Source organism: Podarcis pityusensis (genome assembly GCF_964106645.2).
Source record: "Podarcis pityusensis genome assembly, chromosome: 1".
NCBI lineage: Eukaryota > Metazoa > Chordata > Lepidosauria > Squamata > Lacertidae > Podarcis > Podarcis pityusensis.
The window spans coordinates 40743559-40870496 of record NC_138028.1 but is presented as its reverse complement, the minus strand read 5'-3'; the positions used below and the strand labels follow the sequence as shown (position 1 = coordinate 40870496).

Here is a 126938-nt window from a genome sequence, read left to right as displayed (position 1 = left end):
ATCATGCGAAAGGCTGGTCTGGTGGAATCCCTTGCCGGAATTAAGATTGCTGGAAGAAATATCAACAACCTCAGATATGCAGATGATACAACCTTGATGGCAGAAAGTGAGGAGGAATTAAATAACCTTTTATTGAGGGTGAAAGAGAGAGCACAAAATATGGTCTGAAGCGCAACATCAAAAAAACGAAGATCATGGCCACTGGTCCCATCACCTCCTGGCAAATAGAAGGGGAAGAAATGGAGGCAGTGAGAGATTTTACTTTCTTGGGCTCCATGATCACTGCAGATGGTGACAGCAGTCACAAAATTAAAAGACGCCTGCTTCTTGGGAGAAAAGCAATGACAAACCTTGACAGCATCTTAAAAAGCGGAGACATCACCTTGCCAACAAAGGTCCGTATAGTTACAGCTATGGTTTCCCCAGTAGTGATGTATGGAAGTGAGAGCTGGACCAAAAAGAAGGCTGATCGCTGAAGAATTGATGCTTTTGAATTATGGTGCTGGAGGAGACTCTTGAGAGTCCCATGGACTGCAAGAAGAACAAACCTATCCATTCTTAAGGAAATCAGCCCTGAGTGCTCACTGGAAGGACAGATCCTGAAGCTGAGGCTCCAATACTTTGGCCACCTCATGAGAAGAGAAGACTCCCTGGAAAAGACCCTGATGTTGGGAAAGATGGAGGGCACAAGGAGAAGGGGACGACAGAGGACGAGATGGTTGGACAGTGTTCTCGAAGCTACCAGCATGAGTTTCACCAAACTGCGGGAGGCAGTGGAAGACAGAAGTGCCTGGCGTGCTCTGGTCCATGGGGTCACGAAGAGTCGGACACGACTAAACGACTAAACAACAACATACAAGCGTATGTACCAAAATTATAACAGATAAGAAATTGTGTATAGTAGTTATGTGTATTGCTTATTTTGTATCAATAACAGAATTTATAGGTGTCAGCATCGCCCTTGAACCAGTGCCACCAACTGGACTCATCCACTTCAGCCCCGACTGGGCTAGGCGAGCTGGGTAGCACTTCCAGAGACCACCTTCTGCACAGGAACAGGTCAAAGTGCTGTGGACTCACAGCTTAGAGTTGTAAGCACCGGATTCACTCCAACAAGAAGACAGTCGTTGCACAGCAGAGTACAGCAGAGTCTAGCAGAGTATATAAACAACTCGGAGAGCAGCTCTGTAGAATATCTTCTTTATTCTATAACTACAACTATAATACAACTATATACAGAGCTAAATAGGTCTAAGCATAAATGAATGCTACACTGCACTGAGTGTCTGCAGCTGCGCTTAGCAGCAACCTTATCTCTACACACGATCTCTAACACTCAGTCTCTCTCTCTCTCTCTCTCTCTCCCTGACACTGGCTGACTGACTGACTTGGTGCTGGAGCAGAATAAGTAGAGAGCAGAACACGCCTCCTCCTCTCTGGAGAATCAGCAGACTCCTCAGGAGATTCTTGGATATGGGAGGGGTGAAATCTCCTCATCAGGGAGGGGGAGGGAGGGGAGAAGGGTAAAATAAACTAAAATATATACTTCATGCATGCCAAATTGTGCTGTAAACTATGGATACTGTTCTACCATGTGCCTCATTATTTGCATAATCAATAAAGTAACACCAGACTGCATAATGATAGCTGTGATTTGGTAACATTGTGTCATCATTCCTTCCTCCCAGCTCCCAAACTACAAAGAAGCAGCAAGGGCTTTTCATGTGCAGCTTTCATTATATTAAAACATTGATTTAGGGACTTTTTAAAAAAATGACCCAAGCCACGTTTCCTGCTCTAGCAGCGGGAGAAATAAACTGCTGAATATTATTTTTGCCATATTGCCTTTGGAGGAAGGAAGCAGAGAGAAAAAGTTATCCTCATATTGAAGTGTTTCTCCTTCTCATAACACTAAAGCCTGGAGTCATCCAGGGCAGGCCTAAAATATTTTGCTGCCTGAAGGGAAACAGCTTATTGCACACACACTCAAGTCAAGGTGCATAGTAACCAAGGCCAGTCAGCAGTGCAGTTTGGAAATTTTAGAGCCTGGACATACTGGCCTTGTGAGGGAGGTGACAATTAACACATATCTTCTCCCCTCACCCTCACCATTCCCTGTTTTACAACTATTTCCGGGCCAGACCATGCAGGAGTTTTACTTTCTGAATTCAGCTGTGCAATTACATAATGGACACAAAAGCATCACCTTATGTAGGAAACTGATTGCTAATGTACAGCACTTACATGTATACAGCTTCAGCGTAGAACACACCAGAAAATCAACCGTCTACAGGCAGACTGACTGTTAATTTTGGGGGAGGGATGTTTGTGTACACACGTTGGTTGCGCAGGAGTTCTAAATCAACTTTAACTGTCCAACCTGAATTTGCTGGTATGTGATTGAATCCCACCCCAAAATAGTGACAGGTTGAAAGTGTAAGTGACCTCAAAGTCAAAGGAACTTCAAAGGGAGACTTCAGCATTAAACCACTGATTTAAAATATGTCAGGAGACTCAGTGCTATCCTTTGAACTGAATTTCAACAAAGGGTTTTTATCACACCACGTGCTAATTGTTGCTACAATCATAACCCACCTTTCAGAATAGAAATCCTTTCAAGGCAGTTTGCAACTAAATAACATTATTTAAAAACACAACAAACAAGGTTGTTACCAAGGCAAGTATGTATATGTTATCAAGAAAGTTCAACATCAGAATGAACACAGTGAATTGTGTAATTATTTCTTTCTGGACTTCTATTCATTTTATTTCCCCATCCTCGCAGTTCACAATCTGCACTCTCAAACAAGGTGCCACAAAGCTATTTGGGTGGGACCTACTAAGCCAGGGGTCAGCAAACTTTTTCAGCAGGGGGCCGGTCCACTATCCCTCAGACCTTGTGGGGGGCCGGACTATATTTTGAAAAATAATAATGAACAAATTCCTATGCCCCACAAATAACCCAGAGATGCATTTTAAATAAAAGCACACATTCTAATGTAAAAACACACTGATTCCCAGACCGTCTGCGGGTCAGATTTAGAAGGCAATTGAGCCGGATTCGGCTCCTGGGCCTTAGTTTGCCTACCCATGCACTAAGTCATATGCAAAGTAGACCGATTAAAATAAGTTTAGTTAGGACAAAGTTTAGTCCATTGATTTCAACAGTTGTATTCCTAGTCCCCTTGTTTGATGGTTTTTCAAATATGCTTGTTACTCTACATATTCCTATCTCTAGGGGAAGAAGAGTAGGTGGCCGATAGGAGGTGGCGTTTGGTTTTCTCCAGAAATCTTGCTCCCCTAGGATAGAAGGGAGTGAATTTTCCTTGTCTTGCGCAAGCCAACCAAACCATGCTTGTGCTTCACTTTCACCGAACTGCAGGAGGTTTCCTAACATACAACACTGTATATCACCCCGCCACTCGAGAATGAGGCTTAACACATGAATTTTATTTTATATTTAGGCCATTAAAAAAAAAAAAGTTGTGCTTTGTATGTCTCGAATCTGGGCTTGCTGCAAGCAGGGCACAAGTGCTGTTAGCATTTGCGTATATGGAACTGGCGGAAATGACTGGCAGAATCCGAGACCAGGGAGAAGAGTCGATGGAGGAAGATTGGAAAAAGTTTAAAGATTATTTACAGAAATATTGTAAAATTAATGCATGTTAGAATGATGCTGGATAGAAACTAAGTGGTCTCTAGCTGAAAGGTTACAAGGGAAGATGAAAAAAGGGTTTATTATGTAATATGTAAAAATCTAAAATTACAACATTTTTATGATTAATGATTTGGATATTAAAAGAGGGGAGGGATTTGCTGAACAAAATAATTGAACTGGAATACAAAAAAGGAAGGTGTGAGGAGGTCCTGGAAATAAGTAAATGAAGGTTAAGTAATTGAAGGAAAGAATTGTTTTTAAATATTTTTACTATGTATTTTCTTTCTTATTTTTTTTCTTTTTTGTGTGTGTTTTGTAAAACATTGAAAATTTTAATAAATATCTTATAAAAAATAAAAAAAGCATTTGCACAAGGCTATTGCTTGTCACCAAGGAAGTAATTAGTCTCAGCCTGGAACCTCCATGTTGGGATGTGTGACTGCCAGCACAACCATTCAAAGCCAGATTAATGCATACAGTTAAAGGAGCAAATGACTGTCCTAGGAGCCAACTCCTAGGGTCCAAGGTCCCTTCGCACCCCCCAAAAAATATTTGAGGGGCCTGGGGCCTCTCAAAAGTTGATAGGCATTGCCATTCAAATGGTGTTCCTGTGCCGCGATTTGTGATTGGTTATGCAAGACGGGGCTTACCTGCCCCTCCATATTTTATTTAAGTTTGCACCCCTGGTATGTATAAACATAACGAGCAGAATGGAAATTGAGCTGACCATTTGATTTAAGGCTCCCGTTATTAGGGATAGGGAGCAAGCCCCATAGAGAGCAGGCATAGTAAACACACGTAGGATTGTACTCCCAAATGGGAAACATGCCTGTGGAGGTGGCCAGAAAAGAGTCATACATTATACCACTATGTCATGTGGGACAGAAACACGGGATGAATGGTTTTTAGACCTGCCTTGATGGTTCTAAAAGAGCAGAACAGCCTCGCATGCTATACCATGGTCAATATGTCTCTGTTTATTGTAAAGTAGCCTATGTAACACAAGGGGGAGCTCTGGCCTGAAATACCGAAACTCTTTTTCCCTTTATTGGCAACACTGGTCATTATTTCATAACCTATTTTGCCTGATAAATAAACAGTTTCCTGCCTCATAGTACCATGTACACTGCGGTTCAATAATATACCATCAATTTCAGGTTGTGCAATTATAGTTAATTGGGAGATCCTGTGCAACAAACCTGCTTCCCCAAAAGATCAGTCTTTTTCCAATAAGGAAAGCAGAGGGGAAATGCACTGGGATGTGTGAAGTTGCAGTTGTGATGTAATGTCATCTAACCTCCCCACAAAAAAATCAGAATGAATACTTAACAAATACATCTGAAAGCACCCTACATTAGGATGCCTGTTGCTGATCTCCATTCTATTCTTTGAAATTATAGTCTGTATCTGAATGCTGCTGTTCACAGTCATCTCTAGTCATATTTTCGTTTTTGTCTCCCTGCGTCAGAGACAGATATCTTCAAAGACTGGATTCTCTCAGTCAGCGTAGGAAGTGGATATGGGAAAGTGAGTTGTGCGTTTAAAATTATGGCGAGAAGAAAAGCATGCAGTGAGAACCATTATGCTACAAAATTGCTCTTCAGCTAGGAGTTGTCAATGAAAACCATTAAGATTCCAAGCTCTTTTCTTAAGATGATGGCATTTAAAACTTTCAAGACAAAAAGCAAGTCTTGATAGAATGTTAACCCGTGTGATGTAGAGTCCATGGAGCCTTAGCACTACAATTATATATCAAATTACCTGTTATTAAGCCTTAATGAACTCAGTTGGACTTACTCCTAGAAGGCATGTCTAGGAATGCACTGTTTAACAGTAGTCATGAATCAATAAACTATTTCAAAAGAAGCAACATTCTAATTATAAAGGGTATCATTTACATCACCGGATGGCTCTGCAAATTGTAGAACATGGACTGAACAGATTTCTTATTTATCTGTGGCATCACAGAAGGCAGCCCTGTATTGGGAAGTTTTTAATGTTTGATGTTTTACTATGCTTTATATATGTTGTAAGCCAGCCAGATGGGCAGGGTATGAATAAAATAACAAAGAAAACAATAATTAATAATACTAGTAATAATTCATAAGTAAAAGCTGGTTGAAAGGGAAATAATGTCTTCATGCCCCTAAGTCTTCTGGTACTGAAAGCCCTTTAACTTCATTGAGGCTTATGCATGAGCAAAAATCTGAGCTCTAAGTAGTTTGAAAGTACTGCTGTACTGATAAAAGGTTTGCTCAACAAATGTGTTGTTTAGAATTAGACTGTCAGATTTCAAGAGAGGATTATCTCTACTATCAGCTACTGAATCTTTTACAACCTGTACTGTTCCCCACCTTCACCCCAGTCTCATTTTCTCGTAATTTTGTTGGAGCAACACAGCAACCACACCCTTAATTTTAAGTCTCTTGTCAGACACACTTTTCACTTGCCACCTCAGAGAGCTTCCAGGCTGCCACCATTTTGCAGGTGGGGTTCAAGTGCATACTGGGAAATTCAAGTTGCACAATTAAAATGGATTTGGCAATCTCACACAACAGTCTGCTTCCAAAAAAAAGGACTTTTTTTTGTAAGGAAAGTGATGAGAAAATGCACTGGAAGGTGTGGGTTGCTTGACTGAAGTCATATTACTTCCCTGGCAAACAATGCTCAATAAACAAGTCATCTGGAAGCTGCTCTAAACCACTGAGCCTCTTGGTCTTGCCGATCGGAAGGTCAGTGGTTCAAATCCCCACAACGGGGTGAGTTCTCGCTGCTCTGTCCCAGCTCCTGCCAACCTAGCAGTTTTAAAGCACACCAGTGCAAGTAGATAAATAGGTATCACTGCGGCAGGAAGGTAAACAGAGTTTCTGTGCACTCTGGTTTCTGTCACAGTGTTCCGTTGTGCCAGAAGCAGTTTAGTCATGCTGGCCACATGACCCAGAAAGCTGTCTGTGGACGAACACTGGCTCCAGTGGCGGTGAACCCTCTCCAGCACCTGGGGTGGGATGCTGAGGGGAGGGGCGAACCGCCTGGTGGCACACACGTGACTTCTGTATGGACTGCGCACTTGTGGCATCCCGTACGGTGTTCACACACCCGGCAGTCTGTACAGTCGCTGTGTGAGAGGTTGCCTGTACGGACACTGCGCGAGCGGCACCCATACTGACTACACGCCCCCTCAACCGCTCTACAGCTGGGGGGAGGCAGGGGCCATCTTGTCACCCCCCCAAGTGGCATCTGGGGTGACCCGCCCCCCCTTTGTATGCCCTTGGCCGGCTCCCTCGGCCTGAAAGCGAGATGAGCGTCGCAACACTATAGTTGCCTTTGACTGGACTTAACTGTCCAGGGGTCCTTTACCTTTACCTTTTTACCTTGTTAAAAAAACACACAGAGAGATTCTCACACCCAAGATCTGCTCCAGTCATATAGGACCACCCCAGGAGATGGGTTCACTGTATACACTTGGGATTCACTGCTCAAACAGTTTTGAAGTCAGAGTGACACTGGCTTTGGAGGAACCGTATCAAAATGCAGCATTGCAGAAGAAACCATAGGACTTCATAGGATGGGGAAAGTTTGAGCAAAAACATCTGTAAAAAAAACTTTTCACTGAATTCTTACAGAATTTCTCAAATGCATATCTACTCTGAAGTGAATCCTATTGAGATCAAAGGTTTAACCTCCAGGTACGTGTGCATAATACTACAGTCTTAATCTCTCTCCCAGGAGTCTATTTTAACCACAAGGTTAATTTTACTTCAGAATCTGGATACGTGTGTGTATGAAACTCACTACCATAAATACCGTATTTTTCGCCCTATAGGACGCACTTTTCCCCCTCCAAAAATGAAGGGGAAATGTGTATGCGTCCTATGGGGCGAATGCAGGCTTTCGCTGAAGCCTGGAGAGCGAGAGGGGTCGGTGCGCACTGACCCCTCTCACTCTCCAGGCTTCAGGAAGCTATCCATAAGCCTTGGGAGCCCGCGGGAGTTCCCGCCGGTCTCCCACGGCTTGCAGAGAGCTGCCCGAAGCCCGGAGCGCCGGTCTCCCAAGGCTTGCGGAGAGCTGCCTGTTCTGGCTTCCCCCGCCCCAGCCCCGCGCCTGGGGGGGAAATAATTTTTTTTCTTTATTCCCCCCCCCAAACTAGGTGCGCCCTATGGGCTGGTGCGCCCTATGGGGCGAAAAATACGGTATCTCTGTAGTTACTATGACTGTGATAAGAGTTTCTACAAAGAGGTGAAAGACTGTGCATATATGGATATAAAGAGGGCCCTTAATTTTGTTGTCTCTAAAAAATAAAGCAGTGTGCCATGTGAAGCATTGCAGAAAAACATGGGTTTTGTAGGTTGTGTTTTTAATAGAACTGCCATCATGTTTCTTTTCATTTTTCTATCCATTGCATCCGGCCATGTGCAGCTGGTAAGAGCGCAGCAAAACTGATCTTTGAAGATGCACAAAGAGCCATTTAGAGTTTACAGTAGTAATACAACCTGTTCAGGAAGGTGGTTTTCTGCTGCTTGACATAATGAATACAGGCCTAGATATTAGCTCTGTCAAGCTGAAGAAAACCACCAAACATGAGGTTGGCTTCCTGTTTAAAAACCATGAGCTAACTGAAGAGCAAAGACTGGTGAGGTTTTTAACAGGTTATGTTACTGTAATATCTAAGGTAACAAACCTTTTGCAGGATTTGAAAACCATTCTGGGGGAGGGTGGGTAGCCTGTTTCCTGTTGAGGGCAATGCTGGTGTCTCCTAGCGCTTTATTGGCACAAACTATTTGACCAGAAATGAGAGTAGGCCAACCTAGTTCCCTTTAAAAAAAAAAAAAAAGTTTGTATTTAGAACATTGACAGAAACAACTGAATGAATGAACATATAGTCAGAGCACTTCAGTCCTATAAACCAGTGAGTTATCATTAAGTGCTTTCCGTTCAAAAACATTGCAGAGCCTGATGCATTTATACATTCTCCCATCAGCAGATCTGGAGGGGGAATTAAAAAAAAAACCCTAAACCTTCTGGTCAACGTAAATGATCCCATGAATCTGGAGCAGTAGAATCGATAACTCATATTCTAATGTATTGCTCCTTTCCTTGTGACATGCATAAGATTTTAATTGAACTCTGCAGAAATTCCCAGAACAATTGGATGCATTCTATGCTATTTATTCTTTTTGGATCAGAACACAGCCGCCTCTTTCCAGAGGGGCCAAATATGGTGCTGCCACATGTACCGGTAAATCCCCCTTGTTTTTGCAAATTTATAATTTTATTCTCTATGCCTTTTATAGTACGATACAGTTACTAGTTATCTTATTGTTATGGTTCTCTGTTTTGGTTTGTTCAGTATTATTTTTTAATTTGTACAAAGCTTCTTTTTTGAATACTGGTCCTTGGCCATAATAAAGAGATTGACTGGACGCATGACACGCAGCACTGTAGCCCAACCAATTACTATTCAATATAAGGGGAAAGAGATAGAACTGCAGGGGATGAGGAAGGGAAGAGAGCACTTTCTAGGTGCTTAGAAGACTCAGGGCATAGCCCATGATACAAATTTGCCTGTGGGCAGATTGAGCTGCTGAGTGTTCATGGTTTGAGTGGAACTGAAAAAAAGCTTATAAAAATTATGGGATGAGATTATTATTTTTTATGGGTTCTTGGGCCAGGTGCAAAATACCCAGGGCTCAACGGTTTCACTCACAATGATTCTGGATATATATGAAATTTAAACAGATGGGGAAGGGGAAATGGGGGTGAAAGGGATAAGTTAAAATCCCTCCATCCTTACTATTGACTGTGTCGAGAATTATTGCTGGGGTAGGGGAATTGAGGAATGATTTCCAGATAAAGTGAGGTATTTATTTATTGCATTTCTATTCCATGTTCTCCAAGGAGCTCAAGGCAGTGGCGTAGCGTGGGTTGTCAGCATCCGGGGCAAGGCAAGTAATTTGCGCCCCCTAACCCGTGGATTTGCGCCCCCTAACCCTAACCCCCAGAAGTTGCGCCCGGTGCGGCCGGCCCCCCCTGCACCCCCCACGCTACGCCACTGGCTCAAGGTGGCTTACATAGTTTCCCCCCTCCTCATTTAATCCCAACCCTGTTGGGACAACAACCCTGTGAGGTAGGTTAGGGTGAGAGAAACAGTGACTGGCCCAAGTTCACCCAATGAGCTTCATGGCTGATTGAGGATTTGAACCGTGGTCTCCTAGGTTCTAGTCTATACCACACTGGCTCCAAATGTAGCTTTATCATCTATTTATCAAGAAAGAGTACATGTACTTGAATATCACCTGCATCTTTTTGTCCCTGTTCTTTCCCATTCCATTACCAACTCCACCCCCGTTCTATGTTCCGTTTTCTTTTTTAGATTATGAGCACAAGCAGGGAATTGTTTTATGCTAAAGCTCTTCTGCAGCACCTTAGGCACCGAACAAATGAACATATAATAACCTACCTGGCATGAAAACATAAGAACAAAGCTTCATAAAGGCTCTGTGCAGAGGATTATTTCCCTGGAACAACAGGAGTAACTTCCTTGTTACAATTTCCATAGGTGTAGCAGTGTTAGTGTATTGCAGGAAGAACAGCACAGAGTCTTGTAGCACCCGAAAGAGTAACAAATAAAATTGTTATGGTGCCATAAGACTCTTTTGGGACTCCCAGGCTGTCACTATTTTCAAATGGAATTCAGTCGCATATTGGAAAATTCAGGCTGCACAATTGAAGCTGATTTGTGGCTCCTGAGCAACAAATTCATTTCTCCAAAAGAAGTTTTTTGTGATGCTGAAAGTGATGGGGAAATGCCCTGGGTAGTGTGGGATAACACTGGCTTTGTTGCAAATTGTCTAGCGTCCCCTCAGATCAGAGGTGGAATCTACACACATTTTTAAAAAACCCCCTGTGAAAATGCTTTTTTAAAAAAAGTTTTGAAAAATACATTGAATTTTGCATAGCTCACTGTCGCCATCTAGTGTCTGATTTGTATATTGCACTTTACAACACATTTAAAACGTTTTATTTGCAGCTGTATAGCTGAGTCCAGAGTCAATGCTCATTAAATAGCCAACATCATCTGTCTGCAAACAAATCAGGAGGCATGTTCAATAAATGGTTGTTTTTCCTCTTTAGTGTTATTTATTGTGGCACTAGCCCTCATCCAGCTTTTGTGCAGTTTGATAACTATTAGAATGTTTTAGGGGGAAGGAGCCAGTCAAGATTTACCAGAGTGCAACAGGAAGAACTACCTGATGTCAAAGAAGCCCACCTCCTGTTTCTGGGAAGAATTAAATGTCACGCTCTTCCGATCATCATGTCAGTGCAAATATTTCTGGTTGCCAGGCAAAATATCCATCCCTTTCATCCTTGCATGCCCTTGTCTTAGCTCCCTCTAGCACACAGGGTTAGCTGAATCCAGCTCACAATGCTAGGCTGCAATCCTAACTCCACTTACCTGGGAGTAAGCCCCACTGAATTCAGTAGGCCAACTTCTAAACAGACATGCTTCAGGTTAGTCACTGCCTCTGGTCTTGCCTTCTTGCCATATTTTAAGTTTCTCACACATACAGTTGGCAGAAGAAATGATGTTTTTCAAAGAAATAAATGTGATACAAAACCAAATAATCTTCCAGTTCCTATTTCGTATGCCTTTTTAAAAAAAACAACTTTGAAAAACAAACAAACCCCTCGATAACATTATTTAGAGTGTTGCTGAGGGGATATCAATAATAATCTATTTAACATCCATGCTGAAATTTGTAAGTATAAGGCTGTAATCCTATACACACTTGGAAGGGAGTAAGTCCTATTCAGTTTGGTGGGGCTTATTGCTGGATAAACATGGATATCATATAACAGATAGGCAAAAGATCTAACTGGAAGATCTTTGAGTGGTTTGCAGTAGATCTGTAGGGATTTCTGACTCTCAATTGTTTAACAATTGTAACAACAACATGACTTTTCCCACCTAAATTAGGCTGCTGCAATTATGGAAGCTAACCAGGGTTGGATTTTTGTGTGAAAGGACTGTGAGTTCAGTTCAGTTCAATTCTGGCAGTGAAAACTCCCAAGGCTTAGAACGTGTTCAGAGGCCCTCTATTCTGTAATTCTACCTCATATGCTTTTTGCACCTAGCACTGCTTGGTCGATTTTGTGTTTCTAGTAACAAAACAAGATAAGGCCAACGAGTCTGAAGTCTGATGTACCGTAACATGCCAATTAAGATACCATGCTTTGTCTGAAGGATCTACAAAGTTAGCACACAATCCAGGCAGCTGATTTCTGAATGGCAAGCATTCAGCAAAGGTTTTTCTTTATGCACCTGCTCTTTTGTGCTTTTTTGTCTAGTGGCAACGTGCCCCAAGGTCAGAACACACGTGAAGCAGCAAGTTGTTTCCACCATTGGGCTACACTACAAGACTTTGTGTTAGTTATTCCCTCTTTTATTAGAAAAAAAAATACCTTGCATATGATCCAGAGATATGATCTGGATCCAGTGCAAATGGAAAAGCTCCTTTCATTCACAGAAATGAGTGAGAACCAGCAAAGAAGGGGAGGAGGCAGTTTTTGCAGGTTTTCTCTACAGCCTCCCCAATGCTACATCCCACACTGTTACATGGTTCCCAAACATTCCAGAGGTGTTTTAGGAGGAAGGAGGAATCCATGATGATGATGATGATGATGATGATGTATTATTTATACCCTGCCTATCTGGCTAGGTTTCCCCAGCCACTCAGCGCAGCTTCCAACAAAATATTAAAAATACAATAAAACATCAAACATTAAAAACTTCCCTAAACAGGGCTGCCTTCAGATGTCTTCTAAAAGTCAGATAGTTGTTTATTTCCTTGACATCTGATGGGAGGATGTTCCAGAGGGCAGGCACCACTACCGAGAAGGCCCTCTACCTGTTTCCCTGTAACCTCACTTCTCACAGTGAGGAAACTGCCAGAAGGCCCTCAGAGCTGGACCTCAGTGTCCAGGCTGAATGATAGGGGTGGAGACGCTCCTTCAGGTATACTGGGCCGAGGCCGTTTAGGGCTTTAAAGGTCAGCACCAACACTTTGAATTGTGCTCGGAAACGTACTGGGAGCCAATGTAGGTCTTTCAGGACCAGTGTTATGTGGTCTCAGCAGCCACTTCCAGTCACCAGTCTAGCTGCTGCATTCTGGATTAGTTGTAAAATCACTTTCCTTCCTTCTGATGGTAGGGTCATCCTGTGAATAGCATTCTGCTTACAGGAAGTCTGGCTCCAACTTTTTATGTCACAATAAATGAAATCAAGGGTGTTCTGGATGATGGATATGGGAGCAACATGTACACCTGTATCTCTTGAGTAGAGACATAAAATTCTCCCACATTAGTTGCACTATTTTACACAACTGGCAAATTAGTCCTACTGAGTTCAGCGGGACTTCCAGGGAAATGTGCACAGGATTGCAGCCTAGAGCCAAAGCTAGGCACATTAATTGCATGAATGCAAATAACACACATCTTCAAAAACCCATAAATAGCAGCTGTAGGATCATTCTTTGCTCCCCGCTGCACTTCTAAGTTAGAAAGAGAGTTTGAGGGGATCCATCCTGCTCAAATGTGTGTGTTTCTGTCTGTTCTGCTCTGTGATGTGGCGAGGCCTAGGCAGGATGCAAGGTAAAGTGAGGTTCAGGCTGGATACAGGGCAAGCTGAGTCAAGACAACCGAAAATTGTAGAGGCCAATGTCAGTAAAGCTACATGATTCAGATGTAGCCTTATGCTGCTTTCCCCAGAAGCTTGGCAAAATTATAGAGCAGGCTATGCAAGTATCTCTACCCTTTGTCCTCAGCATCTCTCAATCAGAGCTATACGGGAGGTTCCAGGTAGCTATAATAGCTAAAATTGCATGATGCTGGCTACTTCTTAGCTCTAATTTTAGCAGCTCTTACAACAAAAGAGCTGCTGTGAGCAAAATCTGGCACCGATAAATTGATGGAAGGTTTAGTCAATGCTTTCACATAGATCCGGAGCTGCATTTAGATGAAAACACTTTTAGATGCTTATCAGACTTAGATGTGCTGGGTAACATAAAGATGAGTGTTGCAAGAAACTTGGCATACTTGGCATGCCATTGGGGTGAGGAAGTTTGTACAGGACCTATAATCATCACTGATGTATTGTGCAAGCTTATAATCCAGTGTTGGTGCATAAGCGCTCACTGTTAAAACCGTGTTTATGGAAGACAATCTTACTCAGCTACAAGTGATCGTCAAAGAAGAAAGAAGAAGATTGTGCAACACAACCCTATTTATTCAGAAGTCAGTCCCGCTGAGTTATCTGGGGCTTACTCCCAAGTAAGTACAGTGGTACCTCGGGTTACAGACGCTTCAGGTTACAGACGCTTCAGGTTACAGACGCTTCAGGTTAAGAACTTTGCTTCAGCGGGAGCTCCCATTAGCTAAAGTGGTGCTTCAGGTTAAGAACAGTTTCAGGTTAAGAATGGACCTCTGGAACGAATTAAGTTCTTAACCTGAGGTACCACTGTATGCTTAGAATTGCTGCCATTGTGGTTTAGCTGTATGGAAAAAGAGAGAGATTTAGATCAAACTTAGAGTTGCCTTCTGAGCTACTTTTTTTAAGAGATAGGCAAGGTAAGAAAAGACATTGCACGTAATTCTATGTGATTCCAATATAAAATGACCTAAGTTTCCAGTGAAAAAACATTCTGATATGACTCATTAATGCTGATTGAACACTCTTTTGTTTCCAGAGTGGGTTCATTGTTTGCTGTGGGGTAAAACAATATCTGGTAAAGAATTATTCTAAAAGCACACTAGGAGGTTACTGTGTTCCAGTTCAAATTGTGTTAAGCTAATTGACCTGAAAGGAGCTTACAACTGATATACATCCTTTGTCTGCCTACAACAACGTGACATGATTACTGTATTCTGTGCGTGAATAGTTAATGGTTTTTTTTCATATGCATCTTTTAAAAATTAATTTTCACATACTAATTACAACTCACATTATTACAATGTGAGAGGAGGAAACAAAAACCATGGTACAAAGATATGGTACAAAAGCTATGTTCCTCCATGAAACAATGAGACTTTTTAGGCTGTACTCCTATACTGTACACACTTACCCAGAAGGAAACCTGCAACAGGACTGATTTCTGAGTAGACATGTAGGAGTTGGTGCCATTTGGTCAAGTAATCAGTTAAATGTAAATAATCTGCATACAGAAAACATCAGCATGGGTGTCTCTTTTGAGGGCACTGAAGGAACTATGAGACAAGTTATTAAATGTTCTTTATGTTTCAGCATTTTGGGCCTCAAAGTGGTCGCTTGCCTTTGAAATGTCATCCTGCAATTATGCTAGTTAGCCCAGGCCCTTATTTGGAACAAACTTTTGGGGAAGTGTGGGAAGTGTTCTGCCATTGCTTCCCTGTTCCAGGTGGTTAATGTGCTTTAAAATGTCCTCAAGCAGTCGGTGGCAATTTCAATTTTTATTCCTTTTTTCCCTTTTTTCCTTTGTTGGGGGTGGGTGGGTGGGATGGATAGTTGGTTGGGGATTAATTTTAGTATAATTGTTCTGTTCCTTTTTGTTGTTGTTGTTTTATTGGTTCTGTATAGTTTGTGTTTTGTTTTTAAGGGGCGGGATCAGGGCTGCCTGGGAGTGGCTCCCCAGCCAACACGATGGCTGGGACAAGTTCCACGGGGGGGAAGCACTGGGACATCCGATCTCGGTGATCATGGGCAGGAGGCGGAGTTACGCTAAGACCAGACCATGTCATTACCGAGGAGGCAGGTTTAGTCGTTGTTTGAAGACTATCCCTGCCTCCAGGTCTGGCCTTGACCGGATGGATACTGGAATCAACAGGGGAAACCCACATGACCTGAAAGTGTTGCTGTGCAATGCCAGGTCAATGATGAATAAAACCACTGCCATCCACGACTTGATTGTGGATGGAGGATTTGACCTGGCATGTGTGACAGAGACCTGGTTGGAGGAAGCAGATGGGCCTGTCCTTGCCGCTGCTTGCCCACCAGGTTTCTCTTACGCACAGCAACCCAGGTCATGTGGGCGGGGAGGGGGGGTTGCAGTGATTTTTAGGAAGTCACTAGCTTGCACCAGGCATCCTACTGGGAAGATCCAGTTCTCTGAGTGCATGTTCTGGAAGTTGGGCAATAGGGGCAGTACAGGATTCCTTTTGGTGTACCGACCTCCCCGCTGCACCAAGGATTCCCTGTCCGAGCTGCTTCAGGTCGTGGCAGATTTTCTCCTGGAGACACCTAGTTTGGTTGTCCTAGGGGATTTTAACATCCATGCCGACACGACCTTACAAGGGGCCGCTCGGGACTTCGTGGAAAGCATGGCCTCCATGGGGCTGTCCCTGAATAAGTTTGGCCCAACTCATAGTCATGGACATGCCTTAGACCTGGTGTTCACCTCTAGTGACGTGGGTGATCTGACACTAAGTAAAAGTGAAACAAAAGAAGTGCCATGGTCAGATCACTTCCTGGTGCAACTGGACTTCTCCGCGACCCTTCCCCTCTGCAGGGAGGTGGGACCAATTCGGATGGTCCGCCCCCGCCACTTAATGGATCCAAATGGTTTCCAGAGTGGTAGGGGATGCTTTAGCCCATGTTGACGGCCTTTCAGCTGATTCCCTGGTGGCCCGCTGGAATGCGGAGTTAACCAGGGCTATCGACTGTCTGGCTCCGAAGTGCCCTCTCCGATTGCATGGAGCCCGGACAGCCCCGTGGTTTTCTTCGGAGCTGAGGGCGATGAAACAATCGCTGAGACGGCTAGAGCGTCGGTGGCAGAAAACTCACTCCGAATCTGACCAGACACAGGTTAGAGCTCAACGTTGAGCCTACCAAGTGGCGATAGCGACGGCGAATAAGACTTTCTTCACCGCCTCTATTGCATCTGTAGAAAATAGTAGCAGGAGACTCTTTCAGGTGGTTCGCAATTTAACGGAACCACCTTTACCACCGGGGCCTTGTAAAGACCCCAAGATCTCCTGCAACGATTTTGCAAAGTTTTTTGCAGATAAAATCACTCATATTCGGAAGGAGCTAGACACCACCGTGGGAGCAGGGCCGGGGCGGGAGAGTGCTAGAGCTCTGTCTGGTCAAGTTGCATGGAATCAATTTCAATCCGTTACCCCCGAGGATGTGGACAGGCTGCTTGGACGCGTGAAACCAACCACCTGTCTCCTTGATCCTTGCCCATCCTGGCTAATAAAAGCAAGCCGGGAAGGGCTGGGCGATGGGCTCTGCGGGGTGCTGAATGCTTCCCTCTGTGAGGGAACATTCCCAGATCCGCTGAAAGAGGCGGTCATTAAACCGTTTCTTAAAAAACCATCTTTAGACCCGGCCATTATGGCCAACTATCGCCCAGTCTCAAATCTTCCATTCTTGGGCAAGGTGATTGAGTGCGTGGTTGCTGAACAACTCCAGGCATGCCTGGAGGATGCGGACCATTTGGATCCCTTCCAATCGGGATTCAGGCCTCATCATGGGACTGAAACTGCCTTGGTCGCGCTGGTTGATGATCTCCGGCGAGCTAGGGACAAAGGTGAGAGTTGTTTTCTGGTTCTGCTGGATCTCTCAGCGGCCTTTGATACAATCGACCATAACATCCTTCTGGACCGTCTAGAGGGGCTGGGAGCTGGGGGCACTGTTATACAGTGGTTTCGCTCCTTCCTCCTGGGCCGTGTTCAGAAAGTGGTGGTGGGGGATGAGTGTTCAGACCCCTGGGCCCTCACTTGTGGGGTGCCTCAGGGTTTCGTCCTCTCCCCCATGCCTTTTAACATCTATATGAAGCCGCTGGGAGAGATCATCAGGGGATTTGGACTGGGTGTCCATCAATATGCAGATGATACCCAGCTCTACCTCTCTTTCAAATCAGAACCAGTGAAGGCGGTGAAGGTCTTGTGTGAGTGCCTGGAGGCGGTTGGAGGATGGATGGCGGCTAATGGATTGAAGTTGAATCCTGACAAGACAGAAGTATTGTTTTTGGGGGACAGGGGGCGGGCTGGTGTGGAGGACTCCCTGGTCCTGAATAGGGTAACTGTGCCCCTGAAGGACCAGGTGCGCAGCCTGGGAGTCATTTTGGACTCACAGCTGTCCATGGAGGCGCAGGTCAATTCTGTATCCAGGGCAGCTGTCTACCAACTCCACCTGGTACGCAGGCTGAGACCCTACCTGCCCACGGACTGTCTCGCCAGAGTGGTGCATGCTCTAGTTATCTCCCGCTTGGACTACTGCAATGCGCTCTACGTGGGGCTACCTTTGAAGGTGACTCGGAAACTACAACTAATCCAGAATGCGGCAGCTAGACTGGTGACTGGGGGCGGCCGCCAAGACCACATAACACCGGTCTTGAAAGACCTACATTGGCTCCCAGTACGTTTCCGAGCACAATTCAAAGTGCTGGTGTTGACCTTTAAAGCCCTAAACGCCCTCGGCTCAGTATACCTGAAGGAGCGTCTCCACCCCCATCATTCTGCCCGGACGCTGAGGTCCAGCGCCGAGGGCCTTCTGGTGGTTCCCTCATTGCGAGAAGCAAAGCTACAGGGAACCAGGCAGAGGGCCTTCTCGGTAGTGGCGCCCACCCTGTGGAACGCCCTCCCATCAGATGTCAAAGCGATAAATAACTACCTGACATTTAGAAGACATCTTAAGGCAGCCCTGTTCAGGGAAGTTTTTAATCTGTGATATTTTACTGTATTTTTGGTTTCTATGGAAGCCGCCCCGAGTGGCTGGGGAAACCCAGCCAGATGGGCGGGGTACAAATAATAAATTATTATTATTATTATTATTATTATTATTATTAAAAAGATGCCATAAGATTTTTTGCAAGAACCACCCAAAAAACAACAAAAAAGCACACAACTATTCTTCTGAAACATATTATTAATTAACTAATTAATTAAATTTGTTAGTCGCTTTAACTTGCCCAAGGCAACCTGAAACAACTTACTAGTACAAACTTATCTGTGGACAGTAGCCTTTTCCACAGCCTGTTTCCCCGTGAATATGCATGCAGCTGCCATTATTCCAAAATCATTTATTGTGATATGCATTTGCTCCCATCTACTTGCCTGGAGTTTAAATGGGGTACACCTGCAAAGAATGATTTCGATGCAATGAGTACAGTGGTACCTCGGGTTAAGTACTTAATTCGTTCCGGAGGTCCGTTCTTAACCTGAAACTGTTCTTAACCTGAGGTACCACTTTAGCTAATGGGGCCTCCCGCTGCCGCCGCGCCGCAGGAGCACGATTTCTGTCCTCATCCTGAAGCAACGTTCTTAACCTGAGGTACTATTTCTGGGTTAGCGGAGTCTGTAACCTGAAGCGTATGTAACCCGAGGTACCACTGTAATGTCTTGCTTCAGAGATATTACTTTAATAGCAATATAATCTAATTAGACAGTTCAATTGTGTTTGCTCAGCTAAATGCAAGTCCTTTTTCTGCTGGACACATCTCAAGTTACTCCTATATTTATGTGGATGAAGAATGAGTGAGAAAGCCAAGAGTGGCTCTGGATGTGACGCTTAGATGGTCTCGTATAACCTCCTGATTTTACTTGCTTATTAAAAGCACAGATCTCTATAGCACTCTTAGGGACCTGCCATTTTTTGTCTTAGTAATTTTGAAATGGTTCCAGTGCATCAGACCCCTTTTGTCTTTCTACTGATTAAATCAGTTCTGACTTTATTGCTGATCTTACATTAGAGACCTGAGAAATGCCCTGTAATTTCTCTTTGAAATTCTCTCTGAAGCTTCCCATTTTTTCTATGTATATGTCAAAACTCAAAGCCAACCAATCAATGACAAACCATTAAAATCTAATACTTTAAATAATAACTACTTTAAAATGCTTGGGTAGGACAGACTTTGTAGCACATATTGTTTTAATTAAGGGATGCAATTTCCCGAAGTACATTCAATACTGTGCAACTTCGCATGCATTTCCTCAAGAAAATAACATTTATTTATTATTTATTAAAAACAGTTATAGATACACTTTCTGTTGCACTGCAATGCCCAAAGTGGCTTACAACCAACAACATTAATTAATGTATAAAAGCAATAAATAGCATCAGCAGCAAACACAAAGTTAGGGGATCGTAGCTAATACAAAACTCAGCTAAGTCCATAAGCTTTTTGAAACAACATGAGGGTTTTTTTTTTAATGGCAATGAAAAGCTCACCGGAAGTGGGCAAAGCAGATTTCCCAGGATCATAAAATTTGGGAGAGATCTCAAAGGACATCTAGACCCATCCGTTGCAGATGCTGACCTGTGGCCATCCATCCTCTACTCTGGTGAAAAAGAGTCCACTACCTTCTTGACAGTTCATACTATCAGGAATTCTTCCTAATGTTTAGGTGAAGCTCCTTTTCTTGTATTTTGACGCCATTGGTTTGGGCCCTGCTCTCTAGAATCATTGAAAACAAATGTGCTTCATCACCTCTATGTGGCATCCCTTTGAAAATGACAGTATCATATTCCCTCTTAATAACCTCTTCTCCTGGCTAAAATATACTTCGTTCCTCTGATCATTCCTCGTAGAACTTGGTCTCCAGGGCTCTCACCATTCTGCAGACAAATTCCAGAGAACATGGTGCCCAGCAAGGGATAAAGTACTGAATGAACCCTGGAGAAAGCCCTCTTTTGATGGTGGAGACTGGTGAAATGATAAGACCCTCTGTGGCGTTTGTACAGAACCCCCGGTCGTCTCACGGACTATTGACCCGTACACCACTAATCCGTTGCCACCAACCAGGTCCTCCCCGGTAAATCACTTAGTCTCAGTCAGGTTCTCAAGGTAACAAAGATTATTTCAGACACAAACAAACTTTAACTGCATTCCAAACGTTGTTACTCTTTACCTTCTTAGTCTTATTTTATCCTGTCTCTATCTCTTCTACCTCCCCTCACACAAGAACCCACTGCACTAACTGTCTCTCTATTTCCAACTGCCTGCCAACTGCTTTTCCAACTGCCTTTCCCAAACAACCCACTAAAACCAACCAACTAACCACCAACAACCAACTCAAACCTCGGGCTAAGCCCTTTTATAAACAGGTAGGCTCCGCCTCCGGCTTTCCTATTGGTCTACATTTTAACCCTTTCTCTCTCCCCTGTACAGGCATTTTCTAAATGAACGGGCAAACGCCACATCCTCCAACAAACATATGTTACAGCAGAAAGGCTCAAGTGGAAGGCGAGCATTCTGGTCTTAATGTTTTCGGGATTGGGGTCCCCACTGTGACACCGAGGGCACTGTGTGTCATGGAGACACCTCCCTGCTTTGTGACCACCAAGATCCCCTGCCCCTAGTATTTTTATTTTTTTGTTTTGTTACCATAATTGGAGCTGGACTAGCTGGAAACAAAATGCAGGTATGCAACCACCCCACACTCTTACCCAACTTTCCCTTAGAATGCCTCTGGGCTCCAAGTGGGGGTGCTCTGCAGGCTTTGGGGGGGGGGAATCTGTTGGTTTATAGTACGTTTCCACCGCTTTTTCTTTTATTTATTTGGGAAGTGTTGCCTACTTTTTTGGTCTGTGTTTTATTTTATGTTTCCGAGTGGGGAGGGGGTATACATGCCCCCAGACTGAAAAAATGTCGAGGACCATTGATTTAGGGCTTAAAAAGTAATAATCTGCACTTTCCATTGGACTATGAAACACTACTGAGAATGTCAAAGGTACAATCCAGCCAATGTTACAATCCTATTAATTTAATAGTGGAGTTTAGCACCCTCCTTTTGAAATCACTGGAACCAAGGAGTGTTTAACCTGGGCTGCATTTTGCCCCAGCCACCTGTAATCCTTGAAAAGTCTTTTTTGCAAGCAAGAAACAGGATTATTGTCTGGTGTTTTTTTTGCCCTGTGGTGAAGTTAAACAGAAGAAGAGAGAGAAAGTCCCAAGAAATCAGCAAGGGAACTTCCATGTTGCAAGTGAAAGATGGCAGGAGATCATTCACAAAAATGGAAAGAGTATATCATATAGTTATCAGATGGAGACTGTGAACTCCAAAGATCAATTTTCTTTGAAGACTTTTAAAATGTCAAGCTGATTTACATAATTAAATACTAAGAGGGGGTATTTATGAAGGTAATAAATGTGAAGCTTTGTTCCTTATATTCCAAAACCTAAAACTCTTTTTAACAGGAACTTTTAGATGTCACACTGATTACACGTACCCTAGCAACCAGAGTGCTGTTGAAACGTTAAGTGTATGAGTCATTGTAAAAAATTTAAAAAATACAGTGGGACGTTCTGAATTTTAATGCGTGGCGCAGCAATCCTTCGTAGGAAATTATTGAGTTAAAACTTTTGGCAAAAGTTTAAGTAAAATTAAATGACCCTCTTTTTGCACACCCCTAATGTAGTTCTGTGGTTTCAGAAAGTATTGTTGCATGCCATCCTAATCTCTCAGCAGTGAGATATTCCAGGGTTTTTAGGTGCTTATCCAGGGTTTGTGTTTCCTTTTGGGAATGAGGGACCATGGAGACTTAATGATATATGGTTTACTTACACATATGTACAACCCGAGCCTGAGTGCCTTCCCTATTCCAGTCAGATCTTTAAACACCTAGAGACCTGGAAAACAAGGCTGAAATATATGTGTACACTACACTACTGTATATATATTTAAAAGGCACATCAAATATTTTCAGCTAACAGACCAGATTCTGGGGATAATCCCTTCTATATAGGGACAGCTGCAAATACAGACAGCCTCAAAGAAGCAATTTAAATTTCTTCCAGTCAGGCAAAATGACTAATGTTGGCTTGTTTATTGGCAGTCTTCTGCTAACACTACAACCTTCTAAAACAATAGTCAACCTGCTTCCCACCTGAATCTCCAACCACATACCTTGTTTCTTGATTCCATTAGGTTCAATTTGTTTTCTTCATCAAGGAAACAAAAGAGGACTTTTTAACCTATTAGTCACTCCACAGGAGTAGGCAGACACCCACTTACTTAGAAGTTTTTCAAGAGATTGGAGAAATAGGGAAAGTTTGAGGGAAAGGAAAACCACATGTGCAAATGAACACCTAACAGAGCACCAGGTTATTTTTGTTCAGTGACACTTCTGGGTTCTTAACATCTCGATGCAACAATTTCAAAGGGAGCTTTTATATGAATCTATTTTCAAAATTCAACCATCTTACTCATAAGAGTTGGAAAGGAGACACAAAATGGTGCAAGTCCAGGGGTTGTTTTTTAATGTTATTCAGTGGTACGGTCCCTGCCCCTTTCCCTTCACCAGAGTGTCCCCTTGTATGCTCTAAGTGCATGCAACCTGAGGGCCAAGAAATATAATCCCATGTACCACATCCTTCCATCCAAGTTGTGGTCTCCCTGGTTTAATATCCTGGGTGGTAGGGTGTGATTAAAGCAATGACAAACCTAGGCAGCATCTTAAAAAGCAGAGACATCACCTTGCCAACAAAGGTCCGTATAGTAAAAGCTATGGTTTTCCCAGTAGGGATGTATGGAAGTGAGAGCTGGACCATAAAGAAGGCTGATCGCCAAAGAATTGATGCTTTTGAATCATTATGGTGCTGGAGGAGACTCTTGAGAGTCCCATAGAGTGCAAGAAGATCAAACCTATACATTCTGAAGAAAATCAGCCCTGAGTGCTCACTGGAAGGACAGATCCTGAAGCTGAGGCGCCAATACTTTGGCCACCTCATGAGAAGAGAAGACTCCCTGGAAAAGACCCTGATGTTGGGAAAGATGGAGGGCATAAGGAGAAGGGGATGACAGAGGACGAGATGGTTGGACAGTGTTCTCGAAGCTACTAACATGAGTTTGATCAAAATGCAGGAGGCAGTGGAAGACAAGAGTGCATGGCGTGCTCTGGTCCATGAGGTTGCGAAAAGTCAGACATGACTAAACGACTAAATAACAACAAGGGTGTGATTGCGTGCTGAACATTTCCTATGCTGTTTTCTTTCATTCTATTTATTATTGCACTTTTATCCCACCTTTCCTGCAAGGAGCTCAAGTTGGAGAGTATATGAGTCTCACCTTCCACATTTCACCCTCATCACAAGCCCATGAGCTAGCTTGGGCTACAGTTTTGACTGTGCAATGTCACCCACTTGAACCCTGGTTCTCCCAGATTATGTTCCAACATTCTAACCACTGGGCAACCCTGGCTAGCTGTTAGTGGCAGCACTGTCTATTTCCCCCCTTTTCATTTATGTCAATGCACGGGAACATTTTTGCACTAGGTCTGGGGTTGGTGCAAAGTTCCATCATTGCTTAGGCCAGGCATAGGCAAACTCTGGCCCTCCATATGTTTGGGACTACAATTCCCATCATCCCTAGCTAACAGGACCAGTGGTCAGGGATGATGGGAACTATAGTCCCAAACATCGGGAGGGCCGGAGTTTGCCTATGCCTGGCTTAGGCCATGGTTTGGAGGAATATAGGATATGTTCAGAGTCTGCTGCTCCCCTGAGCTGCTCACAATCCTAAACCTTTTTGGATGTTCTCCTGACACACCTGAGGTGTTCCAACATCAGTTTTCCCCTGTGTTCTGCCAAGATAGTGGGGCTTATGCCAAATTCTGTGGATCCCAAGAGAGCATAACTGGAGTATAGGATTGCCTCAAGGGAAAAAAAACCCCAATTTTATTACAGAAGTTTCAAAACAATTACAGATCGTCATGACAGAATCATTTTTCTTCTATGTTTTCTCAGGGGCTGCTTTCTTTTGCTGGACCAATCAGGCTAGGAAGCAGCTTGGAACCAGGGTGGATGCAGGAAATCAGTTCAGATCAGCAAGGCAAGGTTTATTTAAGGAATGAGTCCTGACAACTGGGAGCAAACACCACATTTGTGGTAATAGAAAGCAAGCGTTTCCTTTGTCCTCCACAAACTTGTAACTCATAAGGGGGCAGCCAGGATATGGACATAAAATCACACTCCTCTGTGTTTTATACAGGGCAAAACTTGGCTTTACTTCACCCAGGTCAAATACCCAGCTCGGCAACCCCCATGCATATTTATTCACACACAGGCTGGGATCCTCAATGGCACCTCTCTGGAAGTTTCACCCGGGGCAAAAAAAAACCCTGGCTTGCCCCCTGGAGCTACATTCATTTGTCTTAGATGAATGCAAAATTGTGTTTTTGAACATGTGATCTAGTAGATATAGGGCTGGAGTTGAACTGGAAATTGTTGTTCAGTCGTTTAGTCGTGTCCGACTCTTCGTGACCCCATGAACCAGAGGACGCCAGGCACTCCTGTCTTCCACTGCCTCCCGCAGTTTGGTCAAACTCATGCTGGTAGCTTCGAGAACACTATCCAACCATCTCGTCCTCTGTCGTCCCCTTCTCCTTGTGCCCTCCATCTTTCCCAACATCAGGGTCTTTTCCAAGGAGTCTTCTTTTCTCATGAGGTGGCCAAAGTATTGGAGCCTCAGCTTCAGGATCTGTCCTTCCAGTGAGCACTCAGGGCTGATTTCCTTCAGAATGGATACATTTGATCTTCTTGCAGTCCATGGGACTCTCAAGAGTCTCCTCCAGCACCATAATTCAAAAGCATCAATTCTTCGGCAATCAGCCTTCTTTATGGTCCAGCTCTCACTTCCATACATCACTACTGGGAAAGAACTGGAAATACCAGGGTTCTAATCCACCCTCATCTGAGTTTTCTGGTCCAAGGGGAATGCATTAAACTGTTATAGTTGCTTCAGTGGGGAAAAAAACACATGAATTCCTCTTCTTAGATAAAAAACATACTCGAAAGATTTTACCATTCAAAATAATGTATATATTTTTTGAGGCCCAGCATTCCTACTTCCTGCCTGCTGGTTTCCTACCTATTGGCTTGGTCCCAGCATGCCTCTTTTCTCGTTTCCTTGCCAGCTGGCAGGGTAATTCTCTGCATGCAGAGGGCAGTCAACAGTGACTTCTTCCTTAGATCACCTGGGGCAACAGCAGCTGTTAAATGTGAGCTGCTTTTCTCGCTGATGCATTCGCTCTCCATCTTTCTTAATTTTTAATGGGGAGAGGAAATCAAACAGCCCAAGAAAATTAAGACATCTAAACACAGTTTCTCTCTTTCCCTCCCCTGATTTGTTGTAGAAATCCAGATGTTTCCTTCTTTGGCAAGGATATCTCGTATTTCTGCGCATGAACCATGAAGAGTGCAGTTCTTCTCTAAGATGGTGCAGCCATTGCGATCCTGACCATCAGCTGCATTAAATGCGCTTGCATGCTAGATTGTTGCATTAAATGCACTTGCATGCAAGTTTGTTGTGAACCTCCCTGAGATCTGTGAGAATAGGGCGGTATACAAATTTAATAATAAATAAATAAATAAATAAATAATAAATTGGGTGCATCTAGAGTCTAGACTGTCACTCTCTTTGCATGGGATTCAGTTGTATTCCAGCAAATTCAGGGTGTACAATTTTAGTTGATTGGGATGTCATGTGCAACAAACCCGCTGTCCCAAAAGATAAGACTTTTTACGATAAGGAAATTCTCTTGGGATGTTAAGGGGGGAAAGTTGGTTGTATTTTAATTATGGCCAAAAAAAAGTAAAACAATTTTTTATCTTTCTCAGAAGACAATTGTGTATTTCCATAGTACTGCATAGAATTTAATGTATTATGTTGACACTACTGAATCCCAGACAGATTTTTGAACTCTACTTTAAAAATGAAGCATTCTTACGACGTTTACTGTGCCATGGTGTTACTGATGTTGCTATGTGCCCACAAGAAATGAGTTGCCTTGTAAAGACTGAATAAAACTAAATTTAGCTTGGGGGAGGGGAGGAGGAGAAGCTGTTAAAGGCTTGTCTTTCATTCAGCTATTTTTATCTTCAAAGACTTCCTCATCAGCATCTCACAACAGCAAGCTTTGAAAGCATTTTGAAAAGGTTAAAACAACACTCTGTTTATCATCCCTGTTTGCTGTGCCAAAAGATATCCCTATGGGTAACTAATTTCTGCTTCCTGAATTTAGACATTTTAAATGTAAATACAGCAACTGAGATGGCGAGATCTACTTCCATTGTCAGGAGTTCTTTTTATTGGAACAAACTACAGTGGTACCTCTGGTTACGTACTTAATTTGTTCCGGAGGTCCGTTCTTAACGTGAAACTGTTCTTAACCTGAAGCTAATGGGGCCTCCTGCTGCTGCTGTGCCGCCGCTGCATGATTTCTGTTCTCATCCTGAAGCAAAGTTCTTAACCTGAGGGAATATTTCTGGGTTAGCGGAGTCTGTAACCTGAAGCATATGTAACCTGAAGCGTATGCAACCCGAGGTACCACTGTACCTAATAATATAGGCAATAAGCATTTTAACAATAAAAGGAAAGTGATTTTTACTTAATCCTTCAGAGCTACTGTAGTCAATAATAATCTGAATTAACATCATCATCAACATCATTTTAGGTCAAGACAGGGCCTGCCCTACCAAGAAGCAGAGGGAGACAGCTGCCTCTGACAGCAAATTCTGAGGGGTGGAAAGTGACTAGAAAGTTTATCATGTGTCTGCCCTATAGCTCTTAAGCTAGCTTGCTGCCCTATAGCTCTGAAGATAGCTTGCTGCTCTAGCATAGCAGGCACACTGGAGAGGCAACCTGAAGTGACCTGCCTCAGGCAGCATGCTCGGGGCGGGAGCATTGGTGGCAAACCTGCTTCAGGAACCCAAAGGTCTCAGGCTGGTCTTGGGTCAAGATCATATTTAGTAAAAAAGCAACCTCACAGGGTCAAGACACCCAAAGGGGTGGTTGTGGTGCAGGAGCCGCCAAACCCCAAAATCTCAGTGGAAGCTGTGTGTTTCCCCTCTCCTCCTTTGGCTTGCTTACTTACCGTATTTTTTGCTCTATAAGACTCACTTTTTCCCTCCTAAAAAGTAAGGGGAAATGTGTGCGCGTCTTATGGAGCGAATGCAGGCTGCGCAGCTATCCCAGAAGCCAGAACAGCAAGAGGGATCGCTGCTTTCACTGCGCAGCGATCCCTCTTGCTGTTCTGGCTTCTGAGATTCAGAATATTTTTTTTCTTGTTTTCCTCCTCCAAAAACTGGGTGCGTCTTGTGGTCTGGTGCGTCTTATAGAGCGAAAAATACGGTACTTATTATTGTAATCCCGCCTTCCCCCTCCACGCTCCAGTTCCAGTCTGTGTTGAGAGAATGAGTCCCCAGTGCACTTTCTTTTGGTTCTCAACACCAAAGCTTTGATGGCAGAGGGTATATTTCAGCATCTGCAAAAAGGAGACCTCAACTTCTGCTCTACAAAGAGAGGGAGGCCACAAACTCCTATGGCCCCCCAGGACACCTCACAAGGAACACAGGACTGAGCCTTAAGCAATTTTGAGTCATTTTTTGAATTATGTTTTCAACACTTCTGCAGCTTGGTTCTGCACATTTTGTTCTGTGATGAGACATCAAGTACTATTGTAAATTATTTTATACTGGCATACTGAAGGCATAAAGATGTCTATCTTTTCTGGTGGCATTTAAGCAGAGTCTGGTTGACCATCTGTCAGGGGTTCTGTAGAACATCCAGCAGATTGTGCAGTGAGCAGGAAGTTGGACCAAATAACTTCCAGTTATCCCTCTCGACATTATAATAATTATTTTCAGTTATTAGTATTACATTTGCATTCCTCTAAGGAGCTCAAATGGGCATACATGGTCCTGTCCCTCCTCATTTAAAATCCACAACAACCCTGTGAGGTAGGTTAGGCTGCGAGATTGTGCCTGACTGGGGATTTGAACTCTGGTCTCCCAGCTCCTAATCCGATACCCTACACCACATTGGCGCTCGCTCTCTCCGTCTCTTTGAAAATGTTTTTATTAATTTTCAATTTTATATCACAGTTGCAACAACGCAACTCACAACATATTAACTGCAATGCCATAAACCATCAAAGCATAGTCCTTGAAAGTTAAGTCACATGGGCTCTCTCTTGCTTTTATTTTATTCTATATTTCTGGCTCCATAGTTAAAACTACTTAGCAGAGGAAGCTGCCAAAAATAATACTAACGAAGTGGTGCAGAGAGGGAAACAGGATGAACCGCTTTACACCCCACAATGCCTGGCAACCAGAGCAAGACAAAACATAGAGCAGAAAATAAGCCAAATCTCCTGTTCAGCACTGTGACAGTAGGAAGCATCTTGATATTTTTATGTTTAATGGACACTGTAATCCAAGTTAAAACACCTGATTGTTCAGCATGAGTCAAGAAGGGGAATTTCAACATGTCGGTCACAAAAGGGGTGCTGAGTAAGACAGGAAGTGAGGAATTTTTTGTTTGGTGGGACTAATATGCCCCTGCAGTTTTAAAATGTTGGTAGGTAAACAGCTCTGGAATTTCACTTCCACATTTTGCACTTCAGCGATTGAAAACGCTGGTGGTGAAACAGATCTCAATAATTAACAGAATGTGACATCAGATGGCATGATGAGTTCTGTGCCCTCCCATGGGAACGTCTGGGCTGAGTGGACTACAAACAGCCAATCCCATTTACTGTTCACCCCAGGGGCATGAATCAGTTAAACATATACTATAACAGCTTGTTGAGCTTCTACCATTTAGCTCCCAGTGCTCCAGCCGAGATGTTCCTTTCCTCCTGCAACTGCCACTGTAGGAGGCTTCTGAAGTCCCATATTGTTCTGAGCCTGAGAAGATGGAAGCAGCAGCAGAAACACCAGTGTGTTCCAGCTGCGGTGGCCCTTTTCTCCCCCAACTGTCTCTACAGGGAAAAGAGGGAACCTAGTGTGAGAACCAAGCATGACAAAAACCCAGCATTTCAATAAAGGGTTTCCCCCTATTTGCTTTTCTGGTTTTATTTTGTTTTATTGCATACGGTAATTTTTATGAATACTCATTATTTTAATCTTATTATGTAAACCACTTTGTAATCTCCCCTGAAAAGTGGTAGATAAAAACCTCTTACAGACAGATAAATAAATAAATACCACTATGTGCTCAGCTCCACGTCTGAGTTATGAGTTCTTAATGAAAAGTCCACAGTGTCAATCTTTTTTTCTTCTCTTCTTTTTTCCAGAGACACAATATGGGGGTTTTGTGTTTGTGTGTGGGGGTTAATCTTGCATTGTAAGGAATTAAGTTTACTTACTGTGTTTGTAAAAGTGGTTGTATTGGTCCTTTCAGAGACCTGCTACAAGTACTTACATTGCAAGATAAAGCTAAGGGACTGCATTGTTGTGTTATTACAAAGCACAGATTTGAGCTGCTCTCTTTCTCTGAAGCATGGATTGGAATTTAGGTTGCACAATTATAGCACTGGGCAACAATTTTTTACTTTTTGAATGTTGTCTAGATTTCTACAACTGATTTAGGGTATTTTTGCACTGCTGAATCAGGAAATGGCATCCGTTTCTCTCCATCAGGTCAGGTTTACTGTAAACTGAATGGTGGGCACTGATAAAGGTAAGTACACGTAAATTGCATGTTGCTTCACCATTTTTCAAACTTCAGGGCTTGAACTTCCATTTCTTGGAACTCCTGGAATGCTCAGCAGCAGGGAGGTCTCTCTTCAGAGTCCAACAGTAGTCAGCCATCATGACTGTGCCCCAGCGACCCTGACACCTGGTCTCCATCTCTTTCATGTCTGGATGGAATCTCTCCCCCTGCTCGTCACTCATTGAACCCAGGTTCTCAGGAAACCGGTCCATATGTGAAAATAGGTAGTGCATCTTGATGCTCATGTTGCAGCCCAGCTTTCTGAAAGCAGTCAGCATGTTGTTGACAAGTTCTGCGTAGTTTCTGGCCTTATTGTCAATACCAGGGAAGATTCTGGAGCAGATCATTAAGCAAACAGTCTGTGAGCACCTAGAAAGGAATGCTGTGATCACCAATAGTCAGCATGGATTTCTGAAAAATAAGTCATGCCAGACTAACCTGATCTCGTTTTTTGACAGAATTACAAGCCTGATAGATGAAGGGAACGCAGTGGATGTAGCCTACCTTGATTTCAGCAAGGCATTTGACAAGGTGCCCCATGATATTCTTGTAAAGAAGCTGGTAAAATGCGGTCTTGACTATGCTACCACTCAGTGGATTTGTAACTGGCTGACTGACCGAACCCAAAGGGTGCTCATCAATGGTTCCTCTTCATCCTGGAGAAGAGTGACTAGTGGGGTGCCACAGGGTTCTGTCTTGGGCCCGGTCTTATTCAACATCTTTATCAACGACTTGGATGATGGACTCAAGGGCATCCTGATCAAATTTGCAGATGACACCAAACTGGGAGGGGTGGCTAACACCCCAGAGGACAGGATCACACTTCAACCTTGACAGATTAGAGAACTGGGCAAAAACAAACAAGATGAATTTTAACAGGGAGAAATGTAAAGTATTGCACTTGGGCAAAAAAAATGAGAGGCACAAATACAAGATGGGGGACACCTGGCTTGAGAGCAGTACATGTGAAAAGGATCTAGGAGTCTTGGTTGACCACAAACTTGACATGAGCCAACAGTGTGACGCGGCAGCTAAAAAAGCCAATGCAATTCTGGGCTGCATCAATAGGAGTATAGCATCTAGATCAAGGGAAGTAATAGTGCCACTGTATTCTGCTCTGGTCAGACCTCACCTGGAGTACTGTGTCCAGTTCTGGGCACCACAGTTCAAGAAGGACACTGACAAACTGGAACGTGTCCAGAGGAGGGCAACCAAAATGGTCAAAGGCCTGGAAACGATGCCTTATGAGGAACGGCTAAGGGAGCTGGGCATGTTTAGCCTGGAGAAGAGGAGGTTAAGGGGTGATATGATAGCCATGTTCAAATATATAAAAGGATGTCACATAGAGGAGGGAGAAAGGTTGTTTTCTGCTGCTCCAGAGAAGCGGACACGGAGCAATGGATCCAAACTACAAGAAAGAAGATTCCACCTAAACATTAGGAAGAACTTCCTGACAGTAAGAGCTGTTCGACAGTGGAATTTGCTGCCAAGGAGTGTGGTGGAGTCTCCTTCTTTGGAGGTCTTTAAGCAGAGGCTTGACAACCATATGTCAGGAGTGCTCTGATGGTGTTTCCTGCTTGGCAGGGGGTTGGACTCGATGGCCCTTGTGGTCTCTTTCAACTCTATGATTCTATGATTCTAAGAAAGTTCTTCACTACCAGAACAAATGCCTTCCATGCTTCCAGTTCCACTTCGTTCATTGACTTTCCGAACTCTGGATCTCTGATGAGCTGACGGATCTGAGGACCGTCAAAGATGCCAGCTTTCAACTTCTCCATGGTCAATCCTGGAAAAGCCTGGCACAAGTAAGTGAAGCAGTCACCATCCTTGTCCAGAGCCTTGGTGAACTGCTTGATTAAGCCGAGCTTGATGTGCAGCGGTGGGAAGAGTATTCTGTCTCTGTCCACCAGAGGGTCGTTGATGACGTTCCTTTCTTTGCAAGGCACCAATTCCTCCCGCACAGGCCAGTCCTTCTTCGTGTAATGCTGAGCACAGTCCCTACTATCCCACATGCACAGAAAACATGGGTACTTCGTGAAGCCAGACTGTTGTCCCAACAAAAAGTTCACCATCTTCAGGTCAACACAAATAAACCACTTATGCTGATCATAACCAATTTTCTCCAGCACATACTTCACCGCTTCATAGTTCTCCTTCAGTGTAGTCGAGTGAGCCAGGGGTATAGAGGCAAACTGGTTGCCGTTGTGTAGCAGAACACATTTCAGTGATCGCTTGCTGCTGTCAATGAATAGTCTCCAATCTTTGGGTTCGTACTGTGGCACTCCAAGCTTGAGCAGAAGCTGCCCAATATCTGCACAGTACACCAAGTCCTTCCGAGAAAAAACGGAGGTACTCTTGATGCCTGTTGCGGAAGAAGCTGATGCGAGCACTGTCAGAGAGGAGGTTTTTTCCCTTCAATCTGGATGCCAACAGTTCGGCAGAGTCCTTTGACAAGCTGAGGTCGCGAACTAGATCATTCAACTCCTTTTGGGAAAATGGATGTGGAGCATCATCTTCCAAGAACCACTTCTTCTTCATGTCCTTCAACACTGGAGGCATCTTCGTCACTAATGTCAGGAAGTTCTCCAAAGATAGGCACTGGAATTTCATCACAATGAGCTACAGGACGACGTGCTGCTTGAAGATCAGGATACTTCGTGGGGCGGCTGCCCCATTAACTTAGTTTTGATCCCCCAACTTTATGCTTTGCCACACCAATTTATGGAAGATTTCGAGGTTTTATGACTTCAAACTGATCCCTTTTCGACATAATCACCCAGAACTATCGGACCTGAATACTTCTTGTCATTAAAATAATCATTTCCAATCAAAACAATTATTCGACATGGCATTTTACCCCCACCAACTTCTAAAATGCTCCACACAAGCGTACATGTGAACAAAAACGTAAAAAAAGACATGTGGCCATAGCTCAAAAATTTGACCTGATTGAGCAAAACCAATGTGATTTTTGGATTCAGCGCATCAGATTCGTCCTAACTTAACTGAAAAAACGCAGACAACAAATTTGTTGTTGACCAGTGTAGTTGATGGGATCACAACAAACCCTCTTCAAAGATAGGACTTTATGCAATGAAGATAACAGGAGAAAACCACCTCACAAAATCATTAAATAGCCAACATCTTCTAACCCCTCTGCAAACTAATCAGTATGTCTTCTTCTTCTTTGGTGATCACTCATAGCTGAGTAAGATTGTCTTCTATGAACCTGGTCTTAACTGTGAGTCCATAAGTGACTGTGGAGGCCAATTCTGGATCCACACATCCTTTCACAGTGGGGACATAGGTTTCCGGATGGGAGTTGATCACGGTGAGAGTTTGCCAAACGTGCCTTCCTCTTAGCCCATTTCTCCCTTTCATCCTGAGTTCAAGCATCTTAAATTTTATGACACCTTTGGTAAAGGCTGTTCTCCAATTGAAGCACTTGCAGGCCAGCATTTCCCAATTGTCGGTGTTTATACTACATTTTTTAGATTTGCCTTGAGAGAGTCTTTAAACCTTTTTTGTTGACCACCAGCACTGCGCTTTCCATTTTAAAGTTCGGAATAGAGTAGATGCTTTGGAAGACGATCATCAGGGCGTCCAAACAACATGACCAGTCCAACAAAATTGATGTTGAAGAATCATTGCTTTAACACTGGTGATCTTTGCTTCTTCCAGTACAGTGGCATTAGTTTGCCTATTTTCCCAAATATGTATAATTTTTCAGAGACACCGTTGATGGAATCTTTGGAGGGTTGGAGATGGTGTTTATAAGTGGTCCATGCTTTACAAACCAAATCCTAATGAATACTCATTTAAAAAGCCAATGCTGTCTATTTCTCTGCAAAAAAATTGATAAACAGGTTGTCTGACTGGATTTCACACACTGGCCTTCCCTGTTATACCTGGAGATGTCAGGGACTGAGCCTGGGATCTGAATGCAAACATGTGCTTTGCCACTGAACTACAGCTTTTCCTCTCGGCCTCACTCTTCCTGGCATGAGCACAGAGCCAGTGCAGAGCCATGAGCACAAGTGAGTCTTTTGGAACAATGAAGATTTATTGCAACACAAGATTTCATGTAAGAATAAGAATAGAATAAACCAGGAACGGAAGCTGGATAGCTCTGTTGGTTAGAGCATGATGCTCATAATGCCAAGGTTGCTGGTTCGATTCCCATATGGGACAGCTGCATATTCCTGCATTGCAGGGTGTTAAGACTAGGATTCTATGATCAGGTGTATTTACCCTCAGTTGATAGGTACACAACACAAACATATAGGGATATAAAGGAGGGTCAGATGGCAATGATAAGCAAAAAGTTTAACCTGTGCTTAACTATTCATAACAGCTTTGATGGCAGAACTAGCTGTGTTAACCAACAGATTCAGTTAAGTCAGTGGTTCCCAAAGTGGATGGTACTGCCCCCTGGGGGGACAGTGGGATTACCTGGAGGGGCACTAAGAGGCAAAGGGGTGGCTGGGGGGCACTGGAAGTATAAATGTCTGTCAGACTTTGAAAAGCTTTTATCACTGGACCAAGTTCATCAGTTTTGTTGAGTTAATTACTGTAAATAGTTTAAATTGGATTTTGAATCAATGTGCAATTAATTGTTACTGTTCTGAATTTTATTATGTTATTATCTTCCTAAGTGGGTTGTGCAAACCACTACTCTGAATATTGCTTTTTATAGGGTAGGATGCCCTGGGGATGAGTTTATGGAACCAAAGGGGCAGCAGCCTTAAAAAGTTTGGGAGCTGCTGAGTTAAATTAACAAGGCAAAACTGGGATGATTCTGTTATCACCAGTCATTGCTGTTGTGATTTTTTATTTCTGACTAAATAAAATTGTCATACTGTACTTTTTGCTTTTGACCCCATACACCTGTCAACTCAGGGTAACACTTCATGCATCTGATGAAATAAACTATAATCCCCAAAATGTGAAATAAGTTGGCTAGCCTTTAAGGAGCCACAAAGCTCTCATTTTGTATTGATTTTTAAGGCACTAGCGATGCCCATAAGGATGCAGGCAATCTGCCCGCACCCGCCATAGACACTATTATTGACAATCAATATCAAGTATATAGACAAGACAAAATAAAAAATCCTTCCAGTAGCACCTTGTTGTTTAGTCGTTTAGTCGTGTCCGACTCTTCGTGACCCCATGGACCAGAGAACGCCAGGCACTCCTGCCTTCCACTGCCTCCCGCAGTTTGGTCAGACTCATGGGCAACTAAGTTTGTTATTGGTATGAGCTTTCGTGTGCACGCACACTTCTTCAGATACCAAGCATGCACACAAAAGCTCATACCAATAACAAACTTAGTTGCCCATGAGTCTGACCAAACTGCGGGAGGCAGTGGAAGACAGGAGTGCCTGGTGTGCTCTGGTCCATGGGGTCACGAAGAGTCGGACACGACTAAACGACTAAACAACAAGGTGCTACTGGAAGGATTTTGTTTCGACTACAGCAGACCAACACGGCTACCTACCTGACTAAGTATATAGACAGAAAGAGCTAAGATGCGACTCTCGCTCTCGGCCCTTTGGAGCAAAGAAATGTGAAAGTCCGATTTCAGTCTTCCAAACCCTTTACCTGGGGGGAATCTCACGTATAGGAGCCTGCCAGTGAGGCTACTCTTAAGCAAAGAGCACGGCCCGGCAGGCTGAGACAGCAGTCCTATGAAATCCCACTGAAACAAGTGCAAACGTGGGACAGGACCGCTCCGCGAGGCGCCTTTTCTTCCCAGCAAAACGGTTCGGCAATCGCTATACGACAGGCAGAAATTCAACCGGCGCAGCTTCCCCTCCCTCCCTCGCACCCCCCCCCAGGGGAGTGCTTTCTCTGCTGACCCTCTCCGCCACGTGACGCCGCTTTCGAAAGCCTGAGGGTCTCCCCATATGAGCAAAAAATTATAAAAAAGAAAAGGCGCCGGTCCCGCTCGAAGTCGACAGCTGCCCCAGAAAGGAGGCCCCTCGCGAGCGAGGAAGGAACGGGCTTTGAGCAGCCCTGATCTAGCCAACCCTCGCGCGCGCATGACCACCTTCCCAAGACTCGCCACGGCCTCGGAGCACCACTTCCTCGAGCCGGAGGGAGGAAGGGAGGGGGGAGAAGTTCTGCTTAGCCCCGGCCCCGCCCCTCCCTTCCCCTCCGGCTCCGGGCTCCAGGCTCCCTTCGACTCCGCTGCTGGGCGAGCGCAAAAGTTCGACCTTCCCCGCCAGCCTGGGCGGCACGAGGGCGCCGGAGGAGACGGGCAGCAATGCGCGCGCGGCCAGTCGGCGCTGAGCTCTGTGCGCGCGGCGCTCCGAGGGAGCCTCGAGGCGACCCGGCGGGAGGGCTGAGGTCGGCGCAGACATGGAGACCGCCAAGAGCAGGAGGAGCCCGACCCTGTAAGTGTCCGTAGAGATGCCCCGAACTGCTTCCCTCCTTCTCTCCCCTCAGCGGCCGGCGCACGTCTCGCCTGAGTCCCGGCTTCCCTCCTTTTGTTTTCCCGACGGGCATCTTCTTCCATCCACACGGTGGGCAGCGGGGAACAAAGACGCTTGGCAAGGCGGGGAAGCGTCGAACTTTTTCAGCTTGGGGGCGAGGAGTGCATGGAGTATGTATGTATATATATATATATATATATATATATATATATATCTCTTCCCTTTCCCAAAGCAGCTGGACATTTCTATATGGATGGTGGTGAGTGAGCTGAGGGAAGCATTAAAACACACACCACACACTTCAATTAGAAAAGTGAAAGGAGGACCAGCTGGTTCTGTATAAGGTTGCTCCTTTAATCTAGCCAAAAAATGTGCCCCTCTGTTTCTGTGTGGCCAAATGAGCAGAGCATCAGGAGGCTTAAGTCAAGGGCTCACTTTCGTTTTCACTAATAAATATGGAACCGACAAGTAAGGCTTTAATATAATTAGATCCTGCTCATGATTCTGCACTAGGTGTCCAGGGGGCCGGCGGTCCAAAGTTTAGGCGTTGACCTTTACGGCTAGTAAAAGAGTAGCCGACTTTTGCAGGAAAATATTGGGTGGGTGGAGTCAAAGTGCTTCCCTCCCCAAACAGGTATTGACCATGGGCAGCGCATGACAGTGGTTTTCCACCATGAACAACATTTCAGTATGTCAGCGGAACCAACAAGGTGGCACCAATCTGTCCCCCAGTGGTTTCCTTAGTGGAGAGCATGGGGGAAAGAAGTCATGGAAGTTCCCCCTTGTCTTCTAGTGCAATCCCAGGGCATAGTTGTGAAGTCAGATTTGGTGGGGCAGGGGGTGGGTGGGAGCAACATTGGCAAGCTGTCTCGGAGCCCAAATCCTTCCCCCAAGGAACACAGGGAGAAATTGCTCCCTGCCACCACACAAATTGTGCAGGGTCCCCAAAACTTCTTACAAATAAATACTGTGAGCTAATTTTTCTACCACCCTGTTGTTGTTGTTGTTTTAAAAAATGCTTGCTGCTGCTGCTTGCTGCATTCAGAAGCAGATTTGTTGTAGGACCACATACCGTAATTTTTGCAAAGGGAATTTGTAGTACAGTAAAATGAATTACAAAAAATATAGACAAACCCTTTCTGAATTACACAGAAGTAAGATACTGAGGACAAACATCCATCCTTGCATGTTCTTTACCCCTCCCTCTCTTAAGGGTGGATCTACACACCTTGGCTGTGTTCAGGCATAACATTAAACCATAGTTTGGTATTACAAGAATGAACCAAAGCTTCCTACTGCTTCCTTGCAGCTGTTCCAGAAGTGTGAGCCCAAGGCTCCCTGTAGCTCATGTTAGTAATGTTAGTCCACTGTTTAGCATTATATCTTGAGTTTTAGTGGTGTTTCTGCAATGTCTGTAATATGAATGTGAGACCTGCATTGATGCGAATATAGATTTGATTTCTGTGGTTCTGTCTCACTATTAATATTCTTAACAGGCGGCACACATAGCACCAGAAAGGCATGATATTGTGCTGTGTGGAAATGGTCAGTGCTTTTTTTCAGAGGGTACTCAAGGGTACACAGTACCAACACCTTATTTATTCAAATGTTAAAAGTATGGCACTTACTGTAACAACTTCATGGCGAGTACTGGCACCTTTTTTCCAAAAAAAGAAAAAGCACTGGGTCTAACACCATCTGACCTTTTTGTGAGATGCTAAAAGAGGCTAAGTATTTTTAGGAAGACTGATAGTCATGCTTGCCAGGAGCCTGGTTTCAGATTTGTGGTCACCTGTATGCAGCATGGAAAATCTGACCATTAGCTCATTATGAAGGGCAGAATGAACATTAAGTATGTTTAACGAAACTCTTGCACTTATAAAATGTGTGTTGCAGATATGTGCATAGTATTGCTGCTGATTCCCCAGTGTAATATATTGCAGAAACCTGCCTCAATAAATAGATCACCAATCAGAGCTTTATAGGATGATAATACATTTGACCCTGCTGTTTTCTCCAAAAGGAAGTTCAAAGATCCTAGCACAACAGGCAAACAACATGAAACACCATCTAACAATAAAATGCTACAAGAAACTTGAAACAGACCTTCAGTCAGTATTTCAGAAAATAACAGTTCAACTAAATATCAGTGCAAAACTCATGAATACAGCAACCTTTGTTTTAGCAAAAAATGCTCATTTATTTTTTACTCTAGCAGCCAATATAATAAACGATTCAGATATACCCACCCTAGAACCATCAGAAACCAATAGAAGAATGAGTCACAACTAATTAATACAATAATAGTACAGGATAAAAAGAGTCACCATATCCCAGAGCCCGCTCTTGTCAAACCTACTCTCCCATCACAGGTTAATTCAGAGGCAGAAAAGTCCATACTACTCAAGTCAAACTGACAGACCCTTGTCTTTCCTGTGTTTGTGACTATAAACTCCAGCCTAGGGCATGATTACAAGGCCCCAGTTACACACTTCCTCCAGAATAGTGAGCAGGAAGTCTCAACCACTTGTCAGGCTTGATGTTTCAAGCAGGTCTGTTTGAGTCAGCTGTTCTCTTCAGGTACATTAAAAAGTCAGGGCAGATGACAGTCCCTTACCCCAATGTGCTGCTTGTGGCTTTATAGCTGGAGCATGTTCACAACAACTTATGATACACTTCCTCCAGGGCAGGAACTTTCCAAGATTCATAGCATTCAGTACAATGTAACAGGTATCATTTACTGAAGACAATCCCTTTATTCAGACCTAGTCAATTTTATTTTTTGACCCTACGCAATTAATGTCCAGGGACAATTGAAGTGACTTAGGGGTCTACAGTCTGACTGCAATGTAATTTCTTTCAGCCTCTTCCCTTTATTGTCAGACAGAGGGAGCTTGTGGTTAGTTTGGGTCCCTGTACTGTGTGATTAAGGGTTTGTTTGTTTGTTTGTATGTTATGTTTTAGCAGTTCATGGTTAGATGTCGCCTGGTGTTTTTTGTGCAGTGTGATTAATGTACTGCAACAAATATCACAGTGCTGTAAGACATTTTCATATATGCAAAACGTGAGCACTTACAGAGAAACCACAGGGTTTCTCTGAAGGTAATAATGGATGTAGTTGGTGCAGAGATTTCCTACTGATCTTATTTCTGAAGAGGTGAGGACAGAAACTCCATGTGAGGCAGTGTTTGCAGGACAGCATATTCATTCGATTTTTACCTCATCTTTCTCTGCCAGTGGTAACTCAGAGTGGCTAACAGCATCAAAAGAAAACTAAAATTAATGCAAAACTCATTTAGAAAGTGGTTGGGTCTTGCTGGGTTAGTTCTTTTGGCTGTTAGCACTTGACTGATAAACCGTCAGAAAGGGACTGTTGGAAGAACTCCTCCCTCCCCGGAAGTGAGCTTATAAAAGCCTCAATAGCTGATGAAGTGGATTGCAATTATATGATGTGAGTAAATATCTGATGAGGCGGGTGGTGGTCCATGAAATCTTATGCCACGAAACATTTTTTAGTCTTTAAGGTGCCACGAGACACTGTGCTTTTCCTGCAACATGGCTACTTCTCTGGAAATCAGTAACTGAGATGGTTCTAAGGTGCATCGTCTCCATTGGCCTGTGAATCAGAAAATGCTTTGCCTAGTTTTTGCTGCCTTTTCCCAGCTGCTGAGGCTGAAATGGGATGGGGAACCTAAACTGGAATTGTCTTTGGACTGCCAACTGGAACTTTGGATGAGTGAAATGTAATTTCCTCCTTCCCACTTTGCCTGGGCGTCATAACATGATGAGAACATGAAGGTGGGCAGTGCTAATGTGCAGCATTGCTCATGGCAGCAAATAACCAATTTAGCGGGGATTTTCAGTGGGAAAATGGTAAAAGGCAAAGGATTAATTCCCACTTTAACCACACTGTGGCCCTGATTGCTTAGGATCCTGTGCAGCTGATTTTGGCTGAAAATAAAAGGGGGGAAATGACAACATCATGGCAATCCACAGTATTCAAAGATGTGTTTAAAGGAGCATGCAGTTTGACCCCTAGCTAACAAGCTGTAAAAAGTAGCACATCACCAGTTCTAGATGATATTCATCTGACAGTTCTTTAGGGCAGTGGTTCCCAATTACCTAAGTACTGCTGACCCCCTGTTTTTTAAAAGCCAAGCCATGAATCCCCTACTTTTGAAAGTGTTGATATATCTGTGGTAGTGTTTGGTATGTGAATGGTGCCACCATACCCTCCAACGTGTCCCAGTGCAAAACTGGGCTGTGTGTCTTCCGGGCCACGCTCCAATGCAAGTCCCGTGACCTGTGCAAGAGCACGGCACCCAGAAACCTGCATTTTGGGGCTCCACAATCTCACGCAAGCCACACATCTGGCCATGATCTTGCACGTTTTTGGCCACTGTGCTCTCGCAAAATGGAATGTCCCAGACAGTTGACGGGTAAGTGCCATGGACCCACTGTCCTAATTGTAACAGTCTTAGGCCTCTACAGATATGTATATATTTAAAAACCTAAATGGATGTTCGTCTTGGCAGAACATTCTTCAAAATGTGGGGTGGCCCTACATTTTTAAAAGTTCAGAAACAAACATCCATTATTACTTTAGAGTGCTTCTCCAAAAAGGAAACAGATTTTGCCCCACTCTGCAACAGTGTTCCCAAGTAGTGTGCTTTACATATGTTCCACAGAAGTGAATGGCAGCCATTCATTTGGAGAGAAGGTGAAGCACTGTATCTAAGTTCACTATAGAGCTCAAGGCTGAATTTGGTCATGCTAGGTCATGGCTGGGGCAGGACCCTATCTGAACTCCTGGAGAGCTTCTGCCTATCACTGTGGACAGTAATGAGCTAGATGGACCAGTCTGATGCAGTGTAAAGGCAGCTTCCTGTTCTCTGGATGCATGTGCTACCCTAATGGCCATGCACATTCTACTCCATTTTGAACATAATGAGAACTGTTAAGAATAGGTCCCCTGTCTATTTGCATAGTTTCACCTTGGTTCTCTGGCTATTTCAGAGTATGAAAAAGGAGAAGGAACCCATAAACTGTTTTTTCTGTATATCATTACTTTTTAAAAATAAAAAATGTAACACAACTATGAAGGAAAAGTATATTGGTACGGGCATTAGCTTTATCAAGTTATTAAGATAGCTGTGGATTTTTGCACTGTTTTACTAGGCTATTTAAAGGTTTGTGCTAAGGAGCAGGAGGGTGAATTAATTTTTGTAAACCAGCCTGGGAATGCACTTGTATGATGGTATAAAAATACATAAAATAAATCTTCTTTAAAAAATGATAAGGTGTAAGCTGATGCAAAATTACTGATAGCTAAGGAGTCAAAGCAGAAATTGGCATCATCAGTTGAGTCACGAAGGTTTGGGATATAGTTAATTTACAATGCCTTTCTAAGTTTTATGGGGAGATGCATCCGATCCATGTGACAGAAATGATCAAATCTCTATGAAATGTATCAAAATAATGGGTGTATTCCAAAATAACCTGGAACACTTGTTTTGAACCCCACAGAATGGGGAGGGGAGGAAGCATCTTGTGGGTACGGAAACGGGAGGGTTGAAGCTGCTGGCAGGAAAAAGGTTCAAGCACTTCCTCACTCTTCCAGATACCCATCTCTCAAAATGCCTTTCTCTTGCTGAGCAACTAGCTTCCAAAGTGGCTGTAGAAGTCTTATGGGTTTCAGGAGCTGCTTGTTTAGTCCTTGCAAAAAGTATTTGTGGGGGACGCCAGAGAAGTCCTAGTGTCCAGAACTTAGGCGGAGGACCAGAGCTTGTTACTTTATGGATGTTCTCAAGCTGTCTGTTTGTTTGCAATAGAAATAAGCATGCAGTTCCCCAAAATTCTGCAGTCTTGTATTTATAAAATGTGCCACAGAAGCTGGACATTTATTTGAATTTTTTTCCATATAGTGGGATGTATTTTTTTGCTTCCTTGTTTTAATTGGATAAATTGAATTGACGGTGCAAGGTGTGGTTGTTAGTTTGTTTGCTGTTTCTAATGTATGCTTTAAAAAAAGTAATGGATAAAATGTCTTCACAATAATGAAGAGGTCTGTGTGCTGTGAGAGCCACATGTGGCTCTTAGAATACATGGAGCAATGAGTACATTTGTAGAAGGGAATGTCTTCTACAAAACAGGGAACCTTATTTGATGCATTTTCTAGGTGGGAGGGGAATGTTTGAATAGCCCGATTCCTGTGAGCTTAATAGTCAAGCGTCTTCTTTTCCAACCTGCTGTAGAGACTGTTGTTAAATTTCTCACTTAAGTGTTGGTGCTCTCACATGTAATTCTTCTATTTTTTCCCCTTTAGGAAAGCTTCACAAGGATGCAGCATTGATCCAAAGGCAGCTGTTGAGCTGGAGGAGATTTGTTGCTCCCATTCAGATCTTGCCAGAACTGCTGAGTTCAACATAACAATGTCTTTGGGTCACTTAGCCAAGGGAGCCAGCCTAGATGACCTTATTGATACTTGTATTCATTCTTTTGGTGAGTTGAGTGATCTGTCTTTAACTATTTTCAGACTGTATCTCTGTAGCATTTTGGGTCCTTCGTTTTGCAGTGTGTTAGATATAATCAGGTGCAAGTACATTCATCACTGCTTTTACACTTGAGTCTCTGCATATGTTGTTATGTGAGTATCACTCTGTGTGTGTCCAGAATGTTTATCAGTGTTAAGTGCTGTCCTAGCAGAAAGAACAAGTGTGGCAGTTATAATCTTTGTGGAATTATTAAATCCCCTCCCCCTGTCCACACTTCTGAATAAATATTAGACACATGGAAATGCATGTAGACTGTTGCAGAACTCAGTTGCAATGTTAAAATCTGGGTATTGTTTCATGCTATCTTTTAGGAAAACTTGCATCTTAGCTAAATGAATGGTTGCGGGGGGGGGGGGGGATACTGTTGTTTAGCACCAAAGGGAAATAATAGCTTTCTTATAAAAGAGAATGATATGAAGTAAAAAAGCTCAGTGGTATAGCTTTTACTTAGCTTATGAATTATTCACTCCCCCCTTTTGCTGACAGAATACCTTTGAACAAATTTAGCATCATGCAACTGAATCTTATGGCTTTTACTCAGAAGTAAGTCTTATTGAGTTCAGTGGGGCTTACTCCCAAGTAACTGTACCTAGGACTGCAGTCTTAGATGCTTAAAATTTTACTCTTTCTCACCAGCTTCTTCTTAGCTTTGTTGTCATTTATGTTCATAAAATACACGTGAACAAAAGCCATTAAATGATAAATGTTAGAATTCTGATAAGGTTTTTTTGAGGGGGTGGGGACATTTCCAACACTATTGTTTATATTTGTAGTTCTGATGTTTTTTACGCTGTGCTTTGAATAATTTGTACCAAGCAGTTCATTCATGCCGCATGAATTGGCATAGATTGTGATTTAGTGTTATCAACATACAGTTGAAGGTGTGCATTATTCCAGCTGTAGGTAAATAAAATGTGTTTTGTCTCTATATGTAGGAGGGAAGGAATAAATGATGCACTGCTTATCAAGTGCAAATGACTGGCCAAGCCATCTGAATTTTTGTTCATATGCATGTGCCATAATACACATTGATAGCTTTCTTTCCAGTAAATGATTTAGAGAAGCTGAATAGGCTTAGCACTTAGCACTCTACCTTCCTGAATCATGCTCCAAACAATGACTAATCCTCTCAGCACTTCTAGAGGAAAGTCATGCACATTATTTAGTTTCGACAAAGCATTTACAAAGCAAAATGCATATTGGGTGAAGAACTCATGCTATGGAACCTACAGTAATCATTTTTTGCACCCTGTTCTTGGTTTCCATAGTATCATGTGTAGTTCCTTGTAATGCATATGCTTGATTCCTCTGGGTTCCAGTGTTTTGGGGCCTGGGGACACATTTGGAAATCTAAAAATCACGAAATTTCCATTTCACAGAAGAAAAACCAGAGATGTTTAGACACCTCCACGCACAACAGGCAAAACACCCACAACCTCCAAAACAAAACAAAACAAAACAAAACAAAAAACCACAGGCAATTATCCTTCTTCAAAAAACCCCCCAATAAAACCAAGGCAAGCCACACACCTCTGGAAAAAACAATAACAGAAAAAAACTTCTGGGAGAACCACCTCCAACCAAAAATCAGGAAAACCTCCCCCAACAGCCAAAGAAATAAAGTGGACAGAACAGCCACATGGGACCCAGAGGCAATCTGGGAAAAGGGAGATGTAAGGGTGTGGGGGCTGGATGCCTCATTTAGCAGCACAGCATTACCCAAGGGATTAAAACACACACACACTTAATAATTAAGAAATGGAAGGTTTAGGGACTCTGTGTTGGGGACCTTAGCTTTATCCACTAAAAACTCATGCTTTCACAGTTACCTAAGCGAATGTACTATTACTCCTATTTTTAAAAAATAAAATCAATTAGAAGAACTAAACTGTTGGTCCACAATAACACAGTCTGTTCACCTCTTTCTTGAAAGCATGTTAAATGTATCAAATGCAAACTATCATTTAGGGTTTTGCCTTAAGGTATGTTCACATTACCACTTACTACATCCGGTGTGCTTCCATCCGCTAATTTTTGAAGCCACATTCACAAGACGTTAGCCACAACCCATAGCAAACCTGCAGCTTATTGATAAATATTGCTTCTCGGTGCATTGTTTCTGAAACCAGCTTCAATGGAAACTGGATGCTGCGTAACCGGTAATGTGAACATACCCTTAACAGTTGTTGCGCTGGTGCGGTAGAGCACATAAACGCTTAATGAAAGGAATTACAGGGGCAAGGAAACAAGAAGGCCATGTGTATCAGGTGAAGACATCTCTGCCCCTCTCTGATGCGAACAACTCTGTGCAAATGTGACTTGAAACTTGTGTTTCAAGCTGCTAATGTGAACATGGAAGTAGGTAGGTTATATTAAGTTCAGTGTAACTTTTCTCTAGGCAAATATGCTAGCAATTTCAGCCTAAGTTGTATTTCTGTGCATTTAGGTTTGAGTAAAAGTGAATAAAAATGGGCTGTGGAACGGAACTGCTTTAAATATGTTCTAGTAATGCTCTGAGGGAAACAGCAAGCAGGGATTACAAATTCTTTGTACTAAGGCTATTAAAACTTGATGCATTTTCATTTATTTTTGCTGTCAGGAGTCTGTGGGTATCTTGCCTAAATTATAGTCATATGCAGACATAACCTTTTCCAAGGTTCAACTTAGTTTGAGTATTGGGGACTGGACTACAGAAAACCAAAATTTCTTAATTGAAATAACAATTAAGAACACTGTCTGTTCCATAGATAGTGAAAGATTTAATGCTATTTAAAACTGATTTAATGCTATTTTAAGAATGTGCATTGTGTTAAGTCTCTTGGGACTTTCTAGCACTTTTGAAACATCATGAATTGAAGGTGGTACAGCCAGATAAGCAGCTTTAAGGAAGTTTCTGGTTTATTTTTGGAAGGTATAAACATTGCATTGGAGATAGCGATAGGGGAGAAATTCAATCCAGTTTGCATTTAAACATGAACTTTTAAAATCTGCACTTTTTGAAACAACATGCAAACCAAAACACATTTCTTTGAATTTTGCAATTCAGTTCATCAGTCAAGTAATGTGTACAAAGAAAGCACATACTATGGTAAAGCATATATAAATTCATATATTAGTGAAAACAACATTAAAATACATTATATTTGGGGACATTGCTTTGCAAAAATGTGCATATTTGGAACAATTGCATGCAATTATTAAGGAAAATTTTGGATAAATTTGCGCTGAAATGTTGTTGGATTTTCATGAGGACTTAAAAAAAAAAGTTGCAAGCCTATGTGGAAATGTGGAGAACTGGGGGGAAAAAAAGATAAACTGAAATTGACATATTCACCCAACCCTAGTTGGAGATCAGCAGAAGTGAAGGGAAAGATTCTGCTCTCCTGCCTCAAATAGAAGAAGTGATACGTCTTAAGTTAATAAAAGCAGTAGTCAGTGTAGTTGCTCTGTTGTTGTCAGTAACTTGCAATTATTGCAGTTCAGACCCTTAACTCTTAAAATATACAAAGGTTTTGATTTCAAAAATCTGTAATTGCATTTCATTTTCTAATAGAAATCTTTGCTGATTTTCCACAAATTATAAACATAACAATATTTCATTTTGTTGAAGTATAAAAAGGTTTGAACTGTGGTCGGGAGGGCAAATGCTTAGGATTTCCTGTTGAAATACAAACTCATTGTCGTTTAGACCAAAACTTGGCCGCCTTATAGATGCAAACCCTATAAGGTAGATAGATATTGCTTTGTGGAAATCTTGTCTTGGCACTTAAAATGAGTCCCGAGCTTACGCTTCCTGGCAGTAATTCTGTCTAGGGTTTTTGTTTTTTGTCAGGGGCAGAATTCTTGGACTCCCCCCCCCCCCCCCAGTATTGCATTTGCTGTCTAAATCTGAAAATAGTACAAATGTGATTTGTGAAGACAATTGTGTTAAATTGTAACTATTGTGTTGGGATTGAGCTGGGAGACTAACATGTAGACCATGATGAAAACACAGGAGTCTCAGATTTTCATTTTAAATGGAGAAATTGCTTGTCTCTCATAACATAAAAACTAAAAAAACAGTAGGTTACTGTTACATGTTTTTAAATGGCTCAGTAATGAGGTTTGCTTCTCTTAGCAGGGCATTGTCCTTCAGGTCTCCATGGCAATACCTATTTGGCATTGCTGCTCTACAGTTTTTGTAGCTAGGGAAAGGTTGCTGGGTCTTTCAGCAACACCCATGTAATTGAAGTAGAGCAAGGACTTGGCAGAAGGCAAACCAGCTATGCTCCCTGCAAGGTTAACCTTAGTTAATGTGGCAGGTGGTAGAAGGGTCTGGATGTCTCTGTGTAGGGTGGTCTTTGTGTAAGATGGGTCATGGACGACAAAGACACCTGTGTGTGAATATACCACAGACAGGTATATTTTGTCGTCCAAAGTACAATTGCCTTTCTAGCTAGTTTCTTGTTTCTAATGTATTTAAATAATTTGTTATTGTTGGGCATAGTGTTTTAAATAATGTGCTCCTTGAATTCTTTTGTTTGCATTCCTTATTGTCTTCTTGCACTGCTTTTGCCAAAGGTTGCATTCCTTTTTGTTCTCATTTGGACAAGACATACATTTTCTGAAGGAAGCTGCCTTGTCCCTAATAGCTTCCCTGACTCTAGTCATTAACCATGCTGGCATTCTCTTGGTCTTGTTGGCACCTTTCCTAATCTGTGTTATTGTTGTAATTTTGAATAACCAACAAGCATTCTGGAGAGATTTGATTTCCCGCTTCAACTTCCTTTTTACCAATCCCACATTTTTTAGGTGGGTTCATGTTGAATTTTCTTAACAGTTGTCTCTGCTTGCATGTATGTTGAATTTTGGGGAGGTGACTATAGTGCTAGCAATCAGTTCAGCAACGTTACATGTTGCACCAGGTCCTCAGCACCACTTAAGATTAAGCCCAGCACAACCTTTTTTGTTGTGGCTGGGCCATGCATGTACCCTGTCTGTATGAGGATAATTGAAGTCACTCATTACTACTACATCATTTTGCCTTGTGAATACCTGTGGAGTTCATTCTGCATCTCAAGATGAGCATTTTGGCCACGCATGTGGCAGTACATTCCCAGTACTAAATTACTCATGGGACCCATTAGTGCCATCCCCAATGATTCTATGGAGGTGTATTCCCTTTTTGAGATTGTTGAACTCTGTGCCCTCTTTGATGTAAAAAAAGACACCACATCCAGTGTGCTCCATCCCTGACCTTTCAGTAGAGTTGGATTCAGAGATAACAATACCTTATCATTAATGTCCGTTCCACAAAGTTTCCATTGTGCACACTATATTTGATCTGAGCTTTAAAACCAACCACTCCAGCTTGCCCACTGTTTCTCAGCGGCTTCTAGCATATAAGCATCTGTGCATAGTATCTCTTTCCAAATGTCCCTGGCATGGGTGTTCTACCTTACGCCACTTTAGCCTCTTTGAATTGCTATCATTCTTTTTGTTAAAATAATTTGTATACCGCCTTTCATTTCAGGAAGAAATACTTAGGCAGTTTGCATCCTCCTGCACTGTCATTGCTTAGTTGTACCCTTCTCCCATGTGGAAAAGCATAAACATTTTCATTCACGTCCCTGAGAGATGATTGATCCCATACTGAATATTCCCCATCTCCTCACATCAGCTTTCCCTTAACAATCAATTTATAAGCTTGCTCTGCCACCTCCCCACCCCCACCCCCCATTTTAAATGCCAATAGTGAGGCCCTGTCCCATTTCTACAGGCCCTGCTTTCCTTGGTGTCTAATAAATCCAAACCCAACTCCCAATGCCACCATCTTATCCACGCATTGAGACTTCTCACCCTTGCCTGCCTAGATGGCCCCACTCATGTAAAGGTTAGCATTTCAAGGAAATTATCTTGAACCTATCAACACTATCTTTCTACCTGAATTTTGCTTCCAGGGCTGCATGTCTACATTTCCCCGTGTCACTCGAGCCAGTGTGCACCATGACCACAGGACTCCTCCTCAGTCCTGTCTTCTAGGATAGCTAGATGATATGTAACATCTACAACCTTTACACCAATGAAGCAAGTCACTATCTGGTTTGTAGGCCTGTCATAAACTCCTTGGCATGGGAGGACATCTGTTCTCCGCTCTCCCCCCAATAGGTTCCTTCTAAGGCATCATTTCCTTCTTCCTTAGAGTGATGCCCTTTCCCCAAAGACTCTCATTTTCTATCACCCTGGGAGCGGTGACACCTCTGCCATGCCCCTGATAGTTCCCTGAACAGGAACTATCACCCTGGGAGTGGTGACACCTCTGCCATGCCCCTGAACACTTGGTCTACCAACTGGTCTGAATTTCTCCAGGCCAGCCAAACATGTTCCCTGAGGGTCAAGAGCTGATTGCACCAAGCACAGGGCACATAAATGTACCTGTGACATTCTGCACACAGAACGCTGGAAAGCCCCCTCACCTCTGCTGGTTCTCCCCCTGCATGTTTTTTGTAGGTTTCTTGAGTTACTTTATTTGGATGCTTGGGATTTGTTAGGTCGAAGAGAGAAGGGGCAGACTAGACTCCTCAGCCTGTTGCCAAACTGACAACTCTCTGACTCACTTGTTCCCTTGACACTTTGTGACTGGGGTCAAGAGACTTCATCAGCAAGGGTTTCCCTCTTAAATTCAGAATCACTGTCTCTTGCTGCATTTAGATTTTCAAGATATTTTCATAACTGGCAGGTCTTTTTAAAACAGTACTGCATGTTTCAACCATCATTCCTCTGCCAAAAAAAGTAATTTTGAATTCTTGACCTAGGCCTTTATTTTGTGGGTAGAACTGCAGGGTTTCTTGTCAGGCTGGGTCTATACTTGCTCCCTGTGATTTCAGAGACTTGAAATACAGTATCAGCATGGTTTATTTCTCACTTCAAAATGCATCTTAAATAATTTAATACACTTTTTTTAAAAAACAAACAAACCAAAAATCCCCAGTCTTTGGTCTTTTATCTTTAAGGATAAACAAGACCATTATACCTTTTGTCATAGTACTTCAGATTACCTAATAAACTGCTATAGTTTTAACTATTCAACATGGAAATACAGGAATATAATTAATTAAATGTATTTGCAAGAGTGAAAATGTATCAGTTTCCCAATAAACAGCTGCAATTTAATTTCATTCATACAGACCCTTAACAAATTGCAAAAATAAGTCAACGTAGTTTGTGTTATATAACTTTGGACTTAATATAGGAACAAATTATTTACCTTTTGCTTCTTTTATCTTTCAATAGATATCATATCTGTCTTCTAAATATGTACGTATATTAAAGCATCTTTGCCCTGAACTGTACATCTTGGATTTTATTCCCCCCAAATGTTCGCATGTTAAGATTTACTGTTTTGTATTAAAATGAGATTAATCTTTGTGCCATTAACTCATCCTAGTGTAATTGTGGCATAAAAGCTTTTATGTTGCTTGGCAACTGAAATGAAGTTAATAGGGAAGTAATCACATTACAGGAACAGAAGACTTGTTTAGAACCCTTTAGAATGCTAATTTGCTAACTAGAGCTGATTGTGTTTAACTAATGTAAAACAGCTATCTATAAATATGAACGTTCAGCCGTAATTGTTTTAAAAACAGTGTAAAATGGTGAGCAACTTCATTGGCAATGAGCTGTAACTGCTAACATTTACCAAAGAATTAATATCATATAGTCAATGAAAACTGCTGGGGTAAAAATTGTGATTTCCAGTGTTTTGAATTTTTTGGATAGAAAATATTTTCTGCTGTATGAAGTATATTTGTCAGTTTATTGTTCAGATAAATATAGTCAAACAGCCCTTCCATACCACAGACACAATGTGATGAAGCAAACCACCAAAAATATCAAAAAGGAGGGGGAAGGAGACAAAATAGCAATCTCTTCCCCCCTCCCAAACGTGCTGCTCCAAATTTATTTTATTTATTTTTAAAATTTGTTTACTACTCTGAAGATCAAAGGGCAGTTCACAACATAAAAATACAGAATGAGAACACAAAATACATAATAAAACAAAAACAAACCAATACCCCCCCCCAAAAAACCCACATTTAAAAGACCATAGAATGGTCATTTAGCCAAAGGCCCGGTTATAGAGAAATGTTTTTGCCTGCTACCTAAAGATATGTAATGAAGGCGTCCTAGGGAGAGAATTCTATAAATGGGGAGCCACCACAGGAAAGGCTCGTTCTCATGTTACCACTCTCTGGGCCTCTTATGGAAGGGGCACATGAAGGAGGACCTCTGGCCTTGGCCTTTAATGCCGTAATTCTTGGGACCAGGATACTTCAGCAACTGTGGCTGCCAGTATGAACCTGCCTAAGATTTGTGTTTGGTATCTGAGGCTATCCTTCCTGTCTCTTTGCTGATGGAATTATGGTTTGTGGCTGGAGGGGTCTTTTCAGTTGTGGCAACTAAACTGTAGAACAATCTTCCAAGGGAAGCTTGTCCATCTGCTCCCTTCTTACCAGTTTTAGGGAGACACTTTGTTGTTGTTGCTTGCAGATGAGTTATGCCTCTTCTTCTGCTATGTGTTTGTGTTTTTATGGTTATGACTATATTTTTATTTGTCTTATGGTGTATTTACTTTGTTTTGTAAACCTCCTTGAGTGTGCTTGTTATAGGAAGGTGGAGGGAAAGGGCTAATAAAAGGCTAATAAAAGACTAATAAAAATGAAGTTATAATTATAGTTGTACCACTCTTTAAACAACTGCCCACATTAACACACGATGGTGTTCATTATTAAATCTAAGCAGGTCTTGACCTGGTCAGTGACAGGATGGAAGACATCCTTGGAACTTTTTAATAGAAGGGCAGGCTAAAAGTGTAATCAGCACCATTTAAAATGTATTTAAAATGTATAACTAATGCTATTTCAGAAACTTCTTGGGGAGTACAAATGCGGTTTTTGATGTATTGGACTATGTACTTTCTGACATAGTGGACTATGGATCTTGCCACAGAATAACTGCATTTCAAAGGGGAGAAAATCTGCTGCAAAGCATTGTTTGGAGATGTAACAGTTCACTGTCTTTTTATGCTTCTGTTTTAATTTTATTTCTACATACTGCTAAAGCTTTTTAGTTGAATAGCAAGATATGTCTTATAGGGTTACCATATTTCAGAAAGTGAACATCTGGAAAGAAAAGTTGTTGAGCTTTTTTTAACAAAATTGAAAGGAAATTGGACATTTTTGAGGGAAATCTGAAAAAACAACACTGCTGACATCAGTTGCCATATGTCCGGATTTTCCTGGACATTTAGCCGGTTTCTGCCCTGACACTGCTTTCGGCTGCAGTATTCCAGGTATGTCTGGAAAATTCCAGATGTATGGCAACCCTATGTCTTACTAAACCTGCAGACCCTAAGCATGCTCAACTTGAAATTAAGTTATGTGGAAACCATCAGAGCATCTAATCAGAGCAACAAGGTTAGGATGGGTTGGGTCATATATCTTGATTTCTGCTGTCCCTGAAATCTGAAGTGTGCTCATGTTTCTTGTTTCAGTACTAGTTATAACAGGGATGGAGAATGTGTGGCCTTCCAGATGCTCTTGGACTATCAATTTCCATGATCCATGACAATTGACCATTCTGACTAGGGCTAATGGGGCTTAAAGTCCAACAACATACTAGCTGTTTTTACAATATATTTGTAAATTACCTTGAAACACCTGTAAAAGTTGATTCATAAATTATTACACAAATAAACATCTGAGGGGCCACAGACTCCCAATCTGTGACTTGTTAGGAAAGTGAGAAATGAGACTGGAATAAAAACAGAAGACCCATAATTATGTGGCATGTCAGGGTAAGCTGAAGGGAAGTTTTCTCTCTGCAGTTCTTTTACTGCACATAACTGTGGCATTGTGGGAAGTCTTGCTATGAAATCTTGCTATGAGAACTCTTGCTTCTTTCCTCTTGCATTCTGGGAAGTCTCGCTTCTGCTTCTGCACATACTGTTCCAAACATACCAAGCCTAGCACACCTAGACACTCTCTCATTCTTCAGTTCATTTCAAGTTCATGTACAAAACAATATGGTCTGTTCTTAATGCATAGCTGACCACATCTACGGAACTTCATTGTTATGTTCTTTCATGTTATGATCAATCATTAGTAATTGTTTTAGTCATGTTATATTAATCTTTAGTTATAATTTAATTAGGAGGATTCATGCCTGTCTAGTTCCAGCCCCATTCCTCATCCTTTGATCTATCAATGATAAATGGACATATGTTATTCCCGCCTTGTACCTATGTTAACCAATCAGCAACAAGATGCTTTGTGTTTGTATCAACCAATCAGCCACAAGCACACCTGTGGCAATGTTTGTAATATTCAATAAAAGAGAGTTCCCGGGGCTTGCCCCGGCAGACGCCTCTCCTTTGACACCCGCCACTCGTCTGTCGTGATTTCAACCCAACAGTAAGCTAACCCACTGAAAGCATTTGAAGCTAGCACAAAATGTTAGAATGTTGAGTTATTTATTATTATTATTGTTGTTGTTGTTGTTGTTGTTGTTTGTTAAATTTGTATACAACCCTTCATCCGAAGATCCCAGGGTGGTTCAAAGCAGAAAATGCGAGAAAATAATACAGTGAACCAATTCAGCTGTCAGTTTAAGAAGAATTTGGCCCATGTGATAACCATTGCTAGCTATCCTCACAGTAGATGCATTAAAATTAATGGACTTAAGTGCATTGATTTCAGTGGGTCTACTCTGAGTATGAATTACACACACACACACACACATATGTAGGAAACATGAATGCGGCCATATTGTTTATAGCATGTGAGCAAATGATTTCTGAAACTGAGAAAACACTGAATATTGATAATGAGCAGCATTTCCAAGATAATTCTATTTTTATAATGCAATGTTATTTTATTTGCAAAGTAGCCATAACTAAACTATACCACATTTTAAAACAGGTTCCTAATGCAAAATGTGGTAATTCTAACAACACGCTTCTACCACATTTAACATTTACTTAGAGGGTTTCTTCCCAGCAGGGTGTGTGGTTTTACTGACAGGTATGCAAGCGGAAATTAGAGTGAAGAAATGAGAGTGAGTCTCATAAAGCTTAAAGTGTTCAATTTGTTAAGGCTAAGATAAACTGAACAAGCTTCAAGTGCATATTGAAACTGTGCGGAAGTTGACTTAAAAGAATACTGTTTGCTACTTGTGCTCTTCTAATGCTTTCGTTAAAACAGCGTGTGTAGCTCCTGCATGAGAATGTATGAAAAATCCAAGATTTAGAATATAGCATAGATGTGGTTCTGTCTACTTTTGAGTAAAGAACTTATGAGCTGCTGGACAATTTGGGGGTATACCTAGCATATATCTAGCATTTGGGAGCTGTAGTCAGTTTTTAACTCCCCAGATCTTTGTGGATTTAATGCAAACCATACCCAGTTGCTTCACTGAACACTGTAATAGGAGGTTCAGCTTTGAAGAACCCTTGGGTCTACTTTTAGCCTATATAACTGAAGGGCACCAACAGGAGCAATCCTGAACCAACTATACTGGTGGCTGTTAGTATTTGGACCCAGTTAAAGGAGCTGGTTCTTACTTTCCAAGCCCTTCCTAAGCCTGGGGTCTGTGTATCTTTGAAAATCTGCTTGTATGAATCCACTTGCCTTTTAAAATAATCTTTGAGATCTCCAACTTCCTTTCCAAGAGGTAAAGTTGTCAAGAGAAGTGGGGGCAGGGCTTTCTCTGTAGTTGTCCTAACTCTGTGGAATGTCCTCTCACCGAAGGTTCAACACTCGCTCTTTTTCCTAGTTTCTTTGGGTTTTCATCATTTTGTTGTTTTTTTTAGAACACTGATAAAACTCATAATTTGTTTAATGCTTTGAAGTAATTGTATTAAGTGATGTTGTTACCCACCAAGAGTTATTATTGAAGTAATACATGCCACATGAAAATGAGGGTAAACTTCATTGTGTTGCTGATTCTATTTAAGGGTTTTGTGATTTTTATGATGAATTATATTTTGGTGCTATATTATTTTTTGGTGTGCTGCTTTGTTTTAGTTATGTATGTATTCTCTACCTGGGACCTTTGGGATTGCAAATGTTCTAAATACACACACACACACACACACACACACACACAGAGAGAGAATGTTATATATAAAGACATGCACAACTGCACACACATGCATTACATAGGTATATATTAATGCAACTGTTTTCTCCTAGAACTATGTGTGGGTTGCTTTTCCATTTCTTTTCTTATCCTTTCCTTAATTATTCATTATTATGGAGTCACCTAGCAAACCCTGTCAGCAGAAATTGGCTTGGGAGTTCAGGAGAACCACCATAACTGTGGCGGGGGCAGGGGGGAGGGAGATTGTTTTGTCTGGTAAGCTGATATACTTGCACAGGCAGACCATTCAACATCACATGATGCTGAATTCCTGTGGGTTCCTTAGGAAAATACAGGGGAAATACAAAGATTCCTATTCCCCAAATACCTTTAAAGCTAAAATGGACTGGAAACAACAAAGGAAGGGAAAACCATGTTTTGATTGCCTGGCTATAGAAAAAGAAACACAATTTAAAGCAGCTTCTGGGAACTTTGATTTTTATCGGAGCAGTGGTGCTGGCAGAGAAAGGTTGTCATACAGTTTTCCTAACCTGCTCCTCCCCCCCCCCCTTTGTTTTATCCTCACCACGATCCTGTGAGGTAGGTTAGGGTCAGAGAGAGTGACTGACTCAAAGTGACTCGCTGAGCTTCATGGCTGATTGGGGTCTGCTCCAGTCAAAACCAGAGCTCTTAGAGATAGTTTAAAGTAACAGAGAAGGGTATCCCATATTATTACTATATTCATCTAAAGTATTGCTTCAAAAGTATATAATTCTGCTTTGTTGCCTTTTATTCACATCTAGCAACATTTTAAAAGATGTTAGAGCATGCATTTACCTTGTTTCAGGGGAATATATTGTGTATTAAACAAGCAAGGAGCTTATGTTTCTACTTAAACCAGCAAGTGTCTTTAAGAATTGAATGAAATTGCAATACTGTATTTGGCCAAATGCCACAGAACCATAGGCGGTTATCAACACTTGCAATGTAAGCCTTGGCTTCAATGTAAGTACTAGGGAAAATAGTTCACACCAGTACGCCCTGCAGCAAAATGAGTGTTAATGTTTAGCAAGTACTTTCACTAGCATTAAAAAGTGTCATTTGTCACTTTGTTTAGATAATTGATTCAGTCCTGTTCTTGGATTTACTTCCCTATAAGCCTGAGTGGCAATTTAGTCTAACTGAAGATCTGTCTGTATATAATTAATCTAAGATACTCTTTTGGGAACCAAGATAAACCCATCTTAAGTGCTTTGTTGGAGAGTAGGCCTTGCACTTGTTACTTTTCAGGTACTGTACCTCGGTTTAAGAACAGCCCTGTTTACGAACTATTCGGTATAAGAACTCTGCAAAACTGGAAGTAGTTAGCGAACTATACCTTGGTCTACAAACGGAAACCGAACAGTGGAAGGGTACCGGCGGTGGGAGACCTCATTAGGGAAAGCATGCCTCGGTTTAAGAACAGCTTTGTTTAAGAATGGACTACCGGAATGGATCAAGTTCGTAAACTGAGGTACCACTGTAGTTTTAAGGAAGAATGCAAATTCACTTGAAGAAGAAGAAGAGTTTGGATTTGATATCCCGCCTTTCACTCCCTTTAAGGAGTCTCAAAGAGGCTAACATTCTCCTTTCCCTTCCTCCCCCACAACAAACACTCTGTGAGGTGTGGGGCTGAGAGACTTCAAAGAAGTGTGACTGGCCCAAGGTCACCCAGCAGCTGCATGCGGAGGAGCGGAGACGCGAACCCGGTTCCCCAGATTACGAGACTACCGCTCTTAACCACTACACCACACTGGCTTCCAGAACCCTTGAATGTGCCTGATGCCTGATGACACTTGTTGTTGTTGTTTAGTCGTTTAGTCGTGTCTGACTCTTCGTGACCCCATGGACCAGAGCACGCCAGGCACTTCTGTCCTCCACTGCCTCCCGCAATTTGATCAAACTCATGCTGGTAGCTTCAAGAACACCATCCAACCATCTCATCCTCTGTCGTCCTCTTCTCCTTGTGCCCTCCATCTTTCCCAACATCAGGGTCTTTTCCAGGGAGTCTTCTCTTCTCATGAGGTGGCCAAAGTATTGGAGCCTCAGCTTCAGGATCTGTCCTTCCAGTGAGCACTCAGGGCTGATTTCCTTAAGAATGGATACGTTTGATCTTCTTGCAGTCCATGGGACTCTCAAGAGTCTCCTCCAACACCGTAATTAAAAAGCATCAATTCTTCAGCGATCAGCCTTCTTTATGGTCCAGCTCTCACTTCCATACATCACTACTGGGAAAACCATAGCTTTAACTATACGGACCTTTGTTGGCAAGGTGATGTCTCTACTTTTTAAGATGCTGTCAAGGTTTGTCATTGCTTTTCTCCCAAGAAGCAGGCGTCTTTTAATTTCGTGACTGCTGTCACCATCTGCATTGATCATGGAGCCCAAGAAAGTAAAATCTCTTACTGCCTCCATTTCTTCCCCTTCTATTTGCCAGGAGGTGATGGGACCAGTGGCCATGATCTTCGTTTTTTTGATGTTGAGCTTCAGACCATATTTTGCGCTCTCCTCTTTCACCCTCAATAAAAGGTTCTTTAATTACTCTTCACTTTCTGCCATCAAGGTTGTGTCATCTGCATATCTGAGGTTGTTGATATTTCTTCTGGTAATCTTAATTCCGGTTTGGGATTCATCCAGCCCAGCCTTTCGCATGATGAATTCTGCATATAAGTTAAATAAGCAGGGAGACAATATACAGCCTTGTCGTACGCCTTTCCCAATTTTGAACCAATCAGTTGTTCCATATCCAGTTCTAACTGTAGCTTCTTGTCCCACATAGAGATTTCTCAGGAGACAGATGAGGTGATCAGGCACTCCCATTTCTTTAAGAACTTGCCATAGTTTGCTGTGGTTGACACAGTCAAAGGCTTTTGCATAGTCAATGAAGCAGAAGTAGATGTCTTTCTGGAACTCTCTAGCTTTCTCCATAATCCAGCACATGTTTGCAATTTGGTCTCTGGTTCCTCTGCCTCTTCTAAATCTAGCTTGCACTTCTGGGAGTTCTCGGTCCACATACTGCTTGAGCCTTCCTTGTAGAATTTTAAGCATAACCTTGCTAGCGTGTGAAATGAGTGCAATTGTGCGGTAGTTGGAGCATTCTTTGGCACTGCCCTTCTTTGGGATTGGGATGTAAACTGATCTTCTCCAATCCTCTGGCCACTGCTGAGTTTTCCAAACTTGCTGGCATATTGAGTGTAGCACCTTAACAGCATCATCTTTTAAAATTTTAAATAGTTCAGCTGGAATACCATCACTTCCACTGGCCTTGTTATTTGCAGTGCTTTCTAAGGCCCATTTGATTTCACTCTCCAGGATGTCTGGCTCAAGGTCAGCAACCACACTACCTGGGGTGTACGAGACATCCATATCTTTCTGGTATAATTCCTCTGTGTATTCTTGCCACCTCTTCTTGATGTCTTCTGCTTCTGTTAGGTCCTTACCACTTTTGTCCTTTATTATGGTAATCTTTGTACGAAATGTTCCTTTCATATTTCCGATTTTCTTGAACAGATCTCTGGTTCTTCCCATTCTCTTGTTTTCCTCTATTTCTTTGCATTGCTCGTTTAAGAAGGCCTTGTTGTCTCTCCTTGCTATTCTTTGGAAATCTGCATTCAATTTCCTGTATCTTTCACTGTCTCCCTCGCCTTTTGCTTACCTTCTCTCCCCCCCCCCCCCCGCTATTTGTAAGGCCTTGTTGGACAGCCACTTTGCTTTCTTGCATTTCTTTTTCATTGGGATGGTTTTAGTTGCTGCCTCCTGTATAATGTTGCGAGCCTCCACCCATAGTTCTTCAGGCACTCTGCCCATCAAATCTAATTCCTTAAACCTGTTCCTCACTTCCACTGTGTATTCATAAGGGATTTGGTTTAGATTGTATCTTACTGGCCCAGTGGTTTTTCCTACTTTATTCAGTTTAAGCTTGAATTTTGCTATAAGAAGCTGATGATCTGAGCCACAGTCAGCTCCAGGTCTTGTTTTTGCTGACTGTATAGAGCTTCTCCATCTTTGGCTGCAGAGAATATAATCAATCTGATTTCGATGTTGCCCATCTGGTGATGTCCATGTGTAGAGTCATCTCTTGTGTTGTTGGAAAAGCGTGTTTGTGATGACCAGCTTGTTCTCTTGACAGAACTCTATTAGCCTTTGCCCTGCTTCGTTTTGATCTCCAAGGCCAAACTTGCCAGTTGTTCCTTTTATCTCTTGATTCCCTACTTTAGCATTCCAATCCCCTATAATGAGAAGAACATCCTTCTTTGGTGTCACTTCTATAAGGTCTTGTAAGTCTTCATAGAACTGGTCAATTTCAGTTTCTTCAGCACCAGTAGTTGGTGCATAAACCTGGATTACTGTGATGTTAAAAGGTCTGCCTTGGATTCGTATCGATATCATTCTATCATTTTTGAGATTGCATCCCAGTACATACAGCTTTCGCCACTCTTTTGTTGACTATGAGGGCCACTCCATTTCTTTTACGGGTTTCTTGCCCACAGTAGTAGATATGATAGTCATCCGAACTGAATTCGCCCATTCCCGTCCATTTTAGTTCACTGATTCCCAGGATGTCAATAGTTATTCTTGCCATCTCATTTTTGACCACATCCAACTTACCCAGGTTCATGGTTCTTACATTCCAGGTTCCTATGCAATATTTTTCTTTACAGCATTGGACTTTCCTTTCGCTTCCATGCATATCCGCAACTGAGCGTCCTTTCGGCTTTGGCCAAGCCGCTTCATCAGCTCTGGATCTACTTGTACTTGTCCTCCACTCTTCCCCAGTAGCATGTTGGACACCTTCCGACCTGAGGGGCTCATCTTCCAGCGTCATAACTTTTATATGCCTGTTGTCTTTGTCCATGGAGTTTTCTTGGCAGGGATACTGGAGTGGCTTGCCGGTTCCTCCTCCAGGTGGATAACGTTTGGTCAAAACTCTCCACTATGACTTGTTCATCTTGGGTGCCCTGCTCGGCATAGTTCATAGCTTCTCTGAGTTATTCAAGCCCCTTCGCCACGACAAGGCAGTGATCCATGAAGGGGCTGATGACACTTACCTGCTTGTAAAAAAAAACACTATTCCTGCAATGCCACATTTCTTTAATCAAACTGTGGATGGGGAACCAATAGAGTAAACTATTAATAAGGTCCCAAAAATGAAGAACATGGATGGAACACCTTCCTTTCTCTGGTTTGGAATACCCTCCCTGCCCAATATCTGAGCTTCGACACAGAAAGGAGGGGGTGGGGTTGGTGAATCACAAACCTACACCCATGAAATCCTCAGCTGGGCTCCAAGAGACTTAGGTCCTCCACTTAAGTTCACTTCCCAGTCTCTTGAGCACCCAGTCCAGCTTTTCTCCAATTTTTTTCCATTACATAGAACTGAAATGTCACACACATCTTGTGAAATTTCCTAGAGAGAGAGATCTCTGGGTAGTTTCACAATGCCTAAACCAAGTTGGAAAGGGGCACCACCGCACTGTCAGCTGGTCCTTGACCAATATGGGGCCTGGGTCATCTTGCTACATGATGTAGCCTATTTTGTGTATTGCATTTTCACAGACTTGGCTTGGTTGGTTGTAATCATTCATTGGTTGTAATTGTTGGTGGTAATTTTGTTTTATTGTATTCTGATATCTTGTAATGCTATATACAAACTGGATACTTAAATTTTGCTCATTTGTTTTTTAGTTATATTTTGAATCATTATAGGGTGACAGTGTGTTTTGTTGTTGTTTATTTTGCCATTTCTGTGGGTTTTATACCTCCTTGAGTACATAAATGTAAAAAGGTGCTCTTCTAATTAAAAAGGAAGGGCAATGGAGCCCACAGTTAGATGCAGAAGCCAGCATCCCAGTGTTTCTTCTGATGACCATACAGCCGCTTGCTTAGTAAGCTATCCCTGCCATAGAAGGGTCTATGAACAGGCCTAGCTGGAAGCTGGAAAATCTAGTACAGACTGTGCTGAACTTTCCCCCCATGTTCCTAATAACACTGAATTGCTCTTTCAGATTCAGAAGGAAACCTGCTTAAAAACTCCCAACTGCTGAAGGTAACACTGAGCATGCACCGGCTTATTATCTCCTCCACTGAGATGCTGCGAAAACTTATTGATCTATATCCTTTTAAACATTTGCAATTATTCCATTAATTCCTAATAGAGAAGCTATGGTATCATTTGGGGAATGGGCATTCCTAACAGCAAATTCCTTAATGAACATGAAACAAATCAGGTCCTTAGAATTTTCTTGGTCTTAGTTCCTATCTACTATATTCATCACACCCACCACCCACCCTTTGGAACCTCTTACTTAGATGTAACACAGTTTGGACTTTAAAAAATCCACATGAAAAATTGCATTAAAATGTTTATTTTTAAGAGTAATTTCTCTCAAAATACTGGAAGGACGGCACTGGAACACTTGGGAAGAGCAAAAGCTAGTAATTCCAATAAACACATTATTTTGGGAGGTGCATATGAGCTTGGTTTCATAGTATAGTTTGCAAAGTTCCAGTATAAGACACCTTCCTATGGCTATAAGAATATAATCACTGGGAACGTCTTGGCTGACAACCCTTGGGTATCACTGCTCACCTGTTAACTTCAAACCAACCAAATGAACATATAGCTAGTAATATCAAAATTTGCAAATATAGACCATTTTAACTGAAGGATATGTAGAGGTACTAGCTGATTTTATCTACATATTGACCTGGTTTGTGCATCACTTTAAGCCATAGTTACACAAAACTGTGCTTTAACTATGAATGTACAGCATACTGATGAAATCATGGGTGCTTTGCTCCTCCCCTGTCGCCACTGCATTGCCACAAATTGAGTTATTATCTGACTTAGCATTTCATCCACAGCCAGGCTCATGGTTTGTTTCTCTTGAAACAAACCATAAACTGTAAACAAAGGTTTGGTTTAAAGTGATATGTGGATGAGGCCATTAGTATCTTTTAGTCTTTTGCTAAAGTATTGGTTGCTCTGCTCTTTTTTAAAAAAACTGTTTACATTTTTATGTAACAAAATTTTATTACGACAATATTCTGTTATTATTTAAACAATTTAGCTGTAATATTAGTATTTTCAGATGGGTTCCTTTTGACATATTTTCCTTAGCAATTTATTACATATCTGGATGCTCTGGAAAATAATTCTTCTGTGCTTTGCTATAAAATATGTTACCTTGTAAGGTAAGAACGCTTTTTTTTAAACAGATGGTCTATTAAATGAAACTTGTGATGAATATTTTCCTTTTTGGTATTGATCAAGTGTTTTTTTAAAGAAGGGAAGTATTTGTTAGGTCATACCTTATGGTTATTTTTAGGGCAATAAAAGCAGACATTTAATGTGCAGTTGTTTATCGGTTGTGAATGATCAAGGCATGATTATTCATCTGCTCAGGCAAACTGCAGCCTTAGGGCCCCAGGTGAATCTTGGCTTATTTTGGTCCTAAATATGGTCTGGGAAGAGACAATAAATATTTATGTGCTGGTGGTGACATCTTTGGTGACAAGATGTCACCAAAGATGCAGCATTTACAAACTTAGAATTTGTAAAATGCTTTTACATCCTAATATCCATGAACAGATTTTCACTCTTGCAATATAGCTTTGCCAGTCTCCTACACTGAACTAAAATCCTGAGGGCCGAGGAACATTTGGGAATAACATTGCGGGGGTGGGGATTGCTGTGTTAGGAAGGGCGGGTGAAAATTAACAACCCCCATTCTAAGGGCCCAAGGAGATGTGATATTATTAGCAAACTAAGCAATTTTGGGGAGTGGGGGCTGTTCTAGGTCGGGAAAATAGTGAAGACAAAGGGTTAAAGCTCCCCCACAAAGCTCCCAAACTAGATTGTCGTCCCCCCTGTTATGTACTGAAGTTCTCACCCTGGGCCAGCAGGGGGATACTGTAGATAGTTTTCACTCAGGTCCACATATGCAAATAAGGGATTGAAAGTAACGTTCAGTGATTGGATAGTTACAGAAAGTGGTTACTGTTGCATTGTAGTGGAGCTCTATATAAGCAGGCTGGCTGAACCCTTCAGTTCAGTTCTGTTCTGGCCTGTGAATAAACAAGAGCTGTTTGAAGAATCGCTGTGTCATCTGATATGTTCACCCACAACTTAACACGCCCCCCCCCTTTAAGTTTTAAGATTATGAGTTCTATGAAGACTATGCAATCCATTCTCCGGCACTGAACCAAACGTTGGATATTTATAATGAGGCGCAAGAAGTAATGGGAATGGCTGCCAAAATAAAAAAACATCAATGGGAAGCTTCAACCCTTAGATTGACAAAGTATATGTGAATGTGGGTCATGATAGTAGAAATTAAATGGCCTAGGTACAGTAAATCATTGTGCCTTAGAAAATCAAGTTGAGAAACCAACATAATGCCAGGCAGAAACAGTAGCCACAGCACTTTCAAATTCAACATTATATGTAGGTGGAAAATTGCCCAGGAAATCCTGCACAGTCATATATTTAATTTCAAAAAGGTATATTTCTCAAAAGTGACATAATTTCTTAGAATCAAATAGAAATCTTATCCAATGAATAAAAAGGAGGAGGGGATGATTGTCAGGAGTACAGCCTCCAGCAAACCAAATGTAAGCCAGAAGTCAAGAAGGAGACTGAAGATCAAATTTGCTAAACGTTATAAATATGTTTTAAATATAGCAGAAAGCGGAAGATGGTTGGTTAGGTGATAAAGTGGATAAAGCTAATGGTTTATTTGGTTTGGGTCTACTAATAGCGTACAAAGTTATAAATACAACATAATTTTATTGTTGTTGTCAACAGGTATTGGATAAGAGAATTCTGGGTCATGTTCAAAACAGATTCCAATCTTACAAACGCCATGGAGGAATTTCAAGAATTGGTGAGAGTTAATGGTGAGGAGTTGCACTGTCGCCTAATTGACACATCTCAAATGTGAGTGTCAAGGTCTTAATATATTGGGAGAAATACACACACATACACAAGAAAGCTATTGTTGCTAAACTTCCAGGAAAAATAATGTGTACTATCCAGTTATGAATAGGAATGTTTCCTTTTGTTTAACTCCTCAGGAACAGTTTCCATGTACAGTATGTGGCATGGTTGCTGCCTGAATCACGAATATATAGAATCATAGAATTGTAGAATAGGAGAGAGGCCTGAGGGTCATCTAGTCCAAGCCCCTGCAATGCAGGGATCTCAGCTAAAGCACCCATGGCAGATGCTATACAAACTCTGCTTAAAAACATCCAAGGAAGGAGAATCTCTAATGTTCTCTCTGGCGTTTTTGTGAGTCCTTTTAGTATGAACAGGAAGGACTTGGCATCTAGTCTTCTTCTTTTTTAAAATAAAATTTATTGTTTTACATTTTTGTAAGTTGCAGTTTTTACTTGGGTTTTGTATTTGTGTGTGCACCTTGGCCAAAAGGCAGCTTAGGAATAAACTTCAACAGTAATAATGACCGGGTATAAATTGCCATAGACAGGGACTCATTTCACACAAATGGTGTCCCTGTGCAGTTGTGATTCAAACATGACCACACTGTGGATTGCACATACAAGTTGGACCTTTAGAAAAATGTTTAGATCCAGATTCAACTAAACAGTTGTGCTGTTTAGCTAGCACAAATGGGGCTTTTTCCTGCATGCCCCACATTTCTTGGGGGAGGTGGATTCTGCTAAAAAATGGCCTCCCCCCAAAGCAGTATCTTTTCTTTGCAGAAGAATTCGCCTTATAGAAAGATAACTTCAAGCAATAGACACATATCTGTCTGGCTCCTGTCCTTGTTGTGTCTTTGCTTGATTTACTGCTGGGTATTTTATCTGGTTTACTATAAATACTGGAGAGAAATGCTCTTATCTGAAGTTCACTTCCTGCAGTTCTCTCCTTGAAAGAAAGACATCTTGCATGTGATATTACTTTCTGCTAATTCGGTTAAGAAGTGACACCTGATTAAGGATATTGAAATTAGTTAATCTCTTGGCTGTGAAAATTATAGATTTGTTGCACATAGAATTGTTCTATGTGCAATGTTGCACATTGTGTGTATAGAATTCATGTTTTCACTGAGGACACAAATTGCAGTTTGTTCTTTTAGTTATAATTGGAGCAGAATGCAACTGTGGGCAGCCAGTTCTAAAAAAACCATGTATCACTGGTCCTGAAAACACTGCTAGGCCCAATTCATGGTGTTAGTACTAGCATATAAAGCCCTAAATGGCTTAGGACCCAAGTACCTAAAAGAACCTCATCCACCTCAGACCTTATGATTGACGGGTGAGGGCTTGTTGGTGCTGCCGCCACCAGGGACTGTCTGGTTGGCATTGACCCATCATGGCCTTTTCAGTGGTTTCACCCTGTTTATTGAATGCCCTTGTTCATGAGGTGGCTCTGTCTCCTTCATTATTAGCTTTCAGGAGGAATTTAAGAACATTTCTATTTACTCAATTTGATGGTTGAAGTACACTGTTCCTGGAAACCCTGAAATCGCTGGTTGAGAGAAAGTTTAAAACTATTTTTATAATAGTTTTTAGACATCTGAGGGCAGCCTCGTGTAGGGAAGTTTTTAATGTTTGATGTTTTGTTATGTTTTTATATTTGTTGGAAGCCAGCCAGAGTGGCTGGGGCAACCCAGTCAGATGGATGAGGCATAAATAATAAAATTATTATCATTATTATTATGTTTTTTTAAACTATATTGTCAGTATGATTATTATTGTGTTTTTTGCCATGTTCTCCTTTGAGAGGGATATAAATTGAATGAATGAATGAATGTGTGATTTTGTTTGGAAAGGAATATGCTAGTAAATTCTGCTGCAGAAGATAAATTACCCCTTTTGGTTTTCCTTTCTCTTTCTTTTTAAAGAAATGCCCGAGAGTGGTCCAGAAAGATCACACAGCGGATAAAATCTAACAGCAGTAAGAAACGGAAAGTATCACTACTCTTTGATCACTTGGAACCAGAGGAGTTGTCAGACCACCTCACTTACCTTGAATTCAAATCCTTCCGACGGATATCAGTGAGCAGATGGATTTTCATAAGTTGATAACTCAAATGGTTTTTTTAACAGGGTGTACGTGTAGTTCAGGGGTAGGAAACCTTCAGCCTGCTGGTCAAATACAAATCCCCCCAGGACTCTCCCCAGGTCCTGTCAGTCACTGGTTGTGCTCTTTGCCCTCCTTGAGTACTGAAATGCAGCCTTGAATGGTGATAATGGATGGTCTAGTAGGCTTTGGGGACATTTCCTTCCCAGTGGATAGAAAGGTACAAAAGGCAAATATCTTAAATACTGTTAATGGGTCATAATGGATTGCATCCAATGGTGGCGTTTCACTAGCAGATGTTGTTTATGCTCATACAAGGCAAGTTACCCAGTTTTTGCCAAGCTGCTTAGCTACTATAATCCTTTGCACCATATTTCATCCTGTTATGTAAGGTCCCCCCAATCTTCAGATTCAGTTGTTCATCAGGTGTAGGAGCAGCTGCAGTGAATCTCGACTTGCGGAAGTGCTTTTCACTAGTGTACAGCCACCACTGGATGCAACCCATTAAACCTGGCAGTCCTATTCTGTTGGGCTAAAATTGTGCATGATTTGTTTTGCATCAGGAACAGGTTGTTTATAAATATCAGTTCTTTATTCTCTTCACCTTTTTGCTTGAAAATGTATAACCATATTGCTCCAAAGCTGTGGAATGTGTCCCCCTTCAAAAAAAACCCTAACATACTCCTCCTGTCTCCTGAATAATATTGCTCAGATTCTCAGATGTAAGTTTAGCAGTTAGGGGAATAAACTGTAAAAGCTCTCACTTAGTCATGTGTCAGTACTTTTTATTTTAAGCTCTAGGTTCATGACTCCTCTCATGTGCTAAGTTAAAATCCAACAGCCTTGAAAGCTGGAGTCACGTCTCTGTGTACCCCTGACACACAGACACACACACATTTATATAATGCTTAACATTTTGCGATTAAACTGTTAATGATTATTGGTTACAAGAAGCATAAGGATAATGTATTTCCTGGTTGTAGAATAGAAGTTTTCCCTTTAGTAGTCTGAGAACAAATTGATAAGCTTCTACAGAAAGGAATTACTTTCACTTGTTTTCCAGAACAATATCTTGGTGTGGTTTTAATTAATTAAAATTAATTAATCAATTAAACAAATTAAATAATAATAGGAACAACTCTCATCCTCTGTGTACATATTTGACTGTAATCCAAACCCAGTGATGGTTATATGCGAGCAGATTAATATGGGATCGGTGAAAAATTAAGTAGGATGGTCTTTATTTCAGGTTAGTGAATCCATAACACCTTTTTGTCAGGTTCTGTCTGTCAATGGTTCTGACTCCATCCACAGCCCCTGGCAGATTTACCTGTGAGGGAATGTGACTGAAAAAAGGTTGCCTACCTCTGGCATACAGTTTGCTCCATGTACTGCTTAGAAATAATGTATGGAGCAGCTTGTCATGTGGATAACTTTGCTCACATGGAGATTTTCTAAGCAGCTATTGAAAATGTCCAGTTTGGGGATGGAGATGCTCAAAATGAAGCAGGACACCTACACATTAGGTATCACATAGCCTTTAAAGACTTTAGAAAGTCTTTAAAGGGGTGTCCAAACTTTTTTCAAAGAGGGCCAAAGCTTTTTTTAGGACTGAAGTTGTTGTTGTTGAGCTTTTTTTAAGATTTACCCCAGGAAATAAACTGCCACAGGGGGCAGATTAAACTGACTGGTGGGCCGCATTAGGCCCCCACAACGGACTTTGGACATGCCTGCTTTAGAGGTCTGTCTCACTGCAAAAACAGGGGGTATAAGGAATACACTAATAGATGTCAAATAATGTTAATTTTGCTCCACCAACCTTCTTTTCGTTTAAGCTTCCAGATTATCAGAACTACATCATGAATGGCTGTGTGAAGGACAATCCAACCATGGAACGCTCAATTGCTCTTTGTAACGGTATCTCCCAGTGGGTGCAGCTAATGGTACTCAATAGGCCGACACCACAGCTTCGAGCTGAAGTATTCATCAAATTCATTCATGTGGCCCAGGTCAGCTATAATTTGTTTTGAGTTTTTTGAAGTCATTTTTTTTCCTGCACCTATTTAGAATAATTTGGGAAGGGCGAAATATATAAATGTGGGCCAGATTGTGGATACTGACATTGAATTAAATTAAATTGTGTTAAATGGTGGGGGGCAATCAAATCTCATTGAGGTCAGGTCTCTCTCTGTTCTATCATGTCAGTTGAGAAGTATCAAAATCAAAAACTGACAGTTCCTATTTTTTTTACACAGAAACTTCATCAGTTGCAGAATTTTAATACATTAATGGCTGTGATAGGTGGCCTTTGCCATAGTTCCATCTCTAGACTTAAAGAAACAAGTTCTCATGTTCCTCATGATATTCATAAGGTTTGTTGAACTCTTCCCTCTGTTCCATGTCTTTATTTTGCAATATTTGTATACTGCTTTTCAGCCATAAGAATTGTAAAAGTGATTCACAATAATGAAATCAGATTTGCTAACAGACTATATTCCTCTCACAATTATGGGTCCCTCTCACAATAAATATACTCATTTAATATTTATGCCACCAAAATGGAAATATTGCTCAATTAATAGAGTTTGTTGAGTTTTTGCCACTGTAGCTAAAGCCTGATTTATAAAAAGAGAAGTTGTCTATCATGTGCTATAAGACTACACAACACTCAGGTTGGTGGCCTCATTCAGATGTAACACTAAACCATAGTTGAGCATCATGAGAAACAATTTCAACAAGCCTCAGACTTGTGAGCTCCCCTCCCTTCTCCTCCAGTGGGATTGCAAGGAGGAGTTTGGAATCCTTCACTTCTGTTTTTAGATTAAGCATAGTTTACTGTGTTTCTGAACATGGACAGTGGCGAGTTGAAACAAGCAAGTTTCAGTTCAACTCACGGTATTTAAGATTAACCACAGTTTAGGATTAGGATGCTATGCTAAACTGCAATTAATCTAAAACAGACATATAAGATTCTAATGTCATCCACTGTTATCCACACTAGATAAGGGAAGGGGAGGGGGGAGAATCATGAGTCCTAAGCCATGGCTTGAATTTCAGCCAGTAGATTTACATTGAATTTAACAACAAGTATGCGAAATTCATCTGCTGGTGATGTGGTTCTAAAGTGGCCCTAATGGTGAGCGTAGTGAATTAGTGCTTTTCTTTGTTTTTCTTTAGGTGTTTAATGAAATGACAGAACTGCTATCATCTTGTAGGAACTATGATAATTATCGACGTGCTTACAACGAGTGCAGCAACTTTAAGATCCCTATCCTTGGAGTACATCTAAAAGACTTGATCTCCCTTTATGAGGCCATGCCAGATTACTTGGAAGACAAAAAAGTTAATATACATAAATTGTATTCTTTGTATAATCATGTCAATGAACTGATACAGCTGCAAGAGATAGGCCCTCCCCTGGAAGCTAACAAGGATCTTGTTCATCTCCTCACAGTAAGTCTCCGTCTTTACAGATCGTATTTTAAATGTCTTTTACTTTCCCCCATCCTGTGGAATTATTTAAATGTCAGAAAGCTTGGACTGTTAAACCAGGCCGAGCAATTTTAAGGTAGGCAGGGTATTTGTTCCCTGTAGGTCTTTGCACATGTTGTTGTTGCTGGCATCTGTCTGTCTCAGGATACAATGGCGGAATGCGCTTTTGGGGGTGAAGTCATACTCTTGGAAGGTTGCAGCGCCTGCGGTGGCTGTAGAGACAGATATGGGAGAGATGTTTTGCTGCATCTGGGTGCAACAAAATGCGTCCAGGTGTGCTGCTGCAGATGCACCATGGTATTTCTTCTCCCTGTGCCATTCTCCCAGTGGTCATTTCTCCTCTGGATACATGACCTGACTGTCTGTCTCCAGCCACTGCGGTCATCTGCAAGGGACTGCTTACATGGCAAGGTTAATGTTGCTAGCCTTCGTGTCACAGATGCAGACATCTTTGTAATGCCCAGTTGGTCTGGTGCCTGAAGATGGCTCCTTGGAGATTCTGCCACCTTCCCTTCTGTGGACATGACAAAGCTAGCGTAGACATCACTGAGACAGGAGTGTGAACGTGCTGAGAATGTTGGCTTGGGAGAGCACATCTTTGAGACCCTGTCCTGTCGTATGATACCCGAAAGTTTCCTGACAGTGCATTGTAGGTCTTTGCTCAGCAGTACAGTGACATATCAATAGGCAGATAGGCCTTGTGATTTTTGGAAAACCACTAAGTGTGTACCTACTTGCTTTCCTGAGGGCTGGTGAGTCCACTTCCATGAGATCATTCACTAACATAATGCTGCTAATTTATGGTGCTTCATTATGGCCTTTTCAGATACTGTACTGTCATGGTTCAGTTGTGATGCGAAACTACATCACTTATCTAGGGTGTCCTACAGCTATAAGAAGTTCTAGAATAGATGCACAGTTGCCTTCTTAGATTGCCAGATTCCATGTAACTTTCCATGACAGTGGCCTACTTCTGAGAGTGGAGGGTGAATGGTAGGTGTCTCATGGGTACATACCACACACTGCAGCTCACCTGTGTGGGAGTGAATATATCAGCATGGTCTCATGGAGCTCTAAACTCATGGAAACCTTTTTGGGGAGTATCTACTCTGCAACACTAAGATTAGAATTGGCTCTAAGAACTGAAGCTGTAAGATGCTTCACCCCACATGCCACTGCTATCACAAGTTGTTCTCTCATGGACTTTGGTCCACAAAACATTTGCTTCCCATTACATTTTAGCAAAATAACTTGACACATCCAAAAAGGACAGATCTGTGATCTTTCACAATATAAGTGTAAAGGCACCTTAAGTGAAAGCTGCCAACTTGAAGTATAAAAATTACTTCTGTATTGTTGGAAATGGGATTTTAAATTCCATTGTTGATCCTCTTTCTTTTAAAAGGTACTCCTAAATACTTTCTGTTAAAAAAAATCAAAATCAAAACAATAGTTTTTTTAAAACAACAACAACAACAACAACCACAACACAACACAACACAACACAACACAACACAACACAACACCATAAGCTTATACCATTTCAGTATGCATTATAAAATGCTTCAGTTACACTTCTTTTAAAAAGACAAGCTCTTGCCAGAGAAGCTGCAGCAACTTAGAGTGTAAACTGTTTCTGTGTTTGTTTTCAGCTGTCCCTTGATCTTTACTACACGGAAGATGAAATCTATGAACTTTCATATGCACGAGAGCCAAAAAGTCACCGGGCTGCAGTAAGAATCTTAGCAATTCAGTTATAGTTTCCGTGCATTAAACCTGCATGTTGGTACTTAACAGTGCTATTTTTACTAGATTAGTTTGGGTTTATATCCTGCTTTTCTGCGAAGAAATTGTGCTTTGAATTACTTGGAGCCACTTAAGATGAAGCAATAGATTTTCAGCTCTGTAATATTTCAATGAATAAAGCCATAGCAAACCACTCAGTAACCTATTCCATTTATACATTTCAGTAAGCACAAGATCCTTAATTCAAATGAGCAAAATAACAATATTTGTTGCCCAGATGCATCAAAATCATTTTGGAGCACATTATATCAGAAAATTTTAAAGAAGTTCAGCACTAGCAAGAAAAAAAATGGAATATTTACTGTTTTGAAAATCTAACCTAGCAACCAGTATACTAGAACAGAGATGAATACCAAAAGGCCACAATTTAGCTGGATGGTAGAACCCTCAAACCAGTATTTCACCACAAGCCAGGCAGGAGGTCAAAAGGGAGCCAAACCAAGCCCTCTCAAAGCCAGGGATAGTGACAAGAGCATATATTGTGACTATCATTCCCCAGGACACCTCAAGCCTAATCTGGCCTCCCACTACAGGCTTGACAAAAGGCCAGAAAACCATCTGGGGAGAGGAGGGAAGAGAAGAGAAGAAGAGAGGGCCTGGCTACTGTCCAATTCCCTTTTGAGTTGCTCTCTTTGGAGTCAGTCCAGTAGCTGCTGAAGCAACCCAGTATCTCAGTTCTTCATGATTGGGACTTCCAAACTCAGGGCACTGATGGGCTTTTGGCTCAGCTCTGCTCTGCTGTCACCCCATGAGTGATTAACGGACTGGAGGAGGCTCCAGATGACAGCCACCTTCCTTCAAACCTGCCGCCTGCAGGTGCACTGCAGGTTCCAACGCTGCTGTATTGCAATGCACACCAGGATATAGCTAAGCAATGGAACTTGAGACTCTTAACCTCAGGGCTGTGGGTTCAAGCCCCACATGGGGCAAAAGATTCCTGCATCACAAGGGGGTTGGACTAGATGACCCTCGTCGTCCCTTCCAACTCTACAATTCTGTTGTATGTGACAGCATCTGAATGTGAATATTTCAAATGTAGAGAAAGTGCAACTTGCCAACTATAATTTGGTATCTTCCATCCTTGTGAGAATGATATAATCAGAGTGAGGTTAATAGCATATAGACTGTGGAATTCTCTCCCCTCAGAGGTGCACATGGCCTCTGTGCTACGGAGGTTTTCAGAACCCACCTTTCTGAACCAATTTGTCTTAAAAAAATATTTTTCTAGAGAGTTACGTAACCAAGTATAGCTCACATTACTCTCTGTTATTTGTTTTAATTGACCTCTTAAGAACTGTTACTGCCTTTGCAGGTTTCGATTATTTTTATATCAGTCATTGTGCTTTTATGATTGTGAACTGCCTTGGGTGAGCTCTGCTCCGAAAGGTGGGATTATAAATAAATACAACTAGGATGCACCAAGTTAGTTGTGTCTCACTGGTTTACTTACATTTTCAATATACATGCAATGCTTAATTATTATTTTTTTGTAAGGATATTTTAAAACATCTAGGAATAACTGCTCTTAACAGATGGATTTATTTTTCTTTCAATAACATGGAAATGAAGTTTGAATGTAGATGTATATAATTCTTATTTTAGCCTTTGACGCCTTCTAAACCGCCAGTAGTAGCAGACTGGGCCTCTGGTGTAGCCCCAAAACCTGACCCAAAGATCATTAGCAAACACGTTCAGAGAATGGTAGATGTAAGTATGCGAATTGTTTATCATGCTTGTTTTATATTAACATCTTGCAAGCCTGATTTGGCTCATGGTACATTCACCATGGGAGTACCGTATTTTTTGCTCTATAACACGCACCCGACCATAACACGCACATAGTTTTTAGAGGAGGAAAACAAGAAAAAAAAAATATTCTAAACGAAACAGTGGATGTATGATTTTTGTGGTTCATGCTGTGGCCACAGACATGTGATCTGACGGTGAGTTTGGGGTAGCCTAATGCAAAAATCCTGAGGATCCATGTGGATCCATGCTTTGTAACCACATTTTTGCACCACTGCGGCCCCAGGCAACAGTGGGTGCGTGATTTATTTGGTGCAAGCTGTAGCCATGGACATGCTATGTGATCTGATGGTGAATTTGGGGTGACCCAGTGCAAAAATCCTGAGGATCCATGTGGATCCATGCTTTGTAACCACGTTCTAAGTGGGGAAGGAAGGAAAAGCACTCAAGGGACAAGGAGCACCCGTGGGTGTGTGGAGAAGGATGCTGTTAATAATGCAGAAGAGGGGTATAAGAGGAGAAGGCTCCTCTCCTCTTCCACTTTGCTCCTTTAAAGCTAGCAGGCTCAGCTTCTCTCCCTCCTCCCCGGCTCGCTGAAAAACTTTGCTGCTATTCAGTGAGCTGAGTGGGGAGGAGAGAGGGACAGAGAGCCTTCTTGCTTTAAAGGAGCCAACCTCTCCTCTCCTGCTTTGCTCCTTTAAAGCAAGCAGGCTTTCTGTCCCTCTCTCCTCCCCACTCAGCGGCTCTTCTCCCGCTTTGCTGTTTCAAAGCAAGCCACGGAGGAGGGAAGGAAGGGGAACCATGGATCCTCTGCTCACGACTGCAGCAGATCCCCCCGCCATCTGTAGGCATTCGCTCCATAACACGCACAGACATTTCCCCTTACTTTCTAGGAGGAAAAAAGTGAGTGTTATAGAGCAAAAAATACGGTAAATATCCCTGTTGCAAGTTTCCCACTCATTTCAGATTTCCCATTCTCCTTGAAGCATTAAGTGGGACCATCATGCAGTAGGTTTCTATGCTCTCAGCTTCTAAAAGCATGGAGCAAAAAGAGTGAAACATGCTTTCTGATGGTGTCCTCAGTTCATACTGTGAGTGCTGTAGATGTAAACAGCTGGAGGTGGGAAACACAACATGGGGCTGCTGATCTCAGTGGTGACCATAATGTGTAGCCCAGGTATAAGAATCTCAGTACTGTCACTTATGCTTTAGAGAGATAACCTAGATTTCTCTCTAGATATAGGACCCCCCACTGCAGCATATAACTTGCAATTTACTGTGCCCAAGGAGGGGAGAAAACTGTGGGAAATGTAAGAGAATTTACGAGATGTTCAAAGAGTGAAGGAGGAGAATGAGAGAAAAGCAGATAGGTAGCCATACCGTGTGCTTTGTCAAGTTGTGTAAGCTAAATGAAGTATTAGAGTAAGGTGTGTACTTGACAAAGCTGCCATATGTATGCAGCATATGTACTTATGTGCAGAGAACATAGTCAGAGCAGCTTGCAGAAGTATCTTACTCCAATATACCTAAATGCTAGTCAAGAATCTGCTTCATAAAACACTGCACAGGTTTTCCTATGAGAGGAACTGAGACTGCATGTACATAGATATGCCCACAGGCTGTTGCCATAGTTGCATTATACAATGCCTGTACTAAAGTGCATTTAATTTTGAAATTAAATTACCATAGAACATTGTAGTATTTGTTCGTATAATTTTAACTTGTAGCAAGTGCTTTAAAAAACCAAACTGAAGTGATTTTTAGTTGGTTCCATTTAATTTACCCCCTTTTGTTCTGTTCAGTCTGTTTTCAAAAATTACGACCATGATCTGGATGGGTACATTTCTCAGGAAGAATTTGAGAAGATTGCAGCAAGCTTTCCTTTCTCATTTTGTGTAATGGACAAGGACAGGTGTGTACATCCAAACAACATTTATGCTTTTGCTCTTCCATTTTTTAATTGCCATAATAGGTTAACTTGCACCCACGTGCTTCCCACTCAGATGAATGGACTGAAGAATTGTGGGTAGCTGGGCTGCATTCTGGAATTGGGTGGGGAGGCATGTCTCAAGACCACTAGCTTGAGCTTCCCTCCAATTGGTAGATCGCCCATTTGTGCGATTATTTTCAGAACAACAGTTACAAGTCAGGAACCTGCTTACCTTCAAAGAGTTAATGTTGGAACAAAGTTCTTCTTTTATGTTTAGGGGAGGAGTCCCCTGTTGTGCAATTTCCATATTCCTCAAGGACTGTTCATTGTCCCAAATTGCATTAGAAATTGTAAAGAGCAATTTGAAGGTTCAGTGTTAGGAAGTATTCCCTGGGCTTCTCCTTTGTTTCGATAATTGTGCAGCATGTTCAGAATCAATTGTGAAGCCTGCTCCTTAAGCTGTTTTTGTTGAATGTTAAATGAGTTGCTGCAGAACTCATGACCTGCTTGACAGGATCATGTGGGGTGTATGTGTGTGCGTGCGTGTAATATATTTCTAGATGTTCATTGCTGTGAAAATGAATTAATGCATTTACCTTAGTCTCTAATTTACCAGAGGGTTGGCAGTGTGTGTAGGTGGAGTGAAACAGAGCGGGAGACACTGTTAACTCCTTGTGATTTTAGCAGTATTAAACCTCAAATGACCCTCTTCCTTCTGTGTATGTGTATGTTTTTACAGGGAAGGTCTGATTAGCAGGGATGAAATCACAGCTTACTTCATGAGGGCCAGCTCAATCTATTCTAAACTAGGCCTTGGCTTCGCCCACAACTTCCAAGAGACCACTTACCTGAAGCCTACGTTCTGTGACAACTGTGCTGGATTTGTAAGCTTGGGTTTAGGGGGTATTTTAAAAAGTAAATAATGCTACATGCTGCGTGCAGCAAACTGTTATCCACAAATATTTTATTACAGCATCAGCTCTAGTTTGCTGTTAGCATGGCTAAATTAACTTTGCCCCTTTAGCTTTTAATAGTATAATTGCTATTAGCTGCCAGAATGAGGAGGAACCATAGCTTTTCTTTTATTTTTATTTTTTATTTTAAGATTTTCTACCCTCCCAACACTGTAAGATCCCATGGCGGGTTACAACAATAGAATCTACAATTATAAAAACAAATAAAACCATCACAATTATAAAACACATTAAGCAGTTCCAAATGGAACAGAATACTATAAATTCAGCAAAAGTGGTGGGTAAAACATGCTGGTAATTTTCTTAGACAATTAAGAATCCAAGGGAGTCTAGATTGTGATTGTGGTTTAGATTTTGATAGTTTTGGAGCTCCGTGGATGATAGCAACACTTATCTCTTGTATAGGATTTTCTAGTGCTTTTTAATATTTTTTTAAGAAAAGAAGGCTCAGGTACCATGAAGTTGTCACAGTAAGTGCTACACTTTTAACATTTTTTTAAAAGTTGCGGGTACTGCTTACCTTTGAGTACCCCCAGTAAAAAAGCACTTGGTTTTTCTATTTGGAGATTTAGTCTGTTCTTAATGGGGCAGAGCACTGATTTTTGAAAAGGAGAAGCAGAAAGCCTCAGAACACATATGCGGGTGGGTCATTTTGATTGGATGACTTTGCAGAATTGGAGTAGTGAATTGAGGTTGAGGAAAGGTATGAGTCTACTGTCTTAAGTTCACTGTAGTGTGATAATATGTCTTTGCTTGAATTTTCAGCTCTGGGGAGTTATTAAACAAGGATATAGATGCAAAGGTAACACATTCTGCTTTTGTTAATGATTTTAAAGGGCTTATAAATGACACCAGTTCTGTGGTTCTACACTAAGAGTGCCTTACCATATCCATGACCCCATTTTGTGTTGTGAAACTTTTTCCTTTGAGAAATAGACCTAAGAATAAGCTGAGAGACAAAGTCTCAATCTGTAGGAAGTTGAGAGGGTCTAGCACGAACCACCTAGAAACACTCAAAGTCACCCCCAGTGTCTCCCCACCCCCTGGCTACTTCCAGCTCTCAGATCCTGCATCCTTCTAGAAAACAACTTAGATAATTTAAGGAATCATTCCCTCCTACCCTCACACATTTTGGACATTAAATGGTAGGCGATTGTATTGCTTGGATACTAAGCAGCAGCAGAATGTAACACAGCCATGTGATCTGAATTAAATATTGCATTAATAAATATGAAAGTGGCACAAGAAGTAACTCATAGTAAAGGAAAGTACTCCATCCTTGCTTATTACAACTATGGCTGCAATCCTAATCACACTTAGTAGGGAGTAAGCAACATTGGACACAGTAGAGTCAATCATGCATCGACTTGTGCTGTAAGTTGGGTTTTTTTTTTAGCATTTTGTGAGGTTTCTACAGAGGAAAGAACTTTGGCTTCATGGGGTGGGAAATGAAATATTAGTGTGAGAAAAGACACCCCTCCACCTGCTTAGTTTTTGTTTCAAGCCAATGACCTTTCCTTGTTTGTATTTGTTTGCAGATTGTGGAATGAACTGCCACAAGCAATGCAAAGATCTGGTAGTATTTGAATGCAAGAGAAGAGCCAAAGTCCCAGCAGTAGACAACAGCCCTGCTTCAGCCCTTGCATCTAGTCTTTGTCCCATGGGGCTCAAAGAGCACATGCATGGTGAGAAAGTTTCTTATGAAGAATTCATGAGTGAAGAAATTGGGTTAGCCCAACTTCATTCCACTCCTACACCATTTCCACCTATAGCAGCCTTTCTTAAACCTGGGGTCCCTGGGTGTTGTTGGACTTCAGATCTCATCATATCAGACTACTGGTCCTGCTAGCTAGGGATTATGGGAGTTAGAATCCTAGTTGTAAACAACGTTGCGTGCCTTTCTTTAAAAAGTGGAATAGCAAGATATACATGTTTTCAATAAATTTTCAGTAATCCTCACAAAAGCCCTATATTATTATCTCCACATTATGGATCATGTAGATGTTTTGTTTCTTCACTTCACCAATGCAGCCAGGAGTGATATTAATTAAGTAAGTGGGCAACAATGGATAGAAAGAGAAGTCTGGGAAGAATGATATGTACCGTATTTTTCGCTCTATAGGACGCACTTTTTCCCCTCCAAAAATTAAGGGGAAATGTGTGTGCGTCCTGTGGAGCGAATGCAGGCTCCTTGGCTTCAGCAATAGCAATGCGAAGCCTCCAAAGCGCAGAGGGAGCGCTCCGTCCACGCTCCGGAGGCTTCGTGTTGCTTTTGCTGAAGCCTTCGGAGTACAGTGCGAGTTCCCGCTGCGCTCCGCGGGCTTCAGGTTCCTTTCGCTGAAGCCAGGAGAGTCTTGCTCTTCCTTTTGCTGAACCGGGAGAGCAAGACTCTCCTGGCTTCAGCAGAGAGGGAGAGCTGTGCAGCGCCCCTTCAGCCAAGCGGGAGGAGAAATGGAAGGGGCTCCGTTTCTCCTGCCGCTTCGCTGGAGGGGCACTGAGCAGAGAGGGGGAACATTTTTTTTTCTTGTTCTCCCCCTCTAAAACAAGGTGTGTCCTATGGTCCAGTGTGTCCTATAGAGCAAAAAATACGGTAGTTATATCAGCAAAGCATTTCACCTACTTTGATAATTAAGTTTAAAGGATAGCATGCAACTCATTTTAACCACTGCCCTGCTTTCATCTCCCATATTTATATATTTGTGTGTTTTCCCATCCCCTCGTTTTCCCATCCCCTACAGGTCTGGAGGAGGGAGGATTTCCATTTCCTAACGGAGAAGTTGTGGAGCACAGTGAAGGGAGCAAAGACAGAACTATTATGCTTATGGGGGTGTCGGCTCAAAAGATCTCAGTGAGGCTAAAGCCATCTGTGTTACACAAGAGTACGCAAACTGACTTAGTGGTGGCACATAGTGATGGGCTACCCAAGCAACAGAGAGAGCCAGGAACGCTACCTGAAAACACTCTTCTGCAGCCTACTCCGCTGTCGCCGTGTCCAAGCCCGGTTCTTAGTCGTAAAAAGGCGTATGTGAAATGGGAAAACAAGGACTGCAGTCAAAAAGCAAAGCAGGAGCCCTGTGCTCTAAAACCCACATACCAGGAATTAGAGCAGGTACCGCAAACAGTTTCTAAGAATCACATGTAATAAATAACACAGTGTGCAGTATTACCACTATGACAAATGGGAACCAGTTTGAGAAAGTCAGAATAGACTGGGAAGACCCAGGTTCAATTTTGTTCAGTTGGTAGGTAACATCCCTGATATATCTACTGCTAAATGTCAAATAGTTATAAGGGATGTGATACGTTTAAGGGAAGTAGCTGTCGGCTGCCTAATGAGTGTCATTGGGGTGGAAGCCTGATAACAAAGCAATCCCACCTTGTAATCTCATTGACTGGGCTGGGGAGAGAATGGCAGAGCTACCATCAAATCCATTCCTCTGCCATTTTCTTGTAGTCAGGTTGGGATGGAGCGACATTTTCCTTCTCCCTTCGCATTGCCTACAATGCATAAGGCAAAAAAATCTATATATTAGACAGATGTGTTCTCTTAGAGTCTTGATTAAATGTTGTCTTTTGCACGCGAGAGCATGTCTCGTTTTCTTGAGAGATGCAGTAGCAGTAATTGCTCCTCTCTTATGCAGACAGCTGTTTATTTTTCACTCCATTTACTGTTCAAGCCGTTATGATTTGAATAATAGTTAAGTGAACCTGGAGAATAAGATGCTAGTCAAGCAAGTGTTTCTGCTAAGGAGGACTGTAGATACCGAAACTGTTCTTTAAAGTATATTCTGCTCGGATGACACCAACCTGTGTTTTTTGCTTAGGAGAGAAACATCCTTACAACAGAGAATGAAGCTTTAAAGCTACGGCTTAAACAGGCACATAAGAAAATCGAATTCCTCAGCATTCGAAGAAACCACATACTGGACAGCAGGGAACATGGAGACTGCTTGTAGCCAGGTGGACAGTAAAGGCAATGGGACCTTTGAGGGCGATGCATTCAAACGTATGCAGAGCGGCAGGTTTTTAAACAGAGGTATTCCTGTTCAGTCTTCCCTGTCCTGCCTGATATTAGTACTTGTGGGCATATGCATGCCTTGTCAACAGGTTTCAAACAGTTTGCCCTTTGTTTGGCGGAAATGACGGCATTTGGAATTATGGCAAGAATTACTCTTGCTGCCTTCATAACAAGGGGTGGAATTCAGTGTAGCTCTCAGTATGCATGGCGAACAAGGTTAACACAAACAACGGTCCTGAAATCTGCTCATGGACCACCGGCACACCCTCCCCCAAAACAAATCTGCTCCAGAATATCTCACAAGCATTTGGAGCACATTTTGAGGGCATGAGGTGGCGGGGATGGAGTGGGGGGGCTGACTGCAGGCAGCAGGAAAGGAAGAGGGGGAGCTTTATTATGTGCGCAGGCGCCTGTTATGCGAATGATACTGCAGTGCTGGATACACCCCCTACCTCTACAGCCAACCTTACTGCCCTTGGAGGGTTGGCATAATTAAGATTAATAATTCAAAACTGTAGCCCTGCACAATCAATACATATTCGTTAGACCTGTGGACAAATAGCATTAGAGATGCTAAAAGCTGCTTAGTGTTGTCTTGCGAAAATCACTTTAGATTTCCATCTTATCATGATTCCAGAACTGACACATAAATGATGCACTGTAAAATATGGTATCAGACACTTGTGACCCTTTCTGTAGCTTGTGTTAATATTTATTCACAACTTCTGGTTAAATCTCTGGCTTCAAATTGAGTCTATAATTTATTTTTTACAAGAATGACATTATGATGTGCCCAGCAATGGTGGTGTTTGTACTTTGTGTTCCACTGTGTATGCTTACTCCTTTTGGAGTAATTTCATGGTTAAATAACTTTTTTTGTACTTTTACTTACAAAGCCTAGAGTAAGAGGCTTGTAAGATTATTTATGTGAGCAGCTTCTGTAATGTAAATTTGTGAGTTGAAGGAACTAGCACCTGTTCTTATTGTTAGCTGAGCTGATAAAGTAACTACACTTTACAAACTGTAAATATATATGTAATATTTAAAATTGACCAAGCATGATTTTCTAAAACCTATGTGAACTGTGTTGATTCTTAGAAGCTATACACTAAACAAGAACAATCTAGGGAACATAGAAATGAAAAGCTAAACTGACACATCTGGCAAGTTTGCTTTTTCCTTTGCAAACATTTGCCCTCCTTCAGCAGTCTTCTCACAGGCAACAGTTTTCTTTCTGGGCAAACCTACAAAGTATCCAGTCAAAACTAGTATTAGACTAGTTGGTCTACTCGTAACACACACATTTCCCTTCCTCCTTGTCATCTGAGCACTGATGGCAGTGGTTTCCACAGTTGCAATGAAGTGTTCTCTGGGGTAGACCTTGTTTTCTGGCACAAAACATGGAGAAGACACCCCCTAAACCCTATGGGACAGTAGGATTTCACCTTAAACTAACTTTCTGTAAGAATCTTTGAATGTTTATGGAGTGGTTAACTGAGCCATAGGACTTGGATTCCATTTTGTCTCACACATTGTTTTAACATCTGCATGGCAATGGTGTGAGGTTTTGCATGACAGTGTCATTAGTAGGCAGGTGGTACCTGATTATAGCTTACCTTCTCAAATCCCAGTGAGGCAGTCAAAATTCTTAATGGGTGCTTAGAGTGAGTTATGAGATTGAGGAAGGTTGATAATCAGTTTGTTTAAGACAAGCATGTTAATTATTAGTAAATATGGTAGTAGATAGGAGAGCCTGCCCTGGGTAAGATGCTGCTTGGAAATGCTACCTGGGCCCACGTGAGCAGTGATGAGTAGGAGTGCATTTTTCAAGTTATACATGGGGCACTAGTTGTACCCTTTCCCAGGAAACAAAGACCTTGCCCTCAACATGCATGTATTGGTAAACCTAGATTTGATTAGCATAATGGGAAAATCCCATTCCACTGTGTGGAAAGCTCAGTTTGTCCTGAGTGCAGCAGACCAAGCTATTAATAAGAAATAGTAAGAAGAAACAAATTACATCGGCCCTAAAAGAGCTACATTTGGACTGGTATGCTAATTAATTTGTGGGCAGATTTCAGAGAACTGGAACTGACTTTTAAAAGCCTAAATGACTTCTTATCTGAAGGAAGCCCTTCACATCCAGTATGATCCAATGAGGCTCTCTCTGCTAAGAATGCCACAACTATCTGAGGTATAAACAGGGTGTGACTTAGACGACAGTCTTTTCAGTGGCAACTCTTGCCAGCTGTTACTATTTTGAAGAGCATCTGTTAAAGTTGCCTTTCTGAGTTGGGCTGAAATTTAACCTCTGTGAACGATTGGTTTTTATGATTCTGCACTGCTTTGTCATTCAGTATTTTTATATTGACTCAGGATATTTGGCTAGACCAGAGTACATAAAATAAATGAAGGTCCTAATTCTGGGGACAGTTGCACAACAATGAGCCTTGTGGAACTCACTGGGATTTATCTTGGGGTGAACTCCCATATGCTTAGGCTGTAGTTTTATCCTCTCAAGCAGCTGCATGCATTGTTTGTGGCAAGGCTTTGGTGCCACAAGCACAGTTCTGTTAACAAGTACGGTTTTGTCAAGGAAACATAGGTATGGGTCATCTCCAGTGCAAGCAAGTGCATGTATTACTGCTCTAGCACACGCATGGCAGCCATTTCGAACTTTTTGAAAGACAGTATCTTGACATTCAGCTGTCCATGAGTGGTACTGACCTAGCTCATCGTCTTTCCCTCAGCATTCTTTGTGCCAAATACACATGCCAAAGCAACGCAAACTTGGCACCTTGTTAGGCCTGTTGTCTTATATTTATGCCAGTCACCTCACATTTACTGTTGTTCAAACAAGATGAAAATAGTAAAATAAAAAAAGTATTAGAAATACGTTGTAACACCAATTGTGTGTTATTTTTCTTTAAATAAATTGCTTTCATTGACCGTGATATATGTGAAACTATGACAATCAAAGAAACTGATCTATAAAATGTACAGGCTATAAAGGTTGGCTAAAGTGCAATTTTTTGTTTGATATTTATTAAAATTAAGTTACACAGTAATTTTTTGTGCTCTGTTCTTGAACTATCTGTGGTAGCCTTGGGTCTGGCAAGAGCCTCCAGAGACTTTCAGTTCTTAGCTGATCAGCCAGATGCAATTCCCATAATTATTTTTGGCATAAGGTGCTGAGATTTTCATCCTGCCTCTCTCAGTTCCATGCAGAGAATGTTTCTTAATGCAGGTGCACCCCACGTGGTGACAGCTGGTATTTACCATAAGCAGACATGAAGGATTGAGAATTAACTGCATCCATCAAATTAGAAACATGTTAGTTCTTACATGTTGCCAGAGAATAACTAACAGCGGTCTGTACGTGGATCACATTTGTAAGAGAACCAAGCTTCAGGTGAATTATGATAATCTCTTGATCTGCCTTTTTAACTTTTGCTTTCTCCCGGTAATCTACTTCAAACTCCTGATTATGCATCACATGGGCAAAATGGATAAAAAGTCTTTCTTCTTTTCTCATAACGCTGGAAACTGGAGCCATCTAATGAAGCTGAATGTTGGAAGGTTCAGAGAAGACAAAAGAAAGCACCTTCACACAGTGCATAGGCAAATGAGTGAATTTGCTGCCACAAGTTGTAGTGATGGCCGCCAATTTGTATAGCTTTAAAAGAGGAATCACTGCAGATGGTGACAGCAGCCACAAAATTAAAAGACGCTTGCTTCTTGGGAGAAAAGCAACGACAAACCTAGACAGCATCTTAAAAAGCAGAGACATCACCTTGCCAACAAAGGTCCGTATAGTAAAAGCTATGGTTTCCCCAGTAGTGATGTATGGAAGTGAGAGCTGGACCATAAAGAAGGCTGATCGCCGAAGAATTGATGCTTTTGAATTATGGTGCTGGAGGAGACTCTTCATGGACTGTCCCATGGACTGCAAGAAGATCAAACCTATCCGTTCTTAAGGAAATCAGCCCTGAGTGCTCACTGGAAGGACAGATCGTGAAGCTGAGGCTCCAATACTTTGGCCACCTCATGAGAAGACTCCCTGGGAAAGACCCTGATGTTGGGAAAGATGGAGGGCACAAGGTGAAGGGGACGACAGAGGACGAGATGGTTGGACAGTGTTCTCGAAGCTACAAACATGAGTTTGACCAAACTGTGGGAGGCAGTGGAAGACAGAAGTGCCTGGCGTGCTCTGGTCCATGGGGTCACGAAGAGTCGGACACAACTAAACGACTAAACAACAACAAGAGAGGAATAAACTAATTCATGGGGGATAAGGATGTCAGTGGCTATGTTCTGCCTCCAAATATCAGTTGCTGAGACTCACAAATGCTTATGAGATTCTTATAGGCCTCTAGCTTTTGGCATGATCCAGAAAGGCTCTTTTATTCTTACCAGATGAGGCATCTTTTTCAGCCCGAGGGGCCACATCTTCTAGGGCTCAATGCAAAAATTGACCATGGCCACTCTACATTTGCACATTCTGCATGCAAAGCTGATGTTCTACCACTGAGCTATGACTGTCCCTTCCTGGAGAACTAGGGGGGTGTGTGTGTTTGTGTGCGTGCATGCAATTGCCAGCTGTGAAGGGAGACATGGGAAAACACTGCTTATGATGCAATGTTCCAGAAAAGCTTACATAAAGATTGAAGAAAAATAGAAGTTGCCCTGATCTACCACATTATGTTATTTAATTTCAAGCACCATTGCCACTGCCAATCCCCATACTGCTGGTTCCTGATCACAGGCCTGTCCCTCTTGCATACTGTAGCTAGCCAGTAGTATTCAGTGTACAAAAAGCTACATTGATGACAGCTTTACAGTACTTTATTTCTCAGTGCTCACAGGTGTAAACAACCTATTTCTTAAACACAAAATACTCTCCAGTTGGTTGTCAAAAAGCACAAGGTTTTCACTATGTCCACAAGCATTTTTAAAAGGAAAGTGTTCAAACATAAATGGAATTGCTCTTAACACAAAACTATTTACAGAAAATGTGTTTCACAAAATACAGTTCAGGTTTAAAACGTACAAAAAACCGATTTATAGAAACGTTCAAAAATCAAGCAAGTTTAATTTATTGCATTTTTTTTAGGTTGACAAGACACACCTGTATAGGGATCAAAACTGCCAGTAATTTACTGTTTTGAAATATATTGTGATTTGCAAAGGGTAAGGAATGTTTAAAAAAAATAGTTTACATTTTAAAAAACAGGGTAGATAGATGTCTTAGGGTGGAATTTACTTAATGAATGCTGTCAAGGGAAGCCCTGTGCAAAGACTTTCAGGCTTTCCCCAACCTCTGGCTCACAGAACCCCAGAACAGCATGTAGGGGAGGAGGGAGGGTGGCTCCATCTGGCAAGCTGATCATGCTTGGGCAGAGAGAATATTTGTAATATTCCACTCTTCGCTTTTTTTCCTTCTAGCTGGAGATACTTGTATAATCTGCTCTCCACTAAACTAAAAACACCAACTCTGTACTATCTAACAGCTAGAATGAGCTTAGGATATGTGTATACGTAACTCTGTATACAAGGAAGGAGGACAAAAACTTGTTTTTCTCCCAGGGAAAGAAATGCAGGAAAGAGGCCCCAACTGAGATACAGTGGAACCTCGGTTTTCGAACGTAACCCATTCCGGAAGACCGTTCGACTTCTGAAATATCCAAAAACCAAGGATCAATGGGCGGTGGGCAAAATCCATTGAAAAAAACGGAGAAACATGCCTCAGAAGCCGTTCGACTTCCGAGGCGGGTTTGAAAACGGAAGCAATTACTTCTGGGTTTCGGCATTCGGGTTCCAAATCGTTCGGTTCCCAAGATGCTCGAAAACCGAGGTTCCACCGTCCTATTCTTCTGCTTACTCTAGTGGTTAGCTTTGTCAAATATTTCCAGCCCCCGTGCTTACTTATTAGGAAGCAAGGATGATGTAAGCATGACATCATGTGGGAGGGGAAAGTTGCAAGGACATTTCTAGGTCCATGCGCACACATTTTTTCCTTCCTTCTCAACAGCCAACTCTAGCAGAACACACTGGGAACCAGTTAGTTTTATTGTAAGTTCATGGTATAGGTCCATTTTATGGAACTCCTGATGTTTGGAATTTTGTCTTATCCATATGGGTTATGGTATTGGCAGTTATGCTCACCACATCAAGTGGTGTGTAAACCCTTCCTTTCAACTTAGAAGCAGTAAGAGTTGGTGGGTATCCTCCCAGCAGTTTTGCTGTGCTCCCCGAGAGAAAAGAAGAGAGGGGGGAGCTACCTGCAGCCGCTGCTCGGTGGTGGGTCTCTGTGCCACACCATCAAGCATCAGCAGAAGCTTGCACTATCCCCCTTTCTCTCTCACAGGAAAGAGAAGTGAGGAGATGAAGACACCTTCAGCAGCTACTCAGCAGAGAGACTTGGCCATGCATCAGGTGAAGCTGGAATACTTTCCTCCAGTGTTTCCTACAGGAAAGGAGCAATCGTTTTTGCTGTTGGGAGAAGGTGTTTGCTTGCAGCCAGCCAGCTGGCAAGCAGAAATAGCCTGGCTAGCAAGGCCAACCAAAAAATGCAGACCTCCAATTATCGTCACTGCAAAAAAAAATACAGACTTGCATCCCCCCAGCATTTTCATGGAAACCTCCTGCAGTTTTAATTTTGAATCCGATAACATTACAGCTAGTATACATTTCTACATTTTTCATAAACATTTTGAAGAAATTGGAGGCCAAATCTAATATACAATGCTTCCCACGTTTGAGGGAATCACTGCAATTTGAAAACTTACAAAGAAAATCAATTTTAATTTTATATTCTGTTTTATTTTGTTAATGCTCATGTTTCCGAAGCTTCTCATATTACATAAAAATCCAGATCTCAGAGTCAAAAAACCCAATGGCTTCTTTAACCGTTATTTTACACTTGAAACATATAAGGCCACTGTGCACATGGAACATTTTCTACATAGATATCACTTCTATACAGAAAACCTTGCATGTTCTCTGGGCTCACAGTCTCTCACAGACGCTGCATACAGGAACTCCCTGCTAACCATGGTTTTAGACCACATATAGATCATCACGTCTGACAAATGCACACACGTACATGCAGTCTCATAAAAGGAAGTCGCATGTGGAGGAAAGCTATCATGTGCAAAGTGATTTATAGGGAACCGAATATTTTAATTTTCAAAAAAGCATGACCAACATAAGTCAAACATCATGCTGCAAAGTCAGCTACAATTTATCCCAAACTCCCAATGAACAGTTTGTGTCAGTTAACATTTAGTGGTATCAGTATCTCCTGTAGCCTCCTCCCCCTCCCCTTCCACCATATGACTCACCATACCCACCTCTCCCACCGTAGCCTCCTCCCCTCCCTTGAAAACCCCCTCCCCCTCCTCTCCAACCTCCACCCCCTCCTCCTCCTCTACCACCACCCCCTCCCCCCCAGCCCCCCCCTCCTCCTCGACCTCCTCCTCTTCCCCCTCTACCACCACCATCTTGTCTCTTCTGCCAAGGGGGCATTTCAGGTGGTGGTGGGTCAATTTCTGTTGGTCTGCCTCCACGATCTGGTACTCTTCCCATCAAGACCTGCAGTGGAAGCAAAGTTTTAAAATTTTATTTTAGTACATTTCTATTCCATATTTCCCCCATCACTGAGCACATGGGGCTTCCAGGGGATGCTCTCCTATCAACGCCCTGAGATCTACAGGTATAGGGGGGGGGTATACAAATTTAATAAATAATCCAATAATAATAATAAAGCCAGAGGAATTCAGATTCCTCAGTGCACAGTTACCAACCTCATTAGATTACCAGGAAGACATTCAGTTATTAAGCACTTCACACATTAGACATGTTTACAAGCACTGGCGTATTATGAATGGTTGGGTCAGCTCAAGAAAGCTCCTAAAGCTCATCTTGCATGAGGGGGAAATCCTACCTTATTGATAGAGCAAACGGTCTTTTCTCGTGACGATCCACTGCTTGTTCTTATGATCTTCGACAAGTCTTCACGAGCTGCTAGAAGATGGGCTAATGAAATAGTTGATTTAGGAGAGAGTCCATAACGTTTGGGTTGATAAATCCTTGCAATATCATCTGTTTTCACCTTAAAAATAAATGTAGACATATTGCAGAGTTGCAGAAATATTAAAACAAAAGCGGGGAGCACTTTAAGTTATGTCCAATATGCCATGTGTTCCTTTTTGCAGTCTAGTATCACATAAGGTCCTTGCAACAAGAGGAACAGCTGGCCGAACGCCTTAACAACATTTGTCGCTATTTGAGTAATGCTATAGATGAGGAAGGTTGCAGTTAGGAGGTAAAATGAATCATACATGCATTCAGAGCTTTATTTTAAGGTGGTGGTGTTTTTGCTTCATAGCTCCCACTGCCAAAGTTGCAAGCCAGTTTTCAGTTTAAGCAGCAGCTTGTCTCTTCAGCTGCCAGGACTCATGCAGAAGGAATTTCAAAGAAACTGCAGTTGCACACATAGTTCTTGGCTATATGTATACCTTTGAACTAGTATTTTTAACAGAAAAATATCTAATACAATCCCTTTTTTAAAAAAAAACCCACTATGCCCTTGAATGTAGAGAGAAACCAGTAACTAGGATTCTCTCTAGTATTTACAATATAAAACTGTTATATTAACAAATTGTGCATCGTCAATTAAATGCTTATGGAACCACAGGAGAGTCAGCTACCAGGAAGTTGATAAAACATGTTTACCTTTGCTCTATCGGACCAACCAAAGGACTGTACAGTTACGTCTAAGCGCTTCATTAACATACGACGACGGCATTCATATTCACTGAGAAGAGTCTCGTTTATTTTTTCCAACCTTCCCTATGGCATTGGAGCACAAAACAGTTCAATAGCAGTCTAAAATACAGAAAATACTTTAAATAGTCACAACACTTTTCAACTACAGGTGCTACAAATTTCTTCTTTTATGTCAAAAATCATAGAAGAATGCATTCACTTTTGATCCAAATAAAGACAGAAAAGCAAAAAGCAGCAATCAATTTCAGCAGGTATTTGTATGCTATTGAATATAAAAGTGAAAAAACTTAATTTTTACCATTTGATCTGCATTCAAAGGAGTTTTAAGCAGAGATTTGCCCACATAAGTGTTTGGCATTTTTGATAAAATGTCCTTAACCTGAAAAAGTAAAAGATACATATATTTATATAAAACCAATTACAAGAATCCTGTGTATCTACATAGTGACACTAAAGTACAATAGAATTTCCACAAAGACAATTGGATCCTTTCTCTCAATGTCATCTTATGAGATGATTCACACAGGCAGGCCAGATGCTTCTTCCCCCTCACCACATGACTGACTCCTCCTGCCTGTGCCCAAGTATGGAAGAATGCCGTGTTCCCTGGCTGGTTCACTTAGGAGTGAAACACTACCTTTCTTCTTCAGCTGCTGTTGTGAGAAGATGCTAGGTGCTGCAGCCGGAGTAAGCAAGGGGACAGCAGCGTGGAGAGGGTCAAAGGGCAGGCAAAACAGCTACCACACATAAGAGCTGCTACAGTCACCTAGACTTCTTTCTGGGTTCCTGTGCAGATTTCTTCACACGTGACAGGACATCTAATGAGGAAAGGGGTTGTATGGCTGTCCTTACCAATGCAGGCTCCATTGCTACCACACACACCTGAGGGTGGGGGGGTGGGGAATCACAGAATCACAGAACTGTAGAGTTGAAGGGGACCATGATGATCATGTAGTCCAACTCCCTGCAATGCAGGAATCCTTCACCCAAGGTGGGGCTCTATGGGCAACAACTATGCAGGCTTCCCCTGATGCCATAATTCTTTCCAGTTGAACAAAAACATAGGGCATTTCAGAGCAACTACTAGCTGTGCCATTCTTCTAGAAAAGGGGGTGTCACAACTCACCATGAGCGCCTCCCTCTATGTTTTAGAATGGCAACGGTGCCCACCTGAGAGGTGCCAGAACTCGCCTGAAAGGTGTTGGAACGGAGTTCTGGGGAGTTCCCACTGAAAAAAAGCTCCTAAACAGGTACCCTATCTGCCTGTCACCCTGAGAAGGCCCTTTCAACTCCTTGGCTTTTGTTTTTTTACAGGGGACTGGGGCTGTGCAGGTGTACAAAACTAATACCAATGACACTCAAATGTAGAAAATACACACTGTACCTTTGACTCTATATTGCTTAATAAGACCGGAATATCAGAAGATGAAGGTGATGACTTTGGTAGACCCAGGACGTCGCAGATCATTTGGATTTCTTGGTGGATGTCATTATTCTTTGTCAAATGAGAACTTTTATGTTCTTTCAATTTCAATATTTGCAAAGCCTGAAGTTCTGTGCTTAAAAATACTGGAGGTGGGGGGGGGGGGGAAGATACGTAAAAGCTAGAGAAGGATCCGTGAATGTGTTTCAACAAGCAAACCAGTAAGATTAATGCTCTCTGGTCAGAACTGGGTGAGGATGTAAATATGAAAATTAAACAAGATGCAAAGAAAAAATGGAAAAGAATTTAAAAGCCATGTCAGTGTTACAACATTTTCAGCACAAAGGCTACAGAGACCAGGCAGTGAACAACCTTGCAGGGGCCACATGCCAATGGTTGGCAGGACCAGAGGCAAAAGTGGGTGGAGCCACAGATGAGTGGAGCCTGGCCTTTGGAATGTGGGTGGAGCCTGGCCTTTGGAATGCTGCTCGCTGCACTGCCATGCAAAAGTCAGAGATCTCCCCTTCCACCCATTTCTATCCAGGCAAGCAAGAGGCATTGTTTCAATCCAATGACACATTTCAGCCAGCAAAAGCACTTGAGGGCAGGGACAGTGAGGGGCGGGGCTTGGGGAGAGGGGGAGTGGCCTGGGAAGAGTCCCAGGGGCCAAGCAGAGGGCTGAAGAACTGAATTTGGTTTCTGGGTTCCACACCCTTGCTATACAACTGTTGCACATAATAATGTTTTAAGTAATAATGAACGATGAAAAATGCATCTGAAATATATTTTGATATAAACTTCCTTTTCAGATTATCAGTCAATAATTTAATGATGTGTTAGGAAATCCACATCTAGGGAAAGCCCCCTCTTCCCCCTTAGAGGAAATAATCTGTTGGTTGGTTCATACTGATCAATCCCATTGCAATTCCTTGCAGAAAGATTAGCAAGAACCAGGCTGCACTCTTGAAAGGAGCATCTGGTCTAGAAATAATGTTTGCCTGATTCCAAACAGAGCCCACGTCACACAAACCATTCTCTGCCCAGTTATAAATGCAGAAATGTAATGGGGTAGAAGTCAGCAGTGGAAACCAGCCCTGTGACTTCCTGACAGGCAGATATATGGCAGCATAAAGTGGACCTTTTTTTGTTCAGTTCTAAACTATTGTACCCAGGTTTCAAATATTATTCTCTGCTGCCATGTGGCTCCTGCAGTGCATAAGCCTGGATGTAGGCTGTACAAGGCCAGAAAAAGTGGGCCTTTTCTGTCTCCAGAATTCTGCGTGAAACAAAACAGTCACCTGTAAAACTGCAAACAGAAAGACTCTGGTAACTTACATAGGACTTTAAGACAATCTTCTTTCTTTTTTAACCGCTCTTTAATTTCTCCAGACACAAGTGATGAATATGGACAAGCCAGCTCTTTTAAAAAGCCACTCATCTCAAGCTGTAAACTTTCAACATCTTCACCACCTTTAAGAACATAGGGGAAGAAAGTGTCATACACTTAAAAAACCCTCATATCAGGTTCCAGCTCTGGTGCTTTAAAAAATAGTTGGGAACCAGGTGAACTAATTCAGAAAAAAATATCATACAAATTGCTCTTAAGATTTTTAAGTAACATTTTGCTGGAAAAAACCCTAATTTTAAAAATCAGAATAATGTGATGCTCTGAACTAATATCATATCCTCCAGAATTAAGTCAGTCCAACAAAAAGACAGAATGAATGGCACAGAAACACAACCTGAATTTATTTTTGTGCAGGGTATTTTGTATTTTGCAGCAGCAAAGAACAAGAAGTATAAACCCATTACCGTATTGGCCCGAATATAAACCGCACCCGAAAATAAGCCACACCTTTAAAATTGGAGTGGGGAAAGGAAAACAAGAAAAAATACCCAAATATAAGGCGCTTCATTCCTCGCTGCTCCTGGCTACATACAAGAGGCTCCCAGCTCTGCAGTTTCACAAGCTAGAAGGCAACTGAAATCAACACTTTGTATGTGTGCAGCTAGTATGTTTCTCTCCACTGCCTCAACTCACACGTGATACCTTTTCTGCATTCCATTCATTACACCTGAAAAAGACTCGGGTCTCTTTTCGTCTGCCTTTGTAGGGAGAAGTCAGGTACCTTTCCTGTTTTAAAGTGCTTGTGTTTGAGTTTCGGTTCAAGCAATGAAGGTTTTAGGGTCATGTTCACCAATATAAAAGAATCCTCTTAATTTTTTTGAGTACATGATCAGTTCAACTCTGTTCAATCAGGTGACAAAACAAACACAATCCCCCCCCCTCGATAATAGATCTACAGGTTAGAAAGACTGTAGAAACATCACTACTTTTCTTCATTAATTGTGTTAATACCACAGCAGAATGTCAAAAATCACTTCAATTATCTCCACAACAAATTTATTTCCAAAGTGAAACATTCATGAGATGTTTATAGATAAATTACAAAACGGAAAGCTATGACAAACACACAAACAAGATTCCAACAGATTAAAATCATGTCAAATTACCAGCTGTTGAGGAGATGCTTTCTTCCAAGTCACACAACGGCTGTATTTGGGAACTTAACCAAACACAAAGATCGCAGAAGTCTTGTGAAGCCAGACCACTCTCAGCTGCTTTATTAAGGGCATCTTCATCCAAAAGAGGGCCTTTGTACCTGGGGAGCAAAATACAGAACACAAAACATATGACCTAAGTACAGGAATTAAAATTTAAAAGTAGAAAAATTGTTTCACTGTGGAATTTATTCAGTCATTCACAAATATTCCTTTATTGAAAAGTAAGAGTGTATTATTGTTGGACAGCTGAGTGTGTGCAATTAAAGTGGTTGTGAATCAAAAATAACTCTTTTTGTTTACCCATTTTTAAAATGTTTAAGGCAAACAGAACTTCAATATGGATCTGTTTTAGCGACAACAAATCTGTACAATATGCAGAGGAGTGCCTAATGTAAAATTACGCCTCTCAAGATTATTTTTTGTAATAACAAAAGAATTGGCTGGGGGTTTTTTGGCTGGGGGGTGGGGAACAACTTTACTTCTTACCATTATGTCATTTGTTCCTTCCATCTCTTGACTCCACAGAAATGAATTAAATGATTATTTTTATTATTTATTAAGGCTGCAACCAAATGTTGATTATATGAGTTTTAATCTATCAAATAAATTCACATATGGGATAAAACTATTTCAGAAGAATATGTTTTCGTCTTAGAAGAACCATTCCTCCTGTGTGTGAGAAGTGAGAATGCCTCTTTTAACATGCATTTATATACACACTGTATTCAAATACTTTAAAAAATCAAAATCTTCTGCCTGATTAATCAGGGGCAATTTTTTTAAAAAAGCCAACTACAAGTTTGTAAATTTGTTACTGTAAATGGATGGAAATCCCATGGCAGTTTTTGTACTAACATTTTTAAAGAATGGTCAGCAATGTTTCAACATGTTGCCAATAACTACCGTATATCAAATGCCAAGCGTAACTGCACACGTTGCATTCCAAGGCATACACCTAGATTATTCTAAATGCATCATACAGACTATGTAGTACTTCAAATATTAAAGGCAATATGCTTTTGACTAGTTGTTGCTGGAGAGCAAAATTGGGGAGCTTGTGGGCTTTTCATCTGGCTGGCCTCTGTAAAAACAGGATGCAGGACCAGATGGGCTTTTGCTATGAACTTTCCAGGATGTTCATAAAAGCTTGAACTGTAACAAGCACCTATAACATTACCGGATACATGTGAACTTCTGATTCACCTGCTACTCCATACAGAAGCAAATGAGTACAGTACAGTGGTAACTCGGGTTACAAATGCTTCGGGTTACAGACTCCACTAACCCGGAAGTAGTACCTCAGGTTGAGAACTTTACCTTAGGATGAGAACAGAAATCGTGCGCTGGTGGCGCAGCAGCAGCAGGAGACCCCATTAGCTAAAGTGGTACCTCAAGTTAAGAACGGTTTCAGGTTAAGAACGGACCTCTGGAACGAATTAAGTTCGTAACCAGAGGTACCACTGTACAAGCCATCACACAGAGTTATGCATGCAGTATTGTGCTTCTGCTGTGTGTGACATCAATAAAAAGAAAGCAACATTTTATGTAACTAAGAATGAAATACAAAAATTCATTTAAAACTCCCATCTGTGAAATACATGCACATGCTAAGAATTTACAGTTCCAGCATTTGTCCTACACCCTGCCTATAATCCTAGCCTCAATGCATTGTGTGTTTTTTTAATGTGTTTTTACACACTTCTCCAATGCTTGTTGGATGGAATTTCGTTTTGAGTCTAGTTTTGCCACATGCCAATTTCTCATTCAGGGACACCACACATGGGGCATGAAGAAGATAAAAAGTCCCTGGAATATGGTAGCATACATGGCAAACTATAAAACCTGGGGGTTCTTCCATCTCAATATGTACATTTTCTTCCCCCATCAAGAAAGCGCAGGCCAGGGCAGTTAAATAAGTTTAAGGCTGCAATAACTAAGCAACCTTACTTGGAAGCTGTGACACTGAAACCACAGAGCTTTCTTCCTTGTGATCATGTTAGGAGGATTGGGCTGCCAGTGGGACATCAGTATATAATCATTTGTACCCACTGATTCTTACTTTCAATTATTGCAAGACTACTATGGTGTTCTACCAATCTTTCTAGCTATTTTTTTTTAAAATAAATAAATAAATATTGCATGTATTTTGCATGTATTACCAAAGTTCTTTGGTCAAAGCGGGAGCACTCCTATTCAACTAATCAAATTAGCACACATTTGGAAGCGATAAATACTGCTGCAACAGAGCAGTCTCAGCAGTTGGTACTCAGTGAGCAATCAAAACTCTGCGCCTGTTAAACAGATGACGCTGCGAAGTTGAGAAACAAATGTCTACCTATTATTATTCATTAATACTTGGATATTATTTGTTTATTATTATTATTATTATTATTTGAATTTATATACCGCCCGATACCCGTAGGTCTTTATTTTCTTTTGATTTCTCTCCCAGTCTTTGATCAGCAGAATCAGAGCAGATGATTTTTGAAAGCGTGTCACGCGCGCGCGCGCGCGCAAATGCCGCGCTTGGTCCACCCGGGGCTCCACGAACAATTCTCCCACGCACACGAGAGTCAAAGGGGAGGCCAAGGGGAACCCCGGGATTTCAAAGGGAGCGAAGGCACTGGCGGCGAGTATTTTAAAAGGGGTGCCTTGATTTGAACCGGATTGCATGCGCATCCCCGAGCGGCCCTCCTCTCCAGCCGGCCTTCCCGAACCACCTCTCTGCAGCGGTACCCCAACTTCCTCGCCCCGAGCTCCGCCGCCTCGCCTTCGCCCCGCTCACCCCAGAGCCTCCAGCGCGTCCAGGATGTCGCACTCCATTTTCAGATCCTGCGCCGGTGCCTTCATTGCCCGCAGCCGCCTCGGCCCCGCCCCCGGGAACGCCCGCCATCCGGCGCGCCGCTCAGACGGGCCCGGCTACCCTCCCGCTGCCCAGCCTTTTGGTTCCTCCTTGCAGTTCAAGCGCCCTTACAGATTAATCCCGATAAATCGGCACCGTTGCTAGGAATTTGGAAAAGGAAGGAAAGAAGAGTCATGCACATTCGGGTGTGCATGATATTTCGCATAATCAGCAGCAGCAGTACGAAATCTCTTCAGAGAGCCGCCTTAGATTAGGCGGAGTCAGCTCAGCTTCTCAACTAGAGCATGCAAACTTTCCTGCAAAGCCTGCTCGCTTCAGTTTTTATTTCCCCACCATTGCCGGATTTACGTATAAACTAAACAAGCTACGTATAGCTAAGGGCTCCACTCTCTTGGGGGCCCCCAAAAAAATTAAAGGGGAAAAAACTACTAGATGTACATTTTCAAAATATAAGATAGAAAACAAATAAAATAAAACCTACATACAGCAACAGTGGCAAATGACTTTAGATACCTATTAGGTCCATAAATTACCATATAGCATAAATTACCATATAGCGTACCATATAGCATATATTCATCACAAAAAACAGTGGTAATTTGTTGTTGACAAAGGACAGCTGGACATATAAAGGGCCCCATTACCTCCAGTATCATAGGGCCTCATCAAACCTAAATCCGGCCCTGCCAATGCCTAACATTTGCCTGTTGCCCCGATGCTACACACGTCTACTCTGAAGTCAGTCCCGATGAGTTCAAAGCAAGGACATAAAAACATTCCTTTTTAACCAGGCCTTTGGTTGATTTGATTTGATTGACATCCTGTGCCCTTTAAAATGTGCTGGGGGTTTTTTGGGGGGGGGGGTTATTGGGTTGTTTTTATTTTGATTATGTATTTTCTGGTTTTATATTTTGATTTTATTCTGCGGGCCTCCCTGAGACCTGTGAGTATAGGGCGGTATATAAATTCAATTAAAAACAGAAATAAGAATAACACTTCCAGATAAATAGGCACAGAACTGCAGCCTAAAATCTTCTGTTTCCCCCATTCAACATGAGCCTCTTCGGGAAAGGTTAAACAAATGTTCTTAAGTGTGGTTATTGAACATGGGTGGATATGTGAATAAGAATGTTTGCTTAAAGAAAAACAAGCACATTATCTTAAAAATTTGATAATATACTTGAATAGCAAGGTATTGGGGGGGAGAAGCAAAAGCCTAGAATTTGATTCATTTTCTGTCTAAAGGGACTGAAGCCTTATTTACCTAGGGATCCATCAGCCACGCCATCCCCGGACCTTGGAGGGAACAAAAGTACCAGGAAAGCAAAATCTTCTTTGGAGAAAAAGTTTATTGAAATCTGTGCACAGAGACAATATCTGTACAGAGAGACAACCAGTTGGATAGCTCCTGAAAATATACTGGCTGTAAAGCAAGACACTTCAGCAAACTTTCTTATACTCTCTGAGCACTCTTCCCCCCTCCCATACCTTCTCAAATTATTCCCTTACGTGGCACATCTATATTGCTTGCTAAACACATTTTATTGCTTGCTAAACATTCCTCCCCTCTCCTTTGTACACGTGTCTTTTCTCATCTTTGCATTAGTAAGCATAAGACAGGAAAAGGGGCCTCTTTAGCAGGCCTGGTTAAATCTGCACTTTTGACCCGCCAGCCAAATTTAGTAGGTCTGGTTAGTTATTGCTAACAGCAGCGGTTTCTTGCTAGCTGGCTAGGCAGGAAACGAACTTTTGACCTGTCAGCCAAATTTTGCAAGCAGTCACTGGCGGTGTGCTAACTGTCTGGCCAAAATTTGCAGAAGTAAGATTAGCACAGGATTAGCACAGGAATTTACTGCAGATAGTATTTGAGAGCAACCTTTCTTAGGTACAGAGTTCTAAGCACAGAAAATATTGAGAGAAACCTTTTCCCATCTCCCTTTACTCCCTCCTCTTCTTTTGAACAATCTATTACTTAGATTCGTTCTGGGGTAGGGGTCTATATTCTCTCATTACAGCAATCACGCGAGGTCCCATCATGCGAGACATCATCTTTCCCATCATATTCTGCAAGCATTGCATCAAGCAGGGAATACAAAAGCAAAAAAGCAATAGAAGCATTATTGGGCCTATCACCATACTAACCCTGTTGGGTGGATTGAACTCTCGTGCTGCCTCCCTACTGACCAGAGCATATGGAAGCTGAAATCTTGGGGTGGCAATTCTTACTGGCACTTGTTTAGCAATTTCAATGCACACCTGGTTAAGGCTCCCACCCCTGCAATACTTGCATTAAGATAGGTTCCGTCCCATCTAACGCCTGGATTAAGATTAGAACCTGGTCCATCAGATGAGGTTGGTATAGTAACCTCATCAAACCCCTGTTTCCAGTAGTCAATGAGCACGCCATCTCTTACCACCGGCAAGACGAACCAGTCGTAGCAGAGGCCAGCAGGCCAGTAAGGGCGGTATGGCTCGGTAGGGTCTGGGCTGTGGGGCATAGAGCAAATCAATACAGAATATAACAGAAAAAAAAGGAAAAGAGAAAGTCCTTATGAAAGTATTAAATGTCCTGGTGGACTTCCTGGATCAGTCCCGGCACGGGTTTTCACGTTGGGGACGCTGCCCGCGGGCGTCCCTCCCATCCATTTCTTCAGCTGTGCGTTGAGATATATCAGCAGAGCGGTCATCAGCGGAGGGTCTGGAGATGGTCAGCCGAAGGGGTTAATCAGGATTTAACTGCACAGTTCAATCTATAGTGGTCACTCTGGTGTGGTGGACCCAAGGGGTGATGCCGGCGAATTTCACGGCGGTGGGTGTGGAGAGCAGGATGGTATAAGGTTCCAGCACGGTTGTAGCTGCGTCCGTGCCCAATCGTTTACCCACACTTCATCACCTGGCTCGAACTGATGCAGCCAACACACAGGGGTTGCGAGCCTGGGTCCACCTGTCGAGACAAAAGAAAACTCGGAAGAATATCTGGACTTAATTATTCAATTGCATATCCTGACCAGCATGTGGGGACAACATTCTGACATATGGGACCGGTCTCCCAAGCACAATTTCAAAGGGTGACAGGTGGGTTCGCTTTGACGGGAGACTGCGGACCCTGAGTAATGCCAAGGGCAACATGGTCACCCAATTAGACCCGGTTTCCTGTGTCAGCTTGGGCAGCTGATTCTTTAGAGTCCTGTTCATTCTCTCTACCTTTCCAGAACTCTGGGGTCTATAAGCAGTATGCAGCTTCCAGTTGATCTGGAGCGCTTTTGCCAGTCCCTGTAGGACTGCATGAACAAATGCTGGTCCATTGTCAGATCCTATGGACCTTGGCAATCCATAGCGAGGGATGATTTCCCTAAGCAGGCACCTGGTTACTTCAAATGCCTTTTCAGTCTTTGTTGGCCATGCTTCGGCCCATCCGGTGTAGGTGCACACTGCCACCAGCAGGTAGCGGTGTAGTCCACAACGGGGTAATTCAGTAAAGTCCACGACAAGATCTTCCATAGGTGCAGTTCCACTATGCTGAACTCCTGGGGGAGCTAGTGGTCCGGTTCTGGGGTTATTCTTTTGACACAGCAGGCATTTCCTGGAAATCTGGGCTGCCAGTTGGTAGAGGTGGGCTATATAGAAGCATTTCTCCAGCTGCTTGGTTGTAGCATCTGGTCCTATGTGGGTTGAATCATGGTATCTCTGAGTAACCTGCCGAGAAAGGGACTCTGGAATCCATATCCTGTCATCAGGGGTAAGGTACCATCCTTCTTTGGACAATGTCAGCTCCTGAGCGTCTGCAGTGTCCCTTTCCTGCTTCGTATAAGCTGGCTTGTCAGTGGTGCTTAAAATCTCTTCTGGGACCAGTGCTCCAATAACCGAGGCGGGGGCCAGTTCTTGGGCTGCTTCCTTGGCCACTCTGTCTGCCAATCGGTTTCCTCTGGCCACTTCTCCTGGTCCAGTCTTGTGTCCATAACAATGGATAACTGCCACTGCCTCGGGCTCCCATACAGCATCCAGAAGGTTCAACAAGGCTTGTGGGTGGGCCACCTGGCGTCCTCTGGAGGTAAGCAAACCTCTTTCTTTCCATAAGGCTCCATGGGCATGTAAAGTCAGGAATGCATACTTAGAATCTGTATAAATGTTTATCTTCTGTCCCTTTGCCAGGCTCAGGGCTCTGGTAAGCGCAGTTAGCTCTGCCAGCTGGGCCGATGTTCCAGGCGGGAGTGACTTTGCTTCGATCACCTGGTCTTCCAGGGCTACCACTGCATAACCTGCCTTCCGGTGTCCAGCCTCAATGAAGCTGCTTCCATCCATAAACCATGATGGCCACTGGGGGTCTGCTTCATCTTTAAGGTCAGGCCTGCTAGAATACACCTCATCCATTACTTCAATGCAATCATGCGTGGGCTCCTCACCTACTCCTACCGGTAATAGGGCAGCTGGGTTGAGGGTTGTGGTGACTTGGAATTTCTAACGCGGATGTAGTAGCATCTGACATTTCCTCATTTTAGCCTGGGAGAGGAAATAGGTGCCTTTCGGCAGATGGCACGCTGACTCTTTCCTAAGCGGCCTCGCCCTCCTCTTCTTCTTCTAATGGTGGACCTCCCGTCTTCAGGGCCATCAACTTCTTTGCCTGGTACTTCTCCTTTTTTCTTCTGGGCCTCTTCCTCTCTCTGATTATAAGTGGTTTGGGCTATTTTCTAACATCCATTTCAGGGTGTGGCCCATCTGGATTTTTCGGCAAATATCGGGCGCTGCTTGGGCTACAAAGGCAGTTTTTATGATAGGGGCATGGATATACTGGCGGTAGGCTTCCTTCAGCTTTTTTAAGTAGGCTCCAGGGGCCTCCTCTGTTCCTTGCACTATTTCTCTGGCCTCCACAAAGTTGGTGAGTTTTCTGGCTGCCCTCCTCATGCCATTTAAGACATTCTGGCGATAAGTGGTGAGGGTATTTTACCCTTCAATGGTCTGATAATCCCAATTCAGTGTAGTTTCAGGATATCCTGTTGCAACAGCTTGATCTCCTGCCCCCTGCGCTCTCATGTGTGCTCGGGCTTCAGCATGAATTCGCCTATCCTCCTCTGTAGCTAGCAGGGCATCCATCAAATATTGCACATCATAAAAAGTGGGGTTGTATGTTTTAAAAAAAAAAATTCCCTCAAACAGCTTAATGATTTTGGCAGGGTTTTCTTCAAATGAAGGGTTTTGGTTCTTCCAATTACAAACATCTGCACTAGAGAAGGGGACATGTTGAACTGTATAAGTTCTATTGGGCACCACCCCGTTAGGTCCCGTGGGGGGCCAGAGGGTCATACACTCTATGGAGAGGCATCACTCTGGCCGCGCCCTCCTCCTGTGCCTTATGTGCCCTATGGAGGGTCACTCTTTTCACTGCCTTCCCCACTCTTTCTGCCACTTTCTTCTCTGTTCCCCTACACATCCCGCTGTTTTTAACATATGGGGACTGACGTCCACTTCTCCTGCATAAGGTTCCACATACTTTCTCAAACGTTCTGCCTGTTCTTATTATCACCTATCAACTTAACTAATCTTTTTACAAATTCCTCATCCTCACCATCCTCTTCTCGTTCCTCCCTTTCTCCATCCTCGCCCAGGTCTACCAATGCATTGTCCACGGGATTGGGGGCTGGGCCATCTGTTCCCTGTGGCGGGGCTGTTGCTGGGGCATGAGGTGGTGGGGCATCAAAACTTTTATCTTCTTCCCTCTCTGAATCCTGGAGGACTGGGGGGTTGTCCTCCTGTCTTCCTGACTGAGCAGATACGGCTGCCTGAGACTTTTTGGCAGCATGACTTCAGCCAGGAGGGGGGGGGGGTTCTGTTCCACATTGGTCTTCCATGTGGAAATGTAGGGGATTTGATCAGGGTGGACATTCAAAATGTTCTGATATAATGGATTAATGAGTTGCAAATCAAGGGTCCTGATGGACGGCCAATTTGTTATTTTGGGGTGGGCCAATCTAATTTACACAATGTCCTCATCCTCCCCTCTCATCAGCTTGAATCCCCAAAAGCATTTCAAAGGGGTACTTTTACTTTGGCCAGAACCCATTTCTTCCAGATACTTCACACACAACAGACCTACAATTGCTCGGCCAAGGGGACACTAAGCCCTGGCCCACACTTGACAATTCAGCCACTAGAGTATCTTGACATGCAACATACAACATACAAAACACACCAATATAATTTCAACATGTAACACACAAAACACACCAAAATAATTTCAGCATGCAATACTCAAAACACACCAAAATAATTTTCCCTCCTTCTTCTGTTCCAAATTTTTTGCTGGTGGCACTTTCCTGCACAACCAATCCCCTTATTCCTGGTGGCTGGCACTCTACTGCGCAACCAATCCCCTTATTCCTGGTGGCTGGCACTCTACTGCCCAACCAGGTGAGGCTGATCAGACCTCGCCCCCCTTTTCCTTGGGGGCCCACGCCCTTTCCCTTGGGCTTACCTTTTTCCGCTGCGGACCTGTCCCCTCGGCGCCGTCCTCTTTGTTTTTCTCCCTCAACAAGATGTCTCCACTCCAGAACAGTGTGGCTGGCTCCCCCCACGAAACAGGTGGGGTGCGCACGGAAGCCTGCAAACGCTGCTGAGCTGTTCACCTTGGTTGAGCCTGGCCCTCAGGTCCGTATTGGGGAGAGGGCTTATCCCGGACGAGCCCCCAAAGAAATGAAGCCTTATTTACCTAGGGATCCATCAGCCACGCCATCCCCGGACCTTGGAGGGAACAAAAGTACCAGGAAAGCAAAATCTTCTTTGGAGAAAAAGTTTATTGAAATCTGTGCACAGAGACAATATCTGTACAGAGAGACAACCAGTTGGATAGCTCCTGAAAATATACTGGCTGTAAAGCAAGACACTTCAGCAAACTTTCTTATACTCTCTGAGCACTCTTCCCCCCTCCCATACCTTCTCAAATTATTCCCTTACGTGGCACATCTATATTGCTTGCTAAACACATTTTATTGCTTGCTAAACATTCCTCCCCTCTCCTTTGTACACGTGTCTTTTCTCATCTTTGCATTAGTAAGCATAAGACAGGAAAAGGGGCCTCTTTAGCAGGCCTGGTTAAATCTGCACTTTTGACCCGCCAGCCAAATTTAGTAGGTCTGGTTAGTTATTGCTAACAGCAGCGGTTTCTTGCTAGCTGGCTAGGCAGGAAACGAACTTTTGACCTGTCAGCCAAATTTTGCAAGCAGTCACTGGCGGTGTGCTAACTGTCTGGCCAAAATTTGCAGAAGTAAGATTAGCACAGGATTAGCACAGGAATTTACTGCAGATAGTATTTGAGAGCAACCTTTCTTAGGTACAGAGTTCTAAGCACAGAAAATATTGAGAGAAACCTTTTCCCATCTCCCTTTAGGACAATAATGAACTGGGCTAAAACTAATCAAATGAATTTCAGTAGCTAAAAAGGAACAGGTCAAAGTTTCTACACTTAGGCAGGAAGACCCAGCTGAACAAATATAAGGTGGGGGGCACCTACCAGTAGTACTTGTGGAAATGATCTATGAGCTGAACATGAGTCAACAGTGTGATGCAGACCCCAGAATTGTGACACCCTTTTGCAGAAAAAGGTTCCTCACCCCTGAAATACAATATTGTCTCTCTGAAAGCTATTGTCTGTTGGTGACTGTGTTTGTATGAGAGTCTTCTATCAGACCACAACTATGTTTAAGGCATGAGCCATTGAAGTTCTGAAGAATATAGTGCTTTCCTTCTCTTTGAAGGTGGTAAATCCCTGATTGAATTTCCTATACTTAAACATCATTTTAATTAGCGTGAAGGAACATGCTAACTCTTCACAACCCCAAGGCTATTTTTAAAAATATCAAAGCTTTCAGGTTATAAAGATAGGTTGGAGTATATTAGTTCTGCAGGGTACATTTAATTTGTTGTTAGATTATGTTGCAGATTAAGCTGTCACAGGAAACTGTCTTGTCAAAAGCCTGATGAGTAGGTATCATTGCAGTGGCATGTTTTGTATTTGATCTCTGATTAAGCTTCACACCTCTTGGAATGCAGGTCTGAACAACTCTCTTTCCACTCTATAAAAGAACAGGTCAAATAGGTGTTTTGTTTCTCCTTGTCTTTATGGTATTATACATCTTAGTAATAAGCCTGAGATGAATAATACTTTTATTACCGTATATTTTTGGGGGAAGCTGATAAAATGACTGGTTATGCAATCTGAACAACTATCCAGATCACATATGGGCTGAACTCACCACGGGCAAATCACTGAAGTCTTTCCATGATTTATTTCTGTTTAAATAATTCTCTGTATAGTACTGAGCAGAAAATTATCAGCCACTGGAGGGCATCACAGTGTAAGCAGCAAAGAGAAGAGAATGAGTACTTGAAAAACAATTTTGCTATTCTTTGCATGTTTACTCAAAAGTAAATCCCATTGATTTCCATGAGGCTTGCTTCTAGGAAAAGCATTGCACCCTCCAGTTGCCCTATTCAGTTTTAAAAACAATTTAATAAATTTCAAAATATAAGAAAATGGTGATAGTTTTGAAAGCACATGGTGGTTTATTGTTAGAAAAGCAGATGAACTAAAAAAAGAAGATCTCTTCTTAAATGTTGGTGACCAGAGAATTTAAGCTAGTGGTTAGATTTTAAAAATAACAACTAACCAACAAAGATTTAATTGAGTTACATTGAGGTGTTCTTAATGAAGTTCTATTTCATGCCTACCCTTTTTAAAGTAACATTTAAAATATTTTTCTCTAAATGGAATTCTCTTTAAATGCCCAGAGTTTTTAAAGAATAAGAGTTCACAAGGAACCCTTGAAAAGGATGGTTCAGGTTTAATTACATTATTTTAAATTAAAATATGTAAATGAAAATAAGGTTAGAAGGACTTGCTGGAAATACGATCTGAACTAGAATACAAAACTGAGAGGTGAGAGGAGGTCATGGACATAAGTAAAGGGAAAAGGCTATGTAAAGGTTTAATTTGTTTTTGTTTCATTTTAACTTAATGCATTTTTATACTTTTTGTTAAGTCTTCTTTTTTTATTCTATTTTATTGTTTATTCTTATCTTTTTACTTTTCGCTTTGTTAAGCTTAAATTTTTCTTTGTATTTTGTATGGTTTTTCTTTCTCTTTTTTGTAACTTTAAATATGGAATAAATATCATTTAAAAAAGAAAAAGAAAAGGATGGTTCATAGGATTTACTATGAGATCCAAATCTATACTTTGAGCTGATTCCCTAATAGCGTCACTTGAAATGAAAGGTGTTAGCTAAAACAGCCTTTTTGATAATGCCACACACAAAACAAGACACTTGCTGCACTGAGAAAGACAAGGAGCGATGCCCAGCAGATTGCTAGACAATGTGCCAGTGACTGCTAGCTAAAGCTGTGTCAGAGCATTCAACTCTCTGCTGACAGCGGCAACACTCACAAAATGTACAAAAGCATAAAGACGGCTTTTGGACCAATGGTCAGAAAAACTGTCCTACTGAAAACCTTGTCTGGAAAGATAATCACAGATCATAGCAAGCAGATGTAGTGATGGGTGGCGCACTATCAAGAACTGTACTCAGCAGAAAGCATGGTCTTCGCCACAGCAACTGACAGCTTTCCACCTGTTTGGAAGAGCTGGATATTCCTGCCTCCCTTGAAGAATGCCATCAACTATTAGGCATGTGGTACCGTCGGGAAGGTAAACGGCGTTTCCGTGCGCTGCTCTGGTTCGCCAGAAGCGGCTTAATCATGCTGGCCACATGACCTGGAAGCTGTACGTCGGCTCCCTCGGGCAATAAAGCGAAATGAGCGCCGCAACCCCAGAGTCGGCCACGACTGGACCTAATGGTCAGGGGTCCCTTTACCTTTACCTTAAAGTTCAGGAACAGGACGGAATCCCAACAGAAGTTCTGAAAGCTGACCTCATCTCCACCCTCATGATGCACCTCCATGGCCTTCTCTTGCAGTGCTGGAAAACAGTGCCACAAGACACACTCAACTCCAGCATTGTGGCCCTTTACATGGACAAAGGTGACTGACACCTTTGTGTAACAACTACAGTGGTACCTCGGGTTAAGTACTTAATTTGTTCCGGAGGTCCGTTCTTAACCTGAAACTGTTCTTAACCTGAAGCACCACTTTAGCTAATGGGGCCTCTTGCTGCTGCCGCACCGCCAGAGCACGATTTCTGTTCTCATCCTGAAGCAAAGTTCTTAACCTGAAGCACTATTTCTGGGTTAGCGGAGTGTGTAACCGGAAGCGTATGTAACCTGAAGCGTATGTAACCCGAGGCACCACTGTACTGTTGAGTACTGTGGGGAAAATACCAACTCTGTGTTTTAAAGATGTCTGCAGACCTAACACGGAGGCTGGCAACATTAACCCTGCCTTGTGGTGATCCCCTGCAGACAACTGCAATGCCTGGAGACAGTCAGGTCTTGTATCCACAGCAGTGACCAGAAGAAAAATGATTGCCGGGAGGAGCACAGAGAGTAGAAACGCCGTGGTGCATCTGCCCCAGTGAAACTGGACAGCTTCATCTGCCCCAGCTGCAATAAAATATGACTCGCCCATATTGGTCTTTACAGCTTGACTTTTGATGCACTCTTCCACTGACTCTCTCGAGAGACAGATGCCAACAACAATGAGATGCACTGGCACCAACTCCTGGGGGCCCTGGCGACTTGGGCATGCACAAAATATTTGCTGTGGATGCCTGGCCTCCACCCCTGCTGCTGCTGTGCCTGCTGCCTTACCTTTGGTGTTCCGGTGTCATGGCAGCAACAAGGCTGGGGCCTGTGCTGTCGGGGAACCAGCCCACCAGGTGCGGAGGAAAAATGACGAGGAGTCATGGGTGAAGGTTTAAGCAAGGAGTGAGCTCCCTCTCCCAGCAGCCTTGCCTGTTTATTAGCCTTGCGCACATTACATCATGTTGCATATACACGTGTAGCACTCGGGTGGAAAACAGCTAGGGTATGCATTTCTTAGAATAACTATTCTCTACCAGACAGCATGACAGCCGCGTAAGCTTTGCGGTTAGGCAGCTTGTCAGTGACCCAGGCGAGTGAGGGGAACAAGTCAGCAGATGCTTCCTCTTGCACAATCTTGCACAAGGGTGCTATTTTTCTATTGCATCCCCACATGCCCTCCTTTTTTATATTATTTAATCAGAGTCATAAATTTCATTGCGAGGCAGAAGCTCGCCAGGGTCGCACACAGCGCGCTGGTAACCAGGTAGGCCGTCCATCCAGGTCCACTGCCGCGTAGCCGCGTCCCCAGGAGATGAGTGGCACAGGACCATGCCATGTTGGATCAGGTAGCTGTCTGTAAGATACAAGAGGCCGAGCCAAAGGCTCTGCTTTTCGAAAATGAATCTCAGCCGGTGTATATTCCCTATTATGGGATACAAAATATGGTTAAGAGTGAATAAAACAGTATGCACAATTGAAGGAATCTCGGCGGAGGGGGCATTTCGACCTCCAAGTTGTTTGGACAGCAGAGTCTTGAAGGTCAGGTGCGCCCTCTCCACAATCGCCTGTCCTGTTGAATTGAAAGGCAAACCATGGATTAATTTCACATTCCATAAATCACAAAAGGATGAAAACTGAGAGGAAATATAGGCTGGGCCATTATCCGTTTTAATGCTTTGTGGCTTACCCATCACAGCAAAACAGCGCAGGGTGTGCTGAATGACGTGACGAGCGGTCTCACCCTTCAATGGGATGGCCCAGATAAATCCAGATGAGGTGTCCACTGTCAGGTGAACTTTTGAAAATGGGGCGAGCAGAGGGGTGTGAGTAACATCCATCTGCCAAACCGCAAGAGGGGACGTACCCCTAGGGTTCACCGCATCAAAAGGAATCATGGTTCGAGCTTTAGAACAGATAGAACATTGAGAGACAATGTCTCGTGCCTGTGCAATAGGGATTTTAAACATTTTTGCCAAAACTTTAGCAGGCTGGTGAAAGGTAGAATGAGAGAGAATAGGGTCAGAAAACAAAGAAAACACTTCAGATCGCAGTGCAGCGTCTGCCACGGCATTTCCCTGAGCCAAAAACCCTGGGTGATTGGTGTGGGAACGAAGGTGTGCAACATAAAAAGGATGACGGCGTTCTTGAATAAGATACTGCAAGGTAGAAAAAAGAACAAACAAATCAGCATCTAACGCAGGCGTGATATAAGAAACAGGCAGGGAAGACAGAAGGCGATACACATATTGTGTATCAACAAGCAAATTAAAAGGTTTATCAGGAAAGAGTTGAAAGGCAAGGATTACAGCAGCAAGTTCAGCCCGCTGGGCGGACCTCTGTTGCTCAGTAAATTCAGTTTTCCATTTTTCACCCTCCTCCCATGCCACCACCCCCCCCGCGTTTTTGACCCATCAGTGAAAAGGGTAAGGGCAGAGGGGATGGGGGTTGGAGAAAGGGCAGTTTTTAAAGTATAGACAGTTTGAGACAGAAAATACAAGCATGGATCAGAGGGGGGATTATGCGTGATGGTTCCCAAAAAATCCACAAGTGCTACTTGAGTAGCCACGGAGGTGGAAATCAGGTGTTGTGTTTCTGTGAGTGAAAAAGGCAAGTAAATTTTTTCAACATCCAGTCCAGAGAGGGCTTTTGCTCGAGCGCGCCCTTTAATTACCAAATCCATTACAGCCGCTGGAGAGGAATAAATGTTACGCGGTGGAGTATGCGGAAGGTGGATCCATTCCACAATGTTGACACCCGAGGGGGCAGCCGATTTCTGTGAGTAGAGAATGGCTGTAGGCAGCAAAGGTGTGGAAAAAATTGCCAAGGATAACTGCACATTGTGCAGAGTGTCTATGCGATCCACCATTCGGTCTCTTAATAAAGCATTAACCTGTTGTAAGGCTTGTAGCATTCCTTCTGTAACTGGGATGACTTCTCCGGGTAGTTTGTGTCCTTGTAAGGCAGAAAACAATGGTGACAAGGTGCTAGTAGGCAGATTAAGGTAATTCTTTATCCAATTCAGGTGTCCCAAAAGTTGTTGAAGGTCAACCAGCCGTAGGCGGGCAGGAAAAGACAATTGGGGAACAACCGGAATGGCAGCTTGTTGTGTCAATTTATGTCCAAGATATAACATAGGCAAAGTTTGCTGAACCTTATCTGGGGCAATACACAGTCCAGAATCTCTCAGGGCAGATGTAAGGTCTTTTAATAATTCCACTGATATGTCCTGTGCAGCCACAAGGATATCAATTGGGTGGAGGCTTTGACAGGCTGGCGCTTCTCCCCCGACACCCAAAACCTGCGCAGCTGCCTTTGTGGGCCATTCGGGAGGCCAGTCTTGTTTAGCAATCACAGTAACATCTGCCCCTGTATCCAGAACCCCCTCTACCTCACGTCCACCCAGTGTCATTTTTAATGTAGGGCGCTGAGCTGTGAGAGGCATTGCAGCAGCAATTAAGGGGGGATTTGTAGGAGTTGTGGCGTCCGCAGGGAGCAGTATGACTTTAGCCACTGGCGTGCCAGATGAAAAACCTAAGAGGGGGGCTGCTTGTGTAATTGCAGTCCCCAGTGGCGTTGGCGGAGGCTGATAATCTGGTGGTCGTGGCGGAGTAAAAGGTGGTGGTAGAAGCGGTGCAGCCGGATATATGAAAGGCATATTCAGGACTGTTTTTTGTTGTGGTTGCAACGAAGCCAAGAGGATGTTTTTGGGCGTAAGAGTTGCCATGCAGCCACGGACTTTAGCCCAGGCACTGAGGACGTGAAGATTTATGCGGCCATGGCCATGAAAGTGGTCGCCAATCCTATCCCAGTCTGGAATTTCCCATGTCCCGTTGTCAGGGAGCCATGGACAATGTTCATCTATGGCCAGAATCAATGCAATTAGATCACCTTCAGGTACTTGCTGTTTATTTTCCCGAAGGAGGTGCTGCATGTCTTTTAAAAAGTGTTTCTGAGGGTTGGAGAGCGCAGAACCCATGATAAAAATAGAAAAATAGCTACTCACCGGGGATCCGAAGATGAGAAGGCGCCTTGAGCCACAGCCGGGCGGGTGAGTAGCAGGGAGGACCGTCTTTGACAGCATGCGTCCTGGAAGCCGTTCAGGCAATCACACGAGGCACCATTTGTCGGGGAACCAGCCCACCAGGTGCGGAGGAAAAATGACGAGGAGTCATGGGTGAAGGTTTAAGCAAGGAGTGAGCTCCCTCTCCCAGCAGCCTTGCATGTTTATTAGCCTTGCGCACATTACATCATGTTGCATATACACGTGTAGCACTCGGGTGGAAAACAGCTAGGGTATGCATTTCTTAGAATAATTATTCTCTACCAGACAGCATGACAGCCGCGTAAGCTTTGCGGTTAGGCAGCTTGTCAGTGACCCAGGCAAGTGAGGGGAACAAGTCAGCAGATGCTTCCTCTTGCACAATCTTGCACAAGGGTGCTATTTTTCTATTGCATCCCCACACTGTGCCTCCGTCGTGGGGCCTTTGTTGGGACTCGGTGCAGCCAAGAGACATGCTTGTGGGATGCAGCCACAGCAGGCCCCAACAGAGGTCCCGTGGCAGAGGCACAGGCCCCGGCCCAGTCACCGCCACTGTGTTGTAGTGCGCACACGTGCCATAATGTTGTGACGTGGTGTCATGACATCATGGCATGCATGGGCTGCACACCCACGGTGTGGGGCTTAAGTTGGTGTGCCTGAGGAGATGGATGGTTGAATAGTCTCAATGATGTCTTTGAAACAGTTTATACAGCAGAACCTCAGTTGTCGAACGTAATCCATTCCAGAAGACCATTCGACTTCCAAAATGTTCAACAACCGAGGCGCAATGGGTGGTCAGCAAACTCAACTGAGAAAATTGAGAAACTCTCCTCGGAAGCTGTTTGACTTCTGAGGCGCGTTCGAAAACGGAAGCAATTACCGTATTTTTTGCTCTATAAGACTCACTTTTTCCCTCCTAAAAAGTAAGGGAAAATGTGTGTGCGTCTTATGGAGTGAATGCAGGCTGCACAGCTATCACAGGAGCCAGAACAGCAAGAGGGACTGCTGCTTTCACTGAGCAGCGATTCTTCTTGCTGTTCTGGCTTCCGAGATTCAGATTTTTTTTCTTCTTGTTTTCCTCCTCCAAAAACTAGGTGCGTCCTGTGGTCTGGTGCGTCTTATAGAGCGAAAAATACGGTACTTCCAGGTTTTCAGCATTCGAAAACCGAAACGTTCGACTTCCGAGATGCTTGAAAACCAAGGTTCCACTGTATATCTACATAATAATGGCCATTTTTGTATTTTATTAGCGGTACTAAGGAACTTTTCGGGTGTGTCTAACAAACATGGATTAGCTTCAACTTTACATCTTTCCCACTGAAATCAGCAGGATTAAAAAGTTGGATCGTGCTCTTATGTTCCACTAGCTCAGTGTATGGAGCTTATCTGTTCTTCATCCCTAACCAACTGAAATAAAACAAAAGCAGACATGCTGTGACATTGGCCTCTTCTATAGCCAACCTCATCCAAGTGCAGTGTATGTTCCTTCCCCTCTTTCTCATTTTTCTTTTAAAAATAAAATGGTCCATATGGTGTGAATCATTTTACTGAACCATCCAACAGTTCACAACATGATTTAAATTGATGTTGCTGGGTTGTTGCTGTTTTTAAATTTGCACTTGAGCCTTAATGCAAATGTTGTTCTGAGAAGAATAGCATCAACAACTGTTTGTCTTGGGCTGGGTCTTTATACCAACATGTGTTTAGAAATATATGTTTTAAGAAAATTCTGTTTTAAAATAAGTATTTAAATTAATATTGGAAGGCAGATTTTGTTTGTTTCTATTGTTGCAGATTGAGTGGAAATGAGATGGAACTGACTTTAAGAAAACACCTGAAAAAGTGGTTCAATTATGAATAGAATGATCTGCCTATTATTAATTAAATTTATATACTGCCAGTCATCTGAAGATCTGAGGACTGTCCACAAGAAAAAAATACAGGATAAAAGCACAAAATAAACAGTTTAAACAAAAACCAAACCAAACAATACTCCCCTCCCCCCTCAAAAAAAAAATTTAAAGGCTGTAGAATATGAATTAGCCAAAGGCCTGGGGTGAAGAGGAACCTTTTCACCTGATGCCTAAAGATGTATAATGAAGGTGCCATATGAACCTCCCTGAGGAAAGCACTTAAAAAGGACCCATGACCATTAGGTCCAGTCGCGGATGACTCTGGGGTTGCGGCGCTCATCTCGCTTTATTGGCCAAGGGAGCCGGTGTACAGCTTCTGGGTCATGTGCCCAGCATGACTAAGCCGCTTCTAGCAAACCAGAGCAGCGCACGGAAACGCTGTTTACCTTCCCGCCAGATTGGTACCTATTTATCTACTTGCACTTTGATGTGCTTTCGAACTGCTAGGTTGGCAGGAGCAGGGACCGAGCAACAGGAGCCCACCCAGTCGTGGGGATTTGAACCGCCAGCCTTCTGATCGGCAAGTCCTAGGCTCTGTGGTTTAACCCACAGTGCCACCAGTGTCCCTTTTCTGGGTATCATTCTGTTCTGGGTATCATCCGTATGTATTTCTTTTGCACCAGACTTTATTTGGTAGATCTTGGGGTTCTGGTAAAAAAAATGAAAACATAGAAGATGTGACAAGCCTGAAGTCAGCCTACTCTTGTTCTAGAATACAGTGTCAGTACATGCAGAGAAACAGTGAAGCCCCAAAGGCCCAGCCAGCACACCATGTGGACTGAGCTTGCTCCCTAGACTATGTCTCTGTCTCTGCCAAATCCTCTGAAATACACACTGGGGTTCTGGGGCAAATATGCAAGGACTGCTTGGCAGATATGCAGTAGTGGGAAAACTTACCTGAAGGCAGATAAGTCTGAAAAACCCTGCGATAAAATGGCAAAGGTTGTTTTGCTAGGAAACCACTTGTGGCTCGACAGCAAGGCAGTAATATGAGGTATATATGAGACATCTTTTATAATGGGGCTTGACTCACAAGGCATGCTTCATCATTTGCTGCGAAGTGTGTTCACAGAATATCGGAATAGTTTTTTAAATAGTTTCCATCTGTTATGCCAGGAAGTTGGCTTGGTGTGATCAGATTTGCTGTTTTTAAGAAATTGCCAGAAAGAACTTCCCAGGCCGCAGCCTGAAATCACTTCAGAGGATTTGCACTCATATTTGCGGCTAACCCCGATATGTGTGTATCGTGGTGTTCCTTAAGGATAAGCCCAAATAATACTAATGTGCCCTCATCTAGATCTGCTTTCCCCAATAGGCTCCTCCAGATTTTTTGGCCACAGCAACTCTCCCTTAGCCCCAGCCAGCACCAGGTGATGGAAGCTGCTGTCCAAAAATATCTGAAGGATACCAGGTTGGGAAAAATATCTGAAGGATACCAGGTTGGGAAAAATATCTGAAGGATACCAGGTTCTGTAGATTACAGAATGTCAGAAGCCGAGAGAAGACAGGCTAGGGAGAAGCACCACAATACAGTGGTACCTCAGGTTACATACGCTTCAGGTTACATACGCTTCAGGTTACAGACTCCGCTAACCCAGAAATAGTGCTTCAGGTTAAGAACTTTGCTTCAGGATGAGAACAGAAATCGTGCTCCGGTGGCACGGCAGCAGCGGGAGGCCCCATTAGCTAAAGTGGTTCTTCAGGTTAAGAACAATTTCAGGTTAAGAACGGACATCCGGAACGAATTAAGTACTTAGCCTGAGGTACCACTGTACAGCTAAATAAATGCATAAATTGGTGGACTCCCTTCTCATTTTTTTCATTGTGGCTGGGCTCCTAAGACAAAGCTAAGGGAAGGAAAGTTTTCAATCTCTGCCTCCTGTCTGCAGACATCTGTGCCAACCCCTAAAGCCTTTCTGGAGCAGTGCTGTCCCTCTCAAACAATGGGAGATAGGATGTGGAGGGGTGCCAAAAGGACTACCCCTAAACTAAGCATGGGATCTTAAATTAATGTATGGAAGTTGATGGGAGGAGCAACCTGTGTCCCTTCCGACATTCCTCTGGAGAGCCCCCTGAGGCTTTTTAGAAAGCAGCAGAGAAATAGGAAGGAAACTTTCCTTCAGTGAATATAGGATCAAAGCCTTTATGTCCATCTTTCTGATCCCCCAATTTTCTCATTCTCTCATTGCCCTCGCCAATCTTTCTGCCTTACCCTCTTTCACCTCTTAAAATAAAACCCGAAACAAGCATAAAAACAAATCATACTGAGAAGCTAATGGTGAGCGCTTGTCAGGATGCTGTCAGCGGCTCCCAGCTGGTTGCCCAGGAAAGTATAAAGTCAAGGAAAAGTTTCTTACCATCCTTTTTTACTTCAATCTTTACATAGAGAGGCTATAGAACCCAGACTCTTGGATAATGTCATTGTCCCAAGTGAATCGCCACCCCCGTCTCTCCCACTTCCTCATTTGTCATTCTCATCGTCTCCTCTATGGATGCTACTACGTGCCCTCTGTCTTTGAGCTCTTTGCTCTCCCACTTTTAAGGTTTGCCAGGTTCTGGGAGATGGAGGGTCTGGAATGCTTTCTAATGACAACGTGTCAGCCGGGTGTTGCTCTGACTCTCCCATGATTTCCCAACTTTCCCCCTCATCTGCCTCTGAGCTGTGACCTCCCTCAAACCCCTGTTGTAGTTCTAAACTGTCTTCCTCTTACTCCTGCCTGGAAGGGTCAGGATGGGGAGGTGGTCTCCACCATTTCTCCTCTGCCCAGTCCCTGACAGCACTGCATTGGTTGAATATGATTTGACCTCTCAGCATCTGTCAGGAAGAGAGCCATGGGCCTTGTGCCCTGCATAAAGGACTCTCATTGCGCAATAGGGCTTTCCCACACCACTTTCCATGCCCGCCACCCCTGAAATTGGCTCTTGGGGGATCAGGAAAAACCCCAGAACAGTGTATGGGGGAAGGAGAGAGAGGATCATTCCACTGGGCAAACAGAAATACTTGCACTGATGCAGTGGCGTAGCGTGGGGGGTGCAGGCGATGCCGGCCGCACCGGGCGCAACATCTGGGGGTTAGGGTTAGGGGGTGCAAATCCACGAGTTAGGGGGCGCAAATCCACGGGTTAGGGGGCGCAAATTACTTGCCTTGCCCCGGGTGCTGACAACCCACGCTACGCCACTGCACTGATGAACCAATCAGAAGAGTGTGGCCCATGTGACCTAAGAGAATAGCGAGACCCATAGCATTGGAAACCACCGATGCCACTGGCTGATTAAGATAATCCACTAGGGCTTTCAAGGCCACCTAGGGCCAGAACCCAGATTGTCTGAGGTGAGTCTGCCCAGGAACCAGGAACCATGTACCATGTGGCAAATGAGATGTCAGGAATGGAGGACAAACCAGGAGACAAGGCCAAGGAGTAAGCCAGATGTCAAGACAAGTCTCCACTGGAAAGCCTTTGTAGGCCTTGCTGATCAAAAAGATCTAACAGCTAGCCTGAGTGGGCAGAATCAGCCCAGAAGGTTCTTCACTGAAAAGGTGGCCACTTGCAGTTCAGTGGTTCACCACTTGGGGCAGTTTCTAGAGGCTCCTGACAAGTATGACAGTTCTGGAGAAATGAACTGAATTTGCCCTGCACGTTTGTTTCACAGCATGCTGAGCCATCTGGTTTCACTTTAAACCACAAATTGCACTTTTATTAGTTTTTCTAATATAGCCTTCACGATACAGTTCAGACACCATAAACTCAAGATTTCCCACTTCTTAGTCCTGGATCCTTGAGCTGGATCTACACAATCTGTGGTCTTTTTAAGTTGTACAGAGCCCACCAGTTGGTTCTACTCTACATTTTTCATTGCAGGCAGGTAAAAAAAGGGGGGGAGGGACAATTATTAAGCACCTTGTAGACTTCCACATACGACTGATGGACTGACTTTCACTTGGTGGATCTTAAGTTGTGGAGGCCTAACAACTGCTAGCATTTGAAACTTGAAGATATCCAAATAAAGAGCTCTTGAACAGCCTCAGTGGTACTTGTAGAGAAGGATTTCTACTGACACCTTTGAAACTGATTGACCGTGCCAGCAACCCCCATTTTGGACCAGCTGCATCTATACCTGCCCCACTCTGTGTGAACAGAATGGGTGAGACAACAGTGCGTGAGAACATAAGACGAGCCTGCTGGATCAGGCCAATGGCCCATCTACTCCAGCATTCTGTTCACAGAATGGCCAACCAGGTGCCTATGAGAAGCCAGCCAGCTGGACAGGAAGGAAACAGCACTGTCCCCACTTGTGAATCTCACCAACCGGCCTTCAGAAGCATATTTCTATCAACATTGAAGGTAGAACATAACCATAGTGGCTAGTAGCTGCTGGTACCCAGTGCAGCTTGACCAAAAAGCCAGATAAGTGTTTGGAGGGGCAGTGGTTTGGAGAGAGCCAGTGTGGTGTAGTGGTTAAGAGCGGTAGTCTCGTAATCTGGGGAACCGGGTTCGCATCCCCGCTCCTCCACATGCAGCTGCTGGGTGACCTTGGGCTAGTCACATGTCTTTGAAGTCTCTCAGCCTCACTCACCTCACAGAGTGTTTGTTGTGGGGGAGGAAGGGAAAGGAGAATGTTAGCCGCTTTGAGACTCTTTCGGGTAGTGATAAAGTGGGATATCAAATCCAAACTCCTCCTCCTCCTCTTCTTCCTCTTCTTCTTCTTCTTCTTCTTCTTCTTCTGTTTTCCACTGCTGTTCTAATGGCTAGAAGCAATTGTGCAATAGCATCAGTAGGAGCTCACACATCTAGAAAAAGGGACTTGCATTATGCAAGTTGATTATATATTATAGGATCTGTCTGTACTTAACAAGCAATGCCTACCTTACCATGCTTTCCCCCGCTTGCTCTCTCTCTTACACATTTTTACATAGATAAATGCATATATACATCCTGGTGGCGTGACTCATATACATAATGAGATGTGGGTGTGTGGAAGAGGCTTAATTCTGAGGCTCTCTCTGCTGGATGATTCATTGATGTTCCTTCCTCAATAAACGAGTCACCCATCCATAGCACAAGCTGGTAGATAAAAGAACTATGCTGCAAGGCATATAGGAGCAGATTATTTTTAGGAAGTTTTTGTAGCTCAAGTCAACTCACCCACCCCACCCAGGAAAAAAAAGCACTTTGTTTTTCCTCCAACCTTATTTTCTCTTTGAGTTGTTGATGCTAAAATGTGGGTGGCTCTTTAAACAAAGAAGTCACATGGCATCACCTAGCAACTTGAGGTTCGCAAATAGCTAACCATCACATTTCCCCCACCCTTAGTGGTTCCCTCTTGAAGGAAAACCGAGATGTACCATATTATGAGCAAGGGGAGGAACTATTGGGATGAGGTAATAAAGGTGAATTTTAGTCTTCAGTCCTCTAGGTAAATGCATCGTAGAGCACTCTTAAAAGGGGGGAAAAAAAGTTAACTCTAAAATCTCACAGATTGACTACAGAAGTTTGCTAACAAAGGTAGAAAATACATGTTAAGAATGAGTAACTCTGTTATGTACTGAGTGAATAGGATCCAAAGTGCAGCAGTCTGATTGGTCCTAGAACAATAGGATCCAAAATGCAGCAGTTTGATTGGTCCTAGAACAATAGGATTCAGAATGCAGCAGTATGATTAGTCCTAGAACAATGCAGCAGTATGATTGGTCTGCAGGAGCCACCCAATCCGGCTCCAGATGGAAGTGAATCCACAACCTGATTGGCCTACAGGAGAATTCCGGAATTAGCTAATCACGTGCAGCCCATTGTGTAAATAATGTATATAAAGCAGATACTTTGAGGGGACATTCATTCCTCCTCACCACTATGAGCTGAATAAAGAGCATGAAATCCACTCTCGTATTCTGCTCTGGTCAGACCTCACCTGGAGTACTGTGTCCAGTTCTGGGCACCACAGTTCAAGAAGGACACTGACAAACTGGAATGTGTCCAGAGGAGGGCAACAAAAATGGTCAAAGGCCTGGAAATGATGCCTTATGAGGAACGGCTAAGGGAGCTGGGCATGTTTAGCCTGGAGAAGAGGAGGTTAAGGGGTGATATGATAGCCATGTTCAAATATATAAAAGGATGTCACATAGAGGAGGTTGTTTTCTGCTGCTCCAGAGAAGCGGACACGGAGCAATGGATCCAAACTACAAGAAAGAAGATTCCACCTAAACATTAGGAAGAACTTCCTGACAGTAAGAGCTGTTCGACAGTGGAATTTGCTGCCAAGGAGTGTGGTGGAGTCTCCTGCTTTGGAGGTCTTTAAGCAGAGGCTTGACAACCATATGTCAGGAGTGCTCTGATGGTGTTTCCTGCTTGGCAGGGGGTTGGACTCGATGGCCCTTGTGGTCTCTTCCAACTCTATGATTCTATGATTCTATGAATCAGAGTATATTTCAAACTCATAAACCATACCATTAAAAAAAAGTACATTGCTACATTCAGTACATTCCAAACATTTTCAACAATTGTCTAGTGGTTTTTGTTTTGTTTTTATGAAACACTGAAGAGACCTGAACATCTTTTTATGTTCATTTTTGGACAAGTGGGCTATCCTGATAAATTTCTTAACTATATCTGTCAGTAGTCCATGTGCTTTGTTAACATTGCGTATGAGCCCATTTATTTAAAAAATGGTCCTGTTTAGGTCAAAAGGACAGTCTGAATGCTATTGGATGGTGAGACGCAGTTACCCTTTCAACCCCTTTAAAATGGAATATTTTTTAAAGTACTCCAAGCATTAATTCAACAGCAAGCCATCTAAAATTTTAACCAGTTATTTATTTTAAGCATTTATATCCACTCATTGCTGTATAACCTCCTCACAAACAAATCAGAACAAATATTCAATAAAAACCAGACATAGATAAACCTCTGCATAAGCTTTGTGCAAGCAAATCAGGGAGAATCCTCAATAAACAGGTTGTCTGGAGGAGCCCCAAGCTTCCCCCCACCCTTGCGTATGAAGACCATTGACATGTGTTCCTAGAGAGGCAGCTCAGTCCGCCGCGACCCCGATTTACAGGGTGAGATGCACTGTATAGTGAATTACTTGTGTATATGTAGATAGGCCATCTCCTTAATTCTCCCCTCCTCCAAGAAACTGAATGTCAACCCTATTCCCCAATAATAATAATAAATCCTAGGCGAAAAACTCTTTTATTAAGCATTAAAATAATTCATTATTATTATTATTATTATTATTAAATAAAAGAAGGTTGAATGAATCATTAAGAGTCTGGTTATCTTCCTCTGACAGAGCCCACTGCCTTGCCAGGGTATGCAGAATGTGTTAGGAATCTGGGAGAATGGAAATCATAAACAGTACGTGTCTTTGTTAGCCATTACTAAATTACTAACCAAAATAACTCCGAAAGGACAGAAGAATGTCTTCACACATGTACTTCTGCAGGGCAGGCGAGTCTAGGGAAAAGAAAAGTGGGGAAGGAAGAGGGGAGGGGTGCAGCAAAAGTTATGACAATATTGTGCAACTTGAGAGTTTTCCTCTTTGCCAAACTAAATATTACTCTGTGGACTAAATTTTTGCTGGATAGGGAAAGGCTGTTTGATCACAGGGACTGACATTTCCTTTTGGAACATTAAGAATGGGCTAGATTCCACTGGATTAGGAGGATGCATTGTGTGATACGCCATGTGCAAAAATAAATTCTCAATGGGGATGAATCAAGCAGCTCTTAATTTAGCAAGAAATACTCATCAGGATTTCATCGTAGCCTTTGCAGTTTCCTGGAACCCAGAAACTGTGATGATTTCTCTTGCTCCACACAGATCACCCACATGTTCCAGTTTAGAGATTGGAATCTCAGTTTCGAATGGGATCGTTCTCTCAGAGCTTTTCCAGAAAAGAGGATTTGCACCAGGCTTCAGGGGGTCATCGGCATCATGCAACTGATGCTCCCTTGCTGCTGGCACCCCCTGCAGTTGATAGATCACCCCCAAACAAGATGCCCCCCTGCCCCACTCCTTGTTGCTGCCACTGACCAGTACATAATTATAAACAACAACAACAACAACGTATTATTTATACCCCGCCCAACAGGCTGGGTTTCCCCAGTCGCTCTGGGCGGCTTCCAACAAAATATTAAAATAGAATAGTCCTTCAGATATTAAAAGCTTCCCTAAACAGGGCTGCCTTCAGATGTCTCCTAAAAATCTGGTAGTTGTTTTTTCCTTTGACTTCTGGTGGGAGGGTGTCCCACAGGGCAGGCACCACTACTGAGAAGGCCCTCTGCCTGGTTCGCTGTAACTTCGCTTCTCTCAGTGAGGGAACCGCCAGAAGGCCCTCAGCGCTGGATCGATGGGCTGAGCGATGGGGGTGGAGACGCTCCTTCAGGTACACTGGACCGAGGCCGTTTAGGGCTTTAAAGGTCAGCACCAACACTTTGAATTGTGCTCGGAAACGTACTGGGAGCCAGTGTAGGTCTTTCAAGACCGGTGTTATGTGGTCTCGGCAGCCACTCCCAGTCATCAGTGTAGCTGCTGCATTCTGGATTAGTTGTAGTTTCCAGGTCACCTTCAAAGGTAGTCCCACGTACTGCGCGTTGCAGTAGTCTAAGCGGGAGATAACTAGAGCATGCACCACTCTGGCGAGACAGTCTGCAGACAGGTAGGGTCTCAGCCTGCGTACCAGATGGAGCTGGTAAACAGCTCCCCTGGACACAGAACAGTACAGGCCTACTATTGCTGCCACCCATACTCCTCCGCTTCCCACCCTTTGCTTCATGGTAGCAGCACTGTCCTCTCCCTCTGCCCCCTCTTCCTTTTTACATTCTTTGCCGCTGTAACAGAAGAAGCCGTGCTGGCAGCATCTCTGTTATCTCCTCCCTTCCACATCTTGCCACTATTCTGGAAAAGGGACAAGGAAGTTCCTTCTTCAGAGCTTGGCATTATAAGCAAAGTAGGCAAGGGAATGCTGACACCACCACTGTGCTTTGATGCTTGGAACGCCTAGAAAGATGCTTAAAACTTGGTGGTGGTGGTTGTTGTTGTTTTTTAAAAAAAGCTGATTAAAGAAACCTAAAACTATTTTCAAAGAGGTTGTTATGTATGTTCAAACTCTTAAAGAAAATGATTTTCAGTTGGGGCCAGCCAGGTACATATGCATCAACCAAGGTTCTGCCCACACAAGTTCCCAAATTACACACCAACCTACATGTCATATAAACACTACACATAAATTTACTGTCACTCTACAAATAGATACATGTCACCACCCACAAAGCTAACCCATAATGGTGACCATGGTTTGGCACAACTGACTCTGTGGCGTGGAATCTAAGCAAGGATTGACGTTCATATTTCCACATCTAGAAATGGGCCGTGCAGTCTTCTAAATGGACTGGGATGAGATAAAAAAATACTGGGATAATCCAGTGTCTGGATAGGCTTCCAGTTTTATCTCAGCATGGAGGTCTTGAAATGGGCTGTACTGGATTCAGATAGTCAAAAGTTTAATAAATGATAATTATGCTTCACTACCTGCTATCTACCATCCAATTAGAAATAGATGCTTCATAACATTATCTTCAGGTTACTTTATGAGATGGTCATCAGTAGAAGTTTGAACTAGCCAGGGCTCCCTATGGTTCAGGAATTGAACCCAGTTTGAATGCCATCATTTAGCTCTGTCCTGTATTAAGTGTCCTCCAAAGTACTCCTCCAAAGTACCCATTCACTAAGGTGAGGTAACCAGTGTGGTGCCACAGTTCTCATCAATTCCAGGCAGGGTGGTCAATGGTCAATGATGATGACCATTTGTGGTCCAACAACACAGGAAGGCACCATATTGGCTAGTCTAGCACTATGGTTTTCATCTGAGCCACCACCTAGGTAATGCAAGTTGCGATGATGGAGAAGACCCTGGAACCCAGTGTCTCAAAGCAAGTTACAAAATAAGTTTCATGGATCTGGGTGTGGGTGTGTTATGCTGTTTTATTGTGATGTTTTGAGGTCCAGAGAGGTCATTAGCCATAATAATAATAACAACAATAATAATAAATGACAATAACAAAGAATGGGTGGTTTACTTATATTATCAACTGATCAGTACCAATATATTTTTGAACATTTTAAACTGTTTAATATGAGAGAATGTATATTAGTTAACAAAAATCACTTATTTGTGTAAATTTGCAGCTATAAGCTGAGAAAGCATGTCACGTTTTGATTCAACGCACATAAAAACAGGTTGCAAAACTTACCAAATGCCCTCCCCCCAATTAACATATGTCTAAATTTGAGCTCCCCACCCACTTTGACCTTGAGGCCTGGGCCAAATGGCCCTCCCTCTGATTGGCCATGATAATTTTTTATCACTTTGTTTTTATACTATCGCTAGCCACCTTAGGTGTCTGAAAATACAGCAAATAGTCTTGTGGCACCTTAAAGTCTAACACATTTACCATGGGATATATTTTCAGGGACTAGAGTCCACTTCTCTAGAAGAATCAACTGTAAATCTCCGTTTCCATATGTATATACACCTTGATATAAAAGGGGGGAAATGTAGAACAACTTCTGCATGATGACAATGGAATGCAGAAAGTATAGTTCATGACAACTAAATGTATGCAAAATAAGCAAGCAGCCATAACTGGTGATCATCTTAATAACGCTGTGTAAATTAACACCCACTTGTCTCTGTTCAAATCTAACTGAATAGCGGCAACATAGAAAAGATCAGTGCTATTTTTCTAGAAAAATAGGTGCTGGAACCCACTACGAATTCCTCCCTTGTTCTCTTATAATGGCAATAGTGTAGGGTTGCCATACGTCCAGAATTTCCCAGACATAGCCGAGTTTCAGTCATCGGAAACAGTGTCTGGATGGAAATCCGGACATATGGCAACCCATTTCCAAAAAGGGGGGGGGGGGAAGGTTTTTTGGTTTTTTTTAAAAATCACTTTTTGAATTATGGCAACCCTACAATAGCGCCCACCTGCAGTCTGGGGAGTTCCGGCTGAAAAAAGCCCTGAAAAATATCAAGTGGAATCCCTGCCACACATTGGGACTTTCCTGTCTCTTTGCCCCCCATTATAGTCCCCTGCACCCCACAAAAAATCCCTCTGTGTTGGCATGTGATGGGGGCTGCAGCAGGATGGGCAAACTGGAGAAATTCAACAGCGCTGCCTTGCTCAAATGGAAGTGCTTTTCCACTCACTCCAGGCATCTCTGAATCCAAGCCAATAGATTCCTATCCCACTACGGATATTAATTTACTCAGCGTTGCCAAGATGCAACTGATGAAGTGAACTCCGGCCCATGAAAGTCAATGTCACAATAAATGTGTTGAGCCTTTAAGGTGCCACGAGATTTTTCTGTTTTTGTATTTACAGCAACAGACTAACACATTCACCCCTTTGGAAATTGGTTGTCTGAGAGATACATATTTTAGACAGATAAATATGACAGTTCCTCTGAAAATATGTTGGATGCTCGCTCCTGAGTAAGTGGAGTCGGAATTTGGAAATATGAAGATGGGCTTCCGGGCATGCCTAACAACTGAAAGGAAAAGGCCCCAACTCTGCCCCCACAATCTGGCAAATATGTCACAGCAAAGAATGCAAAGACAAGTCTGCTTGCAACAAGAGATTGAGAAATGCTATGACTGTATTGAATTTCTGTGGGTTTCTCTTTTAAAGTCAAATCAGTAACTGAATAAACAAAAAATAAATCAATAATGGTTTCAATCAAAATGGGTTTGGTGTCAGGTCCCCACCGCCAATAGCTATTTCTACAGCGCTGAAGCTGTGGCTTCCACGGTCACAGGGGCCTGCATTTCCCCTGAAATGTGGCAGTGTGTACTACTTTTGTGAATTATCTTATAGTAGGGCCAGCACAGCTTATTACTCATTTTGTTCTTCCCAGTAAACCATAAACTGCTTTGACTGTTTAGTTAGAAGTTATGGGTCACATCTGGCCAACTGTTCGGCTGACGGTGTACGTTTGTTTTTAATAAATTTATTAATGAATGCTGATTCACTCTAAAAAACAGTGGTTCTCAAGCTTTTTTCTCTGGACCACACTTTCAGAATAAAAATTTGCTCATGCCACTACCTTAGATTGTTTTTAAAGAATACTAGACAAATTAATGGAAGGCAAGCCTAGCTATCAGGGAAGAACTATAGCTTCTTTGTATGCAGAAGGTTCCAGATTCAATCCCTGTCAGCTCCAGGCTTGGCTGGGAGACTCCTGTCTGGAACCCTGGAGAGAAACTGCCCAGCAATGCCCACATACAGAGCACTGAACTGGGCGAACTAATTATTTCACTTGGTTTATGGCAGGCTTTATTGTTTTTTACCACAATACTTTAAAAGAAGCTTACGATTCAGTAGCAGTATACTAGTTGCTGGAGGAATAACAGCAAGTGGGGAAGTGGTTCTTATCTTTCAAAGTGCCCACCAAGCTATCTGTGAAGCTTTCAGGTGAGCCCATTACCATGTTCACATAGGGTTCACATAGAACAGTGAGTTTTTTAAAACTTGGTTTATAATTCTGATCAGTTTATGTCATCTGATTCTCCAAACAATTTATGTCATCTGATTCTCCGAAATAGGTAGCAGTTTACCTATTTTAAGGAAGCAGGTTTGTTTTTTGGGGAAACCAGATGGGTGAGCCAGATGGATGGGGTATTCATAATAATAATAATAATAATAATAATAATAATAATAATAATAATAGAAGCAAAAAAGAAAAGGAAAATGTGAAGCCAGTCCTGTGGAGTGTAGAAGAAGAGAAAACAACTCATCTGGTTCAAGTCTTGGAATAACTGATGAACACATGGCTGTGTGATGACTATGGAAAGAGAACGCTGGACTTAGCATAGCAGATGACTAATAGGCACGCTCTATTCCACCACACAGCCTTAGGCCAGCCAACTCCTCTCCTGGCCCAGGAAGTAGAGTGTCATATCTTGCACTCACATTTCCCAGTGTCCTCGGGGCTAATGCAGTTAATTGATCTCAAAGTACACAAGAGAGGACAGATCAATACTCCCCCCCCTTTAAAAACAAAAATCATGTAACCAAGAGAGAAAAGGGCATCCATACTTAGTGTGTTTTCAAAGCTCAGCAAACGAATGCTTTAAATACGTTTTAAAGCATGAATTCAAGGAGCTTGCATTTTGTTGTCAACACAGAACTCAAACCCATTAATTCCACAGCCATTAAGCATGCACTTTTACAATCCTTGCTGTATTCTTTCCGGCAAGATGACCAGGAGACAGAAAAGCTTGTGTTAATTTTCTTTGCAAAGGCTGTCTGTCAAATCAGGCCATTCATGAGAATGAATATGAACCCGGAACTTTCAGGACAAAATTAAAACATCGGGAGCATGCGCTTCCTCTGTCAATACAACTTTGAGATGGTTTTAGGGAAATTTAGCTGCATTTCTGCATAATTTTGTCAGGGGCAGTCTTATATGGTAACCAGGAAGGGGAAATAGGCAGATGTGTGCTTCTGTCCAAAATTACATTGAATCTCACATTTTTCTGCTCTCAGCTTTATCTTATACTTCAGAAAGTAAGCAGTCAGAGCAGGGCATTGTGTTGCCAAAGCAAGGCTGCATCCTCTCTGCCCTGCTTGCTCCTGTATCCCACCCACACTCTTATCAATTGATTTGTGGCTACTAATGGTGCAGCAGGGCTGGCCAGCCTTGCCTTTCCCCACTCAAAGGAAGGGTTGTTAGTCCTTCAGGCACAGCATTCTGGGCAATGTAGGCCAGGAAACTGGCTGCAGTGCCGCAGCTTTGCTGATGTAGCTAGAAATACTTCTCAGTAATAAGTTACTAAAGTAATTTTAAACTTTCAAACTACATTCATGGTTCAGAGTGCTTTTTAGTTTTTTTCCCCAGCAACCCTCTAAAGTATGTTGACATTGCCAAGGCAAAACGAAAATATAAAGAATAGCAAACTTAAATAAACTGATACTGTGATTCCATCAGTCATGTCTGGATTACTCTTTTGGATGTTCTTTTCTTATTGAGACTACACAATGTCTCCTATACTAGCAGGAAGTGCAGGTGACTTAACAGGCTTATTGCATTTGATCTAGAGGACAGGTCAGTGACTGAGTGAAGTTTTTAACCCAGACAGAAGACATGGCCAAATGAGATAGGGAATAAATGATAGTAAATTTCAAACCAAAACTGTACTTCCGCCATTGCCTCTTTGGAAAGCTAACAGATAACATTTTGCAGTAAAGTCCATTTCTGTTTATTTTCTTCCTTCCCCCCCGGATCCTTGGAAATCGTAAAAGCAAGATCTTGATTTCACCACAGTAGCTTATTAAGGTCTAGTTTTACTTGTGATTTTAATTCCCTTTTAGGTGAAAAGTGAATGTAACCAGTGACTTTTGATCAATATAATTATTGATTATCCTAAATTAATTTCTGGTGTTCTTCTGAAATGGGATATAACTTCTGAAAAGTTAAATCTATCTGCTAGTACATTCCTTCCTGCACTTAAATATTAACAGAAAGACGGAAACCTGGCAAGCTTTGCTGACAAAGCATGGGCCTGTTTACTAAGATTTGCTTAGTTAACACACACACACACACACACACACACACACACACACACACACACACAAATATCCTAGACGATGGCAAGGCAGTATCTCTTGGCTTCTCATATTCCTCCTCCTGCCCTTTTCTATTTTTATCCCTCATACCCCCAAAGAACTTCTACCACTGCCCCTCCACATCTCGTTCCTCTTTTAAGTACAATGAAAAAGAAGTAACTTTGTGCCTCTTAAGAATAAAAATGGTTTTAACAGTTCCTCATGGCTTTCAGCTGGAAAATTGTATCTGATGCATCAGAACCTCCGTTCCTGTTTCCCAGGGATCAAATGTTACTGTATATAGGCATTTGGGAATTCTGTCGACTGAACAATGGGGTTGCTGAAGATGTGATTTACAGTGGTACTGCAATATGATCTGGTTTAAAAGTCTGTGCAACTTAATGTTGCTAGCCATAAATATTTGAATATGTTTATAATATTCAGTGCTCAGGCTAGAGAACGTGGATGTAACTTAAGTGGTTGTGTAACTCTT

At 42.6% G+C, this 126938-nt stretch overlaps 2 protein-coding genes and 1 long non-coding RNA gene across 4 annotated transcripts; 1 reads left to right on the top strand and 2 right to left on the bottom strand.

The window, feature by feature from the left end:
• Nucleotides 1-36100: 36100 nt before the first annotated feature.
• On the top strand, nt 36101-83349 carry RASGRP1 (RAS guanyl releasing protein 1). Of its 2 annotated transcripts, XR_013978842.1 has the most exons (18): nt 36101-36519; nt 42884-43059; nt 61274-61384; nt 62405-62462; nt 64075-64206; nt 66137-66290; nt 68151-68324; nt 68571-68687; nt 69493-69768; nt 71460-71540; nt 73216-73320; nt 75162-75271; nt 76029-76173; nt 77029-77065; nt 77802-77948; nt 79002-79372; nt 80088-82020; nt 82278-83349. XR_013978842.1 is itself a non-coding variant. In XM_080977970.1 (17 exons), the coding sequence occupies exons 1-17, from the start codon at nt 36485-36487 to the stop codon at nt 80217-80219; spliced, it is 2361 nt and encodes a 786-aa protein (XP_080834096.1). In that variant the 5' UTR covers nt 36101-36484; the 3' UTR covers nt 80220-83349. The 2 variants fall into 2 exon arrangements, 1 of the variants encoding a protein (XP_080834096.1); XM_080977970.1 differs by having other exon boundaries at nt 80088-83349.
• A 1759-nt stretch (nt 83350-85108) lies between these two features.
• On the bottom strand, nt 85109-95976 carry FAM98B (family with sequence similarity 98 member B). The gene is made up of 8 exons (XM_080978980.1): nt 95845-95976; nt 93009-93157; nt 91830-91964; nt 90456-90640; nt 89370-89450; nt 89018-89134; nt 88227-88394; nt 85109-87874 (listed from the first exon to the last, which is right to left on the bottom strand). The coding sequence occupies exons 1-8, from the start codon at nt 95907-95909 to the stop codon at nt 87575-87577; spliced, it is 1200 nt and encodes a 399-aa protein (XP_080835106.1). The 5' UTR covers nt 95910-95976; the 3' UTR covers nt 85109-87574.
• Nucleotides 95977-103856: 7880 nt separating this feature from the next.
• LOC308462644 lies at nt 103857-124389 on the bottom strand. Its single transcript, XR_013979243.1, has 4 exons — nt 123945-124389; nt 119229-119291; nt 105790-105887; nt 103857-103988 (listed from the first exon to the last, which is right to left on the bottom strand). It is a non-coding gene; the product is annotated as an uncharacterized lncRNA (long non-coding RNA).
• Nucleotides 124390-126938: the final 2549 nt, after the last annotated feature.

Coding starts and splice junctions, on each gene's coding strand:
- RASGRP1 (XM_080977970.1), top strand. CDS start 36,485: ATGGAGACCGCCAAGAGCAGGAGGAGCCCGACCCT. Junction 64,207..66,136: donor CTAATTGACACATCTCAAAT/GTGAGTGTCAAG, acceptor TTCTTTTTAAAG/AAATGCCCGAGAGTGGTCCA. Junction 79,373..80,087: donor CATACCAGGAATTAGAGCAG/GTACCGCAAACA, acceptor TTTTTTGCTTAG/GAGAGAAACATCCTTACAAC.
- FAM98B (XM_080978980.1), bottom strand. CDS start 95,909: ATGAAGGCACCGGCGCAGGATCTGAAAATGGAGTGCGACATCCTGGAC. Junction 91,965..93,008: donor AAGCATCTCCTCAACAGCTG/GTAATTTGACAT, acceptor ATGTTCTTAAAG/GTGGTGAAGATGTTGAAAGT. Junction 90,641..91,829: donor AGATTGTCTTAAAGTCCTAT/GTAAGTTACCAG, acceptor CCCCACCTCCAG/TATTTTTAAGCACAGAACTT.